We start from the raw sequence: 119,089 nt of genomic DNA, 5'->3' as shown, positions 1-119,089 counted from the left end.
CACTGCACTCCAATCTGGGTGACAGAGTGAGACTCCAACTCAAAAAAAAAAAAAAAAATCCCACTTGTAATTGAGTACCAGCTTAAATATAACTATTCTCATGAGCCTTCTGTGACCAATTCAGCCCACACTGATGTCCCATTGTTTTTCCTAACATAGTACTCATCATCTTTAACATGCTGTTAAGCTACAAATATTCATCTAAATAAATTACGTGACAATTCATTCTGTAAACCTTATCTCAATGAGACTGTAGGCTCCCTTCAGCTAGGCATTGTGTCTTAAACATCTTTCTCTCAATGTCATCTGTTAATTTGATCACTTCTTAACAGGTAGAAAAGAGATCACTGAAAGTAGTACAAAGGGGAATGGTACCTGTGAATTAGGGTTAGGTGTGTGTGTGTGTTTGTGTATATATATTTTTTTTTCTCAAAATTTCCTAAATAAATTTCCCAACTGAAAAAATACTTCATTCTACTACCCCTTAATAATTGAAATTTCCTAGGAACAATACAAATTTAACATCAAAATTAAATATACCTATCATAACTAAAGATAACAAAGGTATTTTTGGAAAGATCATGTGTTCAATAAATATTGTGAATCCTCCTATAGATTACAATCATTATGTGATGAACTCAATTTTCATGGGTCAATTTAGTTCATTTCCCAGAAGTGTGGGTGAAGTGGGCAAGTCACAAGACTTCAGGAAAGGTACACATGCTCTCAAAATAAGGCAGCAGGTCACAAATAGAGGAAACACCAACTTACCAGAGGTCCAACTGAAAAAACCACAGCAGCCATAATTTCTGCCTCTGTGTTCCCCTCTCTGGAAAGAGAGGAGTCTTGCAACGACATATCTGAGGAAGAGAAATAAGCCATGAAAACCAGTCCTGCCTTGGGAATTTCAGACTCTCCAAGTTGAAATCCTGACATACAAATGAGTATAAATTTCCTAAGGAAACCCAAGAGTAACCCTCAAGATCAGTGAGGGACAAAGACTCAATTCTGGAGACTTTGAGATCTTAATACTGTTAAATGTAGTCACAACTAGAAGGTCAGACATTGTACAAGGAGCTTTTAAAATACTTTCTCATTTAATCTTCACATCAGCCCAATGGGAAACTGAAGCTTAAATGCTATTTAACATTCAATATATTCAGTTTGATCTCAATTGTATAAACATAGTACATAGAAAAAAAAAGATGGCAAGTGAGTATGTCAAAATTCCAAGGCGACCTCTGAGACCTGGGACTGTGATAGTTACTCTTCTACTTTTCTACACTTTTCAAGTAGACAATAAGACAATAAAAAGTATCTAAATATACAAAGAAGTTTGGTGTAGCCCTAAAACCACAGAGTAGCTGTCCACACCCTCAGGTTCTAACTTCGGATTGACTGCTGAAGAAATGTGACTGTAGGCAAGTCACTTGAGCACAATGAATCATTTATTAGGAAATGAGAGAAATCAATCACATTATATGTTTTTACTTTCCCGTTTGACAGTATACAGAGGATATCTTGGCCAATACTTCCTCAGTGTCATAATTTCCCTACACTTTTTTCCCCCCTGGATGTTGTGACTTCACCCAAGCTGTCTTTCCAAGCACTGCAAAACGATCAAGAGATTTAGGGAGAAACTTCACTTGCTGTGGTTCCTAAGCCAATGTAGTTATTTAAAAAGAATGAAGGGTCCTTGTTCTTGCTGAGTATTTCAGTGCTATGGACCAATCCGGCATTTCCCAACCAATGCAATGATATCACTGTAACGTCAGCGAGTGACAAGTGATAAATTGGTGAATACAGTATTTGAAATAGCCGACCAGGGACAGCTGCCTTGGTTACGCAGAGATTAGCGCAGGTCACCGGAGGTAAAACCTAGTTCCAGTCCCGCTAGTTAGAAGCCAGGGCGGATTTGCTGCCGCCAACTCGTTCACGTTCCCTAAACTGCCCCTCTCCGTCCACTGCGGGGATCCCCTCCTCACTCCAGCACAGGCGCGGTACTGGGAAGACAGGGAAGGTTCGGCCGGGACCCAGCCCAGGGCCCCGCGCCGGGCGTCCCCAACCCCAGCGCCGCCAGGCCCGCCAGACCCTCCGGGTAGGAGGTTCCCGCGCTCGGACCGCGGCGAGAAGACCGTGAAGGACACGGGAGCCGCCCTACTAGGATACTGAACCGACATCCAGGCAGGAGCCCCTGCCCCAATCACCTCTCAGGGGTGGGCGGGGCCGCTCAGGGACAGGGGATCCGGAGGGAACGGCCACGCCCCGGACGTCGCCAGGAACCAAGCGCCGGGGGGCGGGGAAGAGGGAGGGGGACAGGGAGGGGGCGGTGGGAACCGAGGCTTGGCGCCGGGGACAACGAGTACCTGGCGGCCGAACTGAGGACAACTGAGGGCATTCGCAGAGCAGGGCGGGAACGCTTCCAGCAATGGCGCCGGCTCGAGTGGGCCGGCCTCCAGGCAGGCCACTGCGCCTGCGCTGCCGGGGGCCGGAACTACAGTGCCCAGAATCCTTAGCGTCCGCGCTTCCCGCATCTTTTGTCTGCGTTTGGGAGCAAGTCGGCTCAGGATGAGCCCCAAAATTCAGTCAAGTTGAATACACTTGTGTTGAGAGGCCATGACTATCTATGTGTCAAAAGCACTAGCACCAGAGACACCAAGAAGAGTGACATAACCTTTGTGAAAGAGTTAAGAGTTAATATGGGAATGCTTAAAGCAAAAAAAAAAGGTAAATTTAGTTAAAAGGCTAGAAAGCAATCATTGTAGTCTGCTCAGCTAAGTCGTGCTTAAAGCAGCAGCTTGTTTCAGCCCTTCTGTAACCATTAGCTCACAGAATCGGTTGTTTAGTAAAATTGATAATCGCTTGTAACCCTTTGGCTATTTCTTTGTACTGATTGTTCATACCTTTTTCTGAGCATTTGTCTTCCAGGTATATGAAGTCTAACTGGCCTGACAATCTATTGTGATCAGCTTTCCGGGACTACCCACCAGACTTCTGCCTGAAGCAACAAAATATGCGTTGCCCTAACAACCTCAAGGCGCCTAGTAGGTGCTATAAACAGCTGCAAAGAAACTTTTTTTGAGTTGGAGTCTCACTCCGTTGCCCAGGCTGTAGTGCAGTGGCATGCTCACTGGCCACCCCAGGCTCCGTCTGCTGCGCTCCAGCGATTCTTCCGCCTCAGACTTACAAGGTAGCTGGAACTACAGACGCGCTACCACGCCCGGCTAATTTTTTGACTTCATTGTAGAGATGAGGTTTCGCCAAGTTGCCTAGGCTGTTCTCGAACCTGTGGGTTCAGGCAATCCTCTCGTCTCGGCCTCCCAAAGTGCTGGGATTATAGGCTTCAGCCACCGCGCCAGCCCAAAGAAACTTTACGTACCCTCTACATTGCCATCAAAACCTTAGCCTTAAATATACCCCACACCCTAAACCGGTGCCACATTTGCCTGTGAGTGTTGGCCCCTTTCTGTCTGTGGAAAGTAGATAATAAACTTTGTTTCTTTCTTTTTTGCAAGGGTCCTGATAACTCTTAGTGCTGGTCACTGGTCTCTCTTGAACGGAAATAAACTCTTTTGCTTTCCTTTTGCAAATATTTGCTTTATTCGTGCAGCATCTGTATTCCTGAACCCTAACACTTTGGACCGGAACATTAGGTGTGACTACTTTTTAAAGAAAGTCAGGAAAGAACAGTTAGACTTCCTATAATTTAGTTAACCTCAGACACCTGTGGAGTTCATAGGTTTATGTTCATGCTTTTGCTTGTCTTTCATTCCAACTCTTGACTGAAAGATCAATAATGCCTTTAAAAATAATTTTTGGGCTTTTGAACCAGAACTTTCTTTTTTGGCTCATTTAAATAATAATAATAGTATATGATTTCTTTTTTTTTTAAATTGTGAGTCAGAGTGTCACTCTGTCACCCAGGCTGAAGTGCAGTGGCATGATCCCTGCTCACCTCAGCCTTGACCTCATGGGCTCTGGGGATCCTTCCACCTCAGCCTCCTGAGTATCTGGGACTACAGGTGTGCACCACCACACCTGATTAATTTTTTTTTTTTGTAGAGACAAGATCTCCATATGTTGCCCAGGCTGGTCTTGAACTCCTGGAATCAAGCAATCCTCTTGCCTCGGTCTCCCAAAGTGCTAGGATTACAAGTGTGAGCCACTGTGCTGGCTTATGATTTCTTTTGCCCAGTTCCATGATTTTAAGTCCAAAGTTCATATTTTTCATAGGTGGTCAAATTGAGCATCCTCAAGGACTTCAGAGCCACTCCCTCAATGCTGAGACTATTTCTAATCTAACTCATTTGCCCTCTGTGGGCTTTAGATTCAATAAAACCTCTCTCTACTACTTTGTGTATGAGGCCCACATAAGGCCTGTCTCATCCAGATGAGGCTCTGCAGGGAAATATAAAACCCAGTGAAATGATATAGCACAAAATGAGGCTCTTAAGATCTCAAAGAACCAGTGGGTACCTTTGGAGAAAGTATGGCATAACTCTTGAAGTATGAGTGGAAATGCAAGTGGGAAATCAAACTTCTGGAGATAACCAATACAATCCATGAACTGAAAAAATATTGCATTGTATTAACAGCAGATTAGATACTGCAGGAAAAAAAAGTTTAGTGAATTTAAAGACATAACAATAGAAACTCCCCAAAATGAAACACAGAGAAAAAGGATGGAAAAATGAACAGAGCACAGTGAGTTATGGAAAACTATTAATCGGTCTACCTGTGTGTAAAAAGCATCCAAAACAGGAGAGAAAGAGTAGAAAAATATTTGAAGAAATAATGGCTAAATGTTTTCAAAATGTAGGCCAGGCTCGGTGGCTCAGTCTGTAATCCCAGCACTTTGGGAGCCTGGGGGTTCAAGACCCACCCAGGCGACTTGGTGAGACCTCGTCTCTACAATAAATCAAAAATTAGCCGGGTGTAGTAGCACATGCCTGTAGTTCTGGCTACTTGGAAGGCTGAGGTGGTGGGATCGCAGGAGCCCAGCAGGTCAAGGCTGCGGTGGCCAGGAGCATGCCACTGCACTCCAGTCTGGGCGACAGAGTGAGACTCCAACTCAAAAAAAAAAAAAGTTTTCAAAATTTGGAAAAAAAACCAAAAAACCAAATATACCCCCAAACTCAGTAAAATCTAAATAAAAGACATGAAGAAAATCACACCAAGGAGTATCAAAATCAAATTGCTACATCTAGTAATAAAGGGAAATCTTAAAAACAGAGGGACAAAGATGTGTATATAACTAGGAACACAGAAAATTTTCATCAGGGAAAAATACCAGAAGACAGTGGAGCAACATCTCTAAAGTAATGAAGAAAATAAACTGTCAGTCCAGAAATTTATACCTATCAACATATTTTACATAAAAGAAGGTGACCCAGTAGTAGAATAAGATGAAGTAGACACACTTCTTCTTATACCTTCTAATAAGTACAGCTAAAAACCCTTTATATTACATATAAAACAAACATAAGAAGACTGAATGTTGGATAGAAGGCACTCTGGCTATGGACCTTGTAACCTGAGGAAAAACATGATGATACGTTTTGAGGTGATTTTCTTCATGTCTTTTGTTTGGATTTCACTGAGCTTTGGGATGTGTAGGTTTTTTATTTTCTTCAAATTTTGAAAACATTTAGCCATTATTTCTTCAAATATTTTCCTACTGTTTCTCTCCTGTCTTGGATGCTTTTTACACATAGTTAGGCTGATTGATAGTTTTCCATAACTCACTGTGCCAGAATATAGGCCTGGGTGAAGAGGCTTACAACCTGAAATGCCAATAGTTGCAGATTAAAAAAAAAAAAGCTGCAAGATAAAAGCTCCAAGAAAAGCCTGCTCACTTATAGCCAAAGTATCAAGAAAAGGGCAACCTGGCATGACAGAAAGTTTTCAAGTCAGGGTTTCACTCTGTCATCCAGGCTGGAGTGCAGTGGCATGATGATGACGATCACGGCTCATGGCAGACTCAACCTCCTGATGAGCCTTCCACTTCAGCATTCTAAATAGGTGGGGCTACAGGCATGTGCCACCATGCCTGGTTAATTTTTTTTTTTTTTTGTAGAGATGAGGTTTTACTATGCTTCCCCGACTGGTCTCAAACTCCTGGCCTCAAGCAATCTGTCCTCCTCAGCCTCCCAAAGTGCTGGGATTACACATGTGAGCCACTGTGGCTGGCCTAGAAAACTTTTAGGATAATAAACACTCTACTTCAGGCAGATGCCACAGAACGGAAAAAAAAAAAAAAAAGGTGGTCTTATCCTATCCCCAGCAGCAAAGGCTGACCTGGGAACCTAGACTTCCACTCTCACTTGACTGTCATAAGGTGCTATTTTGCTCCTGCAAGGGTGCTGTCAGAGATGGCAGTAAGGGGAACAAGGACTTTCAGTTACACCTGGTGGTACTGAGCCTCCACTGGAGGCTGTATGGGAAGCAATAATAAGGTGCTCCTTCCCTCCCAGCCAAGGTGTTACTGGTAGAGACCTAGTTGGGAGTGTAAGTTCTACCACTGCCCAGTAGTAACAAGGAATATCAGCCCCTTCCAGCTGTCAACTAAGACCGAGTAGAAAACGTGGACTTCCACCCCCGCTTAGCAATATTCAGGTGATGATCTACTTACTGCAACAGAGTAGTGTCAGAGAGCCCTGCCAGAACACAAGATTTAAATAAAATCTAGAGTATCACAATACTTAAAGTGCCCCCAAATTTGGCAAAAGACATAAATCTACATATTCAAGAAGCTAAGACAATGCCCAGCAGAACAAATACAAAGAAATACAGTCTAAAAAAAGATAATCAAGCTTTTGAGAACTAAAGACAAAGAAAAATCCCCAAAGCAGCAGGGGATAAATACCACCATACAAGTTCAGAAGAACAATTTGAATGGTAGTGGATTTCTTGGTAAAAACCATGGGGTGGTGAGGAGAAAGTGGAGCGTTTTTCAAGTGCTGAAGGAAATAACTGTCAACTTAGAATCCTATATATCAACTGAAAATCTCCTTCAGGAATGAAGGGGAAATCAAGATATTCTCAGATGAAGGAAAACTAAGATAATCTGTCACAACAGACCTATCCTAAGAGAATGACTAAAGAAAGTTCTTGAAATGAAAAGAAAATGACTTTTTTTCATTATAAAAAGAGAAACTTGGAACATCAGGAAGGAAGTTAGCAAAACGGAAAGACTAAAAATATGGTTTCATGATAAGCTTTTATAGGATGTTTAAACAAAAAATACCTGAGTTATTAATTTGCCCCAATTTTATTGGAATATTGTTTGGCTTGATTTTCACTGAATTAACCAGGATTTAAGAATGAGAGATTTCAAAAAAAAATTCTTTTAAAAAATATAACAATTGGTGGTTTATGACTAATTTTCATCTCAATAATTTTCCAGCTGTCTCAAAAAATAAACTGGAAGTTGTGATTTATCTCTATCTCTATCGCTATCTCTATATCATTCTGCTCATGGTTCTTGGCTCAACTCCCATAGCCCTTGTTGCAGTCTTTTGTTATAATGTTGAGGTGCTTAAGATCTCAGAAGCAGGCCTCAGGAGACAAAATTTATCTTTCTCTGACCTTCTCCTGCCCTCCTTTCACCTGCCCAAGATAGGACTCTAATCTAATTCCAGAGAGAATCCTGCAGTATATCCTAGAGAAGGGAATGTTGTTCAAAGAGGTTAAGGCCAGATTAATCGGAACAGGTCTTGCTGAGTTTCCCCACTCAGTCTATTTGTGTTCGATCATACCCTTTTTGTCTCCAATCACGTTTCAACACGATTGCACTTAGCTCATGGTTTGCTTAATCATCGCTGAAAAAGTATATAAAGCTTCTTGTCAAGGGCAAGCATGTGTCCTTTCTCTTAAGGCATCCATGTTTTCCCTTGAGCGTGCCCCTTATCTTTCTAACAAATTATTTCTTAAACACTACCTTGGATTTGTTCTGAAATTATTTTCTGTGGCAAACCAAGAATCCATGGAGCAACACACCACACCTCACCTGGCATTACAGTGAGCTATGATCACGCCACTGCCCTCCAGCCTGGGCAACAGAGTGAGAACCTGTTAAAAAAAATGTTGATGACACTCACATTGCTATCTATAGTTAAAACTAAACTTGTAAGCCCTAGATCCATACCAAAAATGTTTAACAGGTATAGAATTTATTATGAGCCAGACACAGTTCTAAGCACTTTAAAAATAGCAACTTACTTAACTCTCACAACCTGTGCTATATATGTTATTATTCTATTTTACAGAAGAAGCAGCACAAAGAGATTACATAACCCACCCAGGCCCTCTCTAAACATCTCAGATTGACTCTGTCCCAAACTGAACTCCTTTTTTTCCCCTGCCAGATGTGCTTTTCTGATAGTTTTTATTCCAGTCCGTGGTATTATCATCTGTGGGGACATGGGAAACTTGTGTTTATATTGATGTACCAATTATTAGATTTGAACAATAAGCTGACTCTGAGATGATTACTCTAGAAACAATGGTGTTTGTAGGATAGGGCTCTGAAGTCAAAGAAGAGTTTTTAACATATTATATTTGCAAAGCTTTTTCAGTGAGAGTCTTTGTCTCTCATTGATCTTGGGGGTTACTCTTGAGTTTTCTTAGGAAGTTCATACTCACTTGTGTGTGCTCACTTGGAATCTATTTTATTTGGAAGTAATCTGAAACTTACAGAATGATTTAATAGAATTACAGAGATATCCATGTTCCCCTTAGTCAGATTAATACATTGTTAACATTTTATCCTGTTTATTTTATCATTTGCTTTCTCTATATACACATTTTTTCCAAATCATTTGAGAGTAAATTTCATACATTATGCTTCTTTACCCCTAAATACTTCAGTGTGCATTTATCAACAATAAAGATATTACTTTACATAACCATGGTATAGTTATCAATTGCAGTAAATCTAAACATTAACGCTTCTGTCTACGGTATTGCTTCTACTCCAGTTTTTAAAAAGTGAATCAATAATTATGTCCTTTGTGGGATTTTCCCTCTTATACAAGACCTAGTCAAGAATTGCATATTGTATTTAGTTGTTGTGACTCTGTATTCTCTTTTAATCTGGAACAGTTACTTGATCTTTCTTTGTCTTTTGTGACATTAATATTTTAAGGAATATAGTCCTTTAATAGTCTTCATTTGAGGGTTGTTGAATATTTCTCATGATTATGTTATAAACCAAGGCTCTGAGAATGGGACCTCTTATATTTCACATTTAATTTAATTTTTTAAATTTTTTGTGTTGGAGTCTCACTCTGTCACCCAGGCTGGAGTGCTGTGTCATGTTCATCGTCACTGCAGCCTCCATCTGCTGGGCTCTGGTGATCCTTGCACCTCAGCCTTCCAAGTAGCTAGAACTACAGGCACATGTCACCATACCCGGATAATTTTTTAAATTTATTGTAGATACGATGTTTTGTCAAGATGCCCAGGCTGGCCTCAAACCCCTGGGCTCAGGCAGTCCTCTCACCTCTGTCTCCCAAAATGGTGGGTTACAGTCACATGTTTAATTTCAAGTTGTTTATCTAAATGTACCAAGGTAGTGAGAGAGGAGATAGCTAGAGAAAAGATAGGTGACAGACAGGATGGGTCCTCCAGTAACAATGTAGCAAACTTCTAGCAAGTCTCTCTGTCAGATATACTTGCTCTGGTAAACAAGCACCCTGTGAGCCTCTCAAGCTAGACCTTAAGTACTCACTGCTGGAATCAAAAAACAACCAATCAGCTCGCTGCCAAGTAGTGACTAATCAGCTCACCATTAGGTCACTACCTCCTGCTAATTGGCCCTTAGTAGTGACCAATCAGAACAGTTAGTACCAACCAATCAGCTCACAGCTAGTGTGAGCAAATCAGCTCAGTCTTAGGGCTATATAAGCACCAGGTTTCAGCTCCAAATCAGCAACATGTTTAGGGCCCCTCCTGCTGTGGGAGGTTTTCTGTCCTTTTAATCAATCCTGATTTCTCACTTTCCAGGTGTCCATGTCCCTTATTCTTCCTGGGCAAGAGATAAGAACCCCAACCTGAAGAGCTACAGAAGAACTGCAGAAGATGCTTGGAGCTGAAGAACCATTTGGCCTAGAGGCTGGCTTGCCCGCTGGAGCTGGCTGAACCAGGAGTGCTGCTAGAAGGCGAGAATGCGAAGCTAAAACACTCTACGGGCTAGGCTCGCCAGCCCACCGAACTAGCAACACTCTCAGGGCTTGGCTTGCCAGTCCATTAGAGCTGACACTTCCAGGCTAGTCTTATCAGCCCCTCAAGCCAACCCTGTCTGGGGCTCAGTTGGCTAACCCATTGAGCTGACACTCTTGAAGCCCAGGGTGACCCGAAAAATCCGTATCAGTAGTTTGTTTGAAGTTGGAGATGTTCTTCTTTTGACTGTTGTAATTTTGACTTTGGGGTGGTTGAAGAGCGATGAAATTTAAATACAAATACTAAGTAAATTTGTGCTGCCTTTGATGGGCTTAGGTAATGTGCTAGCCCTCTCCCTGTGACCTAGTTGCAGAATTAAACTCTCTTCTCCCCTAGACTCTACCTCTTGTTTCTACTGACTACAAAAGAAAGCAGCCAGACTTGTCTGCTGGGAAGAGTCTGGCTCCTTTCTTTCTTGATTCTGTCTGGACAATGCTGCTTGCAGCTGGCTGGCCTCAGCAGGGATACCCCGCAGAAACTCCCTGCAGCTGCCAAAGCCACTTTGCTCTGGGGATTTTCCTGTGACTCTCCTACCCACTGTGGCCACCCATCCCTTTAAGAGTGGAGGAAGAACAGAGATTGGGAGCAGACATACTTGTTTGGGCAAGTGAAACTGGATTGTATGCCAAAAGTTTAACTTTTTGTTCAGTCTTTTAATAGCCATTAGCAGACATCAGGGAAAGTGTTTGCGCTTTTGGAATATTCTTTGGTTTCAGTTTGTTTTATGTTTGAGAGAATCCACAAGCATGCCAGGTTTTCTGAAACTCCAGCTGGTTATATTGCGGGAAAACAAATCATAGAGACTGTGACACCAAGGCTGGTAAGCAGGAAGCTGAGTTTATTCTTGGAATGCTGACGTTTGGCCCAGTGGACTCTAGTCATATAAGGCTGGGCCCTGATCACAGTCAGGTCTCAGCTTATATATGTTTTACATCAGCCTTGAGGGAAGGGGCTCTTCATGGTGGATTAACAATAAAAGCTTGGGGTTTTAGGTTTCAGCGGCAGATGCTGAGCATAGTGTGGTGTGCTATGCCAGGAACACGCATTTGGGGTTGTTGGGTACTTATAAGCTGTGGCAGTTTGATTAGTAATAATTCCCAAGACCGCCTGTAATCTAATGATGTGGTGAAGCATGTATATGGGAGTCCGGTATCCCCAACTCCCATCCTGTGCCCAAGTGGCAAGACCATAGGTTTTAATGATTCTTTGGGATGGCCATTCATCGCCTTGCCAGTTTTGCTTGCCTTCTAGGTTGAGAGACCTTGCAACCCGGCTTTTTAGGCTTTGGTGGAGGGGAATTTCTAATTTGTCTCCCTCATCCCTGGGCAGAAGGAAGAATCCGGGCTGGGTTATCTCTATGGTACATGTGCCCTTCCAATTTGCCGGGAGCTGGGTATAAGCTCTTTTGCCACATATCCAGAATAACCCATCAGGGCTTTCTATATGTTCAGGTCACTGGAAGTGAGGCTGGTCCAGCTGCAGCCTATAATAGGTATACTATAAAATGGGTTGGCCTCTCCAAGGGATGACACAGTTCAGTTAACTATGGTTTGGTTAGGGGCAGACTTAAAGCACTGAGAAGACTTCATGGTGAAGGCAGGGGCCAAATACCAAGAAAGTGTATTTGGCCACCAAACCAGGTTTGTGGAGTTCCAGAATAACATTCTTCTATAAGAAAAGTCTCTCACCCGCTGAGTAAAAGCTTGCCCAGTTCTACTGATACATTCTTTCCCATTTACCTATGAGGTAAGGACCCAACCTTGGGATCGATTACTTTCCCTGGTAATCATAGAATGACTCCATTGGAGGAATTGGTAAGCATTTAAACTGGTTCCCTTCCAAGGCCATTCCTCGATCATAAGGGCTCCCCTACATACCCAGCATTTAGTGACATTATGTTCTTGGACACTTCGTTCGGCCAGGTCTATGAAGAGGTCTATGGTAGGAAACTCTAGGTTTAAGCTTTGGTCCTTTTGAGATTGATTGTACATGGAGGAGGGGGGCAGCCTTGGTTTCAGCTGTGCTATTTTTTGTATAGTTTCTTTGACCAGTTGGGTTTGGGCATGGTTTTGGGTATCTTCTGGCCCATAGTAATCCCAGCAGGCCCAGCCTGCTGGCTACATATCTAGCTTTTATCTATCTAGTTCAATATAGTTTACCTTTGTAGGAACATAGGGAGGTGCTGACATTGCAGGCTTTGGACTGATGTGAATAGGAAGTAAAGGTTGGGTACCAGCTGTGCCATCCCCCACAACCATTAGAATAAAGCAGGGACACACAATTGTTACAAGGTGGGCCATCCAAGTTTGCAAAAGAGGCCCAAATTAAAAGCAGCCAACAACAATGAAACATCCTATCCATAGGAGGAAGAAGAGTGCTAGTAAAAACCTTTCGTCACATGTCCAGTCTGCTTGTGTGGCTTCTGCTAATCCTATAGCAAAGACTAAGGCGAAGGCTATAGCGACAGATGGAGACAAAAAGCAGCAGTAGATTAAAAGCTAATTTTAGAGAATTAAACAAAAAAAACACAAAACAATTTATCTGTATTCTGGCTGCAGTTTCCTCAAACTTCTGCAGTGCATTGATCAGCCAGCCTCTGGAGTGACTGAAGCAGGGCTGCAGTCTCCTCAAGTTTTGGTCATGCATTGACTAGTCAGCTTCCGGAGTGACTAGAGCAGGGCTTCAGGTTTTCTTTGATCCTTGGGGTGTGCAATTTGTCCTTTTCTGAATGGTTAGTTTGTATGGGACTGACAGATCAGTCACACACTCTCAGTCTTGAGTGGCTGGTTTAACTCTGCTGTAGTGGACCCAGGGGATCACTTCAGCAATCTTTACTACAGTTGGGGTAGACAAAAGGACAGTAAATGGGTCCCTCCAGAGGGGTTTTAGGGGCTGTACATTCCATTACTTTACCCATACCATGTCTTCTGGGTTAAAGGGGTGTGCATATGTGGTTAAACTTATTGGTAACCTTTTTCTAACTTGATGATGCAAGGTGTTTAAGGCTGTACCTGGAGCCTGCAGCTGCTGCCTTAGAGTAATGCTTCCTATTTCCTCTAAGTTCCCCCGCATATTTCTGATAAGAGGGGGTGGCCTTCCATAGAGGATTTCAAAAGGAGAAAAACCTGTCTGCTTAGTAGGGCTAAACCTAATTCTTTTTTTTTTTTTAAATTCTTTTAGTCGGAGTCTCACTCTGTCACCCAGGCTGAAGCACGTAGGCACGCTCACGGCCATCGTGGCCTCAACCTGCTGGGTTCAGGTGATCCTTCCGTCTCAGCTTCCAAACCCTTAATATTACATTATTTTAAAAAATGCCCATGGAATATTTATATTATATGTACAATAGTTTCTAGTGGTGTGCCATTTCATCTGGTTCTTTTGCCACCTAAAAGGCAAATAAATGAGTGGCAATAAAAGTGATATACTCTTCCCAGTTTCCAAGACACGTTACAGAAGTTACAGTATATATACATCGAATGTCCTTGCTTTTACTAAATCAGAACATTAAATTTCATTCTTGTATCTTTTAATATAAAGTACATTCCTGTTGGATTTTAGACATGGAAATGATTTAAAATTATCTTACTTGTTAGCAGTCTGTCTTGAGAGATGTGGAATAGCTCTTCCTCCAGGATGAAGCTACAATTGGACCTAATTCTTAATAGGACTGTTGGCAAGAGCTGGTCCCAGCTTAAGTGAGTTTCTTGGCATAGCTTTCTTAGTTGCAATTTTAATGTCCGATTCATTCGTTCTACCTTTCCTGAACTTTGGGGCCAATAGGCAGCGTGTAATTTCCAGATAACTTTAGCCAATTTGCTAATAACTGTATTATTTCTGCCACGAATGCAGGCCCATTGTCTGACTGGATGGTGATTGGGATTCCAAATCGGGATGATTTCGTTTAAGAGAAGTTGGGTCACTTCAGATGCCTTTTCTGTACGAGGTGGGAAGGCTTCTACCCACGCTGAGAAGATGCATACAAAAACAAGGAGGAATCTGTGGCCTTGGACTCAGGGGAGCTCAGTGAAGTCCACAATTATGTCTTCAAATGGCGTTCCTCTGATATGCTGTATTCCAGGGGAGACTTTGGGTCCCTACTGTGGGTTGTTTTGAACATAGGTTTGGCATTGCTTGCAAACTGTTCAGGTTATACCGGAGAGTCAGGGGACATAAAAGTATGGTTTAGAGTGGTTTTAAGACTGTCCATCCACCGTGGGTCCCTTGGTGGAATTCCCTGACAAAAGCTGGAGCCAGTGACTCAGGAATGGCCATCTGGCCATCCTGAAATTTCCACCATCCATTTTGAAGATAGCTTCCATTTTTGGTTATAAACCAAGCCTTTTCATGTTGTGAATAGCTAGGGCTTCAGTTTGTTAGCAGACTAGGAAGAAGTGCAGCAGTCAGGGTGGTGGGCTCGCTGATTTCTTTGGATGATGTGAGCTTTGCTTCTTGGTTTGCTTTGCGATTTTCTCAGGCAATTATTGCATTTCCCTTTTGGTGTCCCTGATAATGCATGACTGCTACTCTTTTAGGGGCCCATACAGCATCCAGGAGCTCGAGGATTTCTTTGCTAAACTTTATGTCCTTTCCCCCTGAGTTTATTAGGCCCTTTTCCTTATATAAAGCTCCGTGCACATGGAGAGTGGTGAAAGCATATTTAGAGTCTGTGTATATGTTGATATGTACCCCCACGGCCAGCTGGAGGCCTTCGGTTAAGGCAATGAGTTCTGCCTTTTGGGCTGAAGTTCCTTTTGGTAGAGGTTTAGCTTTGATGGTGGAGTCCAGGGTCACTACTGAGTAACCAGCAAATCATTCCCCTTCTTTTATGAAACTGCTGCTGTCAGTAATGTATTCTACATCAGGATCCTTGAGGGGCCAGTCTGTCAGGTCTGGACAGCTGGAAAACACCTCATCCATAACTTCAGTATAATCATGGTCTGATTGTCTGGGCTCAACCGGCAATAGAGTTGCAGGATTTAACGTTTTGACTAGTACCAAGCAGATGCATGGGTTTTCACATAGCATTTCTTGATACTTGACCATTCTAACATTTGTTAGCCAGTACTGAACTTTGTATTCCATTAAGGTTAGCACTGTGTGTGGCACTTGGACCGTCAGGCCTTGTCCCATAGTCAGTTTGTTGGCTTCTGCCACCAGAAGGGTGGTAGCCACGAGTGCTTGCAAACAAGGCGGCCAACCTTGAGCGACTGAGTCCAGTTGCTTTGACAGGTATGCCATGGGCCTGTGCCATGGCCCTAATATCTGAGTTAGGCCCTCCACTGCTGTGCCAGAGCGCTCATGCACATATAAAGAGAAGGGCTTGGTTATATCTGGAAGCCCTAAGCCAGGCACATTGATGAGAGCCTGCTTAATTGCTTAAAAGACCCTTTGTTGGGCTTGTTCCCAAAGTAGGGGCTCCTGTTCTCCCCTCTTTGTAGCATTATAAAGGGATTTTGCTAAAATAGAGAAGTTAGGTATCCAGAACCCTGCAGCTTGAGAAACGCTCACATTTGACGTTGGGAAGATGGGACCGGGATTGAGCAGATGGTCTGTTTTCTTTTTGGACCAAGCTGGCATTGCCCCTGGGATAGATGGAAGCTGAGATACCTCACCTTCTCCCGGCAGATTTGGGCCTTTTTCTTTGAGACTTTGTATTCAGCCTTCCATAAGAGGGTGAGGAGCTGAAGTGTCCCTTTCATGCAGTCCTCTTGTGTTTGTCCTGCAAACAGCAAATCGTCCACATATTGGAGCAGGGTACAGTTACATTGTTTTGCTGGGAAGGCTTTTAAATCTGATGCCAAAGATGGTTGGAGAATTTTTGAATCCCTGAGGCAACCTGGTCCAGGTTAATTGTCCTTTGTCATTATTTCAGGATCTTCCCATTGGAAGGTGAAGATTGGTTGACTTTGGGAGGCCAGGTGAATACAGAAGATGGCGTCTTTGAGGTCCAGGCAAGTGAAGAAGGCAGCCTCTGTGGGGCATCAGACTTAACAAGGTGTAAAGGTTTGGGACAACTGGATGGAGTGTGACCATGGTTTGGTATACTGCTTGCAGGTACTGAACCAGTTGGTAATTGTCTATACCTGGCTTCTGGACTGGCAAGACAGGTGTGTTCCAAGATGACTGACAGAGTTGAAGGATTCCATACTGCAGGAGGTTTTCCAGATGCTTTTGGATTCCAATCTGTGCCTTGTGTAGGATGAAGTATTGCCTCTGATGTACTGGTTCAACCCCTGGTTTTAACTCTATAATTACTGAGGTTACACTGAGGGCCAGCCTAGGTGGATTGTCTTCAGTCCACACTCCAGGTACTTGGAAGGGTGGCTCCGGCCCATGTTGTGACTTTCCCATTAAACTGTAGAGATGTCATTCTTCTTCCCAGGGAATGGTAAGAGTCATTATCTTAGTCTCTGGATTTCTTAATTTTAGAGTCACATGATGAGAAGAGTCAAAAGTGATTTGGGCCTGCTGCTTTCCCAACAAGTCTCATCCCATCAGAGCTATTGGGCAGTCTGGGAGATATAGGAGCTCATGGACAACTTCATGGCCGCCTGTTGTGCAGTGTCATGGTAACATAAAGGGATGATGAGCTCGACTACCCCTAAGATGGTAGCTTGCCTTTGGGAGAAGGGGCCCACTGGTTGAGTTACTACTGAGTGTTTGGCTCCCATGTCCACCATAAAGTCAATGGGTTGACCCCCTACAGTCATCTGGACCGTAGGCTCCTGGGGGCCCAGTAAAATGGAGCTCATTCTGTCTTACTCCTTATATGTTTCCATGGTGGCCAGATCCATAAAGTCATCTGCAGGAAGTTGGTATTGTCCCTGGAGCGTCTGGTCTCTTCCTCCTGGTGGTGGCCCAATTGGCTGGGGGTGCCAGTGGTTTTCATCTGCTATGTGTTGGGGGCAGTCTCTTTTCCAGTGGCCCTCTTGGTAGCAGTAGGCACATTGATTTCTTCCCAGTTTCTTGTTAGAGTAGGGTGGCCCATTGACATGCTGGTATGGTCCCGACATCATCTCTGGGTGGCTGTTGGGTTGGCCTCATCCCCGACCCTGGCCTCGGCCTCAGCCTCGTCCATGTTGGGCAGGTACCTGGTATCCTGACAAGGCTGCCGTGAATAAAGTGGCCTTTTTCTTCAGCTTTCGGTCCGCCTCTCATTGGGCTTCCCTATCCTGGTTGACAAACACCTTTATCACAATTTCCAGCAGCTGGCTGGCATTCATTCCAGTGAAGCCCTCTAGCTTTTGTAGCTTACATCAGATGTCTCTTTGGGCTTGTCTGGCAAAGGCTGCATTCACCATCTGTTGATTTTCAGTTGCCTCTGGGTCAAAGGGAGTGTTCAGTCTGAAGGTCTTGCAGAGTCTTTCATAGAATTGACTCGGGCTTTGATTGGCTCCCTGAAGCACTTCTGAGATTTTGCTTATGTTCATGGCTTTTTTTCCCTCCTTCCTTCCTACCTCCTAATAGAGCTTCATGGTACTGCTCTTGTAGCACTTGTAGCCTCTGCTTACTGTTGTGGTCCCATTGAGGGTCTTCTTCAGGGAAGTGATTCTGTGTGTTTGCCTGTGCTTTGAGCACTCTTGCCGGGGCATGTTCTTTTAACCATTTTAACTCTCCAGTGCTCCTCAGTAACTCTCTGGTGCTCCTCAGTATTGAATAACATCAGGAGGAGCTGGTGGCAATCAGCCCAAGTTGGATTTTTGGGTCTGGATGATAGACTGTATCAGGTCAATCATAGCCTGGGGCTTTTCAGTAAATGGTGGCATGTGATTTTTCCAGTTCAGGAGATCAATGGTGATATATAAGTGTGCATTGCCCTCCTTGGATCTGGTTATCTGGGTTGTAATAGAGGGGTCCCTGGGTCTCTCTCAGTGTCATCTGGAGGGCGCCAGGACATCCGTTGGGGGAGAAACCAGTTGTTGGCTCCCATGGCAGTTCTCTGGGCAGTGTGCACAGGGTTAAGGTTGGAGGCTCCAGGGTGGTCAGGGGTGTGGGGACCCAATCAGGTGGTGGTGTATACATTGCTTGAAGTGTTAAGGTTGAAGACTCTGGGGTGACCATAGCCAGAGGTGTATCAGGCAGTTGTGCAGAAAAACCAGATTTTGGTGTGCATGGCATCTGTGGTGGGGCCATGGCAACAGTCGGAGCCAAGGGTGCAAGTGGCAATGGGGGGGTATGAGGGTGTGTACTGTGGAGGAATTCCTTCTGTTTCGTCAGCCAGTTCAGGCAGATACTTGGATGGAGCTGACTTAAATGCCATCATAATTTCGCAATTTTCCTCCCAGCAGGCTTTTAGCCAACATGAACGAGCAAGGACTGCATCTTGCCAACAGTCAATGTATGGGAACTGATCAGGGTGGCCAGGACTTAGGTTTCCTGTGATAATTCTAAATACCGTAGCAACTATTATTTTATCTAATGACCCTTCTGTGGACCATCCTACCCCAAAAGAAGGCCAGTCTATTTTACAGAATATTTGGAGCTTTCTCCAAGCCAGTTTCACACCATAGTCTTCTGAGTAACTTTGGCGAAAACTTTTCAACATACATTCAAGGCGGGGGGGTTGTTCTTACTCTGTGTTCCACCCATTTTCCACCCACTAAAGATGACAGTCTCTCACAAGATGGGAAAGAATGGGGAAGGAGGAGTGGACACATGCTTCGTCCGTTTCCAGCTGTACCCCTCATGGTGTTATTTCAGATGCCTCCTAGCAATTAGTGGGTTGGTATAAACCCCCAACCCGGGTCAGCCCTCTTATGGGACTGAGGCTGCCCTCAGCTGTATGAGGTCATCACCAGCTTAGCTCAAGACTCAACACTCGCTTCAGCCCTTTGCTTGGGTTGGATCCCTTCTACTGTCTGTCTCATTCACACACAATCATACAACAACTACAACTCTCCACCCAGAACCTTGGAGTCTACGGTTTTGTCTCAGGACAATGTTTCCTTCCACTGCCTCTAACCCTTTCCTTCAGGTTTGAGACTACTAGTGGACCCCGGGTGTTGATCAGGCTCCCCTTCTGTCTCTTAAGGATAGGTCTATTCCATGTAACCCTAGTTCCAACCCTTTCCATTGGGTGCTGCTCCTTATACTGGTTCCTGTGCCTCACTGGGCTTTGTTGTGCTTTTGGGACCCTCCTCTTGAGATGCCAGGAGGGCTTCTCCCCTAGAAATCAACTGGTCTGTTGGTACCAGGTGAAGTTGCCTCCCCTGTTGCCTCTGGGAGTCGTAACCTGATGACAAGGGAGGTGAAAAACACCATCTCCGAACTCTCTGCTTTTCTGGCCAACACACCAAGAAATGTTGCAGGAAAACAAATCAGAGAAACCGTGACACTGAGGCTGGTAAGCAGGAAACTGGTTTATTCCTGGAACGCCAGCGTTTGGACCAGCGGACTCCAGTCACAAAGTCTATAGGCCCTGATTGCAGTCAGGTCTCAGTTTATATATATTTTACATTGGCCTCGGGGGAAGGGGCTCTTCATGGTGGAATAACCACAAAAGCTTGAGGTTTTAGGTTTCAGCTGCAGATGCCGGAGCATAATGTGGTGTGCTGTGCTGGGAATGGTTACACAGGAAGGGGCTTGTGGCTTTAACTGCAGGTACTGACAGGTGCTGGGCATGGTGTTTTGCATTAACAAACTGTGACATTTTGACAATGACATATGTTTGAAGCATATGTCATTTAGATATTAAGGCCTATTGTGTACATTTTAAAGGTGATGGGCAAGGTTAAAAATGGTCAACCTACAAATAGAGGATTAAATAAAGTTTTCTAAGCTTTCTGTTTCTCCTTTTTTTCTTTTCTTCCTGTTTTGAGTCTGCTGGCTACAAAGCTACAAGATAAAACTCACTGTTTCAAGGTTACTTGAAAACTTTGTTTTCCTTATATAGTTCAGCCGGTTTTAATTTAAATGTAAACATTAAAAACTATTTTGAAACTTAAGAGAAAAGAAAAGAAAGAGGTAAAACAAGTTTTTAAAAGCAAACTGCCATGGAAACTGCTTTATCCAAATTTTTGTCCACAGCCCTTATTAAATTACCTATTGGAGCAGAATTTAGCTTTGTAAATAGGTTACAATTTTGTCAGAAATATAATTTGGATCCAGTTATATTTTATAAAATGGTGAGTTTATATGGTTATCTCATGGCTAGAATTTCCAAGGGAAAAGCTATTGGATTTTTGTTTACATGTATGTATGATTAAATGTGTTTATGTGTATGTACATGTCATGTATTATGTCTAGTATGCTACCACATTGGCTTATAAGTAAATAAGTGTGCTAATTAAATAAACAGATCTAAATGCTTGCCAAGTTCATGTGACTTTAATAATCTTTGGTAAATAAAAATGGTTTTAAAATTATTGATAAAATAGAAGTGTCTTCAGAATTGTCAGCATACATTTTTGTCTGGGTCTACTAATTAGATAAGTTTACAATTGCCTCTGCTAGATATTTTAGGGTGTCAGTGTTTGACATGAAGGTTATGAAACTATAAAACCAACCAAAAACAGGAGGATCTTTGTTATATGATTTTTGTGACAAGTAAGACTGAATTAAGATTGTTAATTCAGTGAAATCAGCAGTATCTTCTGAGTTATTGGCAAGTGCCCATGCACTTAACTTTAAGGTTCTTACTTAGGAGAATACCTGATATTCCCAGGCTATAAAAATAGTTAAGAAAATAACTTAAATATGATGGTTAGCCTTGTTTAAAACCTCAGTTTTCATAAGTAATTAAGCAAACTGCTAAAAATGAATAAACTGAGTAAATATAAATGAAATCATGCTTATGGGTGAGTTTTTTATGTAATTTGAAATGTTAAAATTACTTTGGAAGCCCATTAAAGGTCTAGGTTGCTTGCAGTTAAGAGTTATGATACAGAGAAATATTTCTCTGAAATTGTGTTATGGCTCTCATCTATACAAAAACTGGTATCTGACAGACAACTCAAAATTTTTTGCTTTCCTAGATCTTCACTAAAATGTAAGGTTATAAAGAAAAGAGTAATTTTATATGAGAAAGGATTTTATATGGTGAATTTTTGTCCTAAAGTAAAATGACTGGGCATTTAAGAAAGAGAAAAGTAAGGTAAAACAGAAAGTCTAAGCATATCGTAGATGGTCTATCTAAGGCTTGATAAGATTTATTTATTTATTTATTTAAAAATAGTTACTAGACTTTATTGTTATTATGGGAGTAAAGGGCCAAAAGAACCCATATTCCCCACAGCCCATGCCACCCAGTTAGCTACAGGAGTAAGCTGCAGCTATTTTCTTACAGATAATAAATAAACAGAACAGAGAGTGTGCCCTGCTCCTTCACCAAAACCCCAGACTAGGCAAAACTGTTCAAGACTCATGCTGAGGAAGGGAGCTTCATGAACTTGAATATCAGCCGTCACACCTACAACTCTAACCACAAAAATGGAAAATTACAACAGTGCAACACATGGAAGTTGATTGTGTCTTCAAGACACTACAACGCAGTCTCCTCTCCCAGGGAAGGGTCTTTCAGAGACATGGAATTATAATTCGATGAGTTGCTCATTTGTCATTTTCATAGGCAGCTGGATTCTTCTTTCTTTTGGATTTCTCTAACTCCTGGGTCCCCGATGTGTAGACAAGATAAAACACTAGGAAGGAAAGGTGCCTGAGTGGGGCGCAGCACGTTGGGGATCCCCTTAGAGAAGTAGTGTGGGAAGGCACGATGCTGAAAGGGTGACAAGCTGTAGGTGATCACATGCCGCATCCGCATCAGGTTCCCAAACTCACAGCCCATCGTAGCAGCGGCCCGAGGTTACCTCGCCTTACACAGCACCGGTTCCACCGACTTCCATTTGGATAAGATTTATGAAGGGGAATTTATAAAAGAAATTTTGTACGTGATTTAGTTGGTTATAATTAAAAAGAAATTATTATTTTGAGTCGGAGTCTCACTCTGTCGCCCAGACTGGAGTGCAGTGGCCGCTCCCGGCCACCGCTGCCTCGACCCGCTGGGCTCCGGCGATCCTTCCGCCTCAGCCTTCCGAGTAGCCGGAATTACAGGCACGCGCTACCACACCGGGCTCATTTTGATTTATTGTAGAGATGAGGTCTCGCCAAGTTGCCCAGGCGGGTCTCGGACCCGCGGGCTCAGGCAATCCACTCACCTCAGCCTCCCAAAGCGCGGGATTACAGGCTGAGCCACCGAGCCCGGCTAAAAAAAAAGAAATTATTTGTAATAGTCTTTCTAAATTTTGTTTCCCTATATTAAAACAAGTTTTTCTTAAGGTAATAATTTACTCAATAAAATTACAAGAGGCTTTGATTTTTAATTCTATAACTTGTTTCTTTTTGAAAACTTTTCAGACTTTTATCTCTGAAGTTCAGCTTTTACTGTGTTCAGCTTTTCTCCCCTTGAGAAGGCCTGAGAACAAGTCTCTCCTTCAACTTTCTGAACAGAAGGTTTTTCTTTTATTTTTTGGCAGCTGGCCCAGCAAGCGGGGATTTTGTTTTATCAAAGTGATTCCTATGTTGCCTTTGTTGTGTTTTTGATCACTTGGGAAAACCGAACTTTGAGGAGTGTGGAATTTTATACCCACATAGCTTTTGGTATTGCTTTTAAAGTTTGTTGCCTTGGTTGAATAAATAACTTGTTTTTAGAGCAATCTGTGATTCTACTTTAGTGGAATGTTCTGAGTCTTTACATCTTTAGTTGATGTCCTATTAGCTAATCCTTGTGTTGTAAGTTATAGGGCTTTGGCTTCTGGAACTGAAAGAGACGGTGATTCTTGCTAAATTCCTCCAATCAGGGCCTCATCTTCAGGCTCAGGAGGAGGTGGAAATCAAAATAAACTACCTTATGAGACACAGGACCAAAAATTAAAGTTATTCAATCTCTCTACTTCCAGGCACTATCACAGAACAGGTGGGCAGATGAGCTTGTAAGGGCTAATTTTTGAAAGATGAAATTGTAGAGATGAGGTCTCGCCAGCAAGGCCAACGTCTGGACCTCTGCTGGAATGGCAGGGTTTCCTTGGAGCATTGGTCTATTTTCTAATGGAATGTTATGAGAGTTATAATAAGTTTATAAAAATCTTACCTTATGGTCTTACTGATTACGATTATATACATGTGTTTAGAAGATTTTGTTAAAATTTGCTTTGATGTTAATAGTATACAAATGAAAAGATAAAATTTGGTTTTCTCATTCAACAAAGTTTTCTTGGAATTTAGGGAGATAACAAAAGATCTTTGTTTATCTTTTAAGTAAGTTGAAAAAAAATGATATATGAAGAGAAAGAATAGAGAAAGACAGATTCAGTTGCTCTTATGCTGCCTTTCTTTGCTCTCACTGATTAAGAAATGGGTCTCCTCTACCAAAGAGTAAAGACTTTTGCTTTAAAAATCATACTCATATAGCCATATCATATGGTTAAATAAATGACTGTTTTACAATGACCTGTGTTATGATGTCACACTTTTGAAACCTCTGATATTTGACAAACTTTTCAATGTCAAAACTTAGGGATCTGGATAGGTGTGGTGGCTCATGTCTGTAATCCCAGCACTTTGGGATTGCCTGAGCCCAGGGGTTCAAGACCAGCCTGGGCAACATAGCAAGACCTTATCTTTAAAAAAAAAGAAATTTAGCATTCTAAATTCAGTCTTTCTGACCTTCTTAAGTTTTTTTTTTTAAACATTAGGTTTCCTGAAGCCCAAGAGAGACATATTCATCTTCTTTAATATGTTAGACTCATACAGGAAACACTGTTAAATATAAAAGGATGGTCATCTTAACTTTATTATTTGCTTATTTACTTTATTTATTTTTGAGTTGGCATCTCACTCTGTCACCCATGCTGGAGTTCAGTGTCACGCTCATGGCCACCACAGCCTCGACCTGCTGGGCTCAGGTGATCCTTCCACCTCAGCCATCCAAGTAGCTAGAACTACAGGTGCATGCTACCATGCCCGCCTAATTTTTTGATTTACTGTAGAGACGAGGTCTCACCAAGTTGCCCAGGAGTGATACTTAACTTTAAATTATATGTGTTCCAGATTGTGTAGCATTCTTATAATTCTGATATGTTTTACAATACATTATCAATGATAATTGTGTTGCTATATGTCACAGATTAACACTGATTTTCTTATTGTCTTTGACAGTGGCTGTCTTAAGACTTTTGTCGTTAACAATTATTGTTTTGCTCTGATCCTTTTCAAAAACAATCTAAGTATCTGGATCTTGCCAGGTACTTTTAACTAACTTTCATGCTGCAAAATTAAAGGAAGTTGAGTTGGAGTCACATCTCAGACCTAAAGCAGGCATCCTCCAGGAATATCAGACCAGTCCAGTCCTCCTGAACTATGAAATAATGCTCATCTTTATTCTCATCATTATGTTATCATTACAAGTCTCTTGTGCACGCTATGTCAGATACAGAAAAAAAAAAAAAAAAAGACAAAATCAAAGGCCCAGATCATAGTAGCCTGTACGATAGATCTGATCAGGATTTTGTTTTTTTTCAGACTGAACTCTAGGCCTGGCTCCCTCTTGGCCTTAAACAATTGGCTATAAAACCTAGTCAAACCATGTCCTTCCCTCATAAACCAACATCACTGATGTGGAAACTATTGTGATCAGATAGACAATTCTGGGAATGTGCCTCTTAGCTCTTTGGGACCTCGCCAGGTAAACGGAATAGACAATCCCAGGAATAAGCCTTCCTAGCAACGTGGAACCTCCTGCTGTTTAATGACCTACACATGCATTCTAAGGAATGATGCTTGGCCAACAGGGGAATTGGGGACTAAACTTGACTTTTTTTTTCTCTTATCCAATTTCCTAACTCAGAGACTTGGGAAGTCATGCTTGATAAGGACTCACCAGATGGGGTTTTATTATTCTATTACCCAATATACTAAAGTTTGTTTTTCTTTTTTTTTGAGTTGGAGTCTCACTCTGTCGCCCAGACTGGAGTGCAGTGGCCGCTCCTGGCCACTGCAGCCTAGACCCGGTGGGCTCCCGCAATCCTTCCGCCTCAGCCTTCCGAGTAGCCAGAATTACAGGCACGCGCTACCATACCCGGCTGATTTTTTTTATTTTATTGTAGAGAAGAGGTTTCGCCAAGTTGCCCAGGTGGGTTTCGAACCCGCGGGCTCAGGCAATCCACTCACCTCAGCCTCCCAAAGCTCAGGATTACAGGCTGAGCCACCGAGGCCGACTTAAAGTTTGTTTTTCAAACTGACTTTGACATAACATCATGTAACAGATGTAAATGCAGTATGCCCCTGAGGGCTTTTTGAGGTCTTAGTGAAACGCAGGACTGGTTTTCTAACTTTTTGTGGATTCCCTCTGGCTTAAGAAGTATCTTTTCTGGTACAGGTAAACTAGTAACTGTTTTAGTAGGTGAATTATCAGTTTATATATTGTTTAGATATTGTGTATCTTGTATGATCAAAGCCCCTACTAAGCTTATAGCCAAAGCTGCACATGATGCAAGAACACAGAAAGAGACCATTTGAATGTTCAAACAGAAAGGGTCAGCAACCTCATGACCTCATGACACAAATCATGGGTACAACTGATAGTGGGGGATGTTATAGGCCAAGGCTCTGGGAATGGAAGACTTCTTACATTTAACATATTTAATTTGAAGTTGTTTATCTAAATGTACCAAGGTAGTTTGAAGTTGCAGATGTTCTTCTTTTGATTGTCGTATCTCTTCTATCTAAATATGCCAAGCTAGCTAGTTTGAAGTAATAGATAGATGTTCTTCTTTTGACTGCTGTAATTTTGACTTGGTGGTGGATGAAGGACATGAAATTTAGATATGAATACTAAGTAAATTTTTGCTGCCTCTGAGTGGGTTTAGGTAATGTACTAACCCTCTCCCTATGACCTGGCTGCAGAAATAAACTCTCTTCTCCCCTAGACTCTGCCTCTTTTTTCTATTAAGTATGAGAGAAAGCAGCTGGACTCATTTGATGGCAACAATTAGATTCCAGTTATGCATCCCTAGCCAGAATATTACATTTTTATGTTGTGGTCTCATGGTATCACATCTGAGGCAAATAATGTCTAACTACCCCTTATTACATTAATTTGGATCATGCAAAGTGCTTCCATAATAGGTAATCTATTAAAATATTTTAATACTATGAACATATCCTGTTCCTAATCAAAAACTGCCCTATTAGATTTAGCATCCATTGATTAATCTTGTTTGAACAAGTCTTTATTGTTATGGCTATAAAATGAGAATTTTCTAGCTCCAACATTCCCTTTGCGTTTACCAGTTAGCATCAGGCATTCTGCTGTAAACAAGGACCCTCTGTTCTCCCTTGTTTATTTACTTATTATCATTATGAATCATGGACTGCTATTTTTTCAATGGTTTACACATTACTGTTTTGTTTTGCTGCTCAAATTGTCCCAGATTTGGTCAGTGAGGGCTACTGGATCTAGACTCTTGTGTCTTTGTGACCTACCCTCACCATTTTTTGAGTACTAAGATTTTTCTGAAATAAGAATATATACCAGGCTCCTCTTGGAGCTTCTATCCCTCAGACCTGAAATCAGTCATTTTTCTGAGGGACCCTGGCTCCTTTCAGTGGAGAATGATATCAGAAATAAAGATCCGGGCTCACTGCAACTGGGCTGTCATTGCTTCTAGCCCATTTCAGTGGACAGAACTAGGAAGTAAGTGTGTGTGTGTGTGTGTGTGTGTGTGTGTGTGTGTGTGTGTGTGTGTGTATACTTTTGCTATGTTAAGAAGGTATAAAAGGAATGTGTGGCTGCAGGCGGTCATTGTGCTTTTGTGAGTTTTGCTCATCTGTTAAATTTCTGGTGCCTAGTAAAGTGTTCTTGATTGCCTATATCATAATTACTGTAGTTAGCAAATTTATGATTAATAAGAGTAGTTGGAAGACTATATGGGAACAATAGTGGCAACAAAACAGTACAGAAAAAGAGTTAACATAGCAAGCCTGAGACTGTTATCTTTAGAAGGCCTGACAAACAAAGTTGGCTATTGGCTGGCATCTGCCAATTTTGACTTTGGAATGGTTCCTACCATTCCCAGGATTGATGAATGGCTCATTGTTACTAAACTGTATATACAAGCAATGTGCGTTGTGCTGAACACCTGCTTTCCTTCTGGAAGTCTGGAGTTTTAGTACATGCTAGACACAGGGTGCCTATGTGACCAGCACCCCATAAAAACCTTGAGTATTGAGTTTCTGATGAATTTCTGTGACAGATTACATTTCACACACACTGTCACAACTTGTTGCTGGGTGCATTAAGTGTATCTTGTGTGACTTCACTGGGAAAGGACTCTTGGAAGCTTGGACACTGTTTCCTCCAGACTTTGCCCTATATGCCTTTTCCCTTTACTGATTTTGCTTTGTATACTTTCACTTAATAAACCTCAGCCAAAAATATGACAGTATGCTGAATAATATGGATCCTTCTAATGAGTCATCAAACCTGGTGGCCTTGGGGATCCCAAACTATGTATATAAAAAATGGGATTTTGTTTTTATTAAGAGAAAAAAGGAATAACTGTGTCTTAAAGTAAAATGTGTGATTGTTGCAGAATGTAAAAGATAGTAAAAGATAAAACAAGTGGATACAGAAGGTTTGTGGGAAAGTGAACTTTACTTGTGCTTTATAATAGCTGCAAATACTGAAAAGCACTAAAATGTGTGAAAATTTTGACAAAAGTTGAGTCTGGGCAAGGTGGCTCAGGCTGTAATTCCAGCACTTTGGGAGGCTGAGGTGAGAGGATTGCCTGAGTCTGGGGGTTTGAGATCAGCCTGAGGAACTTGGTGAGACCTCGTCTCTACAGCAAATCACAAAAACTAGCCAGGTATGGTGGTGTGTGTCTGTAGTTCCAGCTACTTAGAAGGCTAAGGTGGAAGGATCAACTAAGCCCAGTAGGTCGAGGCTGTGGTGGCAGTGAGCCACTGCACTCCAGCCTGGGCGACAAGAGTGAGACTCCAAGTCAAAAAAAAATTTTTTGTTTTTTACAAAAGTTGGCTGGATTTTGATGTGTTTAATCATTGTAATGTTTGTGAAATCTTTAATTCCAAATGTTATATTAATATAAGATTAAAAGTTGGTTATATCTTTGCCTTTGACAGTTTATTCTTCACAAGAGGAGTGTAATTTGCCCAAATAGCTGAGATTCTGTCTCTCACCAGTATTATTTTGTGCTTTGTACCAACTTTGTCATGCTCTTCATTACAAAACCAACCAACCAAACAAACAAATCCAAAATAGTCCCTTACCTTGGAGCCTATGATATGGTACTCATAAGCAGGAGAAATGTAAGAAATACTTAAGTCTGTTTGGTATGTCTCATAGCTATTAGTTAAAAATTATTTTATGAACTGTTCTATTTATAGAAAGAGGCATCATATCAGAGAGAAGCCTTCTCTAAATTAATTTTGGATAGATATGTTACTAAACTGTTTCAAATTCTGTATACTTATCTATGTTTGGTAGGCCCTGGAGATTGTTCTCACTATCCATAATATGTTCTTACCCTCAGGGAAAACATTGATTAACTTCTTCTTGAATTAATCATGCATTACATCTCAATAAAGGATTTTACTCTCCTCCATTCTAATATTGTTGGTTACTCTAAAAAATTATAAATTGTTATTAATTCTAAATTAATTCATGCTAAATTAAATTGAGCTATCAAAATGATCTGATGACATCTTCTGAATACCCGAATCCAGTCATATCTGAAGCCAGATCTCAGTCTTTAACTCTCATGGTAGCCCTTTTGTTTAAGCTAGCCTGAAGAGGGTTTTCACAAATTAAAGAGTCCTAGATAACCCAGGAGGTTTAAGTCACTTCAACATGAGATGCACAGATCAAACTGGGAATTGAGTCAGCCATGCATATAATTGTTTTTGGTATGGCAAAGTAACATTTGAAATGGTATCTGCTCTGTGTTATCTTGAGCAGACTCCCTGCCAATTCTCAATGAACAGATAGCACAAGTTAGCATTAAGAATTGGCCTTCTGGTGAGAGGTAAATGCTTTCTGTACATATACCAGAGCCTGGTGTCAAAGAACAAAAAATTACCACTGAAATATAACTCTGCAATGTGCAACAAAGCACTTTCACGTATATGATTTCATATAATCCCACAGAAATCCTATAAAGTCGATGTTGTAAATATTTTCCATTGGTTCTGGCTTTTTTGTCAGTGTCACTGTTTGATCTTTGAAAAACTGCTGTCTGGGGGATATAAATTGAGACAGAGAAGGCCAGATAGACTTATTCATGCTGAAGATTGCTTTCCAATTGTAGTGTTTTACCTGCACAGTATCTTGGATTTCTTTTAGGGAAGCACTCCCCTTCCCACCTGCAGTACAAGTTGTGTCAGTGGGATGGACTCCACCCTCCCCTTCTTCAGGGTTTACACAGACTGAAACCTGGTCAATGAGAGGACACCATTTCTAGGGCTGTAAACGGTTCAATGGTTAGCATGACACAAACAGAGCTGAGAAGTAGCCTTGGGGATTTTGCTGTAGCTATTTGGAAAGAGGTTCTGACCTTAGGGATGTGAATACTAAAAGCCATAATCACCTGCACTTGCTAGTAGGCATGCATGTCACCACAGGAGATTGAGGAAAATAGAGCCAACACAGAGGAAACCAGAGCAGAGATGGAGGCAAACACTCCTTGATCTAGCAAAGCCTTCAGTTTCGCCCTTCAGATTCCCCAGATATGTGAACTCTTCTGACACAGCAATAATGTGCTTATGTGTGAATTGGTGGGAGGGGAGGTATGTACATTTTATGTACAGTCTGCTCAATCTAAGGGCACATCATGTGGTTTGTGGACAAACAGGCTTAAAAATAATAGATTACATCATGAAAAATGTAAAGAACAATTCAGTGAGAACATCCAAATTTTTGAAGACATTAATTGAAACTGTACAGTAATAATCCATAAAGCTAAGTTATATGTATTACCACAGGGAAATAACCATCCATAAAACTTATGGTGAGGGATAACTCATGTGGCTGTGGGTCTCAAGACTACCCAGTTGGGGCCTAGAAAGAATTAGGTACAGAAAGGAATGGAAAAAGCAGGGACATATGGTTTCTAATTCGAGTTCTGTTCTGATATATATGTGTGTGTGTGTGTGTATATATATATATATATATATATATATATATATATATATATATATATACACACATATATATATATTTTAAGTGAGATCACGACTAAAAATAATAATTGTGAAAGACTTAATAGATAAATGAACAAGTGCTGGGCATGATGGCTCACACCTGTAATGCCAGCACTTTGGGAAGTGAAGACAAGAGGATTGTCTGAATCCAGGAGTTTGAGACTAGCCTGGGTAACTTAGCAAGACTTAGTCTCTATAATAAATAAATAAATAATTATTCAGGTGTGGTGGCACATGCTTGTGGTTCCTTGGAGGCTAAGGCAGAAAGATGCCTGAATCCAGCAGGTCAAGGTTATGGTGGCTGTAATCATACCACTGCAATCCAGCCTGGGTGACAAAGTGAGACTCTAATTAAAATAATAATAATAATAATAATAATAATAATAATAGAACCAGTTAATCGACAAAAAATTGGAATGACGTTTGGTATGCTTATACTGTTGTTTTTATACTTTTGGGTGATGTTACATAGTCATCTCAAAAACCAGACGTAATTCAAAATTTACATCAATCAATTTTTAAACCATATTTTGCCTACTTTTAACTGTGCTTTTTATATAAAGTTCTTTTCTACCCTTTCCCCCAGTTACCCCTGCTGAGTGATGCCTGCATCTGGCCTGAGGACTCAGCACTGTGATAGAAACTACCTTCTTCTGCTCCTTAACTTTCTCACAGATATGTTGGCTACTAAGGGTATTTCTCATTCCATCACTCCAGAAATCTGAAGCCCAGATGAAAACTAGAAATGTGACTGGTTTCCTGAATGATATAAGATATTTTATGGTTGGTCCTTCATTACATCTTTAAATATGCTTACATCAGGAGAATTTAAAAACAATTTACAAAAGTTTTTGACAATACATATACAAACATCTTTATTGACAGTGGGCCAATAAGAACAAATTTTGTTTATAGATAACCAAAAACACTTGAAATGCATAACATTAAAACTTTCAAGATTCATATGGGAGTACAAACATGTGGTGAGGTTGAGCATCAGGTATAAAAAGGACAAATGCTGAAATGCCAAAGTTCCCAGTATAAATAACTTAGAGCAAGTCCCTTAATGCTATTTCAACTGCAATTGGATTGCAAACTTGAGTCTCTGGAGCCATCAGCTAGTTCCTGTTTAAGTGATACCTAAAAAGAAAAAAGCAAGTTCCAGGAGGTCTCAAGAAGGCTGTGTGAGGAACAGCAACAGACGGAGGCAAAAGTAGAAAGAAGTGAAACCCCATCTTTATAAGCCAGAAAGTAGGATGGTCACAGATCTTCTTTGGTAAACAAAAGGTGTGGAAGATACACCCACTCTTAAGTAACTTCTACTGACTGATGTTTAGCCATATATATATATAGAGAGAGAGAGAGAAATGGAGAAAGAGTGCAAGCATGAAGGGGAGGTCTTCTCTATAGCTATTTATTGTGTGTCAAGTCCTTTATATGCAGTCTTACTTAATTTTCATGATACTCTTAGGAGATGATTTATTCCCATTGTTTAAACCTAATTTAAAGAAACTGAAAGTCAGAGAGAGTAACTTTTTTCAAGGTCACGTAACTTCTAAGTGAGGACAGCAGAACTTAAACTCAATTTTGAAAAGCCCATGTTGGCCTCATTCCCTTAGTCAAATTTTGGCCCCCAAATGAATTTTATACTCAAGCATTTGGCATATTGAAAGTTTCCATAATTTGAATTCTCTTGACAGTATATAGTTAACATCCTATATCTATACATACATATATACAGAGGGTGCCAAAAAAAGTATACACATTTTAAGAAAGGAAAAAACCATATTAAAATTGTAATACTCAATATAAACCAATAACAAGTCACACTTGGTGGATGGTTGCACTGATCAATTCTACTTTCTGCCTGTCACATGATAGTAGCATTCATTTGATTAATAGCCTCTTTTGAGCGAATGTATATACATATTTTTGGCAACCCTGGTATATACCTATATATATGAATACATACATATATATATATATATATATATATGTTCTTTATTTCAATAGCTTTAGGGGGTTAAAATGGTTTTGGCATGGGCTTTAAGGGTATTCACCAACCCCACCTGTGCACACCCAATATAACCCAATAGGTGATTTTCTATCCCTGCATTCCTTCCCCCCTCCTCCTTCTGAGTCTCCAGTGTTTATTATATCATTCTCTAGAGTTTTATTTTGATGCATCATTTCCCATCTCTTTTATTTTCCTGACTCCAATTATCTCTAACATACTCTTCTGTAACATTAAATTTTCTGTCAAGTGTCATATAGTAAAGATTTTAGGTTTAGGGGGACATACAATCTGCTATGGGGTAAATATGTCTTCCAAAGTTCATATGTTAAAACCTAATAAGCTATATGATGGTATGAGAAGATGGGTGTTTCAGAAATGATTAGGTCATGAAGATGGAGCCCTCATGAGTGGGACTAGCACTTTAATAAGGGACTGAAGAGACCAGACTTCTCCCCTTTTACCATGTGAGCACACAGTGAAAAGATGCCTTATATTAACCAAGAAGTAGGCCCACACCAGATCCTGTATCTGCAGGTACCTTGATCTTGGACTTCCCAGTCTCCAAAATCGTGAGAAATGTATTTCTGTTGTTTTTAAGTCACCCAGTCTATGGCACTTTGTTATAGCCCAAAGACATAATCTCTGCAGCAGCTACCCAACTCTGCCATTGCACACAAAAACAACGACAACATGTAAATTAATGAGTATGGCTGAGTTCCAATAAAAGGTTATTTACAGAAACAGATGGTAGGCCAGAATTAGTCCATGAGTCCAGGCCACAGAATTTCTGTTCTAAATAGTTAATACTATTAAGGTAATGAAAAGAGTTGAGCTCCTTTTCCAGTATTTTGTTGAATCAGTCATTCCTCTACCCTGATCTCTCAGTCCCTAAGCTTTCCCACCCACCCTGACCCCCTTTAATAGTTTTTTTGTTAATTTAAACATATCTTTCTGAAGGATCCTTTCATCACTCATTTCCTCTGATTTTCATATTACTGGATTTATACTCCATTTATCCTTAATGATGGTGCTCTCCACTACCACCACTTCTTTAAACTCAATCTTTCTAAATTTCTTCAATCACAAAACTAAAGTCTACTGAGAGGGAATAATGAGAAGTATCAGAGATAATGTGGAAGGGGAAGGAGTATGAATTGGTCATGAAGGATAGAAATCAGGAGAGGAAAGAGATATCTATGATTAATTATGCTTTTGCTAAAATTTTATACAGTTGTTTCATACAATATGTAATATATACTAGAGTAACAATAACAAGTTGATACTTCTATATTTTAATATTTGTTTGAAACTTTGCTTTTGTGTTCTAATCCCACCACTGGTCTTTGGTCACTCATGTAAATTATACAACTATACCATTGTGGTTTCATGCCTTGCCTACTTTCCTTAGAGGTCTGGGATAAAGACCAACCAATATGTAGATAATAACAACAAAAATGTGGGTAAATTTAAAGGCCAGAGAAATGGCAACTTCTTTATGAAGGGAAGCTGCTTATCCTCAAGTGAGTAAAGAGAGGAGTCTTCTTGGTGTTATTTTCCATACCTGACAGGAAAGTATTCCCTAGTGTTTCACAGTTGCTTCAGTTCTTCTTGACTGGGACCCTAAATATAATAACACATTGAACCCATCAACTTTTTAGACCCTCAATATCCCTGGGGCTTTTTCGAAAAGTAACACAGCATAGCTTGCAGAAAGCGGGATAATGTAGAGAAATGAACTCTCCTTAATATTTTGATTATAGAAAACCAAAGATTCATTCAATGCCAAGGATAAGAAAAGAGGAACTTGATCAACAACTAGTTAAAACTTTGACCCATTGTTTTACTTCAGGGAAATGCCCACGAAAATGGAAAATAAAGGAAATACTCCATAGCATAAGGGATAACAATTATATAAATTTATGACCAACGTAATCCATGTGAACATAACTTAGAATCTTCTGTAAATACATTCCAGTTATGTTCATCAAATTACACAGAGACTTTTCAGGGGAAGAAGCAACTTCTAACTCTTAGACTTTTTAATTTTCAAGGCTAATACAAAAGAAATGACACTCTCTGGAGAAATGACACAATCTGTATAACAGGATCTGTAGTTGGGATTCAAGAAGTAATAAATAATAACTATGTCTTCCTGATGATAAAGATATAAGCCCTCATCCTAATCTATGAAATAAGAATTACTTTACAAAGTAAGAGGCTACAACAAAGCACCGATATGACCAAGAAAAGGGAAAACTGAATTTCATGTTTATAACTGCTACTTACTCTGGGATTTCTTGAATTTCCACAGATAGAATTAGGAGGTTAGGGATGAAAATATTGAAATCTCTGAAAAGAAGTTTTCATAACTGTCAAATTAATGGACACAAGGAACATCCTGCACATGGCTCAAAACTATATATTAAGAAAATGAAATTAGATACATATAGAATTGGTTCTCAAGTGTATATCGTGGGTCTTCCACTTAAACGCTCAGGTATTCAACATAGTGAATAAACAGACTTACATTTCTTCACATTCAGTGATTTTTCAGAGTTGCTCTTCAGTGTGAATTCTTTGATGTCGGATGAGGGATGAGCTACACTTAAAACTTTTCCCACATTCATTACATCTAAAGGGTTTCTCTCCAGTATGAGTTCTCTGATGTTGGATAAGAGCTGATGAATGAATGAAGGCTTTGCCACATTCACTACATTTGTAGGGTTTCTTTCCAATATGAATTCTTTGATGTTTAGCAAAATTTGAGCTCCGGCTAAAGGTTTTCCCACATTCATTACATTCATAAGGTTTTTCTCCAGTATGAATTCTCTGATGCTGAACAAGATGTGTGCTCTGACTAAAAGTTTTTCCACATTCACTACACTCATATGGCTTTTCCCCAGTATGAACTCTCTGATGCTTAGTTAGGGATGAGCAATGGCTAAAGGCTTTCCCACATTCTTGACATTTATAGGGTTTCTCTCCAGTATGAGTTCTTTGATGTTTAATGAGTGCTGATGAATGAATAAAAGCTTTATCACATTCATTACATTCATAAGGCTTCACTCCAGTATGAATCAACTGATGCTGCACAAGATGTGTACTTCGATTAAAACCTTTCCCACATTCATTGCATTCATAAGGTCTTTCTCCAATGTGAATTTTCTGATGTACTGCAAGGGATGAGCTTTCTGTAAAGCTTTTCTTGCACTCACTGCACTCAAAGAGAATTCTAGTATGAGTTCTCTGATGTTTAGTTAAATTTGCTCTGTGGCTAAAAGATTTCCCACATTCATTGCAGGTATAGGGCTTTTCTCCTGTATGAACTCTCTGGTGTCGAATAAGCACTGAATGGTAGGTGAAGAGTTCACCACAATCATCACATTTATGAGGTTTTTTCTCTTTATACATTCTCTGCTTTTTTAGTAAGTTTGATTTCTGATTCAATCTTTTTTCAAGTGTATGAAAGGCATAGGCTCCTTTTGGAACTCTGTCTTCTGTAATAAGGACAGACTTCTGACTGAAGTTTTTCCAATATACATCATGCCTATGGTCTCTTTCCTCAGAGAATGAATTCATATGGGTGAACATTTCTCTTAAACATCTCTCCTGATTTCCTTGCTGATTCTCTAACCAATTTTCACATTCAAGAGCTGTTTCTAAGTTGGAGTCATAAACATTATTCCTTGTCAGTCTGTCTATTATTGCAACCTGGCAAGACTCTTCTTTGGAAAAATCTTGCAATGAAGTTGAATCATCACTCTCACGTCTCGTCTCCAAGTCTGAAAGACATTGGAAATGCAAATTTCCTTCATTTTCTGTGCTCAAAAAAAGGCAGTTCTGTAACAGGTAAGAGTTAATCAAAGTGAAAAGCATGCCTTCAAGGAACAAGCGGATTTGACTCTTATTAGGTGATTTACAGAGAAACAAATGGACAGAAATAAACTCTCAGTATGTGCAGAGAAAATGTGTATACTCTATCCAGGAGAGTCAGAAGAGGGGAAAGATGATCAGAAACGTGGGTGAAAAGATGCTGATGAATCAGTACATCAGTGGATGCACAGGCAGTGAGTACACTAGATCAGGATGGGGAGAAACAATATTTTATAGAATACCTACTGTTGTAATAAGTTCCCAGGCAGTTATCATCTTAGTATAGAATACAGTTATGACTTCTAAGTTTCTAGTCTTCCAATCCTACTCACATCAAACATGCATTCCACTGTCAGCTTAGGCTTCCTCACAATGCTATTATAACTTATTCCTAATCAAAAATTTCCTATGATCTCTCAAATATATAACAAATATATAAAATGATACATGCACAAGGCTATTCATTCAGACACTAACTGAGGTATGACATGACCAGTAACGTGTCCTACTATACATAAATGACTGACCATAAAGTGAATACAAAAGATGGAGTACTATGCAACTTTTTAAAAATGAGAAAGATCGCCGGGCTCGGTGGCTCAGCCTGTAATCCCGCGCCTTTGGGAGGCTGAGGTGAGTGGATTGCCAGAGCCGGCGGGTTCGAGACCCACCTGGGCAGCGAGACCTCATCTCTACAATAAATAAAAAAATCAGCTGGGTGTGGTAGCGCGCGCCTGTAATTTCGGCTACTCGGAAGGCTGAGGCGGAAGGATTGCCGGAGCCCAGCAGGTCGAGGCTGCCGTGGCCGGGAGCGGCCACTGCACTCCAGTCTGGGCGACAGAGTGAGACTCCAACTCAAAAAAAAAAAAAAAAAAAAAAGAGAAAGATCTCTAAATATTGCTATAAAGTGATCCAAATATACTGTTAGGGGAAGAAAGCAAGGTGTAAATAAGTGTGCATAGTTTGCTATTGTGTTGTGTAGAAATAAGGGGGAAATATAAATATATACATTATTTATGTATTTAAAAACCAAACAAGGATAAGTGAAAAACTAATAAAAATGTTTACCAATAGGGAAAATATCAGAACAGAGGAGAGAGGGGCAAAGATGGAAGCTAAATCGCTTTAAATATATCTACTATGAATATACTAGAATTTTTGTATCTAATATAAAACTATTTTGTAAGGACAAAATAATTTACACAGTGTAAATTAAGGAATAAAGAGATGAATAAAAAAGAAGTAACAAATTCAGAAATAGACTCAAGTACAGGCAAGAATTAAAGATAATATGAAGATGATATTTCAGTCGGTGAACAAAAGACACAGTTGTTTTTTGTAATACATGGTGCCATGGCAACTGATTAACCATTTAGAAGAAAATGAAGTTAGATGTGTGTCTCTTTTCATACATCAAATAAATCCTATTCATTCATTTATCTATGCATCTTCACTCTATTCTATTAAACAAATATTTACTGAATATTTACCATGTATTAGGCTTTGTACTAGTCACTGGGGAAAAACAGTCACTATGCACATATAGGAAGAAATAATTTAATATAGCACTCACAAATAAACATAAAACTACACATGTTGAAAGTACTGAGAAATAAAAGGAAAATGATGCTATGAAAAAAATAGAAGTAGGAAAATAAGACGGAGAGGCTTTACTGATTGAAAGGAGGGTTGGTACTGGGGTTTGGTGAGTGTTTCAGGTGACAGATACAAAATCATTGATGTGAGCATTTCTGGTGGAGGGAATATGCACAAAAGCCCTGAGGTAAGAGGGATATTCCAGAAAAGCACAGTGGTTAAGAAGATGGACTCTGGAATCAGAGCTTGACAGCTTCCTAAAACTTAAAAGACTTTTCTGATAAGGTCAGTTGTGATATTAAAGACTGTAATTTAAAAAAATATTGCAACGGGGCACAGTGGCTCACACCTGTAATTTCAACACTTTGGGAGGCCAAGGTGGGAGGAGAGTTGGAGGCCAGGAGTTCAAGACCAGCCTGGGCAACATAGTAAGACCCTATCCCTACAAAAAATAAAAAAGTAAGCATGGACATGTAGTTGTTGCTACTTAGGAGACTGAGGCGGGAAGACTGGTTAAGCCCCAAAGTTCAAGGTTACAGTGAGCTATGATCATGCCAATGGACTCCAGCCTGGGGAAGAGAACCCCGTCCCTTAAAATAGTATAATATATGAGGGGGGACCCAAAAAACCCCAGAATTTAAGTATTAAAAATTGTGTATTTATTCTTACATGTTTAAACTTCAGTCACCTTCAAAGTACACTCCGTTTGATGCAATACATCTATCAAAATGCTTTTTTCCACTGCTCAAAACAGTTTTTGAACTCGTCCATTTTGATGCCTTTTAGTGCTTCTGCTGTTTTTTGTTTCACTTCTTCCACATCAGCAAAACATTTCCCTTTGAGGACTTTTTTCATTGGAGAAACAAAAAAAAGTTGCTTGGGGAGAGATCAGGTGAATAGGGAATGTAGGGCACACGTCATGCTCTTTTTGGTCAAAAACTGCTGAACACTCAGTATGGTGTGGGTGGGTGCATTGTCATGGTGGAACAACCAGTCACCTCTTTGCCATAACTTGAGATGTTTCTTCTGCAAATCATAACAAAACCTTTTCAAAACTTCCAGATAGAAACTTTGGTTTACTTTTTGATTCAGAGGAACAAATTCTGAATGTACTACAAGGGCCCCGTCCTCCAAAAGATAATTCTGGGGTTTTTTTTGGGTCTCCCCTCATAAAGTGCCAACATGTAAGATCTGCATAATTCAATAAACCAATATTTTCTGAAAGATCAACAGATTTTATTTTACTAGAGTACAAAAAACTTATGGATATGGCCTTAGATTCCACATTGTACCTACTCTTTAAGAAATTACCACTTGTTCAGTTTTGGAGTTGTTTCAAAGAAGGATAGCCATATTTATCTGAAAAGACTATACAACACTCCTTCCTTTTCTAATTATGCTTTGGTTTTCTTCATACTCTTCAACTAAAACAACATATCACAATAAATTGCATTCAGAAGTTGGTTTCTGAAAATAGCTGCTTTTTATAAAAATTATACTGTGCTAAGATGTATATAGGCCTATAATTATTATTAAATGCATTAACTAATAGTTTAAATTTTTGCTTTAATTTCTAATACAGCAAATATTGGTAGATACAACCTACATAAAGAAAATCTCTTTAGAGTTTTAAATAATTTTTAGACTTGCATTAGGTCCTTTGATGTCAAACCATTAAGAATTGCTATAAAACAAAAAAGAGATGGTAGATGCCATGATAGTATGAAAGCAGCCTGGGATAATACATACATGAATGGGTATGGCTGTGTTTCAGTAAAACTTTATTTAGAAAAGTAAGCAGCAGGCTGTGAAATAAGGTTGGAATAATGAGTAAAAGCCAGATTTTGCAAGACTTCGTAGGTCTCAAGGATTGTGTCTGTTATTCTGAAGGCAATGAGAAGCCGTTGAAATGTTTTAAGCAAAGATTAGATTTGATTTTGAAAACATCACTTTCAATATGATGTAGAGAATGGAGTATGTGGGACAAAGGTGGGATCAAAGAGGTTATCACAGTAGTCCAGGCAAACAAAAGGGATATGAAGGAATGCTCACAGTGAAGAAATATTTAGAATATAAGTAGGTAAATACAATATGAAGTGGATAAAGGAGGGGGGTGGAATGTATGACCATTTATAGATTTCTGGTATGTATGATTTGATAAGACAATGAGTATCATTAAAACAATTAGTGGAAAAGGATCCAGTTGGGAATGGGGAATTTGGACATATTTTAGGTATTCAGTTTAAAATATGTATTGAAGTGTCTTTGACATAAGCAACTGGAGACATCAAATGGTTACACAGATGTTCAGAACTGGAGCTCTGAGGAGAGGTCTAGGATGGAAACACCAATTTGGGATAGAAGGTAATTGGTTGTGGTAATGATTATACTATTGAAGGAGAAAGTAGATGCTGCAAACAGGTGACCAGTTGGCTAAACCTAACCTCAGACATGTTTTCCTTGTGTCACACTATTTGTAAAAATTTTAACAATTAGTTGCTAACATTTAAAAATAGGAAGATTTGAGAAAAAAATGCAAATTTGGGGCTTCTCTTGAAAACAACTAGAAACATACTGAAAGACAACAACCTGCTAAAGCAGACTGGCAACTGCAGCTTGCTGCTTACTTTTCTAAATAAAGTTTTACTGGAACACAGCCATACCCATTCATGTATATATAATGTCTAAGGCTGCTTTCATGCTACCATGGCAGATTTAATAGTTGCAGAGAGACCATGTCCTACAAAGCCCAATTACTTACTATCTAGCTCTTTACATAAAAAGTTTGGTAGCCCTTGAGCTAGAGCTCATGAAGTAATAGCTACTCCTATGCTCCTCCAGTTTACCAGTTCCAACCCTGCTTGCTTCACTCAGTTATATTATCTTCTGGCCTATATAAGCACTCAAATTTATGGCTCGGGTATATAAAAGGAGATTAAAATCAAATCTTGAGAAATTTAAACATTTAATGGTTCAAAAAGAAGACTAAGAAAATATACTCAGATAAGAAAGAGGCAATTCCAAATGGATTGAGGATTTAAGGGAAAAAAATTAAAGTACAAATATATTAGAAAACCAGTACAGAGAGGTAACTAAACAGATAGTTAGATTTATATAGCCTTATATAAAAACCTTTTAATAAAACCTTTTTAAAATAGTAATAAAAACCTTTTAAAATAGTAATTAAAAGGAAAAGATAACAAAACATCACATTTGCACATCAAAAAGCATAGTAAAACTGAAAAGCAAAAACTAGAAAAACTATCTGTAACGTGACAAGGGATAAAAATCTCATATATGAAGAGTTCTTGCAGAACGCTAAGAAAATAGCAATGACACCCTATAAAAGGGGAAGGGTGGTGAGTAGGCAAGTAACAAAAACTGATAGGCTTACAAGGAGAAACAGGCATATCCATCAACACAGGGAAAGATTAAAAAACTTATAGTATTCAAAAGAATCAGATTTTAAAAAAGAATAATATTCAGTGAAGATTTTGTTTATGAGACATACACACTATTAATTATAGCAATTACACTAGAATGGTATTGGAGCGTAGATAGACAAGTAAACTACAAAGCCTAGAAACAGATACAGGTAGGTAGGGAAACTGGGTTTACCAGAGAGTTAGCATTCAAGTCAATAACAAAAGAGTCATCCAATAATGATGCTGAACTATTGATGTTAAGCATGGAAAAAGATGGAATCAGTTTCCTATTTCACACCATATACAAATATAAATACCTGGAAAACAAAACTTGAAATTTTAGAATAATACACAGATTATCTTTCTGACATTGGGATAACATAGACAGTTCAAATAAACAGTCCAGAAAAAAATTGATAAATCTGAAATTAAAACTTAAAAATTCTATATGCAGGCCAGGCTCAGTGGCTCAGCCTGTAATCCCAGCACTTTGGGGGGCCTAGGTGAGTGGATTGCCTGAGCCCGTGGGGCAACTTGGTGAGACCTTGTCTCTACCAAAAATCAAAAATTAGCCGGGCGTGGTAGCGCGTGCCTATAGTTCCGGCTGCTTGGAAGGCTGAGGTGGAAGGATTGCCAGAGCCCAGCAGGTCAAGGCTACGGTGGCCGGGAGCGTGCCACTGCACTCCAGCCTGGGCGACAGAGTGAGAGACTCCAATTAAAAAAACAAAAATCTATATACTTAAGAAATCACAAAATAAAGCCAAAATTGGAAGAATCAATTTTTTTTCTCAATGATTTCCAACGCTGCCTCTGTCATATATTAGTATCTAAAATATATAAAGAACCCCAACAAATCAAGAGAAAGATATGAACAGCACAATTTTTAAAAACTGGTAATCAATAGGTAATTCACAGAAAAATCTTGAACAGCCAATTACCATGAAATGCTCAAACTCACTTTTATTTATCACTCAGAAAAATGCAAGTTTAAAAACATAAAAATCATTTTGCATCCATCAGATTGACAAAAATGAACAAGTCCAATAACTTCAAGTGTTGGCCAGGATGCTGAAAGAAACTTGGCAGTTACTAGTAAAGCTAAATATATGAGTAGTTAAGACCTGTCATTCTTCTTCCAGTTATCTACTCTAAACCAGCTCTCAAGACTAACACATGGAATCAATAAAAGGATAATCACTGCAACTCTGTTAACGAATGGCAAGAAAGTAAAAATAAACTGTTCAGTTTCTTCACATAATGGATTCACTCCACAGTGGTTAAAATGAATAAACACAATTCATATGCATTAACAAATTAATATCAAAATACAATGTGAAGTTTAAAAATTAGATTACAGAAGAAAAAGTATACACACTGTTTTTTTTTGTTTGTTTTTTTTTTGAGTTGGAGTCTCACTCTGTTGCCCAGACTGGAGTGCAGTGGCCGCTCCCGGCCACTGCAGCCTCGACCTGCTGGGCTCCAGCGATCCTTCTGCCTCAGTCTTCCGAGTAGCCGGAATTACAGGTGCGCGCTACCATGCCCGGCTAATTTTTTAATTTTATTGTAGAGATGAGGTCTTGCCTGCCCAGGTGGGTCTCGAACCCGCGGGCTCAGGCAATACACTCACCTCAGCCTCCCAAAGGCGCGGGATTATAGGCTGAGCCACCGAGTCCGGCACACACTGTTTTATATACACATATATGTGTGTGCATGCATACACATACACATGCAAACGTTGGAATGATTCACACCAACTTCAAGATATACTGGTTACTTTTTTTTTTTGAGTTGGAGTCTCCCTCTGTTGCCCAGATTGGAGTGCAGTGGCATGCTCCCGGCCACCTCAGCCTCAACCTGCTGGGCTCCGGCGATCCCTCCGCCTCAGCCTTCCAAGCAGCCGGAACTACAGGTGTGCGCTACCACACCTGGCTAGTTTTTGATTTATTGTAGAGACGAGGTCTTGCCAAATTACCCAGGTGGTTCTCGAACCTGTGGGCTCAGGCAATCCACTCGCCTCGGCCTCCCAAAGTGCTGGGATTACAGGCTGAGCCACCGAGCCCGGCCTATACTGGTTACTTCTAAGGGAGAATGAGAATAAAAAGACTAACTAAATACATAATTTTTTTATTTTTTAAAAAGTAAAAGATACCATATTCCCATAAGAATGGCTAAAATGAAAACAGACAATAGTAAGTGCTACCAAGAATGTGGAGCAACTAGAATTCATATGTTATGCTAATGGGAATGTAACATGTACGATGACTTTAGAAACCTCTTTGGCGGTGTCTATCAAAAGTGAACATGCACCTACCCTATGATCCAACAATTATATATGATCTTGATAATATATCGAATTCCCTGAATATGTATATATTATCCAACAGATATATGTGTTCACCAAAAGACATGTAAGAAAATGTACACAGCATCTAGCCAAAAACTAGAAGCTACACAAATGCCCATCTTTAGAAGTATGATAAACTGGTATACTGACATAATGAAAGACTATATAACAATGAATATGAACAAATAACAACATGAATGTATCTCACAGCTAATGTTCAGTAAAGGAAGCCAGATATAAGAGTATGTATGTATAATGTGATTCCATTTTTATAAAGTTCAAGAACAGTTGAAACTAACCTAGAGCGCTACAAGTTAGGATAAGGCTACTCTTGGGAGGAGGGTGGTGGCTGAAAGAAGGCATAAGGGTGCTTCTAGTGGTGCTGGTAAGGTTGTTTTCTTGATCTAGGCACTAGTTACATGAATGTGTTCAACTGATGAAAACTCAGAATTGTACAATTATGATAGTTTTGTGCATTTTATATTGTAAAGGAAGAAAAGAAGAGAAAAAATGAGGCAAATGAAGCCAAATATTAGCATGTGTTTAATGTTGGTGATGGATATATGAATGTGATTTTATTTTCTGAACTTCTGTATTGCATTTAAAATGCTGCACTATTTTAAAAATAAAGGCACACAGGCACTTCTAATAATCTTTTTTAAGCAATGAAAAGTGCCACTTCTTCACTGTCTTGCAGGGCTATCATTTTTAAAGACTCTGATCTATTAGACTTACCTGAATAGCTGCGTTTGGGGGCTTTTCTCTCAAGCTTCAATGCTTCTTTTCCATTCTCCAGTTTATAGTTCTCAGTTTCGGAAACTGGAAGCCCTGTTCATTTTAAAAAAAGAAAAAAAAAGAAATGAAAAATAAGAAAGAGAAAAAAAATATGGGACTTCATTATTTGTGATGGGCACAATCTATACTGGAGTACAATTCTCATCCCTTGATCTACGAATACAAGATATTACAAAAAGCTCTGGAGTAAGGGAGGATGGGCTTCTAAATGGAGCTTAAAGTATATGCAGCAGGAGTCTGAGCCTGGTAGGGAGTTAAAAATTTGGTTTGTGAAGAGAGATGTTTTCACCTGTCAAAAAAGAACAGAATTTCTCCTTATTTCCTTATTATGCGACAAAGTTTCAGAGATATTGTGGATTAGTCCTTATTTCAGTAAAGAAGATGGGAAAAGTGGGACCTTAGTGGCAGTACCACAAAATTGTGGCTATGGTAACCTGAGTTTTTGTCCTTGAAAGTCTTTCCTTTTCTCTTTTCTCAGTTACTAGAAGTTACTTTCTTGGGGGATTTGTTATACGAGATTTGGGAGGGACTAACATAGTCCCTACTACCCCTCAAACATATGCATGCTTGTGCACATGTATACACACATACACACACACACACACACACACACACACACACACACACACACACACAGACACATACACAGAGGAGTGGCACAAGACCTAGAACTAAACACAGAGCACTCTCTCTGGTTCTAGTGACTGTTTTGCTGATGAACATGTGACTTGATTTGTGAAAACTCTCAGAATAGAATCCTTTTCTTTTTTTCATTAGCTCTCTAGAAGAATAACGTAATCCCAGGGCTGCCAATGGCAATCTTTGCCACATGGGGAGACCTTAAAAATAAAGCTAATATAAGGCAAAACCAAGACAACTGATTATAAACAAATAAACAAATAAAATAAATTCCTGGTTCGGTGTGGTGGGTCATGCCTGTAATCCTAGCACTTTGGAAGGCTGAGCCAGGAGGACTGCTTGAGCCCGGGAGTTTGAGACCAGTCTAGGTAACACAGTGAAACCTCTCTACAAAAAACAAAAACAAAAACAAAATTAGCCAGGCGTGGTGGCGTATGCCTATAGTCCTAGTTACTTGGGAGGCTGAGGTGAAACAATTAGCTGGGTTCAGGAGGCTAAGGCTGTGACTTGGCCACTATATTCCAGCCTGGGTGACAGAGTGAGACCTTGACTCAATAAGGAAAAAAAAAAAGAAATACTGACAGTATACTGAATTCCCTGAAATACATTTTTTTTTCCTCTTTAAGCTAGTGTGAATTAAGTTTCTATCACTGGAGACTGGGCACAATGGCTCATGGCTTTAATACAGCACTCTGAGAAGCTGAGGTGAGAGGATCACTTGAACCCAGAAGTTTGAAAGCAGCCTAGGCAACATAACAAGATCTCATCTCTACAAAAAACAAAAACAAATCAAAAAAAGTTGCCAGGTGTGGTGGCAAGCCAGAGTCCCAGCTATTCAGGAAGCTGAGGTAGCAAAATCACCTGAGGCCAGGAGGTTGAGGCTGAGGTGAGCTGTAATTGTGCCACTGCACTCAAGCCTGAGCAAGACAGTGAGACCCTCCCCAACTCAAGGTTTCTATCACTTAAATCCAAAGAATCCTGATACAAAATAAGCACAGACATCTCACCAAGGTCCTAGAGCTGAAACGGATTTTCTCTAGCTCAAAAGAATAAACGCTTTTTAGTTCCGTAATGCAAAAGTGAAGGCTATGTTAAGCTATTTCACTTGCAATAAAGTAATGATGCCCCACAAGCAGTTTCTGGAGTGACAATGAGAATACAGTCTTACAAAGTGCGACCAGGTTCCTATAGTTTTCCAGCATCACATCCCTTTGGGCAGGATCCAGCTTCCCCCACTCCTCTGGTGTAAAGTCCATGGCCACATCCTTGAACGTCACTGTTTCCTAGGACACAAAACATATATATTATTTATTTTTTCACTATCTTTCACTTGATAGCCTCCCTTTCATCCCTGGTTCTCCTGGCCTTTGAGTAAAGACCTGAGATACACTCAACAGAGGAAGTGACTGCAATAAACAACAAGTATTCTAATGGTATTCAGACATCAAGTATTCTATGTAAGAGGTATCGATTATGTGCCAGACACACTGTAATAGATTCAATATGAGAACCAAAATAAGACTGTGGTTTCTCCATTGGAAGATTATAATTTTTCTGGGGGAATAAATTATTAAAATATGAGCCCATGAGTGAGTGAAAAGTTTGAGAAAGTAAAATATAAGTAGAACAAAAGGTACATCTGCATAATTCACCTGAGTCCTATTAAAAATTTTAAGAATCAAGCTAGCCAATCACAAGATGAACTGTATTATAGAACTTGTAAATAGAAAAGTTAAGGAATGAAAAAAATGGCAGCAAGCAACAATCCAGTTAAACATGAATTAATTCAAGGCAAAAAGCACTAAATTGGAAAATGACTACAAAAAATAAAGAGTATAGATATAATTCACAAATGTTTATGTATAAACTATCACAAGATTACATTTCTATAAAGCAAAACATAAAAAAAACTAAAAGGAGACGTACATATTAGTATTGAACATGCCCCTTTAAGTAAAGTTATAGACAATGGGAATAATATTTCAAGGTTACTGAAATAAATATACACCAAATGCTATAACTGGATAGAAAACACCTTTCTATTTAAACATTCAAGAAGTATTTGCAAGAAGTAAAATAAATTTCAATAAATACCAAATGAAAATAGAACATGGAAATAATTGATAATTGAAAAAAATCAAAATATCAAAATAATAATGAAAATATAAAATCAATGCCAAATGGCTAAAACTGTATTAACAGGAAATTTCATAGCTTAAAATATTTCAATTTCTTTAAAAAAAAAAATCAAATAAATGAGTGAGGTATATATATCAAGTTATAAAAAGAACAAAGGAAAATAAAGAATTGCAGAATAAAAGCAGAAACTTTGAAAACAGAAAAATAAGACAGCTAGAAAACCTGAATAAGGTCAGTAGGTTATAGTATTATACCAATATCAATGTCCTGATTTTGGAGAAAGAATAATAAAGCAAAATAAAGTGTTAACTTTTAGAGAATCTAGATGAAACATATATATACAAATCTTTGTGCTATTTGCAACATTTCTTATGTCTAAAATTATTTCAAAGTAAAGTTCACATTAATGGAAATAATTTGAGATGCAATAAAAGGATCACCCTTTGAAAATAAAATGTAAAAATCACTAAGTAGCCACTAAGTAGAAAAGACAGTATAAGGAAAAATAACCTTGATCCTAGAATTGAACATACACAAGTAAATTAACACTAGGATTAACTGCCAACCATTTAGAAGAAAAGAAATCAGTACAACAAAAATGCAAATAATTGCACACATGGCACTAACACACACACACAAAACAAAGAAAGTACAGGAAACAGAATTATGAAAATCACATGGCAAGGAACATTTGAAACATACATATTACATGTGAATGAGTAAATTTCCCTTACGAAAAAGTTTTTTACAAAGCCACATCCTGTTTATAGAATAAGCCATCCCAAACAAAATATAATAACTAGGTTGGGTACTAGGGAATAAATGGAAGTAAATACAGTATATCATATCAGAAAACAGTGGTGCAAGCTCAACAAAAAAATATGGAAAAATATACACTAAACTGTTACTCTTAGTGGAGAGAGGTAAGGAACTGAATTTGGGGAGGGAAGTAGTAATTATACCTTTATGTTTTTGTATGTCTGTGCTATTACAATGAGCAAGAATTGAAAGCACGCTACTTAGAGGCTTTCAATATAACAAGAACCTTGGTTTCCACAATCCCACCATCTTAATTCGATTATTTCTTTTATTGATTTCAAGTTTTTTAGACAGAGCTTAAACTAGCTACCAAATGCCAAAGAGAAATCCTTTGACTCTACCTCTGGCTTGTAGGCTCCCACTTGGAGATGTCCCACCTTTCTGGGCCCAACCAATGTAGAACCTCACATGTATTGATTTGTATTTTTTGCCTCCCTAAAAATGTTTAAAAGCAAGCTGTAATTCAACCACTTTGGGCACATGTTCTCAGGACTTGTTGGGACTGTGCCATAGGCTTATATCACTCATATTTGGCTCAGAATAAACCTCTGTAAATATTTTGCAGTTTAGCTTTTTCATCAACTCATAAGAGGTTCAATCCACTTCTTGAATCTAATATCAAAATATATAAAATATTAACCTTTCTTCTGGTACCTGTACCCTGATTTTCCTCTAGCTCTATGTCCAGCCACTTCTAGTCTTTGAAGTTTAGGCAGTACCGACATCCTCTGATTCATGGGTGGGAGGCACGTTTGTATGTGTGTGTAGGCATATTCCATAGAGAATTACATTTAGATCTAGCCAATAACTGGTCCAGAAATGGCCTAATACTCCATCAGAGTCAATCCCAGCACTTCTACTGCAGGGATGATTAGGAGAAAAGCTGTCCTTTTTCTCTGGCCTTCAACATGGAAAGATATAAGCCTAAACTTGTTAGAGGCCAACACTAGGAGAAAAACCTCTGGAGAGCAAAAAAATAAAGATCAGTGAAATGGGGAGAATAGGTTTAATGTTACTGCTTGAGACTTATGTCTAGGCAGACTTGAATTTTTCAGTCATGTTAGTCAGATAACTCTTTTTTGCTCAGGCCAGTTTGAGTTGAGCTTTCACCAGTAGCAACTTAAAGCTTCTTGACTGAGAAAGCCTTTGAGGCTAATCTAAGGCAGTCGAGAAGCCAATGGAGACAGGCAAGTATATAAAGGGCCCTGATAGGTCACTTTTACCAATGTTACCAATCTGCAATATCTACTTTTTATACCTTGGATTATAGTAGCAAAGAGAAAGGCTGATAGAAGAATCTTTGGGTTGTGGGATGCCACACAAAATATGCAAAGCTTCTTTTTTCCTATCCTATTTCTTTTAATAAAATTTTCAAACATACAAAAGTTGAAAGACAAATATAATAATCACCTATATAGAACAACCACCTAAATTCAACAATTCTTAATATTTGCCATATTTGCCCTTTAGGAGAGAGAAGCAACAATATAAAAGTAACTTGCAGACATGATGAGACCTTTGCATTCATTATCTCAGAGAGCTGGATTTTAATTCTTTAAATTAAGCCTTTTTTTTTTTTTTTGAGTTGGAGTCTCACTCCGTGGCCCAAGCTGGAGGGCAGTGGCATATTCACGGCCACCCTAGCGTCAACCTGCTGGGTTCCAGCAATCCTTCCACCTCAGCCTTCCAAGTAGCCAGAACTACAGGCGCACACTACCATGCTTGGATCATTTTTTATTTATTGTAGAGATGAGGTCTCACCAAGTTGCCCCGACTGGTCTTGAACCCGCGGGCTCAGGTAATCCACTCACCTCAGTCTCCCAAAGGATTACAGGCTGAGCCACCGAGTCCAACTCTAAATTAAGCCTTTATAGTCTTTTCTTTTTCCTCCTTTGAATTCTCTGAGTACTTACTATTTTACAATCACCTCCAACATTTAAGGTACTTAAATTCCTACTTAAAGTCATATACATGTTGTTTCCTCTAGAGAAGTTTTCTTACAATGCACCACATTATCTTTAAAATAGTTTCCCATATTACCAAGCACAGAAATTATCATAGTAGACTAAAAATGGGAAATGTTGCTTACCTGCCTGTTGAGGGACAATAAAAACTAAATGGAGAAGAAATCCATTTAATATTATGGGTAAGAATAAGACATTTTCTACTGAGTCCATTAGTTTCCTGACTAAGTCTCTTAGAATTAGAACTCAACTCTCTAGATGGGCTCTAGTGGAAAAAGAAACTCCACATCAAAAAGAAGGGTGTGCATCTGAGAAATAGGGTGTAATTCCAATAATAGAGACACACTCACCTGGGATCTGGCTGTGAGGCGCAGAGCTGCCACTTCTCCCTCTTCTGTGTTCTCCTCTTGACAAAGGGGAGAATTCTGGGAAGACAGAGCTAAAGGCAAGAAAGCAGTAACAAGGGAACCTAGACCGATCTAGTCACTCAGATTACAAGACTAAAAACTCCTTCATCATAATACATGTGCTCCCTACAAACACTGAGACTGAAGGGAGCCCAAAACAACCAACGATCTCCCAGGATCATGGAGAATGTACAGATATGTTGCTACTTGGGGCTCAAATTCAGTTGTTACCATCATAACACATTCTGGAAGATGGCACTCTCTGATCTAGAAATTAGAATATGTCAGTTAATTTCCCAGCTTAATCTATATTAAATGGTTCTCAAAAAATCACCCTGCAAGCGTATTTATAAATATTGATTGCTGGACTCTACCTGAAAGTCATTATCACTAGTTGAGTCTGGGGTGCAATCTAGAAATCTAACAAGCACCCCAAGGAGAATTCTGATGTAGGAGATCACCGACCAAACTTCAAGAAACACTGGCCTAGAATAACTGGAAGTTAGTCACTGACTACTATGCCTGTTTTTTTCTATGTAAAACAAAATATTTTGACCAAGAAAAAAAGATAAATTCTCAGCCCCAATGATGGAGACTAGACTGGGATCATCATTCTGGAGAAAGAGCGTGTGAGAAAATGAGGCAATTGAGGCTTTGCTCATGCTTTAGAAGCTAATGTTCCACTCACATTTGGGGGATAGCTTTGAAGGGTCCATTGTGCATACAGCTGCAGTGGAAAGAGGGGTGATCGCATACCAAACCCTCCAGTTTCACTCAGAAAGCCCATCCATGACCAAGACAATGGAAACACAGCCCTCTCTAAGAGCCACCTCCCCACTTCAGGAGTGAGAATCTCACCCTTCCACGCCACAGGCTCAACACTTGAGCAAGTCTCACCTCTTTTCTCGGGCATTTCGGTCACATCTGTCTCCATGACCACCACCTCCTTCTTGTTCTGAAGATTCTGCTCTTCCCCCCAATGCAGACTTCTCTGGGTGGACTAGTTAGAAGTCCCCAAAGCCTCGTGGTCCTCCTTCCTTCCTTCCCTCCGGAGCTCTGCTGAAATGTCTCGGTCAGGTCGGGCCGGGTTTCTTCTTCACTTTAGCACCTGCCTGGGTCCTAGGGCGCTGAAGCCGGGAACAACATCCCTGAGGCTGGGTCCTCAGATGCCTGTCCCTGCCGTTTGGAGCTGTCCCTAGGGGGACCGAAAGCCTGGAAGAGATGTTGCCAGGGCTGCCGCCGAGACACAAGGAGCGCAGACAAATCCCGCCGCGCTCCGGGCACCCGCCCAGGACCCGCGCCCGCCACGCCGGCCCCCTGTCGCGCACCCGCCGGCACCACGCTCGGACTCCTGTCCCCGGGGCCGGAATTCAGGCCAGAGAGTGAGGGATGCGGATCATGGTCGTTCTCGTGGCCCTTTCCACAAACGCGCACTCCAGCCGCGACTCGCTACAGAACGACTCCCGAGGGGCCACCACCGAGGCCAAGCGAAGAGGAGCGGCATCAGAACAACCAACTCACCTCCCATCCCGGGCCTGACAAAGGCTACGAACTTCTTGGGCCAGCTCGGAATCGCGCATGCGTAAGAAGGAGACGGGCATGGCCGGCCGACCGCATCCCACCCGGAACTACGATTCCCAGAAGCCCCTGGGGTTTTTCAGATTCCGTGTCTCAGCAGGTGGGAGGTCGCATGGCTGGGCTGGGAGAATCGGAGGAGCAGCTAGCCCCGTTCCTCTCGCGAGACTATGAGGCAGCGTCTCTCGTGTCTGATCCTTGGGACGGGAGAGGGCGCGAGCGCCAAAGACGCGAGTCACGGTCTGTGCGCTTCTCCGTGCTTTGTCTGTACTGACTGCCTGCGGCACGGTACTTAGGTCTTACTCTGATGTAAGAAATATTAGAGTACATTGCTTTTATTCATATTTTTGTCTTCCCAAAACTCATCTCTTGCCTCCAAAAACTATGAAATACATTTTTTAGGAACAGCAAGTTCCTGTTTGTACGCTCAATCCGATGTTCTTGTATCCACAGGCTCCTTGTAATTCTAAAAATTCATGTATTTGAAATGAGTTGAAAAGATTGCAGCAGTTTCAACAAATTTGACCAATAGGTTATTTGCAGGCACACAAATTAGTTAAAATTTGTCATAAGCGGTTGTTCTCTCAGGGGAGCATGGTTCAGTCTCTCCAATTCTGATAGGAGACTGATCCCGTTGGACAAGTCCAAACTGCCCTCCTGTTCTCCGTAAACATTGCTGCCCACTCACCCATTTGCTCAGGCCAGAACCAGAATATTTTCAACTCTTTTCTCTCACCATCTATTACCAAGTCATGTTTATTATATTTCTTGAATGATAATCCAAATGTTTCCATCTCTCTCTGTTCTCACTTGCATTACCTTTGTTTGGGCCACCACCATTTCTCTAGGATTGTGTGAAAAATATGATGGTTAAAAGCAATAGATTGAATAGCAGAAATGTGTAAAGTTGAAGAGTGAATTCCAAAGCTAGAATATTTGGTCTAGAGACTCTACTTTTCCTTAAGATATCAGAAAGGGATACAAAGTTGAAAAGCGTGAAAGTAATGTGAAGACTGACTAGATTTTATATGAAAGTCCTAGAAGGAAAATATAAACAGACAGAAGGAAATATTTTAAGAAATAGTAACCAAGAATTATGGAGAAATGAAGAAAAATTGATGACCCTGTATTTAAAGTGCTCATAGAGAAAATTATGAAAAGACACCACATGTGTAGTGAAATCTAGCAACATAAATAACAAAGTAAAAATTCTAAAATCATCCAGAGACATAACATGATCAGCTGAACACAAAAACATTGCAATTAAAAAAATTAAAACCCCAATATGAAAACAGTGTTGACATTTTGCATCTCCTCAACAAATAATAATTGAAAAAAATCTGATTTGCCAATAGAAGCACTGGATGCAAGAAGAAAATGCAATTTTTTTGTTGATACATAATATTTGTATATATTTATGGGGTACATGGAAAATTTTGATACATGCATAGAATTTGTAATGATCAAGTCTGGGTATTTAGGATATTCATCACCTCAAACATTTATCATGTCTTTTTGTTGAGAAAATTTCAAATCTTCTAGCTATTTTGAAATATACAATATTTTATCATTAACTATAGTTATCCTGCTGTGCTATCGAATTCTAGAGCTTATTCCTTCTATCTAACTGTATGTTTGTACTCTTTAACCAACCTCTCTTTAATACCTCCCCAATCCTTCCCATCCTTTGGTAACCATCATTCTATTTTCTACCTCCATAAAAGCAACTTTTGTACCTCCTAAATATGAGTGAGAACATGCCATATTTATCTTTCTATGCCTGTCTTATTTCATTTAACATAATGACCTCTAGTTCTATCCATGTTGCTATAAATGATAATACTTAATTCTTTATTATGGCAACATAGAATTCCATTATGTGTATATACCACATTTTCTTTGTTCATTTATCCATTGATAGACACTTAGGTTAACTCCATGTCTTTCCTAGTATGAATAGTACTGCAATAGATATGAGGGTGCAGGTATCCCTTTGATATGCTGATTTCCTTTCCATTAGATAAATTCCCAGTAGAAAGATTGCTGGCTCTGATAGTAGTTATATTTTTAGTTTTTTTGAGAAATCTCATGCTATTCTCCCCAATGGTTGTACTAACAGACATTACTGCCAACAGTGTACAAGAGTTCCCTTATCTCTGCATCTTTACCAGCATTTGATTTTTTTTGATAATAGTCATTTTAACTGGGGTAAGATTATAACTCCTTATGGCTTTGATTTGCATTTCCCTGAATATTAGTGATGTTGAGCATTTTCCCACTTACCTGTTGACCATTTGTATGTCTTCTTTGAGGAATGTCTATTTGGATCCTTTGCCCACTTTTTAATGAGATTATTTGCTTTTTTGCTGTTGAGTTCCTTGTAATTCTGAAGGTTAGTCCCTTCTTGGATGAATTATTTGCAAATATTTTCTCCCATTCAACAGGATGTCTCTTTACTCTGTTGCTTGTTTCCTTTGATGTTCAGAAGCTTTTTAGTTGAATATGGTTCCATTTTTCTATTTTTGTTTTTGTTGCCTATGTTTTTGAGATCTTAACCATAAACTCTTTGGCTAGACAATGTCCTGGAACGTTTTCACTATGTTTTCTTCCAGTATTTTTATAGTTTTGAGTCTTACTTTTAAGTCTTGAATCCATTTTCAGTTGATTCTTGTATATGGTGAAAGGTAGAGGTCAGGTTCATTCTTCTGCATTTAGATATATAATTTCCCCAGCACCATTTATTGAAGAAGGTGTCCTCTCCTCATTGTATCTTCTTGGTGCCTTTGTCAAAAATCAGTTGACCAAAGTTATGTGAATTTATTTCTGGGTTCTCTGTTCTATTCCATTGGTCTATGTGTCTGTTTTTATGCCAGTACTATGCTGGCTTAATAAGTCAGGTAGTGTGATGTCTCCAGCTTTGCTCTTTTTACTCAAGATTGCTTTGGTTATTAAGTCAGGTAGTGTGATGTCTCCAGCTTTGCTCTTTTGACTCAAGATTGCTTTGGCTATTTAGGCTTAAAAAAAAATCATTCCATGTGAATTTTAGAAATTAAAAAAATTATGTGAAGAATATCATGGGTATTTTGTTAGGGATTGCATTGAATCTGTAGATTGCTTTGGGTAGTATGGTCATTTTAGCAATATGAATTCTTCCCATCAGTAAGCATAGATGTCTTTCCATTTGTTTGTGCTTCTTCAATTTTTTTTATCTGTGTTTTGTAGTTTTTCTTGCAGAAGTCTACCTTATTCTCTTTGTGTTTCTATAAAGATATACCTGTAGCTGGGTAGTTTATTAAAAAAAGAGGTTTATTTGACTCACAGATCTGCAGGCTGTCCAAAAAGCATGGCGTTAGCATCTGTTTCTGATGAAGGCTTCATGAAGCTTCCATTTATGGCAGAAGGCAAAGGGGAACAGGTAACACATAGTGAGAGAGCAGAAGCGAGAGAGAGAGGAGAAGGAGGTACCAGGCTTTTCTTTTTAACAACCAGTTTTCATGGGAGTTAAGTAAAAAGTCACCTACTCCCTCAAGAATGGCACCAAACCATTCATGAAGGATATGCTCCCACAATTCAAACACCTCCCACCAGGCCCCACCTCCAACATTGGGCATCACATTTCAACATGAGACTTGGCTGGGCCAAACAAACCATGTTCAAACCATAGCCAGGTCTTTCACCTCCTTGGTTAAATTTATTCCTAGGTATTTTATTTTAATTGTAGTTATTGTAAATGGGATAGCTTTATTGAGTTCTTTTTTGGCAGGTTCATTATTGGCATATAGAAACACTATTGATTTTTAGATGTTGATTTGTGATTTTGTATCCTGTGGTTTTGTTACTTTACTGAATTTGTTTACCAGTTCTGTTATTAAGGGGAATCCTTTAGATTATTCTATATATAAGATCATGTCATCTACAGACAGGGACAATTTAACTTCCTGTTTTGTAATTTGGATACATTTTATTTCTTTCTCTTGACTGATATCTCTGGTTAGGATTCCCAGTACAATATTAAATAGAAGTGATGAAAGTAGGAATCTTTGGTACCAGTTCTTAGAGGAAAGGCTCTCAGCTTTTCTCCATTCAGAGTGATTTAGCTGTGGTTTTGTCATATATGGCCTTTATTATGTTGAGGTTGTTCCTTCTATGTGATTTATTGAGATATTTTATCATGAAGGGATGTTGAACTTTATAAAATACCTTTTTTGCATATACTGACATGATCAAATAGTTTTTGTCCTTCATTCAGTTAATATGATGTGTTATATTTATTGATTTGCATATGTTGAACCATTCTTACTTCCCTTGGTTAAATCCCACTTGATTGTGGTGTATTATATTTTTTAAATGTATTGTTGGATTTGGTTTACTAGTATTGTGAAGAAGATCTGGGCTCTCAATATAGCACTGTGCTGAAGCTGCTTGGGTCTCAGGAGATGTGTGGGACTCAGTGTTAACTCCCTATCTGGAACAGTGCTGTTGTATGGATTCCAGGCAGCTCCCTATGCCAGTCTCAGGGTCTGTAAGGGCAGAGGGGTTCTCCTGTGGCTAGGACTGGCAGAGTCCATGGTGAGGATGGGGACTACTGAAGATTTCTCACTTTTTCCTCACACTGGGGAGTCTCTCTGGGCTTATAGCCCATCCTGGGCAGGGTGATTGTCTCACTTCCCTCTCCTGTGCCTCAGATGCTTCCTGTCACTTCCTGCTGAACTCCGGTGTTCTCTCTTAGAATATCTACTTGAAGTGTGATTATCTGTTCACCATTTTTGTCCTTTTTTGTGAAAGAGATGATTGCCAGGTGCCTCTAGAAGCCACTTCCAGAAAATGCACTATTTTTAAATTGTAAAGGACAATACTTCGAATCTAGAATTTTATATTTCACTTAAATATCATGTAAATGAGGCAAAATAAAACAATCTTTTATGTATAAATACTTTGAAAATACTCTTGAAGGAAGTATTTTAGCAAAAAAGAAAAAAGTCGGAAAGATGCTTCAAGATAGAAATAAAAGTAAGGATAAGAATAATTTAGTAAAGAGTTTATAATCGGGTGAGTAGAGGCTTGGGCTGGGATTTCCAGTCCATCGCCATCTGCGACCTGGGGGTCAAGTGTTGGAGCAGCGCTGGAAATGGGCAAGTTCATGAAACTCGGGAAGTTGGTGCTAGTCCTGGCCCTACGCTATTTCTGCCGCAAAGCCATCACCGTAAAGAACATTGATGATGGCACCTAAGACCGCCCCTATAGCCGTGCTCTGGTGGCTAGAATTGACCACTATCTGCGCAAAGTGACAGCTGCCATGGGCAAGAAGAAAATCAAGAGGTCAAAGATCAAGTCTTTTGTGAAGTTTATAACTACAATCACCTCATGCCCACAAGGTACTCTGTGGATGTCCCCTTGGACAAAACTGTTGTCAACAAGGATGTCTTCAGAGACTCTACTCTTAAATGCAAGGCCTGACGAACGACCAAGTTCAGGTTCAAAGACAGGCAAGAACAAGTGGTTTTTCCAGAAGCTGCAGTTTTAGATGTTTTTGTTGTTGTTGTTTTAGACATTTAAATGTTTAAAACCCTGGGGGGAGGGAAGAGTTTATAATCTTTTTTAATAAGCAAGGAAGAGAGGGAGTGAGGCAGGGTGATGCCAACTACATATGAAATACATGGTAATCCAACACTAAAATTTTAAATGGGAGAATGGGGGTAGGAAGTATAAAAGTAAAAATGAGAGTAGCTAAGTTGTTTGTCTTGATCAATGGGGGAATAACCACTTTCACAAGCTTAAGAAATGGATGGGATTGGGAGGGACCATAGGCATGTATTTTAATAAATTAGATACAAGCACCAGGAATAAAAATAGGATGTATAACATTCAAACCAGAATAAAAGAATGATTATTCAATGGAAACACAGATAACAGGAATGCAAAAAACAGAAGTATGACTAAGAGAAAATACAAAATAAGCGTATTGTATCATTTATCACCATAAATTTAAATGGATAAAACAGTCTTAGACTGAAATAAAAACAAATAGACAAAAAAAACCCAAGATACAACAAAATGTTCTTTATAAAGTATACATTTGCGTGAAACAACAAAAAAACTGAAGAAAAGTGATAGTGAAATGTATACCAGACAGATGTGAAACAAGGAAAAACAAGATAATATTTGTTAGTAAAATTACGTTAAAGATTTAAAAGCATAATAATGGACAAAAAGTAGACATTATATGTTTGTAAAACTCATGAGAAGAATGGTGTATTGTATTTGCTCATATTTTTGCTCTTTCCATTGTTTTTCTTTCCTTTCTGATGCTCCATGATTCTTCCATTTATCATTTTCTTTTTATTTGAAGAACTTCCTTCCATCATTCTTTAAGTTTGATAGTAACACATTCTTTTAGTTTCCTTCATTTGAAGATGACTGTATCTCCTGTTAATTCCTGAAGGATGATTTCACTGTCTATACAATTTATGCTTGGCTGTTTTTTTCTTTACGGTTGAAAGCACTTGAAAAACATGCCATTTCCTTCTGGCCCTCATGACTTCAAATGAGAATCCTCTTGTCATTCAAATTGGTGTTCCTCTATAGATAATATCACATTTTCCTCTGCTTCTGTCAAGAATTTTTCTTTGTCTTTAGTTTGCAGCATTTTAATTAAGATGTATTTTGGTAGGGATTTCTTTGAGTTTATTTTTTTGGGGTATGTGCAGCTTCTTCTATCTGTAAGTTTATGCTCTTCATAATTTGGAACATAAACAAAATTTGGGAAGTTATATCCCATTATTTCTTTCAATGCTTTTTAATTTCCACTCTTTTTTTTCCCCCTCTCCTTCTGAGACACTTATGTTGAGATTGCTGTTTCTTTTATCATTGTTCCACAGATCTTTAAGAGTTTATTTTTAGTCCATTTTCTTTTTATTGTTTAGATTGAGTAAATTCTATTGATCTGTCCTCAAGTGTGCTGATTATATTATCTATTATTTCCACTCTGCTATCAAGTTCACTCTGGGCAACAGAGTGAAACACCAATTAAAAAGAAAAAAACCCAGGACAATAAAAATAGATAAAACTGCCAAATTCATTTTAGTAACTTAGTGTAACATTGACTCTTAAAATGAATAAGGATACTACAAGGAAAGAAAATGCAGATTATAAACCAATTTTATTCATGGACATAGGTACAAAAATCCTAAATAAAATATTAGGGAATTCATCACTACTAGTCTGACCATACAAGAAATGTTCAAAAGAGTATTAGATCTGGATGTGAAAAAACAATAACCACCATCATGAAAACATGTGAAACTCACTAGTAAAGCCATTACACAGATGAGAAAGAGAAAATAATTAAACCTTATCACTACAGAAAACCATCCAACTGCAAAAATCATAAGAGAGGAAGTAAAGAACAAAAGATATACAAAACAAGCAATAAACAATAAGATAACAGGAGTAAGTCCTCATTTATCAATAGTAACCTTGAATGCATGCAGATTAAATTTCCCATTTGAAAGATGTAGACTGGCTGAATGGATTAAAAACAAAAGAGATCCACCTATATACTATCAACAAGAAGCTCACCATACCTGTAAAAACACACATAAACTGAAAGTGAAGGGATGGAAAAAGATATTCCACACAAATACCTCCCAAAAACCCAAGAGTAAGTAGGAGTAGCTATACTTATATTAAACAAAATAGACTTTAAGTCAAAAGCTGTAAAAATAGACAAAGAAAAACATAATTTCATAATAAAGGGACACATTCAGCAAAAGATATAACAATTATAAATATATGCACCCAACAGTGGAGCACCCCCATATATAAAGCAAATATTATTAGATCTAAAGGGAGAAATAGAATCTAATACAGTAATAATTGGGAACTTCAACACCCGCTCTCAGCATTGGACAGTTCATCTAAACAGAAAATCAACAAAAAAATTGAATTTAAATTACATCACAGACAAATGGATCTAACAGACATTTATAGAATATTTCACCCAATAGCTGCAGAATAAACATACTTTTCATCAGCACTTAAAGCATTCTCTGGGATTGACTATGAGTCAGTACAAAAAACAAGTTTTAAAAATGTTTTTAAAATTGAAGTCATATTAAGTATATTATCTGACCACAGTTGAATAAAACCAGAAAACAATGGTGAGAGGAACATTTGAAACTATACAATTACATGGAAATTAAACTACATGCTCCTAAATTACCAAGGGGTGAAGGAAAAAAATTAAGAATAAAATTAAAAAATTTATTGAAACAAAGGAAAATAGAAAAACAACATACCAAAACATATGCGACACAGCAAAAGCAGTATTAAGAGACAGGTTTATAGCAATAAACACCTATACCAAAAAACTAGAAAGATATCAAATTAACAACCTAATGATGTATCTCAAGAAATTAGAAAAACAAGAACAAATCAAGAAGAATGGAATAATAAAAATGAGAGCAGAAATAAATGACATGGAGACAAAAAAATACAAAAGATCAATGAAACAAAAAGTTGGATTTTTTTTTAAAGATAAGGCTAAGTAAAAAAGAGAGAAGACTCAAATAAATAAAACCAGAAATGAAAAAGGAAATGTCACAAAGAATACCATAGAAATACAAAAGATCATTAGCGACTACTATGAATAATTTTACACCAATAAAATTGAAAACCTAGAGGAAATGGATAAATTTCTGGACACATACAACCTTCCAAGATTGAACCAAGAAGAAACAGAAAACATGAACAGACCGGTAACAAGTAATGAGATTGAATCAGTAACAAAAAGTTTCCCAACAAAGAAAATTTCAGGACCTGATGGCCTCATTGCTGACTTCTACTGAATATTTAAAGAAGAATCAATGCCAGTTCTTCTCAAACTATTTCAAAAAAATTGTAATAGAGGGAACTCTTTCTCATTTTACAAGACCAACATAACCCTAATACCAAAACCAGACAAGGACACGCACAAAAAAGAAATGACAGACCAAAGTCCCTAATGAACATAGAGACAAAAATCTTCATTAAAATACTAGCAAACCATGGCCAGGCACATTAGCTCATGCCTGCAATCCCAGCACTTTGCGAAGCTGAGATGGGAAGATTGCTTGAGTCCAGGAGTGTGAGACCATCCTAGGCAACATAGTGAGACTTTGTCTCTACAAAAAAGTAAAAAATTAGCCAGGCATGGTGGCACACACCTGTAGTCCCAGCTACCTGGGAAGCTGAGGTAGAATGATCGCCTGATCCCACGAAGTTGAGGCTATGGTGAGCCATAATTGCACCACAGTATTCCAGTCTGGGCAATAGAGTGAAACTTTGACTTAAACAAACAAACAGACAAACAAAGAGACAGACAAACAAAATGTTAGCAAATAGAATCCATTAATACATAAAAAAGATAATACGTCATGATCAAGTGGAACTTATCTTTGGAATTAAAGAATGGTTCAACATACACACACATCATATTTATAAAGGACAAAAAACATGATCATATCAACGGATGCAGAAAAAGCATTTGATGAAATTCAACATTCCTTCTTCATAAAAACTTAGAAGGTTAGGTATAGAAGGAAAGTACCTCAACACAATAAAGGTCATGTATTATAAACCCACAGCTAACATCATACTCAATTGAAACAAGTCAAGGATGCCCATTCTTACCACTCTTATTTTGCTTAGTACTGGAAGTTCTAGCCAGAGAAATTAGACAAGAGAAAGAAATAAAGGGCATCCAACTTGGAAAGGGGGAAGTCAAATTGTTCCTGTTTGCAGATGATATGATCTTGTATATAGAAAAAACCTAAATACTCCTACAAAAACCTCTTAGAACTGATACACAAATTCAGTAAAGTTGCAGGATACAAAATCAACATACAAAAATTAGTAGCACTTATTTTTTAAATTTAATCCATTTATCTACATTCAACTGATTTCTGATAAAAGTTCCAAGAACACATACTGAGGAAAGGACCCCCCTCTTTAAATAAACAATGCTGGGAAAACTAGATATCCATATGTAGGAGAATGAAGCTGAACCCCCACTGCTCATTCTATGCAAGAATTCAACTAAAAATGAACCAAAGATGTAAATGTAAGGCTTGAAACTATAAAACTATTAGAGGTACATAGGGAAAATGCTTCAGGACATTGGTCTGGGAAAAGATTTTATAAATAAGACCTCAAAAGTACAGACAACAAAAGCAAAATTAAATAGATGGGATTATATCAAACTAAAAAACTTCTGCATAGAAAAGGAAACAATCAACAGAGTGAAGAGACAAGCTAAAGAATGATAGAAAATATTTGAAAACTCTTCATCAGACAGGGGATTAATATCCAGAATGTACAACGAGTCAGAACTCAACAGTTTTGACAAATAATCCGATTAAAAAACAGGCAAATGATCTGAATAGATATTCCTCAAAAGAAGACATCCATGACCAGCCTAGGCAGCATAACAAGATTTTGTCTCTGCAAAAAATAAAAAATAAAAAAAATAGCCAGACATGGTGGTGCACACCTGTAGTCCCAGCTACTTAGGGGGCTGAGGTAGAAGGACTGCCTGAGCCCAGGAGGTTGAGGCTGTGATGAGCTGTGATTGTGTCACTGCACTCCAGCCTGGGTGACTGAGTGAGAACTGGACTCAAAAAATACATACATATATACATACATAATATATAAATAAATAAATAAAATAAATAAAAATGGCTAACAAATATATGAATGAATGTTCAAAGACACAATTATGTATCATCTCACCCCAGTTAGAATAATGACTTATCAAAAAAGACAGTAACAAATGGTGGTGAGAAGTCAGAGATAAGGGAACACTCAGTACACTGCTGCTGAGAGTGTAAACTGGTACAACCAGTATGGAGAGCATTATGGGGGTTTCTTATGAAACTTCAGATAGAACTATAATATGACTTAGCAATCCCACTACTCAGCATTTATCCAAAGGAAAGGATATTAGTATATGGAAGAGACACCTACACTCCCATGTTTATTAGCAGCATTATTCACAATAGTCAAGATATTGAATAAACCTAAGTGCCCAACAACAGATGAATGGATAAAGAAAATGTGATATATATGCAATGGACTACTCTTTAGTCATAAAAAATAATGAAATTCTGTCATTTGTAGCAGCATGGATGGAACTGAAGGACATTATGTTAAATGAAATAAAACAGGCACAGAAAGTTAAACATTGCATGTTCTTATGCATATGAGGAAGCTAAAAAAGTTGATTACATGGAAGTAATAAGCATAATAGAGGATACTAGAGGATGGGAAGGGTATGGGGAAGGGTAGATAGGGAGAGATTTGTTAAAGGATGAAAAATTTCAGTTATGTAGAAGGAATAAGTTTTAGTGTTCTATATCATTGTAGGTTGACTATAGTCAACAATAATATATTGTATAGTTTCAAATAGCCAGAAGAAAGGTATTAAATATTCTGATAGCAAAAAAGATACATGTTTAAAATGAAAGATATGGTAATTACTCTGATCTGATCACTATTTGTTTTATGTATGGAGAATCATTATGTACATAAATAAGTACAGTGATTATATGTCAACTTGAAAATTAAATATCTTTTTAAAAGATTTAGATTAAGCTTAGTTTCTTTCTTTCTTTCTTTTTTTTTTAGTTGGAGTCTCACTCAGTCACCCAGACTGGAGTGCAGTGGCCGCTCCCGGCCACCGCAGCCTCGACCTGCTGGGCTCCGGCGATTCTTCCGCCTCAGCCTTCCAGTAGCTGGAACTACAGGGGCGCGCTACCACGCCCGGCTAATTTTTTGATTTTTATTGTAGAGATGAGGTCTCACCTGTCCAGGCAGGTCTCGAACCCGCGGGTTCAGGCAATCCACTCACTTCAGCCTCCCAAAACTCTGGGATTATAGGCTAAGCCACGGAGCCCGGCAAGCTTAGTTTCTTAATTTAGTAAAATCTATATATCAAAAACCTAGAACAAATGTGAATTTAACACAGGTGCTTAGGAGTATGATCCTTAAACTGCTGCTGCTCAGTGTAGTAGAGTTTATTTCGTACAATAGCAACAACAAAACCCACAAAACAAAAACTCAAAAAAGAGGTGTGGGTTCTAGAAGGCTGGAAGGGAATAGACAAAATCTGAATGGCAATTACTTTGGAAGCAATATAAGTAGTGGATAAGAGCATTTAAAATTTTTCAAATCTTGGCTCTGCTGGTTGCTGTATGACCTCAGGCATGTTACTTCACCCTTTCATGCCTGGGTTCTCTCATGTGTAAAGCAGGGACAATAAATAATACCTACTTTATAGGGTGATTGTGAAGATTAAATGAGCTATATATATAAGGATTGAATGAGCTCATATTAAATGAACTCATAAGTATTTTATTACTTACTTGCTAGTGATATAGTATGAGATGATTTACACAGAAAACCTAAAAGAATCAACAAATCATTGCAACTATAAAAAATTAAGTTCAGCAAGGTTTCCAGATTCAAGGTCAGTTTACTAATATCAATAAAATTCCTCTACACCAACAGTAATAGAAAGTAATACACCATTCAGACTATGTCTTAAGCTGGGGAGTAGATACATGAGCATTTGTTTTATTATTTTTAAGCATTATGTATTCTTTTGCATGTGTGAAAATATTAAGATACCAGGCACAAGTACAACAAAAAGTTTCTAGGAGTTAACGTAATAAAGAGCACACAAGACAATACAAATATTTATTAAGCGCTTTTTTCAGATACAATATTGGTTACGACAGAGGAGCTTACATTTGGAGTGGAGATAGGGAGATTGTAAGCAAATAAACACATAAATATATAATTTGCCAAGTGGAGATAAGAGTCAGAAGGAAATAATAAAACTTGGTAAGTTTGAGGAGAGACACTGCTATTAAATAGTACATTCAATCAGAGAGTTGATGGAGGTGAGACAGTAAGCTCTATAGATATCTGAGGGTAGAACATGGCCTGTTGAATAGCAAGGAGGCTGGAGTAAATTGAGATTTGGGGGTGGGGACAGTTAGTGGCAGGGTGTAAGGGAGAGAGACATGAAGCTACAGACCAAATCACTAGAGCAATAATTTTCAAACTCTTGACCATGACCGGCAGAAGACACACATGCATATGGACACACACACACTCCCTTGACTTTTCAACTAAGAACAGTATACCCACACAAATAGCAAAAACAAAGTTTATCGGAACAATATATTTTCTTTTTTTAAAACAATAGTTTTACTACATGTAATGAACTGTAGTGTTTTTTCCTCTTTTATGTTCTATCTCATTCGCTGTAATTTTATTTTTTAACAAATACTGGTGGCGCAGCACTAAATTGATTACATGGGACCCTAATAGTATGAACTTTGGATTTTATTCTGCAATGGAAAGCCAATAAAAAATTCGGAGCATAGGAGAAGCATGATCTAACTTGTCTTGTTTTTAAATTTAATTTTTATTGTTAAAAATTTCCTTTATGAAAGTTTTCAAACATACACAAAAATAGAGGGCAGAGCAAAATAAATCCTCATGTATCTTTCAGTCAGTGGCAACAACTATCAACAATTTGCCATTCTTGTACCTATTTCTCCACACATTTTAAATAAATCATTAGACTCCTGAAGGCTTTGAAGATTTGGAGTGGGTGCTTGGGGGAAGTACAGCTGAGAGAGAGAGAGAGAGAGAGAGAGAGAGAGAGAGAGAGAGAGAGAGAGAGAGAGAGAGTTGGGGGGTGTTATACAGCACTTCTGTGATCGAAACCCAAAGGACCATCAAAGGACGAAGTGCTCTGAGTTATGGGTGCAGAGGCCACCCATTACAAGCGAAAGCAGCCAGAATGTGAGAGCGTGTGGCATCCGTCAGGACTCCTGGAAAGAGGCAGAACTTCAGGCGTGGGACTGTTTGTTGTGTTGGGCGCCCTGAAGCAGTGCTACAGTCCCGTTTATTCTGTGGAGAGTGACAAAGGGCACAAGCCCACCGGACTGGACCTCTGCTCTCCTGACTTCCTGCCTTCTCCCCCTAAAAAAAACTCTTGGCAGTCCTTGATGGGGTATTAAACGCTCCCAGCAGCTCCCGTCCGCTTTCGCCAGAGCGGCTAACGTTAACTCTTCTTTTCAAGATCACGCGAGGGCTTGTCCTTGACTGTAAGATGTTTCGGATGTCAGAGCAGGGTCTTAAGTCAGCTTCGGCTGCTGTCAGTTTCAGGGCCAAGGACCGGGAGAGTCGGACTACATTTCCTAGAAGCCTCGGCGCGCACTTCCGCTTCCGGCCTCTTTGTCTGGACGTACTCTGAGCTCGGCCGTCCTCCCTTGCAGGGACCGTTCCAGTGTTTGGATCAGGGAGGAGTAGTCTCTGGGAAGGGTGTGTGTCCAGCAGGGGATTGTTCAGACTTGAAGATCTGGCTGCGCCCCTCTGGGTTTCTCCCCGGGCCCGTTGCTGTGACCATGAATTCCTTCTGCTGGAGCCTGGGGGGAGAGCTGCCCGTCTGACTAGGCCACCTTTACTTGCCTCTCTCTGCCCCGGGAGCATGTCTCTGGGATTTGTGTGTGCCTGACAGTGGGGGATGTGTGTGTTTAATATCTGAGACACCTCCAGGTCTTTTGATTGGAGTCGGACCCGCATCGCTTGAAGCGCTTGACTGGAAAGGAGAGGCAGGTAGCACCCAAGGCTCTTAGTGTTTGACCCAGGTCAGAGACCAATGCGCGTGCATCTGTGTGTCCCTGCAGCCTACAGTGTGGTGGGACCGTTGTATAGACTGACAATGTGAACGTGGAGGGGACGGGTGTAAGAGATCCGTTTGACTACATTTCGAAAAAGAGGTATTGCTCTGTGATGTTACTACAGGCAAATTACTGAATTCTGTGCCTCGTGTACCTTATCTGTAAATTGAGATTTATTGTATATACTTTTAAGGCAGTTGCGAGGACTACATGGAATTTCGACATGAAACAATTGATACAGTGCCGACACCAAGTAAGGGGTTAAAAAGTAGTTGTGATTATTAATAGTAGGCATGCATCTCCCTATTTGTACATACGAAGAAATTGAAACCAGGAACTTGTTCTGGGTCTTTTAGCCACTTGGCATATAGAAGTTAGAATACAGATTCCCTCACGTGAGCAGTGTACTTTCCACTTTCCATTCCATTCCTTATGAGTGGCTTGTGTACTCATAAGGAATGTTGGTCATAGTATCTTTACTGTTGTCTGTAATTGTCTTATGTTTCTGAGGGTCTGACGACAGTGCCCATGGGTAAAGGTGTTTACGCTTGCCAGTGTTTAGGGCTTCCTGAAGTCTGAGTGGTTACTGAAGTTCTTGACTTTAGCCTTAGCTCAAAAGATGCTTCTTCAGACTCTCTAATTGCATTCTGAGTGGGATCTTAGAGAAATAAATAAATAGGAGAAAAATTCAATGCAGAATCTCTTGTCAGAGTTCTGGCTGGCAATTCCCAGGGTGGGACATGTAGGTGGCGTACTTGGGAAAGGTTGCTGCTCCCAAATGGTGGTGCTGAAACTTCAGAAAGTCCAGAACCAAGGTAAGAAATACACACGAGAGACAATTCTTTCATTTCTGGGCACCTATATGTACACACATAACCTCATTTTAGTTTTTCTTTACAGCAACCTTGTGAAATGTGTGTGGGCAGCACTGAGACCTTGGACAAGTTGACAGTTCCCTCATCTGTAAATAGTGATTTATGGAAAGCATCTGGTACATGGTGAGTGTGTGAAGTGTGGTAGTAATTTTACTAATGTTCCCTTTTTACTTGAAGCTCAGGGAAAATAAGATGTTTATATCAATACTTTTTTCATTTTAACCAGCTGCCTCTCTGAAGGATGGCGGGGGTTGGGGGGGCAGTGAGTGAGTCACACTTCTTGGAAGGGGAAAAGGAAATAGGCATGAAGATGCTGATGATTTATTTGACTTCATAGCACATGAGAGAGCCCTAGTTCCTTGAACCTTCTATGAGCTCAGGTGTAGAGCTGGGGTCTGCATCTGCAGAGTCCATGGCCCTGCTGCCCAATTCCAGCAGGACTAGGGACTGCTCCTTGGCTTTATTTTACTTCCCTCTTTAAAGTGCTCTGTCTTAAGGAGATACAAAGGGATAACCTATATTAAAAGGGGCTTCCATAGTATTATCTCTAGGTTTTTTGACTTTCCCATAATAGTCTGCCCTCAACTCCTCTGATTTCCAGAGGCCCTGAAACTTATGAGTTCCTATCTTCATCTTGCTCCCCATTGATTACCAATGTTCAGTCCAGGAAGGGAGCAGGAATCTTGTGGGGGAGTTGTGGCTGAGGAGGGCCAAACATATTGATTATATCTTTTTTCCCATAAAAATAAGTATAGAAAGGAAGCACCATAAAGTTTTGGCTAGTGTTGATATGCAGAAAGTATTGAGAACAGTAATTAACTGATGATTAAATGACCTTTTCTGAGTGATTATTCTGTACCAGACACTGGTTTGGGTCCTTTATATGCATTAATGCTCAATTCAGTGAGGTAGGCATCATTCTTACTACTTTTTTTTTTTTTTTTTAAGAGGAAACTGAAGCACAGAAGAAACTTGCCTATGGTTATATAGAGCCAGGATTTAAAAGCAGTCAGGCAGACTCCAGAGCCAGTGTTCCAGTGAAAAAGGATTGTAGGAGGCATGGACCTTGGACAAGTTGACAGTTCCCTCATCTGTAAATAGTGATTTATGGAAAGCATCTGGTACATGGTGAGTGTGTGAAGTGTGGTAGTAATTTTACTAATGTTCACATTTTAAAAATTGTGAAACCTTATACTGTTTATAATGACCACGGATTAGAAATGCCTACTTCTTTCCTAAACACATCCATAAGGAGATTTATGTATTGCTTTTTGGAGAAGAGGACTAGATAAACAATAAACTTCAGAATATTAGGAAAATACAGAATTATAGGTAGAATAAGATAAGTAGTATGACCGAGATAAGCTCAAAGAAGTGTTCAAGTTTAATGTGATCAGTAATTTTCTTCATACAGACAAAAAATCAAAATGGGGAAGTAAACCATGAGCAGGAGGTTGCTTGATGGACATGGAATCAGACAAAGGGAATTAGGTGGGTTGTTCATTAATTAATTTACAATACTTTGGACCTATTCTTTGCCAAGTACAGTTTACAAGGGTAAATGATATGATAACACTGCAATTTAGTGTATAGTGTGTGTGGTAGAACAGACTAAGCTTGCCACAGACTTACCATGGGCCTAGAATGCTCACAATGGGTGGCTGAGAGTCTCTGTGACCTTGACTGCTGGGATGGGCACTGCTGTCTTTTGTCTCTGTGACTCTTTTTTCTTGTTCTATAAAGTTGGACAATTTCTCCATTTGTGAATAAAGGAATTGAGGCTAGCAGTCTTTAAGTTCCTCTCCAAGTCTAACATTAATTATTTTGTTTTCATTTGTTTTTTTAGTCACAAAAAATCTCATTCTCAGAGCAACTCATGCATATCCTGAACCCAGTTAATGGTCATCCCTTTTCCTACACTTAAGTTCTTTCTATCCTCTGAGGATTTCTTTGAAGTTTTATTACTTAGATGTCCGTGAAATCCTTCAACCCATAGGAAAGCCAAGGTCAGGAGGCACATTTTGTCATAAATGGCAGTTTCTAATCTAGTAGATTTGAAGTACATAAAGATAAACTGAATTCCTTTATATTGATTTCCTGCCAGTTCTGCCATCTAGGGACCCTGCCCTTTCCCAAAAGGAGTATCTTGAGAAGGAAAATATGGCTGCTCTTCGCCAGACAGCAAAGTTCCAGGTAAATTAAGGATTTTCCTTTCTTCCCTGAAATCTCATTTAAATCTCTGAAGCAAACGGATTTCTTTCTTTCATCATGAAGCTTGTCAGCCCCATTAGAAGCAGCAGTTTGAAAGGATAGGATCAAGTGGGTGGAATGGACTGCCAACAAGATAGTTGTTTGGGTGTTCTTCAGTATTATGGAAGTAGCATGAAGGTCAGGAGGCTTGGCAGCTTCTTTTATCAGTTGATAGTATAGAGAGGGGATGGGGAACATGAGGCCTCTTTAGCAGATAGTGGGAGGATAACTCCTAGAACATGGTTAGGTGAGAATCAAGCTTCTGTTTGCTCACTTGAGACATTTGGCACGTGATGAGACATTTCTTGTTGCAAAGGCACATAAGATGTTTCTTGCTTCCATATACTTAGAATCCCTGGGGGGAGAAAAGAGGTACACAAATCTATGTGGCACAAATCAGCAAATTTATTGAGGGCCTACTCAATAATGAAGTGCTGTAGAAAAATGCTGTGTGAGTTTGGAGGAGTGTGAGCAAGTGTGTCTGGCAGAGAGGGATTTAGGAAGGCTTTATTCATTCAACCAGCATTTTTAAGTCCTTTCAAGGCTAATTTAAATCCTTTCAGGCTAATTGAAGCAGTGAGATTTGAAGTGAACTCTGATGGATGAGTAGATTCTTGAAAGACTTGTAGAAAATCAATGACATAAATGATCTAGAATTGAGGAGAGATACTGATTCTTCTGAAACAGGAAAAAAGGAAGTAAATTGAAGTCATGGAGATATTTTCCCACAAAAACTTAAAAGGCTTCTCATACCCAAAGTTCTTTCCTAGATATAATTCTGAAGCCTGGTCTATTTCTTAATTTTTTACTTAGCATCTCACTCTCTTAACTTAATAAAGATAACCTTAAGGCCAACTGAACAATAGGCTTGGACAGGAAGACCACATCCTTAATTGGACTTTTTCTTACAGGATTAAGTCACTTTGTTTAGCTGAGAAGTTTTAATGTGCTTTTGTTGCTCAAAGCTTTTTTTTTTAAAGGCTTATTTCCAGCTACTTTAGATCTAGAAACAGTTTGCTTTTCCAATTATGTGAAGCCCCACATTTCTGGACTCTATATTCCACTTTATTTTGGCTTGAAAATTGGCAACTTCTTTCCTGGGCTCAACTCTTTTTTCTCTGTCAAATTTGTCTAGGAACATCCTAAACAAAATAGCATTCTGACTCTTTCCAACCTATACCCCTAGAGCTAGTGAACATTTGCTCTGCACTCATAGTTACTAATTATTCTCCCAGCATACATTAGGCGACTACATCTTTCCAGGCTTAAATGTTCATTTCCTTGAAACTTACTACCTGGTAATCAAGCTAATACCACCTGTATATTTTAAGTTTTTTATACCTCCCACTTCAAGTTGTGAATTTCCAAATCAATAGGGTTGGCTAACTAATAACTGCTATAACCAGTAAACACAAAATATATAATGACCCTAACACGTACAAGTGTGTTTCTTGCTCTTAGCCATACGACTGGGTCAACAGACTGATGATAGGGTGGTCCATATGAAACTCCAGCATATTGACCATATGGCTTTGCAGCTCATTCTGGGGATCATGTTTATGCAAGCCATGCAGAAGGAGAAAACAATATAGAGGAATATATGTGCATCAAGCATGGAAATAGTATCAGTTAGTTCTGCTTGCATTCTGTTGGTGAATTTTCATGGTCACCTCTAACCACAAAGGAGTTTAGGAAAAGTTTGTACACCTCAAAAGAAGAGGAGGAAGTGTATTTTCATGAACAGTTCGCAGTTTCTGGCACTCTCCTCAAACGTTTAGGCTATTTAGAACTATTTCACTATTGTAAGTTGTAAATAGATAGGTTTCTTTGTTTATAACTAATTCCCCATGTTTCTGATCATTTTCTTATTATTGAGTTCTAGATATAAAATTACCATAGAATAAAATTACTATTAAATTGTGTCAAAAGGGTATACACATTTAAGATTCTTTAATATACAAGTCATTAAAATTTTGTCTTTGACACTGTGAATATGGTTGGATCCATTTCCTCCCCATTCTGTCAATCTCTCTAATTCTGCTTCATTTAACCTTTTCTTCAGAACCCCATGCAGGTGTTTCAGGGCTTTGTATCATTCAAGGACGTGACTGTGAACTTCACTGAAGAAGAATGGAGTGAATTAGATGCTGCTCAGAGAGTCTTGTACAGGGATGTAATGCTAGAGAACTATAGGAACCTGGTCTCCTTGGGTAAGCTTGGATCCCTTCACTTGAGGCTGACCTTTTGGGATACGTTTGCTTTCTGAAGATTATCTTGCTCCTATTAGGGGATAATAACAAATGAGGTTTTGGTTGCCCCCTCCCCGCCAACCTCCTGAATTCAGATCAGTTTCTTAAAATGTTTCTTACCATACTTGGTATAAAATATTTAATTGCCTTTGACAACTTGTCTTCTTTTCTCTAAAATGCAACAGAGTGGGACTGAGAATGGGGTGGTCCTTTGTCTTTTGAATTTACAGTCACATTCTGCTTCTTTCTCTTGAGTAGGATTTCCATTTTCTAAACCTGATATCATCTCCCAGTTGGAACAAGCAGTAAACCCACAAATGCAAATGCAGAAGGGAGAGGCGCTAAGAAGCAGCTGTACATGTAAGTGAGAACAAGGTAGATTACATCTTTTGAAATATGAGTTAGGGGTTCTCCCTCAGCTCCTCTAGGTCTTTAGAAAATGTTGAAGTCCCCTGTAGTCTCATCTTCACTTGACCATACTGATAGCCTACCTTTCAACTTCTTCCCAGACTCAAAGAAGAGATACTTCTTCCTTTAAGTCGTAACACCAACACTTGATCTAGAGGTCACTTTGTGCCTTGTCCCCAGGCATTTGATGAGGTCATTCCCCTCTCTTGTTTAATAACTGAATTATTTTGTTCATTTACTTTGTCCTCATCATACCTAGCTTTCTGTTACCTACAAAATATGAAGAGAATGAAAAAATTTGAATAATATTGAGGATGTGAAATTCACACAATTTGCTGAGTAGATGTGAGAAGTGTGGCAGTAACAGACAAAGATAATTCCCTGGTTTCTGGCTTGAATGTATGGGGGATGGAAGTTCTCTTCCCTGGATGGAGAATACAGGAGAAGTAGCAAGTCCAAGTGGTAGAAGATGAGCTCAGTGTTTCCCAAGTTGTTTGAGGTGTCTAGCAGGTCTAAACCAGCTATTGTCAACCAGGGGCTATTTTGTCCCCCAGAGGATATGTGGCAATATATGAAGAGTGCAATGGGCTTCTAGTGGGTAGAAGCTAAGGATTCTGCCAAGTACCCTACAAAGCACAAGACAGTCCTCCACACAAAGACTTGTCAAATCAAAATGTCAATCACACTGTAGTTAAGAAAATTTGGTTTAAGTGGTGATTTTTAGAGTGTAGATGAATATGAGGAGGATTTGTAAAATGCATTTTAGCAAAGGAGAGAGTTCCTAACTGGTGGTGCAGATTTGGGAGTCATCTGAGAAAAGATGGTAATGGAAGTCATGGGAGTGGATAAGCTCACCCAAAGAGCATGAGAAGAGTTACAAGAGAGTGTAGACCCCTAATGAACACAAATGTTCAAATATCTGCAAAATAAAATAAAATAAAATAAATATACATACCACTTGGATAATATTTCAAGAACAAATATATAGGGAAAAAACTGGTGGCAAAAATAAATGATAATAATTTTTAATAATAGGTGATAGCAGTAAATATGTTATATAGGTTTTAAAATTTTTCAACATAACTAATGAAAGGGAATCCACAAAGACATACTGAGTGGCCAGTGTCAGATTGTCATGGAAGCAACAGATGAGAGCATTTCAAGAAGGACAGAAGGGGCTCATATTGTTTCATGCTAAAAAGATCAGGTAAAAAAGACCTGAAAAATGCCTGTTTTACTTAATATTAGCAGGTTGTTTCTTCTTTATGGCTAACCTAACAATGGATTTGTCTCCCTGCTACCACTTCTAGCTTCTGCTTAATTTCCATTGCCTTTAATTTTTATTTTCCTATATTATATAAGATGGTCAAATCCACATAATAACATTACTTTAAAAATAGCCTCAACTTATAAAGTCCCACTTCACAACAAAGATGTCATGTGTGGCTTATCCATTATAAAGGTGAACCAGTACTTGTAGTAGGACTCATCTGCTGATCATCTTAAAATTTCTACAGTCTTCCAAACTTTGACTTTTTTTGGCCTTTGGCTGGTGTGTGTGTGTGTGTGTGTGTGTGTGTGTGTGTGTGTGTGTCTGTGTCTATCTATGTGGTTTTGGAAGACTCAGAAAGAATTGGAGGTTAAAGGAAATCTCTGGTAAATGGATAATACTCAGGGTAGCAAAGGAAAATAAAGAAAATAATCATATTGAATTGAATAACAACCTCAACAGTAATCAAGGCGAATTTTTTTTTTGTAGGGGAACTCTGCCAGTGGGAGTGGGAGCTGCATTAAAGGATGACCTTAGCTGGCTTTTGATAGCACCTTCTCAGACACAGATGGTGAGGAGGTGCTATCAAAAGCCGAGGAGAGAGTCTGGTGGTTCAGAGGGTAGGGACAGTTGCCATTCCTATGTACCATACTGCTCATTCTCCAGTTGAGTTCTCCTTAACACCTTACAATTTATCATGCTTGAAATTATTTGATTAATACCTATCTTCCCCAATAGGCCACAACTTTCTTTTTTTCTTTTTATTTTTTTATAGTCCACAGCTTTCAAAAGAGCTAGTACTGTATCTGTTTTGTCCATCATTGACTCTTAGGACTTAACATGGTATCTAGCCCATCATGGATTTTCAATAAATTATTTTACAAATACTTGACTTAGATTTGTGATTAATGGTGTTTATAGAATCATTATCTCATTCCCACTTGAGCCATTTCCTTCTTCTAGTAAAGAGAACATTTTTACTTTCTCTCCCAGACTTGGAGACCAGAAAGCCAAAACCAAAGAAGGTATTTGCTGAAGAAGAATCATACCAGGGGACAGATATGGAGAGAAACACAAAAGTTGATGGAAGGACCTTCAGTCTGAAAGATGCCTGGAGCTATGAAAATTACTCAGAGATTGAACAGGGGACCCAAGTGAGACTCTGGAAACAAGCAACAATTATTTGTGAGAAAAGAACTATAGCAGATAATAACCCCAAATGTATTGGATTTGGCAGACTTAGTCTAAAGTCAGACTTTGTTATACAACCAAGATATCCTATAAAAGAGAGACTTTACACGTATGATGATCAGGGATGGAACTTCACACAGAATTCAAAATTAGCCAGACATCAGAAAGACAGCACAAATGGGAAAGTTCTTCAATGTAATGAATGTGGTAAAGTCTTCAGTGATTACTCAGTATATATTCAACATTGTATAGTTCATACTGGAGAGAAAAATTCTGAATGTAATCTATATGAGAAGGCCTTTGGTCATAGTGCATACTACACTGAACATCAGAAAACTAATATTGAAAAGAGGTCTTATGAAGATAGAAAGGCCTACAACTGGAATTCATACCTCACCAAACATCAGAGTATTCACAGTGGGAAGGAATATAATGTGCATGAAAGAACCTTCCTTCAGAATACACCTTCTATTCAACATCAGAAAATTTATAATGGAGAAAAGCCTTATGAGTGTAGTGAATGTAGAAAAACTTTCAGTAATTATTCAGCCTTTACAGTGCATCAGAGAATTCATACTGGTGAGAAACCATATGAATGGAATGAACATGGCAAAACCTTTAATCACAGTTCATCTCTTATTCAACACCAGAGCATCCATACTGGAGAGAAACCCTATGAATGTAATGAATGTGGGAAGGCTTTTATTCAGATAACACACTTTGTTCAACATCAACAAATTCATACTGGAGAGAAATCTTATGAATGTAATGCATGTGGTAAAGCCTTCAGTCATAATTCGTCCCTTATTGAACATAATTTTGTTCATACTGGAGAGAAGCCCTATGAATGCAGTGAATGTGGGAAAGCCTTCAGTCACAACTCTTCCTTTATTGTCCATCAGTTTGTTCACACTGGAGAGAAACCCTATGAGTGTAATGAATGTGGCAAAGTCTTCAGTCAGAGCTCACACCTCTATCAACATCAAAGAACTCACACTGGAGAAAAACCTTATACGTGTAAGGACTGTGAGAAAGCCTTTAGTGATCGATCAGCCCTTATCCGACATCACAGAACTCATACTGGAGACAAACCGTACAAATGTAAACAATGTGGTAAAGCCTTCAGTCAGAGCTCAACTCTTATAAAACATACAAAAATCCACACTGGAGAAAAACCCTACACCTGTAAAGACTGTGGGAAAGCCTTCAGTCAGAGTTCATCCCTTATTCAACATCAGAGGGTTCATACTGGAGAGAAACCGTTTGAATGCCAGGAGTGTGGGAAAGCCTTCAGCAGAAGTGCCCATCTTACTCAACATCACAGGATCCACACTGGAGAGAAACCATGTGAGTGCAATAAATGTGGCAGAGCTTTCAGGTGTAGTTCAGCCCTCATTAGACATCAGAGACTTCACAGTGGAGAATCACCCTGAATATGTGGACAAATTTATTCTGACTCTTCATTTGGATAAATACCAAAGAATCATACTTTTGCAGATTATTACGATTGTTTTGCTTTTCTATTTTGAGGAATGGAAATCCCCCCCTTATTTTTTTTACTACAAAGTATTAGCTGTCAGAATATCACAAGTCCAAGTGAAGAAACACTGATCTGAATAGGCCGATAAACCCTAATCTTCAGATACATATGTGTGTAATTTTATCTGTACCTGAAAATAACTGATGTCACCATGCAGTGATTTCTCCCCCTCCCCCATCCCCCAACCTCATGAATAAACCAAAGAATTTTAATTGTTCAAATTGGAACTTGCTGTCTCTTTTTGTAGTGATGGAAATAGTTCCATGCCCAAGCAAAATAGAGAAATTTATGGTTAACTATATATATAATACCATCTTTCTATAAATATCCTTCCTAATGTATGATTCCTTCCCCCAGCACATACTCTCCTGTGGGCAGCTGTTGTCTTTTTTACTTTGTCCCACTGTTTTATGATCACCTCACAGAGGATGATGGACCCAATTAATAGGTCATATGTCAAGACTGGTGACATTTCACATTGAAATAAATTTTATTACTCATACATAGGACTTCTGGGGAGAGCAGGATAGATGCAAGCTGTTCCAAAGTGGGAGGAACAGAGAGGAAGTTGGGCCTTTTTAGTGGCTAGGAAGTAGGGCAAGAGAGCATTCCCATGTTTGGCCAAGGGAGATTCAAGCTTCCTGCCAGTGCCAAGAGCTCAGGAGATGCCCATGGCTTTCCTTATCTAAAGTGCTAGGTGTTTGACAGTAGTGGAGAAAAGGGTGGATGCTCAAATGCTATCAATGGCCAAACATCAAAAGTGAGGTCAAATTCTTTGTTACATCTACGTTAGAAAATCTTTGTTCATTTATCTCAAAATAGCTCTTTAATATATTGTGCTTTCTGTTGATGAAGAATCTCTTCTTCTTCTTCTACCTCCCCTTTCTTAGGAATGTCCTTCTTTCCCCTTTCATCAAGACTAAAATTGTAACCATCACATTTCAGATATAAGCACCATTTTCCCTGGAAACTGACAGCCTTACATAGAAACTACTATCTTATGCAATCCTGACAGAAGAGTAGGGAGGATTGAGCCAACACTTAGATAACATTTTAGGGAAAAAAAAATAGCTGTATGAATTTTTATCATACTATCACCAGATTAAATTACTTGGGATTGTCAGAAGAAAACTGTATATGGTTCTAAGAAATGTTATGTGTACCTAATGAAGCCAGGTATTATTTTTTGGGTCACACTGTGACTCAATACTTTTTTTTCCTTTCAAATCTTCCTAAGCTTAAATTGAAGTTAAAGTCTTTTTTTTGTTGTTGTTAAGGTTTCCATGAATTATTTTCTCTTCCTGTTTTTCCTTCTCTAGGCATTTTTCAGTTACCTAAGAAGATTATTGTATAGGATTGAAGTTCCTTGACTTTCTCATACCATTCTTGACGTGCTGGCCAGAACTTGAGATTTCCCTGCTTTATATTTTTCCCACTGAAAGTGCTATGCTGAACTCTCCTCACTTACTTCCCTACCCTTCTGTTCTATGTAAAGCACTTATATGATGTTAGCTACAGCTTGAAATTCAACAGCGCTTGAATTACAGAGCTGAAAAGCACAACTGATGTTAGAAAAGAAAGGATTTTTGCTGTGAAAATTACCTATATAACAAAACTACTCTGAAGAAATGGTGACATATGGAAATAATTTGTGAAATACCTGAGATCTTTAGTAACTTTTAGAAATGGAAAGGGATGAGGGGAAGAGGATTCTATAAGAATGTCATTAGAATAGGACCTTTAAAAATATTTATTAAAACACTTTAGGTAACAAAATCCTTTCAAAACATTTCTTTCCTAGTTAGCTGTGGTTGGAAAGAAACATTTACCCTTCCTTCAGAGGCCTCATCTGTGATAAACGGTTTTATAAGTAAAAACTCAGAGCAGGTGTCCTTGAACAAAAGACTTATCCTAGAATGGTGAGTTGCATGAGTTTGTGGATTGTACTATAGTGGATTTGTATCAATCTGTTATAGTGTAAGTATAATTTGGATCCACAAATATTAAAATGTCTAGGACTTCTTGGTGACAAAATATTTGAAATCAGACCAGTTCTAGAAATTTTGACTCTTGGATTTATAGAGCCTGTTTTGTTTTATTTTACTCTTACTGTGCCTTTGGTAGTACGGTCTATGCTTCTACTCTATTCTTGGATATTGCTAATAGCATCTTCTCTTACATGCTACAATATAGGCCACACTAACCCTTTTTGATGGAGTGCAGGGGACCTGCCCCTGCGAGGATCGGGGGTCCCTGGTCAGTGAGACGGTGTCGGCGATTATACTGGAGGGATAGATGTAAAGAGAAAGAAAGAGACTAGACCCCTGTCTAGTGCAGAAGCTGTTTATTGGAAATTACAATGGGTCTTTTATCCCCAAATTTTGCACAGTCAGTCTCACATGTCTTTCACGTGAACACAAAGCCAGGTAGATGCAGGGTGTCCCCCACCCACCAGCTGTTTTCTCAGGTATGAGGAAGGACAAACCCAAAATTGTCTTACTGTTCCCTATGCTTGGTTAATGTTCTTCAAAAGCAATGCAACAATCCCTACTAGCATCATGATGTTCTAATAATCAATATTTTCTAAAGCTTATGTGTACACAACACCTATGATGACTAACTTAAATCCTATTACCTTTCTATTCTATGCTAATTCTACTTACACAGTTGCTGTGGAAACTCTTAATTATAGCTCAAACCAGTTCCTAAAGAATGTGACCCAGTCCAAAGATCTTGCTGGGCTCTCCAGAATGTGGCCCAGTCCAAAGTTCACAGTGGGCCACTTCTTGGAACAATTGATTACAATCTCTTAGCAAAATGATGACTCTAAAATCCTATATATCTCTCTTAACTTCTATAAAAGTTTCTAATTCCTAATCCTAATATATGGCGCTTGTCACCAGCAATAAGTCTTCTCAAATGTGACCCAAGTTTAAACTGTAAGTTGTACTAAAGCCAAAACCGCAGTTAGTGGAAAATGGGAATGAGATTTCTAAAGTTAGCTGTATTCCTTTTAGATCTCAGAGTTTTATGCTTGAACTAACAGAGTTGTTTCTGGCTTAAGTGCCAAATAAGAAAAGGGAGAGGAAATGGGGTCAACAGCTCCCGAACGCATTCTAGTGGTCTCAGGGTCCACGGCCCTCCCTGATCCCTAACGCTCAGTGGGCCTCCGTGGCTGGCTCCCAACAATGGAGAATATAATTTATTTTAAGCTAAAGCTCTGTATGTTTGGTAAGGTACAATCTGGAGGGATGAATTTTGGAGTTTGATTTGAGGCTTTAGATAATACATTTTTGATATTTTGATCTCTTTTTGTTAGATAGCCTGGATTCTTTAGCTTTTAATGCATGAATGTCAAATTTTCTAATTTATATGGTTAAAGGGAAAATTGATTTACGTTACATCTTAAATTCCTCTGAGCATCTTGAATAGTTTGATTGTCGTGATGAGCTAACTCTATGGTGAACTTAGGCTTGACTTGAGAATTACAGGAAGAGATACTTAGTGATTAAAGCAGGGCTTTCTGTCTTTTCTTATAAGGCAATAATGCTTTTTAGATTATTATTATTTTTTAAACTAAGAGGCGGTTGTCACATTATCACTCTTCAGTTTGCAGGATAGTCTTCTTTAGGACCCAGCTTAGTTTTTTACCTTCTCTTCGAAAATAACCTCTTCCTCTGAATACCTGTGCCACTCACTATTTATATCACTCAGATGTGCCTGTAAAACATGATATTTTTAGTTTGATATTAATATCTGTCCTTATTCTCAATTTTAACATGGTTTCCCCATGGGGAGAGTAACTATCTTTGTTTAGGTCTTCTGTTGTTGATTTTAAACAAAATAATACTTGCACAGGGTTAAAAAAGTCATGTGAAATAGAGTTTTTCTTTTTTTTTTTGAGTTGGAGTCTCACTCTGTCACCCAGACTGGAGTGCTGTGGCCACTCCCCGCCACCACAGCCTCGACCTGCTGGGCTCCGGCGATCCTTCCGCCTCAGCCTTCCAAGTAGCTGGAACTACAGGTGCGTGCTACCACTCCCGGCTAATTTTTTGATTTATTGTAGAGATGAGGTCTCGCTGCCCAGGCAGGTCCCGATCCCGTGGGCTCAGGAAATCCACTCACCTCAGCCTTCCAAAGGCGCGGGATTACAGGCTGAGCCACTGAGCCCGGCTGAAATAGAGTTTTTCAATGACAAGCCATCCCGTTAGTATCTTTGACCTATTAGATACACATGATATATTTGATGATTGCTGGATATGTTTTGCCAAGAATAACCTATACAAAATATTGTAGCTTGAGATAAACATCTTGGGACAAATCATCTCATACTTATATTTTACTACATAAGAATTCAACAAGAAAGCCTATGAAACCAACAGATAAGTTGATGTAATTAAGAATACTGTAGGCCAGGCGCAGTGGCTCATGCCTATAATCCCAGAACTTTGGGAGGCCAGGGTGAGAGGATTGCCTGAGCCCACGGGTTTGAGACCAGCCTGGGCAACTTGATGAGACCTCATCTCTACAATAAATCAAAAAATTATCCAGGCGTAGTGATGCATGCCTATAGTTCCAGCTACTTGGAAGGCTGAGGTGGAAGGATCACCTGAGCCCACAGGTTGTGGCTGCCGTGGCTGTGAGCATGCCATTGCACTCCAGTTTGGGCAACAGAGTGAGACTCCAACTCAAAAAACAAAAACAAAAACAAAAAACTGTAAAATTATATTTTGCATATCTGTATAAAATTCTATTATTTATACATGTGTTATTTTATTATGTTTTATACAAAAATGATGTAGCTGTATTTTATGGACAAATTCAAGGATTTATAAGGCAATATTAATATTGTTCTAGTTTCATCTTACATGCTATGAAACCTTGTGTAAGAGCTTGACTCCAAAGAGTCCAGAGACCCAACCAATACATTCATGAACTAATTTATTTGGCTCCCTGAATGTGTTTGCTTGGTACCAAAGTTGACTACATCAGAAGATATGCCAATTCATCCTAATAGGAATATTACTAGAATACAGCAACATGGAGAATTGAGAAACACTTCTGATTAATCCAGGTTAAAAAAAAAATCAATTTTCTAGAATAAACTCGACCTTGAATATCTGGATAATTGCCTCAGTTTATAAGGCAGACCTACTTTAAGTTTCTTCTTTAATAATGTGAGAAAGAAAAGCTACGTTTTTCATCCTTATCCAAGAAATACAACTTGGGAAGTAGGCAATTTTTATTTTTTATAAAATAATCTTTAATTTTTATAAATTTGAGGCATAATAATGCACCACCTTTTTACTTTAAGCTCTTCCCACCCCCTTGCCAGGTTTTCCTGACATATTTGCTAATACTTACAAAGCATTTATTATATGTGAGGCACTGTTCAGGAACCTCTATAGGCATCAGTTCATTCATTCCTTACGACAATCCTCTAAGGTAGCTACTTTTATTATCCCTATTTTATGTTTACTTGTTTATTTTTGAGTTGGAATCTCTATTGCCCAGGCCGGAGTGCATCACTGGCTCACATGAGCCTCGATCTCCAGGGCTCAGGCAATCCTTCAGCCTCAGCTTCCCAAGTAGTTGCTGTAGGTGCGTTACCATGCCTGGCTAATATTTGTGGTTTTTGCAGGGACAAGGTATGGCTATGTTGCTCAGGCTGGTCTCAACTCCTGGGCTCAAGCGATCCTCTCACCGCAGTCTCCCAAAGTGCTGGGATTTTACAGGCCTGAGCCACCATGGTGGCCTTATCCCTATTTTCTACAGGAGGAAATCAGGTTCAGAAAGGCCGAGGCACTGACTTCCTGGTACGCAATATTTTAAACTCAAGTAGTCTGGCTCAAGATCCTTTTTCTTAACTTTGTGCTACATTGCCTCTTAGCACATGTATGTGTGTACGATCCTGGGGGTAAGTGTTGAATATTGTGTGGGCTCACGTCATCGCCTGTTTATGATGAAGGTCATGAGGCCTCCAATAGGGGGAGAGAGGATTTGAACGTCACAGACGAGGGATTTGGCGTCTATTGCTCCAAAGCACAGTCACAAGCATTGCCCTTTTCTTTGTGTGTGTGTCGGCATCTCACTCCATCGCACAGGCTGGAGTGCAGTGGCACGCTCACGGCCAACCCAGGTTAGTCCTGCTGGGCTCCGGCGATCCTTCCGCCTCAGCTTTCCAAGTAGCCGGAACTACAGGTGTGCAAGATCACGCCCGGCTATTTTTTTATTTTTATTTTTTATTTATTGGAGAGACGAGGTCTTGCCAAGTTGCCCGGACTGGTCTCCAACCCACAGGCTCAGGCAATCCACTCGCCTCGGCCTCCCAAAGTGCTGGGATTACAGGCTGAGCCACCGAACCCGGCCCTAGGACTGCCCTTTGATGCCTTAGTTCGCTCCTTCAATCTGAGTACACTTGCCTTTTCCCTCAAGGTTCTTTACTTTGGAAGTTGGCTGCAAGGTCGCCCAACTTCTAGGCTGTTTTGGGATGGTATTCCTTTTTTATATCCTTAGCTCGCTTTCCCCTTGGACTCCGAAAAAATACTCTCTCATGGCTAGTTTTCAGTTTAAAAATACGTTCTCTGATTTTTCTCCTAGGGAATACCCACGTTCACTTAATTCGTCAGAGTCTCGTTCCTCGTTCCGGGCTAATCCAACATTTCTCTCTGTAAACTTTTGTTCATAAATCAGATGAGGATTTGAAAATCTTTACCCTTTACCACAGCTCTTCCCGCCTAGGTGACAGGGACACAAAAACTAGTTATCTTTTCTCCTGCCTCTAGTCTTTTGGCCCCACGGCTTTTTGAGACTAGATGTGACGATAGAGGGAAGGACGCTCAGGAGTTGTCATGGAGACCAAAGCCTTTTTGCGGGGAGGGGGAGGGGGGATGAGGAAGCACCCACTGTGATTGGCTAGGAGGCCACAACGTTGCCTTCTCGAGAAATACGCAGCCTTCTCTGCGCAGGCGCAGTGCTTGCCGGCCCGAGGGCCGCGGCCTCGCGATTTCCGAGAGTGGGTTCCCTTCGGGTGGTCGCGGGTATCTGGTCCAGTAATCCCGAGTCGGGGCTCCCAATAATTGTCGACTCCAGAGCTGGAACTGATTACTCTCGTACAACCCCACGTCCGGGCTCTGTTGCCCCCCAGAACCCCCGGTTTCGCGACCTTCTGGCGATTGTTCCTTGCCGCGATCGGTCCTGGCGATGCTGCGGGGCCGGGGCTGGGGTGGGGGTGTTGGTGGGGGTGAGGGTGGGCGTGGCGGCCGAGCCCTGCAGGAGACCCGGGACTCTCCATCGGTGAGCGCGCGGCGTGTGGGTGGCCGCCTGACGCCCTGCCTCTCAGTGTGGCGAGGGATCGTTTCCTCTGTCAGAGGAGAAGGTGGCAAGTGCGTTTTGCTCATTAAATGAGTGGACTCCAGAGAGGTGGCTTTGAAATTTTTTTCTAATTTTTTTATTTTTTGAGTTGGAGTCTCACTTTTGTCGCCCGGGCTGGAGTGCAATGGCACGCTCTCGGCCACCGCAGCCTCGACCTGCTGGGTTTAGTCAATCCTTCCTCCTCAGCCTTCCAAGTAGCTGGAACTACTGATCCACGCCACCACGCCCGGCTAGTTTTTGTGATTTATTGTAGAGAGGAGGTCTCACCAAGTTGCCCAGGCTGGTCTCGAACCCCCGGGCTCAGGCCGTCCTCTCGCCTCGGCCTCCCAAAGTGCTGGGATTACAGGCTGAGCTACGCCTGGCCGAGAGGTGGCTTTTTAGGCTTCATAGCCTGGAGCACGTTAGAGAGGGTGCTGTGAAATTAGTTTTTCACATCCAGCTCAGTCCAGAGCTTTCTTTCGGAACCTGCGCAGGCACAGATCCCAGACGATAGTGACCTTGGCCAACGAAAGTTTATAATTTTGTGGAGGCTACTCCCTTTGGATGGTGTCTTAAATTGATGTGTGGGAATGTCTAACTTGGTGGTTTGGGTGCTGGAGGGCAGGTCTGGTCGCCTGCGGTCTCCTTTTCCTCTTTCAGGACTCCCCATTCGGTATGGAGGGGTGCTTCGCCGGCACAGTTCCCCAACTGTGGACGCATCTCTCCAATTTTGAATATTCTTCGCCCAGTTAAGTGCTCTAGAATGAGATGAACTTTCCTTTATCATTACCAAGACCACCTCTCAGAATAAAGATGAGAATCTTTTTTTTTGTCCCCTTCTCCCACTTTTTTTGAGAATCATAAAGGCTGATCTTTTCCTGACAAATGGGAATATTATGTAATAGGACAGGGAAATGTTTTCAAACATTTTTGATATGTAAAGTAATTGTCAAATATTTTAGTCCTTACTATAAATTAATGTTCTCTAATTTTTATTTTAAACCTTTCCTCTCATGAGTAACTTCCACGAATGAACTAAAATGATTTATGAAGCCATTCGGAATTTTTTTAAAAGAAACATTGAACTAGGCTTAAAGAAACAATTTCAAAAGGAAAAGTACTCACTGTGAACTCTAACATTGCTGGATGTGGTGGCTCACACCTGTAATCCCAGCACTTTGGGAGGTAAATGGATTGCCTGAGCTCAGGGGTTCCAGACCAGCCTGGGCAACATGGCTCATCTCTATGATAAATCAAAAAATTAGCTGAGCGAGGTAGTGCACACCTGTAATTCCAGCTACTTGGAAGGCTGAGGTGGAAGGATCGCCTGAGTTCAGCAGATTGAGGCTGTGGTGGCTGTGGGCGTGTCACTGCACTCCCTGGGCGACACAGTGAAACTCCAACTCAAAAAACCAAACAAATAAATAAATATCTAACATTACTAAAAACCTCTACTTTTGAGGGAGTCACTCTCCATGGACTTAGAAAATGGACTTCATTTTTTCCTTCTTTTGTCCTGGGGGTGTGTAGTGGGGAAAGGGATAAATCAATGTAAGGATCCAAGAATAACTTATTGGTTTAGGCTTAAAACACACACACAGTATTAGTGTGGAATTCCCCGAAAGCAGACCCTGAGACAAATTTGGATGCAAGTAGGTAATTTGAAGTTGATTCAGGAAAAATTGGTGAAGGAATGGGGAAGAAAAATAGGGAAGGAAAGCCAATAAAGGGTGGTTAGTGAGCAGGTGACAACCAAGGTTGGCTCAGTACCTCTGGAGTCTGAAAGATTGTGTACAATATATCTCACAGTTATCCCACCTCAGGACAGGGAACCTGGGTATTTATTCACCAACTCCTATTCTATTGGTAGAGGTGTGTCTCTGGGGTATTAACTGTATGGCACTCTGTACAGATATCTGGAGGCAGAAAGTGGAGGGGCTGCTTGGGCATTACAGCAGAATCTCTGTGGGTGGACCAGGCAATCATGAAGGTGGAGGGCTTGGCTTTGGGGGAAGAGTGTTTTCACCTCCCTTATTGTTCAGAGAGAACAGAAATGGTGACCTCTGATAATATCAATGACAATTTTTTTCACCTTATTTAGACACTGAAGGACACATTTTCTAATTTTTGGTAAGAACATAAAGATGGAACAAGCAGAATTCCCGTTTTTTAAAGGAGGTTTTAAACTGTAGAACCTGTTAATATTATATGTTCTTCTTTATTGTAGAAACGCAGCCTCTGTCTGGGACTTAGGTATGCCTAGTGGTATATGGTAAAATTTTAACAGCTTTCTTGCAGTGGAGTGAGGGAACTGATTTGTAGTATTTACCATTTTTGATGGTGTATATTCTCCTACTGTGACTGATTTCAAGTTACCAACAGCACTGGTCATAGATTTGGGAATAAGTGGGCACGGTTGGCTCTTGTGTGTGGTGTAAGGTGACTCTAGCATGCCACTGAGGAACTTTAAGAATAATAGAATCAGTCACATTCAGTCCAAATGTCCACATTCTATCCATCCTCTTACCATGAGGAAAAAGAGCAACATTTCATAGGCATATTTTAAGCACCTTGAAATTTTCTTGAGGGTCTCCATGATCGTACTCTCAAAGATGTACTTTGTAATCCTAGCTGATGCTGTTCTTGGGTCCACTGTTAACAGGTCTTCAAGAAGTGACTTTCACGCCAAAGTCTATGTGAATAGCGCCCCCTGGAGTTATAGAGTGGAAGCCTCAAAATAGCAGTAGAAAGACTTTTGGGGACTGTTGGGCTCCGTATTTGGAACACGCTGTGGAGAGAACTAGTTAGAAAATATGTAAGAACACTTAAGGAAAGATCCAGAGAAATCTTTGTTCAAGAGGCAGGTTTCAGGCAAGTGACAGTTGCCTTTATGAAAACCTCTACATTGGACAGGTGCTGGGAATATAATTTTAATATTAAGTTTAAAATCAAGCTGGGCTCGGTGGCTCAGCCTGTAATCCTGCGCTTTGGGAGGCTGAGGTGAGCGGATTGCTTGAGCCCGCGAGTTCGAGACCCGCCTGGGCAACTTGGCGAGACCTCATCTCTACAATAAATCAAAAAATCAGCCGGGCGTGGTAGCGCGTGCCTGTAATTCCGGCTACTCGGAAGGCTGAGGCGGAAGGATCGCCAGAGACCAGCGGGTCGAGGCTGCGGTGGCCGGGAGTGGCCACTGCACTCCAGTCTGGGTGGACTGGAAAAAAAAAAAGTTTAAAATCAGATATTATTTGACACTGCTTAGCTCCTAAATGTGAGGAAGCTCTCAGCCGTTCTGTATATGTATGTATATGTGTGTATACTCTCAGAAATTTTATATATCTATCTACCTGTAGATAGATATATTGGTATAGCTCTCTTACAGCCCTTTTATATATCTATAGATCTGTATGTGTGTCTAGAGATATATACAGATGTATGTTTACATAGATATCTTACTTAGCTAGATAAATTCTCTAGAACTTAACTAGATGGAAGCTAGATACTGCAGTGAGTGTGGAAGAGCCTTCAGTAATCACTGAGAGCTAACTGATAACAAAAATTCATACTGGAAAAATGCCCTCTGCATGTCTTGAGTGTGGGAGAACCTGGGCTGTGGCATAGAGCTCACTCCTTACTAAAGCACTCCCACCAGAGAGAAGCATGTGAAGGCAGTGGATGTGGCAAAGCCTTTGATTATAGTGTCACCCTTGTTCTTTCTCAGAGAATTCACACTGTGAAGATACCATACCAATGCTGTAAATTTGAGAGAACCTTTTGCTGCCACTGAAGTTTTATTCTACATCTGAGGACTCATGCTGGAGAGACTATATTAATATAGCAAAGCCTTCTGTCTTCATTTAACCTTAATCAGTTTCAGATAATCACATATTAGGCCTGTAATAAATATGTCCATAATGAAAGTGGGACAACTTAGACAATATTCATTCATATATTATTGATATACAATGATGCACTCTAACAAACACAAAACTCTAGAAATACAATAAATGTACAATGAAGTCATGGCTTAGAATTCTTTGCTTATTCAGGATCACAGTTTTTACAAGGCCCCATCACCAGAAGTTAAAATAAAAAGATTTAAGTAACACCTAATTGTATGCAGAATAATCCTTACTGGAGAAAATATATTGCAATAGATATGAAAAGCCTATAGTGGATCATTTCTAGTCATTCCTGATCATAGATCTTAGAACTTAAACCAAACTATCTATAGGCCTTTTATTTTACAAACAAGGAGACAGAGGTCTGGAGAGGTTAAATTACATGCCCAAGATATTTGGGGTGGGGAGGCATGGGATAGTCATTAGCAGAACTGAACATCACAGATGTATTTATTAAAAAACAAAACAGGTCCGGCTTGGTGGCTTAGTCTGTAATCCCAGCGCTTTAGGAGGCTGAGGTGAGTGGATTGCCTGAGGCCGCGGGTTCGAGACCCGCCTGGGCAACTTGATGAGAGCTCATCTCTACAATAAATAAAAAATTAGCTGGGTGTGGTAGCGCGCACCTGTAGTTCCTGTTGCTTGGAAGGCTGAGGCAGAAGAATTGCCGGAGCCCAGCAGGTCGAGGCTGCAGTGACTGGGAGCAGACACTGCACTCCAGTCTGGGTGACAGAGTGAGACCCCAACTCAAAAAACAAAAAAACCTCCTTAGAGCGTGGGTGTAGTTCCAGCTGTTTGGAAGACTGAGGCAGAAGGATCACCTGGGCCCAGCAGGTCGAGGCTACAGTGGCCATGAGCATGCTACTGCACTCTAGCCTGGGTGACAAAGTAAGACTCTAACTCAAAAAACAACAAAAAACCTCTTAATGTGTAGACCAAAGAGAGAGCATCTGGGAGGGGAGTGGACTTAGGGATGCTTCTCAGTGGAGGAAATTAACAGGCGGATTGAGGGGCAGGAGGGAACTGGCTTACAATGTAGTAGCAGTTGCTGACTGGAGCACTGTGCTGAGGCCAGAGTGCTATGAAGGCCTGCCCTGGGCCTGGGAATGGAGTGGGAGCTCGTGTACCAGACTTTGCATCCTGTTGTTTCTACCTGAGGCAACTGGGGATTCATGGGATAAGAATGGATTTTCTTGTTACTAAATTTAAACCTCAGAGTATCTCAAAGCTATGAAAAATAATTCTCTGTGAACACACTCATGGGTTAGAGATCAGATTTATGCCAACTGACTTTAGAATATTATCTCATAAAGGCTTTGTCTACTGCAAAATTCTTAAGAGTGAATGAAAACATTTTGTTTACATACTTTACACTCACAAGGCTATAATTCTCTTAGATCAGTGATTCTTAACCAGGGGTGATTTTGCTCCTCTAGGAGACAACTGCCAATTTCTGGAGACATTTTTAGTTGTCACGCCTTAGGGAGAGGCTGTTACTGGCATCTAAAGGATAGAGGCAAGGGATTCAGCTAAACATCCTACAATGCACAGTCACTACAACAAAGGATTGTCCGGTCCCAAATGGCAATGGTGCTGAGGTTAAAAAAACCGGATAGGTAATTAACCATAGCAGTGTGTCGCCATGAGGTGGCGGTACAGCCTCCTGTTGAGATGCTGAGTTCACCAAGAGCAGTTGATTGTAATAATTAATCACTCTGTTCTCTCTCTCTTTTTTTTTTTTTTGAGTTGGAGTCTCGCTCTGCCGCCCAGACTGGAGTGCAGTGGCCGCTCCCGGCCACCGCAGCCTCGACCTGCTGGGCTCCGGCGATCCTTCCGCCTCAGCCTTCCAAGTAGCTGGAACTACAGGCATCGGCTACCACGCCCGGCTGATTTTTTGATTTATTGTAGAGATTAGGTCTCGCTGCCCAGGCGGGTCTCGAACCCGTGGGCTCAGGCAATCCACTCACCTCAGCCTCCCAAAGGCACGGGATTACAGGCTGAGCCACCGAGCCCGGCTCACTCTGTTCTCTTAAAACACACACACAAACTGTGTGTGGGGGGGATAGGCATTTGAGGGAAACTGCTAGGGGAGAGAGGGGCACACCTCATCAACAAGGGTACCTGCATCATCAACGTTTGTATACTTGAATTGTACCCCACACCTTTATTAAAAAAAAAACAACCAAAAACCAAAACACACACACACTTAGATGTTTATACATTACAAAAGTGAAATATTCTGTGACATTAAATTATATACTATAGAAGTGTATAAAGTAAAAAAAAGAGTTCCTCTGTTTACTAAGAATTGTTTGATGTGTACCTGTCCAGATGCATAACTAGTATTGTACTGTTTCTTTTGCTTTTCGTCTCACAACTTTCAACATTATACTGTAGATATATTTAAAGTAATTTAGGGCTACCTCATTTTAAAAATGGTTGCAGAGAGTTCTGATGTATGGCTGTACTATAATTTATATATATTCATTCTTATTAATGGACATTTGGGTTCTTTTCAAAATTTTTGCTGATAAGAAGCAATTCAGTGACTGTTATTTCTGTAGGATATATCTCTGGAAATGTGAGAGCTGGGTCAGAGTGTATGTACATTTAAAATATTGATGAATTGACTGTGCTATTTTAAACTCTTAACAGTGTAGGAGAGTGCCTTTTTCCCTGTACTCTCCCCAACAATGGATACCATCAGTCTTTTATTTTGTAATCTATGCTTCATTATATTTCATTTTTAATGATGTTAAATATCTTTTTATATGTTGATCAGCTGTTTGTACTTTTTTCCATAAATTGCAGATTCATTTCCTTTTTCTGTTTTTGTATTGAGTTGCTTTCTTTTTATCAATATCTCTTTATACATTTTGCCTGTTAATTCTTTGTCTGAAGTTTCTTTTTGAATAGGGGAGAATTAAGGATATCACAGCTAGCCAATTGAACTAATTGTCTTTATTAAATAATTCTTTCCTTTCTCATTGAATTGAAATACATTCATACATGGGTCTATTTTTGGACTCTTTTAATCGAATGCTGGGCTAATTTCACAGTGTTTTACTTATTATTGCAGTTTTATAGCTGTTTGGTGAAGAAAGGTGGGAAGAATGTTAGGCAGTGTACTGCCATATGCAAAAGCCTAGAGGTAGGAGAAAACATAGCAAGGGATTGATTGAAAGAAGGCCAGAGGCTAAAGAAGGAACAAGGACATGAGGAGGAGGGGGAATGACATTGGGGCACAGGTAGGACTCAGATCATACAAGACACCATGGGTCATTTAAAAATTTTGATCTTTATTCTTAGAGCCATGAAAGGATTTTAACCAGAGAAGTAATATGATCAGATATCTTTTTGTTTTGTTTTGTTTTGTTTGAGTTGGAGTCTCACTCCTTCGCCCAGGCTGGAGTGCAGTGGCATGTATGCTTAGAGTCACCCCAGTGCCGGCCTGCTGGGCTAGGGCGATCTTTCCACTTCAGCCTTCTGAGTAGCTGGAACTACAGATGCACACTACCATGCCTGGCTATTTTTTATTTTATTGTAGAAATGAGGTCTTGCCAAGTTGCCCGGGCTGGTCTCAAGCCCGCTGCTCAGGCAATCCATTCACCTTGGCCTCCCAAAGTGCTGGGATTACAGGCTGAGCCACCGAGCCTGGCCGATCAGAGGTTTTTTTAATGCTGTCTTCAAACTTCTGCCTCCAGCCATGATGGAATAACTGGTAGGAGACTAGCCCTTCCACCATGTGACGAAACATGTGAGACAACTATTTTGAGGCAGTGAACAATAGGCAGTATCAAAACTACTGATCTTGACAGAGGGAAACACTCATAAGGTCACCCAGATTTCTGTCTAGAAACAATTTTCTGGTCATGGCACAGTGAGTTAGAGCCCAAGGACAGCACAGTGATCCCACTAAACTGAGGAGACAAAAATCAGGGTTCAGAGTATCTGAAGCCACTTGGAACTACAGAGTGAAATACAGAGAGGAGGAAGTTGTATGAGAGTGGGCCCCAGAAATGCATATATGTGCCCCCTATATGTCTTTGGCTGAGAAGTAAACTGAACATGAGCTGGGTGAGATCATCCAAAGTTTATGAGATAGCAGCTGCTAGGTGGTTGAGATTGGAACAGAGATGCTAGAAGGCAAGCAATGTTGTAGAAGATGTTGGAGTCCTGGCCCTAACTAAGCAGATTGAAGGTTAGTACCTTGTTACCACCCTATTGAGTCAAAATGTTAAACTTTTTTTTAAAGTTTATAAAGTAAAAAAAATTACAGTAAGTGAAGGTTAATTTATTATTGAATAAATAAAAAGTATTTTAAAATAAATTTAGTGTAGATTAGATTTATGGTGTTTATAAAGTCTACAGTAGTGTACAGTAACATCCTAGGCCTTCACATTTGCTCTTCACTCACAGACTGACTCACCCAGAGCAACTTCCAGTCCTTGTAAGCTCCATTCATGGTAAGTGTCTTATACAGGTGCACCATTTTTAATCTTTTATACCCCATTTTTTTTTTGGCAGAGTCTCATTCTGTCACTCAGGCTGGAGTGCAATGGCATGCTCACGGCCACCACAGCCTCGACCAATTGAGCTCAGGAAATCCTTCCACCTCAGCCTTCCAAGCAGCTGGAACCACAGGCATGTGCCACCATACCTGGCTAATTTTTGGATTTATTGTACAGATGAGGTCTCACCAAGTTGCCCAAGCTAGTCTTGAACCCCTGGACTCGCATTCCTCTCACCTCTGCCTCTCAAAGTGCTGGGATTACAGGTGTGAGCCACTACACTCAGCCTATACCATATTTTTAATGTAACTTTTCTGTGTTTAGAAACACAAATCCCATTGTGTTACAGTTGCCTACAGTATTCAGTACAGTAACATGCTGTACAGGTGGGTAGCCTCGGAGCAATAGGTTATACCATATAGCCTAGGTGTGTAGCAGGCTAGGTTCATGTAAGTGCACTCCATGATGTTTGCACAATGATGAAATTACCTAATGAAGCATTTCTCAGAATGTATCTCTATCATTAAGAGATGCTTGACTATAAAAGGAACCAGGACCCTCGGAGAAATAGCTGATTCTAGGACCGGGGCAAAGAATATGTAAGATGAGTATGGAACATCTTGTGGTTCTTAAGCCAAATGAAACAAAAACATAACAATGGGGGATATCAAAGGGATGTAGGAGCCAGTGGAAAGGGTTCTCAGTGGTCAAAGCTGAAACAATTTGGGCAAGAAAAAAAAGTAATATTGTATTATAATTCAATGTATAAAACATACACGAGTCTATACTGCTATAAATAAACGATTGAGTAAATAAATAAATTGGGGAGAATGGACAAATCTCCCATACAGAAGAATTCCAAATAATTTTTGTGGAGCATGGCTCACTACTCCTAAGTTTGGACTGCACTTAATGTCTTCCTTCCAAAGAGTACAGTATGGAAAAGGAGAAAAATTATACAGTGGAGAAACCTGACAAAAACTACCTTACCCAGGTGATCAAGGTCAACATCAACACTGATAAGTCATGTTGATAGCATGTGCCCTGATATGACATGATGAGAATGGCATTTTACCTTTATTGCTTTCCTCCAAAAAAAACAAACAAAAATAAAAACAACAACAAAAAAACCCATAACTCCAGTCTACTCATGAAAAAACACCAGAGAATTCTCAGTTAAGAGACATTATGAAAAATTCCTAACCAGTACTCTTCAAAACTGTCAAGGTCATAAAAATAAGAAAAATCTAGGAAACTGTAACAATCTAGAGGTACCTGAAGAGACATGACAACTAAATATGATGTGATTATTCTGGATGGGATCCTGAGACAGAAAAAAGGACACTGAGTAAAAAAAAAAAAACAACAAAAATCAAACTAAAAAAATCTGGATAAGTATGGGTTTTAGTTTATAATGTATCAATATTGGTTTAGTAATTGTAATAAATTATCATAATAACAAGATTTTAACAGTAGGATAATTTGGGTGTGGAGTATATCGGAACTCTGTAAAAAGAAAAGTTTGATCTACCATGGTAAGGAAATTTATTCTTTCCATAGAAATAATGGAATTCTTGGCCAGGAGTGATGACTCAGCCTGTAGTCCCAGCACTTTGGGAGGCTGAGGTGAGAGGATTGCCTGAGCCCGGGGCTTCAAGACCAGCCTGGGCAACTTGGTGAGACCTCGTCTTTACAATAAATCACAAAAATTAGCTGGGTGCGGTGGTGTGCATCTGAAGTTCCAGCTGCTTGGAAGGCTGAGGTGAAAGGATTGCCTGAGCCCAGCAGGTCAAGGCTGCAGTGGCCGTGAGCATGCCACTACGCTCCAGCCTGGGCGACAAAGAGTGAGACTTCAACTCAAAAAAAAGAAAAAAAAAAAATGAAAGAATGGAATTTTCATGTGAAGCACTCAGACAACTCAGCCAAAAAACATAGGAAGAAGGAAATATCATAGACATGTATCAGGAAGTTAGTTAATGAAAATATTCTTTCTGGAGAAAAAGCTACTTTTGCTTGTATCTCATAAAATTGCATATATACATTTTTCCTAGAAAACCATCAGAAGTCTCATTTTGTCACTTAGAAAATATTATAAAGATATGTACTCAGGGGTTGAGTTAAAATAAAATTAATACATTTTACTGTTTTATCAAGCATATTCTTAAGTAAAACTGACTCTTTTTTGGTTTGTTTTCAGTGTGTGTGTGGAAGGGAAAAGTGCAATGACTACTAGTGCAGTTTGGTGTCACTGTTTTGTGCTGAGACCCCAGAAGTTTTATCTGCTATTGCTTCTACATCATCTGTGGAAATGACAGTATGGTAAAAAGGCAAAAATTACACTAGTATTATTATGAAAATGCTTTTTTTCCCCTCAGGCAAGGGTCTCACTCTGTCCCCCAGGCTGAAGTGCAGTTGGCATGATCATGGCTCACTGCAGTCTGGAATTTCAGGGCTCAAGTGATCCTCCCAACTCAGCCTCCTGAGTAGCTAGGATTACAGGCATGAGCCACTGTGCCTGGCTATAAAAATAGTTTTGACCTCATGTATTCCTGAAAGGGTCTCAATGACATCTTAGGGATCCATAGACCATACTTTTAGAGCCACTGAATTAACACAGGCATCTAGAGTTTATGGAAGCTGAAGGCAAACCTCTATAAATATTTTATTCTTGTTAGACTTATGCCATTGATAAATCTATTCATTCTGCCCCTGCCCCCAAGGCAGAGACTATATAAAAAACAAGACTGGCTTACATGAGGCCTATAAGAGATGCATGTTAAATCTCAAGATCCAGGTAGGTTGAAAAAAGGGAGGGGGAAAGAAAGATGATATTATATAGCCCCAAACTGAGACCAATCAAAATGCTCATCAACAGATGAATGGATAAACACATTGTGGTATAGTCATATAATGAAATGCTACACAGCAATAAAAATTAACAGGATACTAAACACACTGTAACATTATAACATTATACCATGGATGAATCTCATAGATACTTTGTTAAATGACATAAGCCAGACCCAAAAGAATACCTATTGTATGTTTTCATTTATATCAAATTCTAGAGCAAGCAAAACTATAAAAGTCAGATTTTAAAAATCAGATCCAATTGGCAGTAGTGAAAAACTGCCAGGGGAGGAGGGGCACACCTCATCAACAAGGGTACTGGTATAATGAACATTTGTATACCTAACCCTGAATTGTACTCCACATCTTTCAAACAAACAAACAAACAAAAAATAAAATTCAGATCCTAAGTTGTCTAGGACCCGGTGTTGCAGAGAGATTGAATTAAAGGATATGGGGAGGCTCCCTGGGGTACTAGAAATCTGTCTTATTGGATGGTGGTTACAAGAGTGGATACTTTTGTCACAGCTCATTGACTTGGGCATTTAAAATGTGTGAATTTTATTCCATTTAAATTATACCTCAGTAAAGTTTTTTTTTTTTTAAGTTTTCTCAGATGCACTATGGAGAATGGATTGGAGGAAGCAATGAATAGATGTTGGAATTCTAGTTTGGAGCTTATTGCCATAATCCAGGTGAGAGACAGTGATGGCTCAGACTATGGTAATGGCAGTGGAAATAGGGTAAAAGTTCTGGAGATATGTGGGAAGTGAAATGGTGGTTATGAGGGAAAGGGAGGAGCTAGGGATGCTCCCTTGGTTTCTGGTTTGTACATCTAGCTGGGTGCTGGCATCAATCCCTGAGAAAAGAACCATGAGGAAGGTTGGGTTTGTTGTGGTGGGATCTGAGAAGTTCTTAATTTTAATTTTGGATGTGTTAGATTCAAGGTGCCTGTGAGAAAGTCAAGTTTTTATATTTAGAAGGTAGGTATACAGGTTGGAGAGACTGGACTGGGGACATCAATTTGTGAGTCATCTACAGATGGTAACAAGTCATAAGAATCGATGAGCTCATCTAGGGAGAGAGAATAGGTTGAAAAGAAGTGGTTTTATGTTGCATTTCAAAGAGCTTCTCACCTTTAGCAGTTGCCCAGGAATAGCCACAGAAGAGGAGCAAGAAAATCCAGCTGATGGCTACAGAGGTGATGGCAACCAGGAGAATGTGTTATCACTGGAATGTTACCCATTCATGATCTAGTTTCCCAATACATTATCTTGTGTTAAAACTTAGAATACTACAGAAACCCTTAGATAGAGCAGGTTAGGCAGGGGCCCCTCTGCAAAAGCAAAAATGCAGAGGTAAAAGTCAGGAAAAAGAAAATATGTTACTTCGTGTTCTTATATAAGTTGCTTTACTTCTCGTTTTTATAAGTTACCCTTCCTCTTGTTTTTATATGTTACTCTCATTTCCTTGTATTACCTAAATTACTTCCTGGTTCTTTGTGCTACTCTTTTCGCGGGCTTTTCCCTTGGGCGGGCTACATGTTCAAACTTCTGGTGAAATCCAATCAGGATAGTGATCTTGTAAACCAATCAATAATTAGGACATGCAAATGAAATAATTAAGTGAAACCAATCAGTGTGTAAACATGTAATGCTAACTGCAGCCTTGAGCTACAAAATAAATAATGCCAAGCTGTAACCTTATAAGTGAGACAAAGAGGTTACAATGCAAAGAGATAATATACAAGGCAATTCCTCGTTGTGTTCCAGGCTCAGCCTTTGGATGTGAATCCGCTGAGCCAGTGCTGGCACAAATAAATGCTGTTTCCTGGCAAAGTAACCTCCGTGTCCTGTCTATGTCTGTCAAAATTCCCACTACACAGGTAGTACTCTAATTTTATAGGTGAAGAAACTTGAATCTCAGAAGACAAATGACTTCGGATAAGTGACTGGTAATTGACTGAGCTGAGATGCAAACCCAAGCCTTCTAACTCCTAGATCTCAAGTGGCTCTGTTTGAAAGACAATCACGAGCCACCATGGAGAAATGCCAACAAACAGATTTTTTTTTGAAAATTACTGTTTCCTGATTATGTAAATTATAAGTTATCATTATGTAAATTATAAGTTGTTATTTTAAAAACTGAAAAATATGGGAGAGCACACAAATGTAAATACCTACAATAATTTTATGCAGACAGCCAACATTACAATTTTTGTTATTCCTGCTGTATTCATTTATACACACATACACTTAAAGCTATTCTTTTTGACATAATTGGGCTTATAGAATACTATCCATTCTATAACCTGTTTAAAAATACTTAGTATATTGTGATCCTTTCCTCATGCCACTAAAACTGGTTTTGAATGAGTAACAGCAGCAGCTTAAAAAAGCAAACAAAACAACTTGAAGAAGCAAACAGTTCCTGTTGAGCAGGTGATTTATGATACCACCAATCTGTCTAGTGCCTTTTAATATACTTTTTTTTTTTTAAAGATAAAGCAAGTCACATTTATTAGAGTTGTCCACAGTCAGCAATGGTGATCTTCTTGCTGGTCTTGCCATTCTTGGACCCAAAGCCCTCCATGGCTTGTACAACATTCATGCCCTCTTTCACCTTGCCAAAACCCACATGCTTGCCATCCAACCTTCAGTCTTAGTAGTGCAGATGAAAAACTGGGAACTGTTTGTGTTGGGTCCAGCATTTGCCATGGACAAGATGCCGGGACCTGTATGCTTCAAGATGAAGTTCTCATCATCAAATTTCTCCCCATAGGTGGACTTGCCACAGTGCCATTATGGCGTGTAAAAAGTCACTACCCTGGCACATAAACCCTGGAATAATTCTATGAAAGAAGGAACCCTTATAACCAAATCCTTTCTCTCCAGTGCTCAGAGCATGAAAGTTTTCTGCTGTCTTTGGAACTTTGTCTGCAACCAGCTCGAAGGAGATGCGGCCCAAGGCTCACCGTTGATGGCAACATGGAAGAACACGGTGGCATTGACCATGGCTGATGGGAAAAGGTTCAAGGTGGTGGTATCTGCAAAGCTAATATATTTTTTAATGAGGCTAAAACATATGCATTCACTTTTTGGAATGGAGAGTGATGTAGGAACCAAAGTCTCCAGGATACAGGTTTGTAATTCCTACTGTTCTGACATAACCTGGTAGGGTGTGGGCTGTGTTTCTCATCCTGATGTGATATTACCCAGGCTCTTGGGTCCACCTCACAGGCATATGTTTCTTGTCTATGGGGATAGAATGAACACACTCTTCCCCAGGTCCCCAAGATATAACATATTAGAAAGATGTAGCTACAAAAATGCCTCTACTCTCAGTGGAGGGAAACAAAACCAACAGGTCGATATGGGTGTCAAGACAGGAACCATGCAGGATAAGCCTTCAAGCCTAACTCAGATCCACAAGGCACATACTCAAGTCTAGCATGGGAGGAGAAGTACACCTGCTCTAGAAGTCAATGCTGTAGAGGCAATGTTTCCTGGTTCTTGGTCAGGTCAGCAGATACAAGGCACACTATTACCTTGATACCGTGACAGAAACCTGCCTCATCAAGAAGCTTCCCTGGTGCACATTTTCTTAGGATGTAGTCCGTCTAGCTCCAAGATGCTAGAAAAAATAGGTCCTGTTGGGGAGATAGCGAATAGGTCAAAACAGAACAGAAAGGGTGTGGTCAGAGGCTGTAGTAGTTTCTCCTACATTTCTACCTGGATTGAGTCAGTGTTTTACCCATCTTTGTTGTCACATTTATATTTATCCAGGCTTTTCACTACTCTCACTCTCCTCCAGCTCTCATTTTTACTGTGATTTATGAATTCTCTAACCAGGTGTGGCCAAAGTTGGTGCTGAATCTACTTTTTCAGCTTAATCCAAGCCTAGGTTACCTAAGGCTATGCCAAGCTGGGTGTGTTCTCCTTTATGAGCTTTACTTGTGCCCACTTCTCTGATGCACCCCCCACCAGAGAAGAAAGGATCACTTGGGCTTCCTCTTTAACATTATAATGGATATATTGCCCTTTCCCCACTTTTAATTTTATTATTTATTTATTTATTTATTTTGAGTTGGAGTCTCACTCTGTCGTCCAGACTGGAGTGCAGTGGCCGCTCCTGGCCACCGCAACCTCCACCTGTTGGGCTCCGGCGATCCTTCTGCCTCAGCCTTCCGAGTAGCCGGAACTACAGGCATGCACTACCACGCCTGGCTGATTTTTTGATTTATTGTAGAGATAAGGTCTCGCCTGCCCAGGCGGGTCTCGAACCCACGGGCTCAGGCAATCCACTCACCTCAGCCTCCCAAAGGCGCGGGATTACAGGCTGAGCCACTTAAAGTAACAATATCGAGACCCGCCTGGGCAACTTGGTGAGACCTCATCTCTACAATAGATAAAAAATTAGCTGGGCATGGTAGCATGCGCCTATAGTTCCAGCTACTTGGAAGGCTGAGGCAGAAGAATCGCCAGAGCCCAGCAGGTCGAGGCTGTGGTGGCCGGGAGTGGCCACTGCACTCCAGTCTGGGTGACAGAGTAAGACTCCAACTCAAAAAAAAAAAAAAAATAACAATATATGAAATCCATCTGAGTTACAGCTGTCACCACATCTGATTCCTAAAACTGGTTTTGCTTTCATAGCTCATCTCAGAACCAGATGTTCAACCTTGTTCTTAATCCCTGTTTGAGTGAATGTCTTGATTTGTCTGGCCTATAGTTACCATGGGGGAACCCACTAAGTGTGGTTTTACTCAAACAAGGTGCCCCTCCTTTGTGGTCACAAGGGAGACTCATAATCCAGGCTGTATCCTGGACTGAATACAGGGTGGTGCTTGACCAGGCACAGGGATTGACCCAGGGCTGGGCAAGCAGAGTAAATACAATCAACCACAGTCTTTCAACATAGTATTAAGACTGGTAGTAAGAAGGTCTTTTTCCTTGTTGGATTCCAAGCCATAAGGATCTACATTGGGCCTGCTATTTGGCAAACTTTCCTGGCACCTGGAGAGAGTGTTATCATTTTAGGATGCCTCCAGCTGGAGCAATAAGGACATTTATTATCTTATATGACTTTGGAGCCTGAAAACAATTAATTTTAGAGTTAGTTTAACAGTTCAACAGTGTCATTGAGGCTGTTTCCATTTTCTGTTCCATTATCCTCAGATTACTGACTTGGTTCTTGCATTGGTCCTCCAGGTTGCCAGAAGGCTGCTGTAGCCTGAAAAGTAGAGCTATTGAAGTTAGGAAAGAAGATGGAATTCCAGAGATATTGTAAATATAGTACTGGCAACTGTGCTCTTTGTGCACAGGCCTTTTGTCATACTCTGTACTTGTTTTGTGACCTCCATAGTGCCCAGCCTTAAGTATCTAATGGGTGCAGAATAAATAATAAATAAATGAAACAATCCTAAGTGGAGAGGAGACTGGCATAAGGAAATACTTTCCAAGTTATCTATCAGGCCAGACCTGGCTCTGAAACAAATGGACATACTTCAGAGGGTACTTGCTTGGTCAGGAAATAGTTAAGATGAGGGAAAATGTTTCAGGAGAGAGAAGAAATGCTAGTTCATTGGGGGAGTATGGTGCCCATTTTCTCCTGTGTAGAGGAGGAAAAGGCTCCTGAAAAGACAGAGCTAAAGGGCAGCTAGGGATGGACAGCCCAGTTTCTCCATGACCAGCCAAGTCTAAAAAAATGTTCACAAACCTGCTAGTAAGTGGCCACCTCACTCCCTGCTGAGAGACTGAAAGATTTCTAGGAGTAGTCCGATAGTATTCCAGGAGCAGTGAGTAGGTCCCCACACAGAAAAGGCCTGGGACCTTTTCTGGCTTGGAGTCATAGGTGTGATTTTAAATTCTGACTCCATTGTATATTGCAAGCATGGCTTTGGACCAGTTACCCAATCTTGTTAAAACTACTGTTTTCTCATCTGTAAAACCCTGTCTCCTGGAGATAATGTGTTTACTGCTTAGCACAGACCCTGTACAGAATGCATAGTTAGCTGTGATGATGGTGGTGGTGGTGGTGGCAGTGATGGTGGCAGGTTTCAAAAACCGAGTTGCTCTCAGGTTCAGGAAGACACAGGAAAGAAAATCACAACTTTGGACTAGAAATCTTTTGTGATTTGGAGGTCAGACTGAAGTGTTCAAAGGCCCAACTATGTGAAAAGTGAAATTTAAGAACCATGAACCTGGGGTTTCAAGATAGAATGCAATGTATGTAAATAGTAGACTTTGCACTAGAATTCTTTGTGACTGGGTGGTCAGGCTGAAGTGCTCCAGGGCCCAACCACTGAAATGTGAAGTTTAAGAGCCATGAGCCCAGGGATTCAAAATAGAATGTATGCAATGTATATAAGTAGTAGATGAGATAGAGGTGAATATAAACTAAGAACTTCAAAAAAATCCCAATGAGGTAAGGATCTTTTTTTTTAGATTGGAAAATATAGTTTATTTAGAAAGTAAATTAGAGAGAAGGGGGGGAGAGAGAGAGAGAGAGACTGATTCACCCCTCCAAGGTGGGGGAGGGGACCAAAGCTAAGAAACATGGTGGTGGTAGCACAGAGAGTCATGTGGACACGCCACATTTTAGCAAAGCAATGGCCAGGAGTATGGGACTCTTTTGAAGCATGGAGGCACTCATAGCAGCCCTGTCCTATCCCAGAATCTGCAAGAAGAATCCCACACAGCCTACCTTTTCTAGCGTTGGAGTCACTATTGTGCATTTTAATTTCGACTCCGTTGTCTGACTCCTCATGGGGAAAGAGACTGGTTTCCCAAGTATCTCTTTTAAGAGTCTGGAAAAACCTAGCAACCTTCTCCTCATATATCATGGGTTTAAATTTGGAAAGACTTTTCTATCCCTGAAGCAGTCACCACTGGCCAATAGGTTACAATGACCACGTCTGGTGTAGATAAACAAAGCCCATCTTGGGAGCGGCAGTGAATGGTTGTTAGGGAATCATGTTTTCCAAACGGTGAAAAAAAAAAAAAGCTATGTTCTTTCATGAGGTAATTTATTTAATTAATTAATTCATTTTTGAGTCAGAGTCTCACTCTTTTGCCCAGGCTAGAGTGCAGTTGCATGCTCACGGCCACCATAGCGTCTACCTGCTGGACTTAGGCGATCCTTCTGACTCAGCCTTCCAAGTAGCTGGAACTACAGGTGTGTGCTACCATGCCCGGCTTTATTTTTGATTTACTGTAGAGATGAGGTCTCACCAAGTTGCCCAGGCTGGTCTTGAACCCCTGAGCTCAGGCAATCCTCTCACCTTGGCCTCCCAAAGTGCTGGGATTACAGGCTTGAGCCACCACGCCCAGCCTCATGAGGTGATTTAGAATCAAAGTTGGGATTCGGATGTCTGAGTCTGTCCAGTGAACTTGTGGGTCATCCCTCCAGGAGTCTCGCTATATGAGAGGATGTGGTACCTCCTAGCAGAAAACATCCTGAGGCAGGGAGTTAACTATGGCAAGCTTAGCTACGTCTCCAAATTTCACCGTTAGAGTGGGAAAGTGGTTTTAAGTAGGGCAGAATCTGTCACTAGGGTCTACCCTTGAGCCAGTTTCCACAGAATCATGGAGTTTAGGGAAAAAGGGGTTCTGCATAAAAAGAGAATGGGCAATTTCAGTGACATCAGAGGGACATGGTGTTTCAAGAACCCTTGCTTCGGCCTTCCTCAAACAAACATAATATATTACACTTCATTTCCAGGCAACCTGAGCACTGTCTGGACTCTGGAGCATCAGAAGTAGCGATGGTGCAAGAAGAAAGTGCCCAATAAATGCAGTGTGCTGCCCTAGAGACTCCAAGAAAAACTGGGACAGGTACATTTCCTAGTACATAGGAGAAGGCATGAATGTTGACTGTAAATGTGACCCTGATATATTCATAAGCTTCTAGGGGAAAAATAGGTTTTCCTGATTTTTAGAGCAAAGAGGGTGATTCTTGGTCAACTCCCTGTCTCACAGCTTAAGAGAACTCATTTGAAGGAGCCTTTGGTTCATTAAATCCTGGTGTGTCTGTGAATGCAGTATGATGAGTATACACATTCATTGAATTTTTTTGGCGTCGTCATTCCCATTTTTTCACAAACCACTTGTAAGGTAGTCAGAGCAGATACTACATCCCCATTTAAGATGAGGAAACTGAAACAGAGAGGTTAAGCTACTTAGCAAGATCACACAGCTGCAAGGTGCTTGGATTAGAAATCTGACCACTTGACACTTATAACTCCAGGTTTTTCTTCTGACCATATCTGGATCCCTCCTATAACATATACCATATAACAAGTCTCCTATTTAATAAATCTGTTTCCTTCCTATTAAAATATCCTTGGCAAGTCAGAAATTATTTCACTCTCATGGAGGCAACAGCACCTATGTCCTTTTTTTTTTTTTTTTTTGCATTCTTGTTGTTTTATTTACTTTCTGAGTCTATGCACCAGGCATTGAAGGAGGGCTACCCTTTCATCCCAGAAAAGCTATATATGGATATTAGGCTTCAGACAATCAGAGGTACAGAAATACAGAGTGTTTAACCATCTGGCTTTCTACAGTGAGGTGGAAATTGAAACCATTTGAGCTAATAAGTGTCCCAGGGAAAGTGGAATTAAGAATTGAGCTTTGGTGGCTCCTGAGACATAAGTCATTTCTAGAGGATTTTGGTGAGGCAGAGAGTATGCTGTTTATAGAGAAACTGACTCATTATCCTCTGACCCTGACCACCACCAACCCCTGGTGAGATGGGCATGGTTTGGCCCTTAAATGAAACATGTTTTTTTTTCCTTCCTTTGTTCAGGGATCTGGGTCAGTAGTCCTTATTTATTGTTTAAAAAAAAATCCAACAGAAAAAAACAAAAAAAAACCCCCAAAATACTTCAAATTGTCTTACCCGTGAATATTGGGAAGGTGGAAGGGATGATTTTCTGAGGTTCCTTCCAGCACTGAGACTCTGTACCTCACTAGCAAAAACAGGGCATCCCTCATCCTCCTGACTCCCTGACTGGCTGCTCCCTGAAGGTATCTGTCTGCTGCCCACCTGTGTGTTCCTGCCAGCAAGCCTACCCTGCCCTGGCCACTTGCTTTTTTCTGAGCTACTGAGCTGCTTCTGTCAGCGCACTGGTGGTGCCCTCAACCCAGCTGAGCAGGCGGGTCTGAGATAATTCTGCCCTTTATGAAGGTGAATATGGCTATCTGGAATGTGTTATATCCTGGCAAATAACAAGATTAGAGGTACCCATTTTGACTGGGATTTAGGCAGCTGCCCAAGTTCCAAAAAACCAGCAGTGTTAAAACAACAGTTGGTTTAGGGCTTGGTGGTGGTGGTGGTGGCAGGGGGAGCTGGCTTTGGAAACCATCTTCTGCCTCAAAAAAGATAACTTTTATTATATATTTTTAAATACTTATTTCATTTGTTATATGTAGGTTGTTTTGCCATTTTAGGCATAACCCATAAAGATAACTAGAATTTAATTTGTGTAATTATTTGGGTTTTATTATATCAATGTTCTTAAAGTTGTTGCAGAGACTGGTATGGGGGTCAGCAAAGCACAGTTCAAATGTGCCATGTGTCAAATAAAATGTCATGCCCTTTGTGTCTAGAATTTATTGAGAATGATTAGAGATGTGGTCAAATTTTTGAGCGCTCCATTTTCAGAGCACTGCAGATTCCCCTCAGTAGGTTTCTGGGTGGTCCAGCTGCTAATGCTGGCCCTGTAAGCCTGGGTGGTTTAAGAAGTGGTGATCAAGGCTGTGCTTGTCCACCACAGCCACACCTCACTGACAAACAAAAGGAACACCTTCTATGGCTTAGGGAGGAAATGACCCCAGTGCACTTCCTTAGTTGGAGGATGTTTGTGACTCATGTTGAAGCTGATTTCTGCCAGTTTTCTTTATCCAGAAACAGGAGTCCTTTGGGCTTTGAGCTAGGTGCTGAGAAAGACAGACTATGTCCCTCCTCCTGTGGAGTTGGCAGTCTCATCTTCTGTGCTAACATGTGTGTATGTCCTCCAGTCTTTGTGAAGGGAAGGCAGATACAATGCCCTGGGATGGCCCTTCCTTCTTGGGGAGGAGCAGTGTATCCTGAGACTAGGAGCAATGACTGAGACTGTAATGCTCGGTCTTCTTCACCTTCATTTTGTTCCCTGCTAGCAATAATTAATACCAAAGCTAGCTGGGCTCAGTGGCTCAGCCTGTTATCCTGCGCCTTGGGAGGCTGAGGTGAGTGAATTGTCTGAGCCTGTGGGTTCGAGACCCGCCTGGGCAACTTGGTGAGACCTCATCTCTACAATAAATCAAAAAACTAGCCGGGCTTGGTAGCGCGTGCCTGTAGTTCCAGCTACTTGGAAGGCTGAGGCGAAAGGATCGCCGGAGCCCAGCACGTCGAGGCTGTGCGGTGGCCGGGAGCGGCCACTGCACTCCAGTCTGGGTGACAGAGTGAGACTCCAACTCAAAAAAAAAAAAAAAAAAAAAATTACCAAAGCTAATTAATCTAAGAGGCTATCTTCTTATTCCAGGAGAAAAGTGGGGGCTGAGACCAGTTTGTTGATAGAGACCCTGAACCAGAAAGTCTATCAGTAGTTCTCATACTTTGAGCTTTTACCAGAAAAATTGCAAAGGAATTTGGAGGAATGACTTAGATGTAACTCTTCCAGACATCCCACTCCTACTATTACCACGGTTATTTCATAAAAGGTAAAACTTTTGATTCCAGAAAAGGGGAAAGGACAGTCTCAATAAAGTATAATCCCTGAAATCAAGCAAATTCAGGGCTATGACCAGCTTATTATATTATTTTAATTTTTCTTAGTCTGTTGGACTGATTGTTTTTAATTTCCGGAGTCTGGTGGATAAATATTACCTATAATATCACAGCTCTGCATGACTCAGCAGAGACACAAGCAAAAAAAATTCAGTGAGACTTTTGAAGAGACAAAATGAAGGCTGTTTCCTCAGGAGAAAAGCTTGAGGAGCTTCTTCAGCCAGGAGCTGCTAGATAGAGATTGGGTTAAGAAAGATTTTCCCTACCTGAGATAGTCTAGATTCCTCAGAGTGATGGCCTTAAATTCCTAAGCCAGGAGGGGATCTGTTGGCATGCAGTGTTTACCACTTTTAGAGTTTGTCAGTTGGTAGGATTATTTGTCACAAACTCAGTATGATGAAAGATGAATAATGACTGACCTGCCTACCTACCAGTTGCCTACCGCATATCTTAATAGAGTCTGAGTCATCACAATTCTGGGTAGGGAAACCTTCCTCAATTCTGGATGTCAAACCACATCTTGGCCTTAATATTCCTAGTGGCAGGTTTGCCTTATTCGGAAAGAAGGCTCTCTATGTGAAATTACATGTTTTGTGAGGATAAGAGAGGCACTTTATTTTATGCAAGACTAAATGCTTAGGGTCAGGAGGAAGCCAATGGTGTCCAATTAACACCTGATGAAACTGAGGCATTTTTTTTCCCATGAGGTATTTAAGCAGGTGAATTGTAGGTAGTCACAGAGTTGGATTATCAAATCATAATTTTAGAGGTTGAATGAAAGCACATAACAAGTATTTAATATGCCCAATGAGCAGCCTTTCTTTCTTTCTTTTTTTTTTTTTTGAGTTGGAGTCTCAATCTGTCACCCAGCAATCCTTCCACCTCAGCCTTCCAAGTAGCCGGAACTACAGGCACGTGCTACCACGCCCAGCTAATTTTTGATTTATTTTAGAGACAAGGTCTTGCCAAGTTGCCCAGGCTTGAACTCCTGGGCTTAGGCAATTCACTCACTTTGGCCTCCCAAAGTGCTGGGATTACAGGCTGAGCCACCAGAGCAACCATTTTACATTTAACATTGTCTAAATCTCGTGTTTTTGTAGCAGGTCACTTAACTTATCCTCTAATCTCTAGCCAAGGACAGAATCGGTTTCTCAGAGACAGATCCCACCATCATGGCAGCAATCATATGACCAACCCACCTATCTGCCTGCTGCCCATCACCTGACGTCAGTATCTGCTCTTACCTGCCCCTTTGTGATGATGTGGAGCAGACCACCACCCAATCACCTTAACGAGCTTCCCCTGTCAAAGGGAAGTGTTAAAAAGACTCAACCATGAGCAACCAATCACCATTGCCTTGCTAAGCTATGGTGTGGCCATGTGCTCTTTGAACTATGACCAGGCCATATTTTCTTAAACTTTGGCCTCCTCCCTTACCTTGGGGAAGTGAATCTCTTTTTCTCTCTCTCTTTCTAATTTAGTTTTTAAATAACCTATATTTTCTAATCTAACTTCCGTGCAATTCTTTGCATCTTTCATATGGCACAGAATCACACACCAGACACTGACACCCCTGCAGGCCTGACCTAACATTCTAGAGCGCACTGTAGGGAGTGTAACCTAACATTGAGATTTCTAGTGAATGCAAACTTCAAGTATGAAGAAGGAAGTTCAGACACATGGTACGATTTGAATGAACCTTGAGGACTTTATGCCAAGTGAAATAAGCCAGTCACAAAAAGATAAACACTGTGTGATTTCACTTATATTGTAACAGCAACTACAGCAACTCACCGGGGAACAGGAATGAATGCACTCAAAACAGGCACCGGAGACTGAGAGGAGAATCGAAGGTGTTTATTCCGGAAGTCTCAGGTGGAGTAGTCTCCCCAAACCTGAGACCCAACGCTCAGTTTCAAGTTGCTTTTATAGAACTTTTTGGTTACAACATGCATGGGTTTGTCATTAATGGGTTTACAATGTTAAATTTAGGACCGGGAACAGTTACTTCTACTTCTACAACAAGCATTGAAGCAGACATTTTTATGGACATTTTCATATGAGGTTTAATAAAAGAGTGTTTACAGAAAAAGAGATTGCATTAAGGAAAATCGCATGTAGCTGCTTACTTACAGCATATTTACAGAAGCAGAGATGGCATGCAGTTGCTTACTTAAGATTAGACCCTCGAGGTCAGCTTTCCTGCTTAATTCGTTTTTTCTATCTCATTCCCTCCTTTGAAATTTTTCTAAGGGGCATCACCTGCTTTCCATATCTTGCGGGGGAAGTTGTTCATAATTGTGGAGAAACATTTGGAATTTTATAGATTCTAAGCAGGAGAAGACAAATTGAACTGTTAGGTTGAGAATGCAGGGCCCAAACAGGAGTGCCAATAGGACCATGAGGGGGGGTCCAGCTAATGAGAGAAGCCAGGATGCCCAGCTCCAAATACTGTTCCAATTTAGCCAAGAATTAACCAATTCTTGGCTTCTTTTTGTGATTCGTTCTCTTAATTGTCGGGTCATGTTCCTAACCACCCCTGCCTTATTTACATAAAAACAGCATTCCTCATTTAGGAAGAGATAAAGCCCTCCCTTTTCAGCAGTTAGCAGGTTTAGTGCCCTTGTATTTGGTAAAACTACTTCAGCTAAGGAATCTAATTGATCTTGAAGGACTACTAATGATGTAGCTACTCCTTCTATGTCATCTGTTTAAGTCCTTAGACAGTTGATGACAGTATGTGGTTTAGGACGAGATGCCTCCTATTTCAGTGCCTATTCTAGCTGTTATTCCTAGTCCAATCAACAGGAGTATAATTTGGATGGCTCTTTTTCTTGAGGTGTATGCTGCTAGAATCACTATAAGAGACTGGTTATTGAGAACAATGTTTATTTGTGGACTGAGGGAGGCCAGAGTACAGGTTTTTGCCCAGTTGGCCGGTAGGCATTGGTAGGCATTTGTTCCACATATAAAGAGAAGGCCTGTAAAGAGGGTTTGGCTGTCAGGTGAGGGCCAAGTTCCTAGATATCAATAACCTGGTGATGTTGGCTGGTGGTTAGTTTTCCAACTGGCTTTGTTCCCTTTTTGTTTGTCAGGCATTTGGATGCCTTTTGGGACAATTCAACCTGGGTTAGTATAGTACCCATTTCCTGAGACTCCGGACTGTTGGTCATTGGGGTAACATTTATAATTTCCTGTGCTATTGGAGTTGCAGTGGAACGGGGGGAGATGTGGATAAATAGAGCCAGCAGTCTTTGGTCAGGTTGAGATTAGTATTGTTAAGGAGGTGATGAGTTGCATTTAACATTTGATTTAGATGAGGGTATAAAGTAAGAGGTTTATCTGGCTTATATTGGTGAACTATATCAGAAATGACCCAGCAGGCTTGGGGAACATCAGGGCAGGTTGGGTCTGGCAGACCCCAGTAAGGGTTTTTATATATTTTTCCTGTCCAGTATGCCTTTCCATTTTTAGTACAGAGGGTAATAACAAGACATTTAGTGAATTAACAACCAGCGAAACAGTTTATCTATGGTTTTGATGGCTAGCTCCTTAGGCTTCCACCGTGCATAGATTAGTCAGCTTTCGGAGTGACTAAAGCAGGGTTGATGCTCTGTAAATTCTCTGGAGGCGGGATGGTGGGCTCAGAGAATGATTTTTTGGGTGGGGTTTTTAGGGTTTCTGGTTGCTGTCCAGTTGGCTGAGCTCTCTGGTGATGTGGCAACTTTTACTTGGGAGTGATGAATCCAGGTGTCTATACCTGCAACTTTTAAAGCTGTGGGAGTTGTAAGGAGCACGGAGTAGAGACCCTTCTGTGTGGGTTTTAGGGGTGCTTTGTGACATTCTTTTACCCAGAAAAAATCTCCTGGCTTGTAGGGGTGCACTGGGTTGCTTATGGGCAGGGGAAGTCTTTCCAGCACCCAGTGGTGTAACAGGAATATGGTGGTAGCTAAGAGCTGTAGCTGGGAATGGATATCTAGATTTCTTATTTCTTTCCTGTCTCCAGGGACCCTTACAAGGGGAGGGGGTCTGCCAGACAGGATTTCATAGGGGAGAGCTTGATTTCTGCTTGGGGAGAGCATTTTACTCGGAGGAGAACCATAGGCAGTACAGAGGTCTAGGGCAGTTGGGTTTCCTGACAAAACTTACTTAAAACTTGCTTTAGGGTTCAGTTCATGCTTCAAATTTCCCTGAACTCTGAGGCCTGTAAGCTGTGTGCAAGTTCCATTGGATTTGTAGGGCCCTTGCTAGTCCTATGTTCTGAGTTAGAATCCCAAGGGCCATTCCCTTTTTCTCAGGAACGAAGAGATTAAATTCTCGAGTTGCATCAGGGAGTCCCAAGGCAGAGACTTCTAGTAAAGCCTTCTTAAGGGTAAGAAAGGCTTCCCGTTGCTGTTGCCCCTGTTGGAATGGCTCCTTCTCCCCCCACTTTGTGGTTTCATAGAGGGGTTTGACTATTAATGAGTAGTTAGGGATCCAAATGCGACAGAATCCGGTGGCCCCCAGAAACTCTCGGATTTGCCTTCGGGTCTTCAGGGTTGGTTGGAAGGGCCCAAACTGCCCTTTCCCGTTCAGGCACCAAGACCTGATGCCCTTTTCAGATTAGAAAGCGCAAGTACTTGACAGTTTTCTGGCAAATCTGGGTCTTTTTAAGGGACACCCTCTATTCAGCTTTTTGGAGCAAGTCTAGCAACATCTCTGTTCCCTTAGTGCAGTCCTCCATGGTTGCTCTTGCCAGGAGATCATTCACATATTGCAGGATTATGCACTTGACTTCTGCACTTGAGAAGTGTGCCAGATCCTCTGCTAGGGCCTCTCCAAATGTGGTGGGGGAATTCTTGAGCCCCTGGGGCGACTAGGTCCAAGTCAATTGCTTCTTTTGGCTGGTGGCGGAGTCTTCCCATTCAAAGGCAAACATGGGCTGACTTACAGGTGCCAGGTGAATACAGAAGAAAGCATCCTTCAGAGCCAGACAGGTGTACCATTGGGCCTCTGCAGATATGAGGTCTGGGGGGTGTATGGGATAGGGACCACCAGATGGATGGTTGTTGTGGCTTGGTTGATGACCCGCAGGTCCCGGACAGGTTGGTAGTCATTGGTGCCTGTTTTTTTTCACAGGCAACAGAGGAGTATTCCAAGAAGATTGGCACTTTTGGAGCAGCCTGAATTTTAGTAGTCTATGAAGGTAAACTTGGATGCTGATCTTGGCTTCCCAAGATAAAGGATATTGTCAGATCCTTACTGGGTGGGTACTGGACAGCAGGTCGACTATTACTGGTGAATGGTTTATGGCTAGCTTGGGTGAGTTCTTCTCAGCCCAGACTCTGGGGAAGTGGGAGCTCCATGTTTCCATGGCCAGGTTGATGTTTGTGGCAGGCTGGGAATGGAGTCTCCATTTTTCCTCTCGGGGAATTGTGACAGACAAAATTAAGGAGGTGTCCTTTGGGGGTCCCAGCCATATGGGTCCCAGCAGTTCAAGGTGGGGAAGGCCATCAGCGAAGGTGTTCCAGGCCCCCAGCTTGGACAGCAAGTCCCATCCCATCATGGTTACCGGACATTCTGGGACACACACGAAATCATGTTTTACCTGGTGTCCCCCCATGATGCAATTGTGGGTTTCACAAAAAGAGTGTTTGATTTGGGCTCCAGTAGCCCCCATAATTTTTGTTTTTCTTTTTGACATGAGCCCCACTGGTTTGGTTACAACCAAATGCTCTGCTTCAGTGTCCACCACAAAGTCCATTGGTTGGCCCGCAACCTTCATATTGACCATAGGCTCATGGGGGCCTAAGTTGATTGAGCCCTGTCTGTCTCAACCTGAGTCAATGCTGGCTAGCCTGATAAAGCCAGCAGCAGCGGGTTCTGTCTTGTATGGGGCAGTGTTCATCTCTGTCCCTTGATTTGATTTTCTTTCCTCTGAGGTCTGTCAGGGTAGTCCTTCTTCCAGTGTCCAATTTACTTGCAGTATGTACACTTATCCTACTGTAAGGGGACATGGGTCCTGTGCTTTGCTTTTGTTTGCTCATATTCAGCTGGCCGGCCTAGGGTTGCAGCAAGGAGAGCTGCCTTTTGCCTCATTCTCTGGTTGGCCTTCTTGTCAGCCTCCCTCTTGTGTCACTTGTTGGGGCCCTCTGATCTTGCACAGGGGCATTTGGAGTGCAGACCGCTGACTTGAGGCTAAGCGAAAGTGCCTCCCCATTTGGTCCAGCTCTGCAGGTGGTGGTGGGGACACAGATGCCGGCGGTGTGTCTGGTGGGGTGGGGGGAGGGGACCTCTGGTATCACTAGTGGCAAAGAGGGGGCCTCGGATATTACTTGTGGTGAAGAGGGGGGCCTCTGGTATTAGTGGCATTATATAGAGGGGTGGCAGCAATGGAGACTAATCATCTGGGTCTCCCTGGATGATTGGCAGATTTTTAGTTTGGTCTTGGTTTTGATCTTTTGGTTGAAATGGAGTCTTGGCCAGGGTAATTCTACCCTGTCCCTGCCTGCCAGTGCAAAAGCTTGTCTAAAGGGGCTGATCTAATGCAATCTGTAGCCAGGAATCTATATATGGGAACTGATCAGGGTTGCCTGGCTCCCTAGTTACCACCCAATACACAGCCTTTATCTTGGTTACATCCAGAGTTCCTTCTGGAGGCCAGTCCTTGGTTAACATTGGCCACTCTATTGTGCAGAGTTTTTTGCTTTTTTGGAGACATTTTAATACTATAGTCTCTTATATAACCTTTCCTGAAGTTTTTGATCATACAGTCCAAGACAGTGGGTTTTGAAGGGGACCCTCCCATAGTGTGCATCCCACTGTGTCAGTGTCACAAAACAAAAGACAAAGACCTCCTGAAGGTAACTTCAGGACAGTGATTGCATCGCCCCTCTGGCCACTTTCCTGAAGGGAATTTAAGATGCCTCTTAGCAACTGGAGGGTAGGTATAAACTCCAACCCAGACCAACCCTATGATGGGTCTGGGGTCACCTTCAGCTGTATGAGGTCGTCACAGAACCTCAGGTTAGGGCCCAATCAGACTCCATAACCTAAGGCCATGGAGCCACACACACATTCACACCACTTTCATTCTCTTTCTTTCAAATGCAGATGAACCTCCCCGGGAGATTCTACCTGAGTAGCAGTTACAATAACTGCTGGGAGGTGACCAGACTCCCATCACCACCATTCAGTGGCCCTGGCTGACTGGGCACATCGGCGTGTCTTACTGGTTCCTGGATTTCTGGTCGATTGGTCCACTCTCTCCATTTGGTCCACCGAGTGGAGTGCAGTCTGTTGGTCCAGATTGTGGCTCATGGAGTCTGAATCCCAGCCAACTGGCTAGGAGGCATGCCTTCCTCATCCTTGCTGCTCCCAGGCCACAGCCAAGTCCAGCAACAGTGGTGGCTCAAAGGGCTAGCCTAATCTGAAGGCACAGCAGGGGATACCCGGCCAATGCACCAAAATGTTATAGCAACTGCAGCAACTCACCGGGAACAGGAATGAATGCACTCGGAACAGGCACCAGAGACTGAGAGGAGAATTGAAGGTGTTTATTCCGGAAGTCTCAGGTGGAGTAGCCTCCCAAAACCTGAGCCCCAACCCTCAGTTTCAGTCTGCTTTTATAGAGCTTTTTGGTTACAACATACATGGGCTTGCCTTTGGTGGGTTTACAATTTTTTTTTTTTGAGTTGGAGTCTCACTCTGTTGCCCAAACTGGAGTGCAGTGGCATGTTCCCAGCCACCGCAGCCTTGACCTGCTGGGCTCTGGAAATCCTTTTGCTTCAACCCTCCAAGTAGCCAGAACTACAGGTGCATGCTACCATGCCAGGCTAATTTTTGATTTACTGTAGAGATGCGGTCTCACCAAGTTGCCCGGGTGGGTCTCGAACCTGCGGGCTCAGGCAATCCACTTGCCTCGGCCTCCCAAAGTGCTGGGATTACTGGCTGAGTCATCGAGCCCAGCCTACAATTTTTAATTTAGACTACTTCTACTTCTATAACAAGCATTGAAGCAGACATTTTTATGGAGATTTAATAAAGCGAGTTTACAGAAATAGAGATTGCAGTTAAGGAAAATGGCAAGTAGCTGTTTACTTACAGCATATTTACAGAAGCAGAGATGGCAAACAGTTGCTTATTTAAGATAAGACCCTTGAGGTCAACTTTCCTGCTAAATCCTGTTTTTTCTATCTCACCTAGAGTAGTCAAATTCATAGAGACAGAACGTAGAATGGTGGTTTCCAGGGGCTGGGGGAGGGGGAAATGGGGAGTTTCTGGTTAATGGCTACAGTTTCAGTTTAGCAAGATGAAAAGAGTTCTGAAGATAGATGGTGATGATGGTTGAGCAACAATGTGAATGTGCTTCATGCCACTGAACTGTACACTTAAAAGTAGGACCACAGCTTGGACCTAGCAGTGTCCTTCCAAAGGCTCTGCTTCGAGGGTTGGCAGTGGAGAGGATTTAGAAGTTGTGGTGAATTCTGTGGTCCCAGAGGGGGTGGAAATGGGCCTCCAGAGGGGCCACCACTCTCTATCCCATGCCCACGCCAGATATCGTGATCGGAGCATGACACCCAGTAAACTCAGATATGAACTTAGAGCCCTCCTCAACATAGTTCCTCAGAAAGCCAGATCAGAAATCCATTTACCAGCCCTGACTTAGGCCAACATATTCATTTTATGGACAAGTAAACTGAGGTTAAGAGAGGACAAACGATTGGCCCAGGCCAGGTTGTGACCACAATTCAGATTTCCTGTTTTCCACACTACTGTGGAATGTCAGCTAGCTCAGGGCTCCTTGGTGGGACATTGATGAAGGGCTGAGCATTGCTCATGAGTTTCCCTAAAGGGTTTGCTGTAAAGAAGAGGCAGGTAGGTGTGGAAACATTCAGGAAAGAAGAAAGGGTGGGAATGAGGTAGTGAGAAAGAATGAGAGATAAATGAGAAGCCGCTTGGAAACCTGGACAGGTTTAACACCTTCTAATTCACCCTTGAGGCTGTGGAAAGGGTGAGGCAGGGCAACCACTTTCCCTTTGCCCTTGCCAGAGAGATCAGAGGCTCTGTGGCATGTGGGCAGACCAGTTCAGCTCCAGTACCAGGTCATTTTGAAAAAGAGATTAAAAGGAAAGTAAACCTGTCTGTTAATATTGGAGAGAACACTGAGAATGGTCTGGACTGGTAGAAGCCAGCTCCATTCTCTCTTGGCTGGAGTTATGAAAACTGATTTTTTTTTGAGTCAGAGTTTCACCCTGTTGCCCAGACTGGAGTGTAGTGGTGCAATCACGCTCACTGTAGACTTGAGCTGGGCTCAGGTGATCCCTCTGCCTCAGCCTCCTGAGTAGCTGGGACTACAAGTGCGTACCACATGCCTGGCTAATTTAAAAAATTTTTTTGTAGAGACAGAGTCTTGTTGTTTTGCTCAGGCTGGTCCTGCCTTAGCCTCCCAAAGTGCTGGGATTACAGGTGTGAGCCACCATGCCTGGCCAAAGCTGTGAGATAAATTTCTGAGCCCTGTTGGAAGCCTATGTACTTTGTATGGTCTGACAAACTAATTTTATTATTTTCATTTTTAAAAGGATCCAGAATATAAGAACTTCGATGAGATGACATTCATTTATTCCCATCTCATAGAACTGGACATGAGGCAGCTAGGAATAGGATGCATGTTTCTGCCTGATCAGGGTCAGAAAGAAGAAAACCTCTTCTGGAGGGTATTCAGCAGTGAAAGAGGGAGGTTAGGGCAAGGATACTTAGGAAACTTTACATGGTTAAAAAAGGGCTGCTTTAAGGCAGTCGTGATATGTGTATTCTATGCATGATGAAAATAAACAGGGCTGCATCTAGCTCTGGATTTTTTTGATTTCTGAAATGTCTTGACCAGTGACAAAAAACATCACTGGGTTTATCTAGTTTAATCTAAATCCTGCAGAAATTATCCCAGGGGTGCAGAATGATAGGGAGGACAATGTTGGAGCTCTGGGGCTAGCTGAACCCCACCACTCTCTCTCCACATTGTCTCTCTTTGTTCCATTGGCTTTCCTAGTCCATTTTAGTCCAAAAGTGTATATGAATGAATCCTGAGGAAAAGTTATAGAACTTCTCTAGGATGCAGAATTTGGGGTCCAGGTACCCTGAAATAATTCTGGATTCCTTTGTACCTATCTGACAAACACTGAATATACTGTGTATTCTAATCCAGAGGCCATGTCTAGGAACTCCTTTCTTCTTCTTTTTTTTTTTGGATTTATTGTAGAGACGAGGTCTTATCAAGTTGCCCAGGCTGGTCATGAACTACTGGGTTCAGGCAATCCTCTTGCCTCCACCTCCGCCTCCCAAAGTGATGGGGCAGGCATGAGCCACCACACGTGACTGGAACTCCTTTTTTCTAAGAAATTAGAAGCTTTTCATCTCATCCTCTGGCCATGTGTTATGGGCTGAATTTTGTTCCCTTTCCCTATAAATGTATATGTTGAAATCCTAACCCCTAGTACTGTTATAGCTAGACTGGATTCCTATGCCCACTGCTCAGAAAATATAACTGATGCAACCATTACAGTTAGAGAAAGAGTTTAATACTGCAAAGCAGCTGAGTGAAGAGGTCAGGAGGAATATCACAAATCCATCCCCCCCATACCCCAGAAATTCAGAGGATAAGGTTTTTAAAGGGAATTTAATGGGCAGAAGGACAGGTGCTGCAGACTGGTTGATGATGCCATGGGGTGGAGGCCGTCTTCCCTTTGAAGTGCCAATTTCGGTGAGATGACCAGTCAAATTGACTTCCTGGTATTCTGGCCTGGTTGAGGTTTGAGGTCCATCTGAGTAGAAAGTCTGAAAGAGATCTGAATACTGTTCTTAGGTGTTACAATAGATGCTTGCTTATTCATGAGGCAAGTTCAGTATCTATCAGTGCCCCACCCCCATCCCTGAGCCATTAAGGACATAGTCTAGGAGGAAAGTGGGGTTCTTAGAGATTGAAGTTGCTTTTAACTTTCAGTGGCTTCTCCTCAAGCAGTCTTATGTTGATTGACCTTGCAAGACAGCTCCTCCTCCTCCCCAGGGGTGATTGGGAAGGTAATTGAAAGTAGACGAAGAACAAAAATATATTTGTTAATTTCTAACCATTTCTGCAGCTTTTGCTTCATGACCTGATATTAATTCTATATGGGCGATTTTAGTACCTCAGAGTGTGACTATTTTTGGAAACAGAATCTTTAAATAAGTTATTAAGGTAAAATGAGGTCATCAGGGCAGGCCCTAATTCAACAAGGATTGGAGTCCTTATAAGAAAAAGAGATTAGGCCACACACATGAACAGAGGGAAGATGTGAAGACATAGGAGAAGCCACCTACAAGCCAAGGAGATAGACCTCCGAGGAAACCAACCCTGCTGACACTTTGATCTAAGACTTCCAGAATTATGAGGAAAGACATTTCTGGTGTTGAAACCAACCAGTCTATGGTACTGATATGGAGACTTGCTAATGTCTGTCAGTGTTGCCACATCCCCTAGAGAAGGGCATGGTAAAGGTTTAAGTACTCCTGTGCATTCCTGAGAGCTAATAAAAGATGCGCTTTATCTCCTATGCACTCCCGGTAACTTTAAAGGATCCTTAACTTCCCTGTAGACTCTGCCCAATAAACCGAGAGATATATCACTGAACACATTCCTGAGCGTCCCCTTATCTCCTATGCACTCTCACTAAGTAGCTTCAGGGGATCCTTGACTTCCCTGCTGACTATGTCCAATAAACTGAAAGATTAAACCTCCATTTACTCCTTTTTCTTAGTAGCCATAGGTTTGATTAGTATAGTATCAATGTAATTGTAAGTTTTGTGATTTGTATAATGCACGATGTCTTAGGTCTTGTAAACTCCCTTTGGCAAGCTTGATAACGCTTTTGCCAGGCCTTACTGATAAAAGCTGTGAGATACCTCTAGTACTTGGCAGCGGGAAGTCTGGACCATAAAATGTCACTATTGGTAAAATGTGGCTGTAACTTAAGTTCTATACAATGCTCTGATGGCCATGTGGCTAACCTATTGGAACCAACAATTCTGAACTTATAAAAGTGGACTGTAAAACCTAAAGGGCGAGCAGAACCACTTTAAAGAGACCAAAAGCCCGCTCTGCTCCCTGGATTTGAATTCAGAAATAAACTTCTTTTCTTATTTTAAAGATGTGGGGTACAATTTAGGGATATGTGTACAAATGATCATTATGCAGGTACCCTTGTTGATGAGATGTGCTCCTCCCTCCCCTGGCAGTTTCCCTCAACTGTCAATCCCACCCCCCTTCCTGGCAGTTTCCCATTTTCTTATAGTATTATGATAATTGTTCAAGATCCACTTATGAGTGAGAACATATGGTACTCTGTTCTTTGTTTCTGTGATAGATCACTGAGTACGATAGACTCTAAATCCATCCAAGTTGCTGTGAAGTCCATATGTTTGTCCTTCTTTATGGCTGCATAATATTCCATTGTGTATATGTACCACTGAAATAAACTTCTTTCTACCAGTTCCCTGTCCCTTTGGTTTATTGGTACCAAGGGAGAGCAGCTGAGAGTTACTTAGACCATAACAGTACTTTGGTATGGCAGCACTAGCAAACTAACATGCTGTGTGTCATAGTCCATTGTGTTAGGTTAAAAATATTGGCTGAGTGTGGTAGCTCAAGCCTGTAAGCCCAGTACTTTGGGATGCTGAGGCAAGAGGATTGCCTGAGCCCAACCTGGGCAACTTGGTGAGACCTTGTTTCTATAATAAATTAAAAAATTAGTCAGGCATGGTAGCCCATCCCTGTAGTTTCAGCTGCTTGGAAGGCTGAGGCAGAAGGCTCGCCTAAGCCCAGCAGGTCGAGGCTGTGGAGGCCGGGAGTGTGCCACTGCACTCCAGCCTGGGCGACAGAGTGAGACTCCAACTCAAACAAACAAAAAACTCAGTGGGACCTCCAAACATGTTAGGTTAAAATATATCCCAGTGGGGCCTCCAAAAAGTTAGGTCAGACCTGCCAGGGTGGGATTGTGTCATCTGGTGCCAGGTGAAAGCTGCAAAGAATTGCACAGAAGTTCGATTAGAAAACAGTTTATTTAGAAAGTAAATGAGAGATAGAGAAGATTCACTTCTCCAAGGTGGGAGAGGGGGCCAAAGCTTAGGAAAACATGGCGGCAGCCAGAACTCAAAGAGCACAT

The 119,089-nt window shown here is 40.5% G+C and overlaps 1 protein-coding gene and 2 pseudogenes across 5 annotated transcripts; 1 reads left to right on the top strand and 2 right to left on the bottom strand.

Annotated features, from left to right (window-relative positions):
* Nucleotides 1-21,768: 21,768 nt before the first annotated feature.
* Nucleotides 21,769-22,003, bottom strand: LOC103256081 (annotated as a pseudogene).
* Nucleotides 22,004-34,304: 12,301 nt separating this feature from the next.
* ZNF286A (zinc finger protein 286A) lies at nt 34,305-52,038 on the bottom strand. 5 transcript variants are annotated; one of them, XM_021710413.1, is made up of 6 exons: nt 51,969-52,023; nt 51,345-51,659; nt 50,391-50,479; nt 46,287-46,401; nt 44,420-44,512; nt 34,728-36,228 (listed from the first exon to the last, which is right to left on the bottom strand). In XM_021710413.1, exons 2-6 carry the CDS (start codon nt 51,379-51,381, stop codon nt 34,997-34,999), a joined length of 1,566 nt encoding a protein of 521 aa, XP_021566088.1. In that variant the 5' UTR covers nt 51,382-51,659; nt 51,969-52,023; the 3' UTR covers nt 34,728-34,996. The 5 variants fall into 5 exon arrangements, with proteins under 5 accessions (XP_008052152.1, XP_021566088.1, XP_021566089.1 ...); XM_021710414.1 differs by having other exon boundaries at nt 51,345-51,503; nt 51,969-52,002; XM_008053961.1 differs by lacking the exon at nt 51,969-52,023 and having other exon boundaries at nt 34,305-36,228; nt 51,345-51,680.
* A 5,112-nt stretch (nt 52,039-57,150) lies between these two features.
* On the top strand, nt 57,151-57,546 carry LOC103256079 (annotated as a pseudogene).
* Nucleotides 57,547-119,089: the final 61,543 nt, after the last annotated feature.

Source organism: Carlito syrichta, unplaced genomic scaffold (assembly GCF_000164805.1).
Source record: "Carlito syrichta isolate Samal-C Ts95f unplaced genomic scaffold, Tarsius_syrichta-2.0.1 Scaffold288909, whole genome shotgun sequence".
NCBI lineage: Eukaryota > Metazoa > Chordata > Mammalia > Primates > Tarsiidae > Carlito > Carlito syrichta.
This window is presented reverse-complemented; position numbering and strand designations above follow the sequence as displayed.

Excerpts from the sequence above, each read along its gene's own strand:
- ZNF286A (XM_021710413.1), bottom strand. The coding sequence starts at position 51,381 with ATGGAGACAGATGTGACCGAAATGCCCGAGAAAAGAG. Across the intron at positions 50,480-51,344 it reads CGAAATGCCCGAGAAAAGAG|CTCTGTCTTCCCAGAATTCT; the intron begins GTGAGACTTGCT and ends TCTTGCCTTTAG. Across the intron at positions 36,229-44,419 it reads CCCCAAACGCAGCTATTCAG|ACTTGGAGACGAGACGTGAG; the intron begins GTAAGTCTAATA and ends AATGTCTTTCAG.